Below are 144,179 nucleotides of genomic sequence, written 5' to 3'. Positions count from 1 at the left end.
CTTAAAAAAATAATTAAATAAACAAGCTTCCTTCTCCGGCTTTCAGAAAAGTAGCTGATATATTTTTTATTTTTAAATTTCCTCTCTTCTTATTTACCTTCTTTAATGTGGTTTCCATTCCTCTATGTCACTAAAATACTTTTTAATATGGACTCAAATATCCTCAGTAACATTCGAACTCCTGCTTATTTTCCAATCTTGACTGCTTAGGACATCATTAAATTGCCTCTTTCCAGAGCACTCTATTCTGTTGACTTCCATGACAATAGTATCTCCTTTTACCTCTATGGCTACTTTATTCCCTGTCTCTTGGTTATCTTCTGGTCTTTAAATATTGAAGCTAGTCATTGTTCAATCCTAGGCCCTCTCCTATTCTCACTCTATAGTCTATCGCCATGCCATCTTAATTAAGGTCATGCCTCTAAAGTTTATATCTCCAGTCCATACAACTTTTCTGAATTCCAGACTCAAATCTAACTGTATATGTTAGATTTCCATTTTAATTCTTCAATAATACCTCAAACTTAACGTGCCCATTCACAGACAGGGAAGAATAGAGAAGGACAAGGTTGGGGGCCAGGCAGATATGTGTGACTGAAGGTGTCAGTGACTTAGATATATTGAAGGAGAAAGTCTTTGGAAATAAAGTCAAGAAACTGGGAAGCCAGGAAATTGGCTCTGTTTTCCATAAGAACACTGAAGGTGTCTAGAAAAATAGCAAAAATCCTTAACAAAATACTTGCAAACTAACTTCAACAGCGTAAAGGATTATGCACCATGACCATGTAGGATTTATTCCTGGAAAGCAAGGAACGTCCAACATATGAAAATTGATCAATTTGATACATCACATTACCAGGATGAAGAGAAAAAAAATATGATTATCTCATTTGATGCAGAAAGAAGCATTTGACACAATTCAACAACTTTTCATGATATAAAGACAAAAAAGAAATAGAAGAAAACTACCCCAGCATAATAAAAGCTATGCATGAAAAATCCACAGTGAACATTATACTCAATAGTAAAATACTGAAAGCTTTTCTTCTAAGATCAGGAACAAGGCAAGGATGCTTGCTTTCACCACTTTTATTTAACATAGTACTGGATGTCCTAAACAGCAACTGAGCAAGAAAAAATAAATAAAATGCATCCAAATTAAAAATAAAGAAGTAAAATGATCTCTGTTCACAGATGATATGATCTTATATACAAGAGTCCCTAAAGACTCCAAAAATTTTGTTTGAGCTAATAAAACAAATTTATCAAAGTTGTGGAATACAAAGTCAACACACAAAAGTCAGTTGCATTTCTATACATTAACAATGAACAATCTGAAAAGGAAATTAAGAAAACAATTCTATTTACAATAGCATCAAAAAAATTAAAACTGAGTAATTAGCCAAGGAGGCGAAAGACACAATGAACACTATACAGCATTACTGAAAGAAATGAAAGACATAAATAAATGGAAAGACAACCCATGTTCATAGACTGGAAGATTTATTATTATTAAGATGTCAGTACTTATCAAAATGATCTACAGATTCAATGCAATCCCAATCAAAATTTTAACAACTTTTTTTGCAGAAATAGAAAAATCCATCTAAAATTCATATGGAATTTCAAGGGACCCCAAATTGCCCAAACAATTTTGAAAAAGAACAAAGTTGGAGGATTCATACTTTCAAATTTCAAAACTTACTACAAAGATACAAACTTCCTACAAAGATAATCAAAATAGTGTGGTGCTGGCATAAATAAGACCTATAGACCTATGGAATAGAATAGAGAGCCCAGAAATAAAGCTTTACATATATGGTTAAATTAGTTTCAACAAGGCTTCTTAAGATCATTCAAAATTGGATATCCACATGCAAAAGAATGAATGTGGACCCTTACCTAACACATATGCAAAAGCTGACTCAAAATGGATCAAATACCTAAATGTAAGATCAGAAACAATAAAACTCTTAGAAGATAACACAGGGCAAAACTTCACAACATTGGATTTGGCAATGATTTTTTTGATCTGACACAAAAGACAAGGCAATAAAAGCAAAATTAAACAAATTGAACTCCATAAAAGTTACATACGGGCTTCCCTGGTGGCGCAGTGGTTGGGAGTCTGCCTGCTGGTGCAGGGGACATGGGTTCGAGCCCTGGTCTGGGAGGATCCCATGTGCCGCGGAGCAGCTGGGCCCGTGAGCCACAACTGCTGAGCCTGCGTGTCTGGAGCCTGTGCTCCGCAACAAGAGAGGCCACGGTAGTGAGAGGCCCGCGCACCGCGATGAGGAGTGGCCCCCGCTTGCCGCAACTAGAGAAAGCCCTCGCACAGAAACGAAGACCCAACACAGCCAAAAATAAATAAATAAATAAATAAAAATTAAAAAAATAAAAAAGTTACATACATTTGTACATCAAAGAACGCTATCAACAGAGTAAAAAGGTGACCTATGAAATGGGAGAAAATATTTGCAAATCATTTACCTGATAAGAGATTAATATCCAATATATAGAGAAGTCCTAAAATTCAACAGCAACAAAAAACAAACAACCTTATTCAAAAATGGGCAAAAGAGTTGATATTTGTCCAAAGAAGACACGAATGGCTAATAAGCACACAAAAAAATGTTCAACACCACTAATCATTAGGTAAATGCAGATGAAAATCACAATAACCACATATCTAATAATCCCAAACTGAAAACAATCTTTATGTCCATTAACAATAGAATGGATATACAGCACAGTGACAATAAAGTATCTAGATATACATACTATGAATCTGAAATACATAATGCTGCCCCCACATAGTCAGACACAGCAGAATAGACATTGTATTATTCTTTGTGTATATGGTTCAATAAAAAAATAAAGCAAAATATATAATATTCAAAGTTAAGAAAGGGGTGACCTTTTGGGAGAGGAAGGGATAGCAATTTGGAGGTGGCATAGCAGAGAACATCTTGGGTGCTAGTGATAGCCTATTTTCTGATCTAAAAGTGCTAAAAATGGTTACTTAGATGTGTGCTTGGTATTGATTCATTGAAGTGTACATTTATATTTTCTTGCACTTTGCTATAGATGTGCTCTACTTCTTAATTAAAAAGACAAAAAAAATTCTAAATACGACAAAACTATAAATACCTAGTGACAAAATTAGTAACATAAGTAAGTTGCCTATATGAAATAAACTATAAAATAAAACCTGAATAAATTAGGAGATGACCTAAGTTCCAGAGTATATAAAGGCATCCTACAAATTGATACAAAACAACTAAAAAGGAAAGAGTCAGTTGGTAAAAGAGATGGACAGGCAATTCACAGGAGAGACAATTCAAAGACGGAAAAAATTAATTTCAAAGGTGTCAACCAGAGTTCAAAAGAAAATGCAAGTTTAAACAATAATAAAATACCTGTAACATTCAGGTCTAATAATGTGAGAAAAGTGAAACTTTCTTAGCCATAATGCTAGTGGGAGGGTGTTAACTCAAACTTTTCTTCAAAATAGTCTGGTAATATCTATTATAATTAAAATTTTATAAGCCCTTTGTTTGGCTCTACCAAAATGATAGTACCATATATAAAAATATATGTATTGGGTTGGCCAAAAAGTGCCTTCGGTTTTTAAGTAAAAATAAAAGACACATTTTTCATTTTCACCAAGAACTTTATTGAACAACATATTCACCCTTTTGTTTCACTACCTTCTGCCATTTTTCACGCAATTTCATAATTCCATCTTCCCAAAACTCTTTATCTTTTTGAGCAAAGAACTGTTCCAGGTGCATTTTACAGTCTTCCAGGGAATTGAAATTTTTTCCATTAAGCAAATTTTGTAAAGACCGAAATAAATGGCAATCCGAAGTTTCAAGTCTGGTGAATACGGCGGATGAATCAGAACTTCCCAGCCAAGCTGTAACAGTTTTTGCCTGGTCATCAAAAAATATGTGGTCTTGTGTTATCCTGATGGAAGATTATGCGTTTCCTGTTGACTAATTCTGGATGCTTTTCATCGAGTGCTGCTTTCAGTTGGTCTAACTGGGAGCAATACTTGTTGGAATTAATCACTTGGTTTTCCGGAAGGAGCTCATAATAGAGGACTCCCCTCCAATCCCACCATATACACAACATCACCTTCTTTGGATGAAGACCGGCCTTTGCTGTGGTTGGTAGTGGTTTATTTTGCTTGCCCCACGATCTCTTCCATTCCACATTATTGTACAGTATCTGCTTTACATTGCCCATCACAATTTGTTTTCATTAAGTAGAGAATCGCTTGCATAAATATGGTCAAGAAGGTTTTTTTTTTTTTGCTTCCATTTATGTGGAACCCAAACATCAAAGCAACTAACATAACCAAGCTGATGCAAATGATTTTCAGTGCTTGATTTGGATATTTTGAGTATGCTGGCTATCTCCTGCGTGGTATAACATTGATTGTTCTCAATTAATGTCTCAATTTGATCGCTATCAACTTCAATTGGTCTACCGGAACGTGGAGCATCTTTCAGCGAGCAATCTCCAGCACAAAACTTCGCAAACCACTTTTGACACATTCAATCAGTCACAGCGCCTTCTCCATACACTGCACAAATCTTTTTTTGTGTTTCAGTTGTGTTTTTACCTTTCTTGAAATAGTAAAGCATAATATGCTGAAAATGTTGCTTTTTTTCTTCCATCTTCAATATTAAAATGGTTACACAAAAATTCATCAATTTTGATCAATCTTTTTTTAAACACACGCTGATATGACAGCTGTCACATACAATCTAACAAAATAGTTTAGAATGAAGTTAAAGACAACTAAGTGCTACTAGAGCCATCTTATGGAAAAAACTGAACAACCTTTTGGCCAACCCAATATGATGTTCTTGTTTGTTTGTTTGCCTCACTGCTTATAATGGCAACATTGGGAACAATCTGAGTGTTCATCATGGATGGAATAAATCTTTGCCTACTCAACTAAAGGGCTGCCCATAATCAATTGTAAAATGAAAAAACTTGCAGAAAAATGTGGATATATCTTGGTTGCAGAAAAATGTGGTTATAGTTGCAGAAATTTGGTCATATCTTGGTTCTGTAAAAATGTTGCAGAAAAATGTGGTTATATCTTGGTTGCAGAAAAATGTGGTTACATCTTGGTTCTGTAAAAACATTGCCACACAAACCCTTTTTTTTTTTTTTTTTTTGCTGGGTTTTCCATTTATGTGACCATTTTAATATTTTCTGGGGTTGATTCCTAAAGGAGCAAATGGACTGATTCCTTTATGACAATTATTGCTGAATATAGATTAGATTAGAGCATACCCTATATTTAGAAGATATCATTTTGTCTTAAACATTTTAATCTGAACAAAATTCTAACTTCTCATTTGAAGACTTGCTTGTTCGTAAAAGTCATCATTAATCTATTACTCCCAGAAGTATGGAAGTAGAGGAGCTGGGGGTCAGCTGGAGATATTTTTATCTTGTTTTTATTCCTCTTTTATTGTTTCATTTGTTATAATGAGCATGTATTTGTACTTTTTAAAATCAGAATATTTATAAAGAAAAATATTTTCTTCACTGATCAAACATGGCGCTTTTCTTTCTTTTCCATGTAACCTCATACTTTCAGCTTCACCCATTGAGAGCTCCCAATACCAGTTGTTTCTTGCCCATTTTCATTTACTTCCCTTGAAATTGGTCTGGCTATGCCAGCTTTTCTTTTATTATAACAGTTATTTACATTCTACAAGTATTTATAGCTTGTTAAGATGGCTCTGTGGCCTAGTTTAAAAGGAGATTCTGGTAAATCCCTTCCACTTACAACACTTTTATCTATTAATTTGCTGTAGTTCATTGCTCTACTTTTGTTTACTTAAAGATTTCATCTAGGCTCTTGATGCTTTGCCAGCACCCAAAGGCACACTTTTCTCTTCATGCATTCCAGTTTCCATAGTACTATTTACTGGCTTGATTCTCTAAGAGACAATCCTTTTATTGAATTTCAAAGACTCTAGATTTAACCCAAGATAAATGTTGAATATTGCTTGGGGTCCTGGAAAGCATTAGACACTCTGTGAAAGAGTGGCCCTACCTCTAAGTTAAAAGCAGCCTGTTTGAAGTTCCAAATGCACATTCTGTGTCAGTGTACACTGTCACCATGAGATTTCTGTACCCTGGGCTCACCTTGACAACCCAAATCCTATTCTTACTGGATAAGTTTCTTTCCTCTGGGAATTCATGTAGAACACAGACTCTAAGATCACTCAGTTTTCCCTCTCTGAAAGCATTATTCTTACTTTAAATTCCAGGCTTTAAAAGTCACAACGGCCCCAAACATCCACATGGTCAAGCACAGACTCTTTTTATGACTCTCCAGATGCTACAGAGAAAGCTTAAGCTAGTAAAATCCCATCGAAAAAGCCCAAACCAACCAGTTGTCTAAACAAATCTGCCTCATACCACTCCCTCCTCAACATTCAATGGTCCAAGAGTCTGACAGAAAATATCCAATCTAAACCCTGCTCTCCTCCTCCTTCTCAATGACCACTAGCTTGCTTTGATTTTTTTCATGTGTCTCCTGATCAATATAGTAGCCTTCACTCTGAGCTTCTTACCTCTAGTCTTCCTCATCATATTAATCTTTCCAACATATGTCCATCAAGGTTATTTTTTCAAAAACAAGAACCCAAGCTTCTCAATTCCTTCCCTAAAGAAATTTGATGTTTCCCTAATACCTAAAAGAAAAAGACTAAAAGGCCTTAATATGTTAAGAAAGTCTCTCTGAATTCGTTTCTGCTCATCTTTCTGATCTTGACACCAATATTCTGCCAGCATTGCTCTCCCGCAAAGACGACAGGCTTTGTCATGCCTTCTTGCATTTGGATATACTGTTTCCTTTATGGGACTACCTTTCTGACCCTGTTCTGCTTGGTGGAGTCTAACTGATCCTTACAGACTCTACTCAAGTGTCACAAGCTCTGAAGCCTTCCAAACTCCTTTGGGCAAATAGCTGTTCTTCATTTTTGTCTCCATAGTACTGTTCAGAATTCTGTTTTAGCATGTATCAAATTGTACTTCAACCATATGGCTCCATATCTTACCTGACTCACTCCTTAAATCAAGAGCTCCTCAAGGGCAGGGATGCTAACCTTATACCCACAATATTGGGTTCAGTTCCTGACATGGAGAAGGAGTCCAGTGTGTGTCTATTTGAGGATTGCAGGAATGACAGAATAAATGGAGTCCTTTCACAGAAATCAGGAGTCTCAATATTCCACAAAGACTCTTGTTAAAACTTGCGTAAGTAAGATCAGGAAATGAATCAGGGAGACATCTCTGTTATTTTGTTTAAAGAATATCCTCCCATAAACTTCTGTTAAGATTCAGTGGAAAATGACATCAATTTTCCTCATTTCAACTGTGGACTAAATAATATTACCAAAACATTCTACTCTTAAAAACTGAAAATTTGGTTTCCAGGCTGCAAAATGTCTCAAACCCTTGTCTCCTTGCACTATTACTAAATCAAGTTTGCATTTTGTTTTCCACTCAAAATTTGATTTTACTCTAAGAGTTCTTAGAGAAAACTCCTGTGTTAATGAATTTGTGCTTAAAGTGCAAATTCTGCTGATCGATTGGTGATGTTTTTCTCCTCCATTATAACTATGATTTATCTATTACAATCATTGTATATAACCTGCTAAAGAATTAATTTTTATAGACACTGTGGTAGAATATATATATATATTATATATATATATAATATATATATATATGAAGAGAGAAAAAAAGATTTAAATCTTATCTCGTATGTATAGATTTCAGGTAAAGGATCTGATACTTAGAAAGCCTAAGTCACTTACTAGCATGAACAACCATCCTAGTTTGCCCGAGATAAAGAGGGTTCCTTGGATGCTGGGTTTTCAATTTTAAAACCAGAAAAGCCCCAAGCAAATCAGTAGTTCACTCTGTCACTTATCCAAGGTTATACAATAAGTTGCAGATACAAAGTTCAAGTTCAGTCCTTCATATGCTCCCAAATTTTACGTTCATTTCACATGCTGCCTCTTTGATTTGGATTTCGTCCATAATATTTATTTCCACATTGTAAATCATATGGTGTCAATAATTAAGGTTTCCAAGAGCAATAGAAAAATGAAAAAAATTCTAGTGAGGTATTTTAATAGAACTTTAAATTATGTAGCAGTAGCATACTTTGATTTCAGCTACAGATGTTCCTCTTCTAATTACATGCCAAAATTACTAGCTAATAGATTTATTTTGCATACTGCTACATTATAAAACTTATCTAATTATTTATGGACTAGTTGTTGAGACTCTCAAATTAGACTATCACTCTACTTTCATTGTGAAAATAGTAGTTCTTCATTTTTTGTGGATGTTCATAAAGCTTTTAATGTCCCTCAATGTGACTCCATTTCTTCCCTCAAACCATGCTTCTCCAATATCAATATTAGAGAGATTTACAATATATGAGGAAGAGTCAAAATGATAACATTTGCATTATTTTAAAGAGAAAGGAAATAAGCTAACGGGTTGGGTTTTGGGGGATGGGGAAGTGTGTTAAGACAAACTGGATGAGGGGACAGTAAAAGTTTAAGGAGGATGGTACATACCATAGAATAGTTCTAGTAATCTTCTCCAAAAGATATCTGAGCTTAATAAATTTTTCCTTGTGAAATTTCATCACCAACCTCTGTGCATTTCTAAGCAAATCTGCACCTTTTCTTGCATATAATTTCTAAAGCTTCAATTACTTTTGATTACTTTCTCTCAAGGTATACTTAAATAGAATGTTACAGACATGATTATATTTCCAAATGTGTCTTTAACAAGAATTTAAAACTTGCATATTAATATTAAAAAACATTGAGATAAATGGGAAAAAATAACATTTATAGCATTGTATATTTATTCAACAAACAACAGCATGGTAATGGTACAAATTTTAGACCAAGGGTTAAGGATTTTGAGTACGTGTTTTCCTTCTACTTGTGATTAGTTGCGTAACCTTGAGAAAATCAGGTAATTTTTCAGTTTTCTATTAGTAAAATGCGGAATAAAATAATTGTCTTACCTTGCCCATGGGCATGGAAAGAAGTTCATCTAGGTGACCATGGCGCATGCCGGGAAGGACAGTGTTTGGTAAATTTGAATAAGAAGAAAGAATAATAGTAACTGCAATAGCTATATGTAAATCCAAAGAGAAACTAGGCGGCTTTGAGGCAATATGATTTGGGTACAAATCACAAGATACTGAGCTCACTCAGTTAATTCCTATGCACTCTCAAATTTGTGAATATTGTAGCACACTGACATTTCTTAAACTTCAGTGTGAGTAGGTATAACATAGAGAATCTTGTTAAAATGCAGATTATAATTCAGAAGGTCTGTGGTTAAGCTTGAGCATTTGCATTTCTAACAAGCTCCCAGGCGATGTTAATAGTACTTGGAGCAGGTACCACATTTGAGCAGCAAGATAGAAGGCTATTTGGTTTCCCAACTGCTTAGAGAGATGATGAAGATAAGTGGCACTGTGATATATAAGCAGGAGTCATTCTCATGTACTAGACATTAAAATACGAGACTGATTTGGAATTTGGATAAAGGGATATGAATTTGAAGTAGTAATATGACAGGGGAGACCTCCCCAAAAGGGTAAAGGATACCCAAGAACAGATTGGAAAAAGCTTCCAGAAATCTATGGTTGAGAAAATTTGGGTATCTAGACTACAGAGGCAACTTGTTTAAAAACAAAACAAACTCAAACAAAACAACAAGGCAGACAGTGGGATGTAAAAAGTTTGTGCAGAGAAGAACAAATTTGAGTAAACTTCTTAATAATAAATCAGAATAAATGGAGACGGATGCAGCTGGGTCAGCTTCAAGGTTTCAGAATGAAAGGGGAATTTAAAAAACTGAGGGGTAACATCTGCCCAATGCAGGGGAGACCTAAAAGCCATTAAGAGAAAGGGACAGAGGATGAAGAGGCTTTTCAAGAGAAAAGAAAAATTAAGATGCTTTTCAGGTGGTGGCAAGACAGAAGGGCAACCAGAGTCATGATGGATGTTGCAAGTCATCTCCTTGGGGAATGCAACCCTTGCCGTGAAGCGTGAACAGAAGAGGGAAGTCCATCTGAACCCATTGGGAAGGAAAGAAGAAATGAGAGAAGTTATCTAGAGAAGCAGTTAGGGAGAGAGGCTATAGAGAACGGGATGATGCCTGCTGTGCTTGGAGCTAAGGTGACCAAAGAAGTCAGTGTAGAAGTTGAGAAGGAATAGATCCTGAATCAAGGGAGAAGTGCAGCAGGAAAAGAGAAAAGTCACAAGAGAAAGAAAAAAATTGCACTCAAAGTGTGTTTTTACAAATTAAAATCACAAAATGGATTATTTTTATGATTCAGTCTTAAGAAGGGAAAAGATGACATCAGTTCAAGTTTTGACAAATTCTAACTAACCAAATTAAAGACTGATGGAAATGGATTGCATCACAAGAAGAGAAATTACTTTTAAAAGCTGGAAAGAGCAACATGATTTAAGAACATGGTGAAATAAAGTGGCAGGACAAAAAGTAAAGACCAGTGACCAACTGGTTGGAAAGCATGATACAGAGAGCAGAGCAAAGGAAAAGAATCTGCAAATGTAAAATAAGAACTCTATTCATCTGGAGGAAGTTGGGAAATTTCTGCTCATCAATGACACAGACACACTGGAGTGTATTTGACCCTTGATGAGCCCCTATAGGACTTCCTCTCTCTGGTTCTTCTCCCACCTTCTCACCCTTACTCATTTATTAGCAACATATTGTCCCATCTCCTTCCCAAAGATCTTTGAGACTGTTAAAGAAAACCAGAGCCAGATAGTAGTTCAAGTGGTAAAAAAAAAGATTTTGTTCAGGAACTACTGCAATAGAGGGAAAGAGACCTCGATACAGAACTGGGCTCAATTCCAAATACAGCAAGGACCAGTGGAAATTTACAGGCAAGAAGCAGGTTGTGGGGAGGGGCGGATAGAAAATTACTAAGAGGAGACGTCAAGGGTAGGGAGAATTCTTGCTGAATAGACCTAACAGGATTCTTGCTGAAGGCAGGCCAGGATAATCAGCTACCACCTGGATGGGTGGGGGAATGAGGGTTTTGATCAGATATCAAGAATGATCAGATACTGAGGGTGAGTGTTGGGGGTTCTCACTAAATTGACTAGCAGGATTCTTGCTAAAACTGGTTTATGCAGGTCTAAGGACAAAGCCCAAGGCTGAGGACTAGTGAGAAAAGGGTTTAGAGGAGGCTGACTAAAGTCTGGTCAAAAAGAGTCTTTGTTGGGAATTCCCTAGTGGTCCAGTAGTTGAGACATGGGTTTTCACTGTCCTGGGCCAAGTTTCAATCCCTGGTCAGGGAACCACAAGCAGCATGGTGTGCCAAAAAAAAAAAAAAAAAAAAGGCTTCACCACTTTCTGAAGATCTTTATGTTTTTATCACTGCCAACAAAATACCAAGGCTTTTCTCTTTTCCCTTTTTCCTTCAGGTCCTGGTAGATAACTGATTGGGCATTTGATAAATAAATTTGAGTTATGAAAGTAATGCTTAATAGTAGTTTCTATCTCATTGCTTCCAGATATGTTGGTAAGACTAAGTAAGTGATGTCTACATAGGGATTATAGGACCAGAAAGTGGATAACTTCATTTTGAGGGTATTTTTAGCTGCATGTACTCCCTGGAAAGAAGATCAATCCTCTGTGATAGGCACAGCACTATAATTTTTAAACATCTAATTGGACTTGGTCCACACCCAATCTGCCATTAGTCAATGTTCTCAGATGTATTTTAGAATTTATCACAGGAAGGGAGGGGAAATTATCCAGAAACAAATAACCACATGAATCATTACTGATTATGATGTGTCATTAAAGAAACCTTTGAGATGTGCAGAAAAGTAGGCCAGAGGTATAATTAATGGCTATCACGTTAAGGACAAAAGGAAAAATGATCAAGCATTGAAAATAATTTTAAAACATAATAATTTTAGCATAAGACACACATAGAAATCGCTGCTGTCTTTCATAATAACCATCATAAGAGATACCACATGATGATGCTTCTATCGCTTAATACATTTTTGAAACAGTTCCTGGGAATTTTCATCAGGACCATTTTCTAAGTCATACAAGAAAATTATTCCCATAAAATTATGGTCATTGCCTACATATTCACCATAGCAGCTGGATCTTTATTTTTAAAGGCAAACAAACAAAAATACTTATTGTTGAAAGTTATCTGAGCGGCTGTAAGTGAAAGGATCAATGTGGCATGTTGGAATAAAAACCTAGGTAACGCTAAACTTAGTTTTCAATTTGAATTGCTTTGAGGACCAAATTTCCTTACTTCTGACTGGTAGTGCTTTCTACTGACATTTGTTTTCCAAGGCAAGAAAGAAAATAAATCTTGATTCATAATTTCTTTGGAATAAACGAGATGACATATTCCCTTTGTGATTTCTTTAGGCATGAAAAGGAAATAGTTCTGCAAAAGATTAACTTGGAACAATATATTGACATTAATAAACTTACCATTGTCAAAGCAGCAAGTCGTGTAGCAAACTAAATATTTGGCAATTTTAAAGAGTCATTTTCAAAGTGGAAATTACAATGTGTTTCTCTCCCAGCATGAACAAGATGGAATCCCTATAAAGGCATATCATGCCGATGTCCAGTTTAGTAGAATTTGGGGATTACATTGCATATCTATTGTTGTGTTACATATTAACATAATATTTTTGTGTTCTTTCCTCCCAGTGTGAATCAAAACCATTTGATATGAAAATATTTCCCTTATAAGAGAAGGATTGATCATAACCACATGTGTAAATGATTCTTTTTCTTTGGTATGAATTTTTTAAATTAAAAGTTCCCTGATTAGAAATTACATATAACAAGGTCAAATTAAGAAGATGTCAATAAAAAGTTTATTTCTTTAAAAAAATTCCCTTTAAACACTCACAATAAATGTCCTCCTTCCTTGCATTTTATAGTTAAGTGCCATTTGGTAATCGCTTTGGGACAAGCCAAGGAGAAATAGAATAGTCACTAGGTTTTGAATGAAACTGCTGTCTTTGCCGTCCATCTACAAACACAGAATTTATAATAATGTTAAGTCCTGGCATATTTAAAGTAGTTTATATTCTTTGAAAGAGAAAAAATGTGGGTGTGTATATAATTAGTAGGAATAATGAAATGTATACATCATCTTTCCAAGGGGGTAGAAAAGTTACATGGTTAAGGCTGTGGGCTTTGGAATACACACCTGGTATTAGATCAACCCTTTCCCATTAACCAGTACTGTAACTTTGAGTAAATTACTTAACCTCTCTGAGTCTTGTTTCTCAAATATCAAATGCAGATAATATCACCTTCTTAAGACTCTCATTTTAAAAAATTATTAATATGTGAAAAGTGCCCACCAAAGTATTGTGCCTAACACATTGTAAGTAATTCAGAAAATATTGGCTGCTTATTATATAGTACATTAGTCAAGTCCACCTAAGAACTGATTTCAAGGCCTCCTGAGGGAGCAGAGAATATAATGTTAATTTTTGCCTCCATATCTACTTTAATAAAAAATGAACATACTAATAGCCACCTGCAAGAGCTATTGTAAAGCCCAAACATTTCTATTGATACTATAGGATTCATTCATTCAACAGAGACCAGCTTAGATAAGGTTTTTGTCCTATGCAAAGGACAAGTTGGATTGCATTTTGTTTGGAAACCAATAAAGGCTTTTAAGCAAAGTGGCATGATATGTTTAAAATAATTATTTCGCTGCCATATGTAGAAAGCCTTGAAGGAGAGCAAGACTGGAACTAGCAAGATTAGTTAGGAAGTTATCACAATGACTTAGGCAACACATCATGGTAGTGAGTGGGGAGGGACTTGGATCTCCATCCATGGAGCAGACAGAATGTATTGATAATTAGATATCAGGAAAAGGAAAGCATGAACACTCTAGGATAATTCCTCAATTTTTAGCTTGATCAGTTGGAATAAATAACAGTGCTATTTTATAAAATGGAGATGACAGAGAGAGAGAAACAGGTTGAAGAAGAAATGAATCAAGCATTCTCAGTTAGCCATGTTAAGTCTGAGATGCTTACTAGGTACCCAAAGGGAGATGTCCAGGAGACAGTTGAACATACAGGTATGACATTAAGGAGAAGGGAAGTAAAAAACGTAAGAATCTGCAGATCATTGGCATAAGCCACTTAATTAGATGAGTTTAGCATGGAAGAATAGAAGCAAGAAAGGAACTCAAAACATTCCCACATTTAAAGGTTGAATAGACAAAAACAAGCAAAAAAAGGAAAATGAGAGAAAAATCATAGCAGCACATGGTGTCAGAGAAAACTAGAAAGGAAACTGTTCCTCAAAACAGAGAATGGATGACAGTGTCAAGTGCTTCTGAAAGGGCAATAAATGAGATAGCGCATAAGAAAGCATCTAGTACACTTCCTGGCACATAGTAGGTACTTAATAGATGCTTTTCCCTTCGCTTCCTATTTCCTTTCTAAGAGGTAGTAGTGCTTAGTAGTTAAGAGCGTAGGCTTAGGAACTAGTCTGACTCAGTTCAAATCCTTCCTCTGCCATCCCATAGCTGTGTGACCTTACACAAGTCATTTCACCTTTCTATAGTTTGGTTCTTATATTTTAAAATGGGGGGAATGGCAATGCCTACTTCATAGAGGTGCAGTTAATACATTGCTATCAATCAGTAAGATTAATTACTATTTTCTTTCCTATTTACTTTTTTCCATGTTATGTATTTTCAAAAATTATCCAATAAAAAATATGAATTACATTTTGATTTCCATAATGAATACTTGGCTGAGTGACAATAATTAATTCTATTTCCATAGCCAGTGAGACAATGAACAAATCCCACCCTTCCTTCCCACACAGTGTACATATCTGCCTTTAAAGAATAGAGTTATTTTTATTGATTGGAGTCCTGACTATGTGTGGGCACAGTAAAGGGAGCAAACAAGGGTTGGCAGGGCACCCAGAGACTAGCGACAGTGGAAAATCATTTCCACCCATAGGACCAAAGGGACAAGAGGAAGAAATGGTGCTACCCGAATTCACAGAGAACTGGAATTGCAAAAGAGTGGTTTCCTGGTGGGAAAGAGGAATCTGGTTATTACCAGGGACAGGGTGCTGACGAAGGGAGGGAATGGGGACGAAATGCATCTTTCCCTTTTTTCACCTTCGTATCTCAGTCCACTGGGACCAATGGATGATTCTAAGCAGAATCCAGCCAGCAAGGGAGCCCAGGTGAGGCAGTCTTCATCAATTTCCTCCTAAGGCCCAGAATGGGGAGAAAAGCATGGGGCACAGACTAAGAAGGCAAAGAGAGAACAACCAAGCACCCTTTGCTATTCTCTAGTGTAATGTTCCTAGCCAAGTCCCAGTAAATGATGCCCAAATAAGGGTGATTCCTCCCCATCTCAATACCTTCCTCCCACTCTGGTAGCCAAAACACCATCAGCTTCTCAACTGCACTTGATGTCAACCAGGTTTTCACAGCTATCAAACAATATGGGATCTCCTTAGTACTTTGTTTCTAATTTTAAGAACTACAAACACACACACACACACACACACACACACACATCAGTTGAAAGAATGTAAATTATAAAAATGAAAAGCTTATCTAAACTTTTCTGAAACATAAGCCAAATACTTTGTTTGTTTAGAAGATTTGGACAGAATTCCTTGACTTGACGAAATCCCACAAGAATGCCTTCATTCCTGGTTTTTACTGGAAACTTCTAAACTGTTGACGCCATGGATTTTAAAAAACAAACAGATGGGCAGGTCTCTATGACTTCATTTTATGTTGAGAATATAAATATTCAGAGAGATAAAAGACAAGGTCCCTATTTTTCAATGTCTGTAAATAGAAGAATTTGCCAGTGTCATTTTATCCATCCATCCATTGCCTGCTTGTTGATGTTTGTCTATGGCTATGGTGGGAAATTCTTCAATCATCACTCATTCTAGGTAATTTAGAGTGTTTTTTAAAAAATATAAAGGAAAGAAAAATTTTTTTAAAAGGCTCAGAGGTCAAGATACCTAAAATGTGAGATTAGTGAAAATTGTTATAATCATGACAAGATGAATGAAAAGTCCTTTTCAATGAAAATAACTTTTCTTTATAAAGAACTCCCTTTTTTCATTTTACAGGCAAAAAAAGAAGGTATTTAGCATAGAGTAGTACTGGTCTTCAGCCAGAAGAGAGTTTGTTTAGAACTTTGTCCCTCCTTTAATCTGGGCAAGTTCAAGCTACAGCAAAATTATAGTTTCCAGTATCCCTTGAATTTCCAATGAGTTCTGTTGAGACAGAACCTCAGAAGATAGTGACTCAACACTGTTAAATTCAAGACAGGGCAGCATAAAAATCTTTGCTGTTTAAATAATATCAGAAAAGCAGTTTGCTACCTCTCTTGGTATCACATTTGAGAGTAACAGACCTTAACCCATAGATGCAAAAAGTCACCATCTTCCCAGTTAAAGACACTTTGTAAAATAATGGAAACTATTTACTTTCACATAATAAGCTGGTATACACTACCCTGTCACTTTCAAACAAGATCAATTCTTACATAGTTCTTTTGTTTGAGTGGATACTCTACTATCACATAATGGATGGTAACTATAAGTTGCATTTTGCCAAAGAGAATCAGAGAGAAGCAAAGGTCTTTCACGACAAATCAATAAGTAGTTATTACAGACCAGCTAAGTACAAAGGCATGTAGTCAAAATTAATAAAAGCAAATAGTTTACGTTAATATGTTCCTCTCCTCTATTTGTTTCTCAGTGTTTTTCTTTTTGTTCAAGAGTAGTTTGTCCAAATTTATGATCTCTGGTTAGACCTTTGCTCATGTCAAAGGTATATAATAAATAGATCATGCACTTCAGGATCTAACATTTTCTCTGTCAAGAGTAGAGCCATATTAAAGAGAAAAGTAATGAGGGAAAAGAACAGTATGATAACAGCCAACAGGTGCTTTAAGTATTCATAGAGTAACGGGAGCCCAAATATTCAGCAAGTTGCAAGATTTGAGCTGGTATCACAGCAAGATAGAGTATAGCCCACATAAGTAACTTTTATTTGGAAGTAAAGCCTACAAAGTGGTGGTCTGCCTATTTCGGTTTCTAAAATATTTTACAAGAAACAACTCAGAATTTCTCTGTTGTACATAAAATTTTTCTTTTCGTATGAAGAGCCACATATCTCCATGTGATCAAGGTAAATACTTTTTTAAAAATGCCAAGTTGGCTAGTTGAAATGTACCGTGGCTATGAGAGAGGCACGCGTATTGGAGGCTTGACTAGTAGAAAGTTGGCTCTGTGCTCCTTACTTGATGGAGAGATTCCCAAGCCACAGAACAAATACAAATTATTCCAGCTGAAACAGGCACAAATGCCATTTTAAGTATGCATCCAATTTCCAGGTGTGGATTATTAAAGAATACTGTGGCATTTTTTAATGCTATGTAATATAAACTGGAATATATTTTAATGGTACAAATTCACTCTTCAGCTAAACATATACTGATTTTTCCCTATTTTTGTAGCTAGTATTAGAGTATATTTATTTTGCAAAATATCCAGCTCTAGCCTTCTAGCAGAGAGTCATACAAATCCTCAAAAAAATAAATTTTATCTTTGACCGAAAGTTTTTGTTTTCCAGAATTACTTTCACTAGTGATAATATATTCTAGAAAAGAATTTTTGAGTTATACTGTCACACAATCTATAGGAAAAAAACACATTTACTAGCTACTACATTTTTTAATACTAGACTTTTAAAAGAAAACAGAAAAATAGAATGCGAACAATAAAATTTCTTTTTATTTTTTTTTAACATCTTTATTGGAGAATAATTGTTTTACATTGTTGTGTTAGTTGCTGCTGTATAACAAACTGAATCAGCTATACATATACATATGTCCCCATATCCCCTCCCTCTTGCGTCTCCCCCCCACCCTCCCTATCCCACCCCTCTAGGTGGTCACAAAGCACCGAGCTGATCTCCCTGTACTATGCGGCTGTTTCCCACTAGCTAGCTATTTTACATTTGGTAGTGTATGTATGTCAATGCCACCCTCTCACTTCGTCTCAGCTTACCCTTCCACCTCCCCATGTCCTCAAGTGTTCTTTTCAATTCATCTTTTTAGATGAGAGCATTGGAATCCAAAATGATAAAGTCATTTGCCAAATGCCACGTAGGTAGAGAGTGCCTGCTCTGAAAAAGTTATTGTGTTTCATTACACTGGGCAGCATATATATTATTCAATGCATGAATACACTTCTGTTATGCAAGAAGAGTGTATTGAAAATGCATGAACAGTACTGTTGGTTATGAGAACCTTTAAATTCTAAGATAGTAGAGGAAAACCCCGAAAGAGAGGAAGAAATGAATTGTAGACAGGAAGAGGAAGATTCTTTGAATTTATGGGTTGGGAAGAAAGGAGTATGAGCCACTAAAACATAGAAGAGTCATTCTGAAGAGGATTTTTGCTGGTTTGTTTGCTTTGTTTTCTTTGTTTTGGTAGGAGAGTATGACAAAGTGAAAAAGATGATGGAATCAGGGAAGTACTCTATGAAGGACTGGGAAAAAGTTTCAGTCAATTAAATCCTGTATAGCAAATTTGATGAATAAGATAAGAAAACATGGTAGGTTTATTGGAGGTTTCTATTTGATGAAGATAAGGACAATCTCTAGCTAGGTTTCTTTTATAAATAAATGCAGTACCATCTCACTATCATACAATTTGTGATTAAAATAATTGCAAGCAACACAGTGTATCCTAAGACCCATCAAAAAATAAAAATTAACATTTGACTGATAACGAATGTGTGGGGGAAAGTCATACTAATCTTCATGCTGAGTGGCATGTGATATAGGTGGAGCACTTCCAAATACTGTGCTGCAGAGATGCTTAGCAATGGGTTGTTACAGCCCATTACCAAGCCACTTCAATGATGGGATGGTGGTGGCACATTTCCAAGCAAGGACTGCTGGAAAGAGAAAATCTATATAAGACCTAGATTTTGGATAACATCTGGATTTAGGTGTGCCTAACTGAATCACTCTTTTATGCAGAAAGGCACGGGAAGTACAAAATCTCAAACGTTGTATGCTATTGATGCTGCCCTGATCGCCTGCAAATGGTGTAATTTTATTCATCTGCCAACTAATAAGAATTATATCTATTCTTTTTTTCTTAATAGAAAGAACATTTTTGTAAATTTACATTTAAGCTCTGTCAACCCCTATGAGTTCTAAGTATTAATAGAACGCCAAGCACAGGTCAATTCAACACAAGAACTTTCTATAAGCACTTAGCTGAGAGTTCCAAAGGGAACCCCTGTAAAAAACACAAATATAATTGTCTTTATTCAAAGAAATTCGAAAACTGGACTTAAAAAAAGAAAATGTAGATGTATGGAAGGCACAACTTATTTGATGTTTCATTGGCAGATGTCAAAAAATTAGGAAGTTGGTGTAAACCAATCTCTACTCTGAGTTGGTAATAGATTAGAAAAAGCACTAGACTTGGTATAAAAAGACATGAATTCCAGTCTGAGGATACCTTTTATACCACCTGTATTATTTTGGACAAGTCACTAAACCTCTCATAATAAGCTTCCATCTCTTAATCCACATAATTATTCTAATAATACTTCTTTTGCTAATTGAAATGGTTAGAAGAGCTCATTCTATATCCTGAATCGCTTCTGGAAACGGCCTGATTCATTATCACAGAGCATCTAATTCTTCCTTTTTGGTTACCTAACGCAATGTTTGTCACACAGTAGATGTTCAATAAGCATTGTGAAATGTAATGGAATAATGCACAGAAGAGGGAATAAATAAGGTACTCACAAAGATTTATTTATTTATTTATTTATATTTGGCTGTGTTGGGTCTTCGTTGCTGCCTGCGGGCTTTCTCTAGTTGCGGCAAGCGGGGGCTACTCTTCATTGCGGTGCGCGGGCTTCTCACTGCGGTAGCTTCTCTTGTTGCAGAGCACAGGCTCTAGGCACACAGGCTTCAGTAGTTGTGGCACGTGGGCCCAGTAGTTGTGCCTCACGGGCTTAGTGGCTCCGAGGCATGTGGGATCTTCCCGGACCAGGGCTCGAACCCATGTCCCCTGCATTGGCAGGTGGACTCTTTTTTTTTTTTTAAATGATGGAGCTAGGTATTTTTTTTTTAATTAATTAATTTTATTTTATTTATTTTTGGCAGTGTTGGGTCTTCGTTTCTGTGCGAGGGCTTTCTCCAGTTGCGGCGAGCGGGGGCCACTCTTCATCGCGGTGCGCGGGCCTCTCACTATCGCGGCCTCTCTAGTTGCGGAGCACAGGCTCCAGACGCGCAGGCTCAGTAGTTGTGGCTCACGGGCCTTGTTGCTCCGCGGCATGTGGGATCCTCCCAGACCAGGGCTCGAACCCGTGTCCCCTGCATTGGCAGGCAGATTCTCAACCACTGCGCCACCAGGGAAGCCCGGCAGGTGGACTCTTAACCACTGCACCACCATGGAAGTCCCCACAAAGATTTACTGAACACTCAAAAGTGAAGAATATTAGAGAAGGCAAAAGTATAATGAAAAAGGGAGGGGCAGAAGGCCTAAAAAGACATAAACCTGCTAATTTTCCAGAGTTGGTTGTAAATTTGCTTATAAACCCACATAACAAATGCCTTTAGCCATTACACACTGGATTACCCCACGACACTGTGTACCTGACTTTGTGTTGTACTCTTCCCATACTCTCTACAGTTGATGATCTATGCCAGTGCTGTCCAAGAGAACTTTCCGCAAGGATGGAAATTCTATGTGTACCCTGCCCAGTATAGCAGCCACTCGCCACATGTAGCTGTTGAGCACTTGAAATGTGGCTAGTGTAACTAAGGAGTTAAATTTTAATTTTTATTTAATTTTCATTAATTTAAAATTCAATTAAATAGTCACATGTGGCTATTGGGTACTGTATTAGACAACACAGATCTAATAACTTACATGGTTAATGAATGACCATATTCCTATTTGGAGCAGAAGAGGGTTTCTAAGACAGCATAGTGGCTCAAAATAATCTGTACCTGAAGAATCATGGTTAAACAGATTCCAATTTTCAAAACTATCTGAGATTTTGTTTTCTATAACTTGTGACTTAACACCTCTCTTTGACAGATCATTGCATTCTTCCACCAGATGTAGAAACAGAATTCAGTTGCATTCCATTGAACACACTCTTTAGCTTTCTGGGACTCAATTTCCTCATCTGTAAAATGAAGTGGTTGGACTTCACTAGATATTTAAAATTCTTTTCAGCTGTAGGGATTGGGAGGAAATTTACCTGAATTGCTGGAAAGAAACTGCTAGTTTGAATTAAGTCTCATCTGTTCCTTCCTGTCTCATCATCAGAATCTCTCCAACATGTTTTCTTTTCCCTCTATGCCTCTCACTCTTTCTTGTCTGTTCACAGTTCAAAAGATTTCTCCTATCTGAATGATTTATCCTTCTAGATTTATGCTGTCAGAAAGCTTTGTTTATATAGAGTCTAGACATACTCATGTGTTGCTTATGCATTCTAATTAAGAAGGACAACTTCAAATGGATCAAGGTTATCTAAAAAAAGAATTAGAACTTTAGTCAAAGATCAGAAGGGAAGAAGAACATTATAAAATAAACTTGGGATAAAGAACTCCAAAGTTTAAACCAAACTAAGACGGAAGGCATGTTTTTCTTTCTCAGAATCAGACTAATTCTTATTTGAAGGGTTCTTAAGAGCATAGAGTAGCTGCAGTTGCAGAAATGCAGATTTCTGACATGGCTATTTGGAATATGTTAAAGAAAAACAATTCTGAAAATTCACTCCGGTCCCTCTGGCTCCCCTGGTTCTCTGCACCCTGAGAAAGAAAAAGATTACACAAGTGCCACCTTTTGGAGAACATAGCAATAGCAGCAGAGACCAGATTTAAACATTAACTCTATTTAACTCTCAAAGGGAAAAACGAAGTGGTAAATATCATTTTAATCTTATTATAATATTATATCCCAGAGAAGTTTATAAATCATTTGACCTAAAAATATAAGTAAAAGCTGAATTAAAATCTGGCCTTGGTTTTCTTCATCTTTTAAATTAAAGTAATAAAGTATAACTGATTTTGTTTTAAAACAATGTTTGAAATAACCACAAAAGAACAAAATGCTACCTCAAATCCTAATGTCATGATTTTCTTTTAGCCTTGATCATGGATAGAGACCTACTGGGAATATTAATTGTTACTCTGCCCTAGGTTGGATAATCTGTAACTTCACTCACATAGTGTCTTGTTTTTAACATTTAGAATGGAAAACCAGAGAGGCAGATCCCTTTGTTTTGCTAGAGAAGAGAATTTTTCTTTATTTAATCCAAAACAAGGAAAAAATGGTGCCAGGAATCTGCTAAGTTTCTTGGACTTGGATGGTCAAGGCTTTCGAAATCCTACAAAGCTTGGTAGAGGATGTAAGCAAAATTATTGTTTAATATGTGCAAACACCTTTCACATGTCCTGGGCATTCTGGGTGTGCCCTCCACTGGTACTATGACTGCTGAGCTCAAGATTCTGCAACTAAACAGATGAGGATGATCTTTAAAATACTTCAGAGATGGAAATTAGGGGATGTCTGAATTTTGTTTTAAGCCATGTTGAGATACCCAAAACTTTGACTTAGAAATAGTTCTCATTGGACTGACACATTGAAATCATAAGTATAAAACACCCCTCTTCCTTATATGTCCTCTTCTTTCTCTGAGGAACCTTTCAAACATAAGCAATTAAAGGCATAGAAGCAAATGTGATATGCGGCTGATTGCTTCCATGTTTCTCTGAGTTCATTCTCCCAAACTATTTTCTTGGTACAACCACCTACACGTACACATTCAAAGTGTTTTTTAATGTTTACCTTAAATTGTACTACAAATCAGATTCTACATTATTCCCAAAACCAAATGTGACAAAAGCTGCTTTGATTTTAAAGTAAGAAATGAAAGCTGCCCATATAAACAGCCATAACATTTTTTTTTTCAAACATCTTTATTGAAGTATAATTGCCTTACAATAGTGTGTTAGCATCTGCTTTATAACAAAGTGAATCTGTTATACATATACAATATGTTCCCATTTCTCTTCCCTCTTGCATCTCCCTCCCTCCCACCCTCCCCATCCCACCCCTCTAGGTGGTCACAAAGCACGAGCTGATCTCCCTGTGCTATGCGGCTGCTTCCCACTAGCTATCTATTTTACATTTGGTAGTGTATATATGTCCATGACACTCTCTTACCCTGTCACATCTCACCCCACCCCCTCCCCATATCCTCAAGTCCATTCTCTAGTAGGTCTGTGTCTTTATTCCCGTCTTGCCACTAGGTTCTTCATGGCCTTTTTTTTTTTTTTTCCCCCTTAGATTCCATATATATGTGTTAGCATACTGTATTTGTTTTTCTCTTTCTGACTTACTTCACTCTGTATGACAGACTCTAACTCCATCCACCTCATTACAAATACCTCCATTTCATTTCTTTTTATGGCTGAGTAATATTCCATTGTATATATGTGCCACATCTTCTTTATCCATTCATCTGTCGATGGACATTTAGGTTGCTTCCATGTCCTGGCTATTGTAAATAGAGCTGCAATGAACATTTTGGTACATGACTCTTTTTGACCTATGGTTTTCTCAGGGTATATGCCCAGTAGTGGGATTGCTGGGTCGTATGGTAGTTCTATTTGTAGTTTTTTAAGGAACCTCCATACTGTTCTCCATAGTGGCTGTATCAATTTACATTCCCACTAACAGTGCAAGAGTGTTCCCTTTCCTCCACACCCTCTCCAGCATTTATTGTTTCTAGATTTTTTGATGATGGCCATTCTGACCGGTGTGAGATGATATCTCATTGTAGTTTTGATTTGCATTTCTCTAATGATTAATGATGTTGAGCATTCTTTCATGTGTCTGTAGGCCATCTGTATATCTTCTTTGGAGAAATGTCTATTTAGATCTTCTGCCCATTTTTGGATTGGGTTGTTCGTTTTTTTGTTATTGAGCTGCATGAGCTGCTTGTAAATCTTGGAGATTAATCCTTTGTCAGTTGCTTCATTTGCAAATATTTTCTCCCATTCTGAGGGTTGTCTTTTGGTCTTGTTTATGGTTTCCTTTGCTGTGCAAAAGCTTTTCAGTTTCATTAGGTCCCATTTGTTTATTTGTGTTCTTATTTCCATTTCTCTGGGAGCTGGGTCAAAAAGAATCTTGCTGTGATGTATGTCATAGAGTGTTCTGCCTATGTTTTCCTCTAAGAGTTTGATAGTGTCTGCCCTTACACTTAGGTCTTTAATCCATTTTGAGTTTAATTTTGTGCATGGTGTCAGGGAGTGTTCTAATTTCATACTTTTACATGTTCCTGTCCAATTTTCCCAGCACCACTTATTGAAGAGGCTGTCTTTTCTCCACTGTATATGCTTGCCTCCTTTATCAAAGATAAGTTGACCATATGTGTGTGGGTTTATCTCTGGGCTTTCTATCCTGTTCCATTGATCTATATTTCTGTTTTTGTGCCAATACCAAACTGTCTTGATTACTGAAGCTTTGTAATATAGTCTGAAGTCAGGGAGCCTGATTCCCCCAGCTCCATTTTTCGTTCTCAAGATTGCTTTGGCTATTCGGGGTCTTTTGTGTTTCCATACAAATTGTGAAATTTTTTGTTCTAGTTCTGTGAAAAATGCCAGTGGTAGTTTGATAGGGATTGCATTGAATCTGTAGATTGCTTTGGGTAGTAGAGACATTTTCACAATGTTGATTCTTCCAATCCAGGAACATGGTATATCTCTCCATCTATTTGTATCATCTTTAATTTCTTTCATCAGTGTCTTATAATTTTCTGCATACAGGTCTTTTGTCTCCTTAGGTAGGTTTATTCCTAGATATTTTATTCTTTTTGTTGCAATGGTAAATGGGAGTGTTTTCTTAATTTCACTTTCAGATTTTTTGTCATTAGTGTATAGAAATGCAAGAGATTTCTGTGCATTAATTTTGTATCCTGCTACTTTACCAAATTCATTGATTAGCTCTAGGAGTTTTCTGGTAGCATCTTTAGGATTCTCTATGTATAGTATCATGTCATCTGCAAATAGTGACAGCTTTACTTCTTCTTTTCCGATTTGGATTCCTTTTATTTCTTTGTCTTCTCTGATTGCTGTGGCTAGGACTTCCAGAACTATGTTGAATAATAGTGGTGAGAGTGGGCAACCTTGTCTTGTTCCTGATCTTAGTGGAAATGGTTTCAGTTTTTCACCATTGAGGACAATGTTGGCTGTGGGTTTGTCATATATGGCCTTTATTATGTTGAGGAAAGTTCCCTCTATGCCTACTTTCTGCAGGGCTTTTATCATAAATGGGTGTTGAATTTTGTCAAAAGCTTTCTCTGCATCTATTGAGATGATCGTATGGTTTTTCTCCTTCAATTTGTTAATATGGTGTATCACATTGATTGATTTGCGTATATTGAAGAATCCTTGCATTCCTGGGATAAACCCCACTTGATCATGGTGTATGATCCTTTTAATGTGCTGTTGGATTCTGTTTGCTAGTATTTTGTTGAGGATTTTTGCATCTATGTTCATCAGTGATATTGGCCTGTAGTTTTCTGTCTTTGTGACATCTTTGTCTGGTTTTGGTATCAGGGTGATGGTGGCCTCGTAGAATGAGTTGGGGAGTGTTCCTCCCTCTGCAATATTTTGGAAGAGTTTGAGAAGGATAGGTGTTAGCTCTTCTCTAAATGTTTGATAGAATTCGCCTGTGAAGCCATCTGGTCCTGGGCTTTTGTTTGTTGGAAGGTTTTTAATCACAGTTTCAATTTCAGTGCTTGTGATTGGTCTGTTCGTATTTTCTATTTCTTCCTGGTTCAGTCTCGGCAGTTTGTGCATTTCTAAGAATCTGTCCATTTCTTCCAGGTTGTCCATTTTATTGGCATATAGTTGCTTGTAGTAATCTCTCATGATCTTTTGTATTTCTGCAGTGTCAGTGGTTACTTCTCCTTTTTCATTTCTAATTCTATTGATCTGAGTCTTCTCCCTTTTTCTCTTGATGAGTCTGGCTAATGGTTTATCAATTTTGTTTATCTTCTCAAAGAACCAGCTTTTAGTTTCATTGATTTTTGCTATTGTTTCCTTCATTTCTTTTTCATTTATTTCTGACCTGATCTTTATAATTTCTTTCCTTCTGCTGGCTTTGGGGTTTTTTTGTTCTTTCTCTAATTGCTTTAGGTGCAAGGTTAGGTTGTTTATTCGAGATGTTGCCTGTTTCTTGAGGTAGGCTTGTATTGCTATAAACTTCCCTCTTAGCACTGCTTTTGCTGTGTCCCATAGGTTTTGGGTCGTCGTGTCTCCATTGTCATTTGTTTCTAGGTATTTTTTGATTTCCCCTTTGATTTCTTCAGTAATCACTTCGTTATTAAGTAATGTATTGTGTAGCCTCCATGTGTTTGTATTTTTTACAGATCTTTTCCTGTAATTGATATCTAGTCTCATAGCGTTGTGGTCGGAAAAGATACTTGATACAATTTCAATTTTCTTAAATTTACCAAGGCTTGATTTGTGACCCAAGATATGATCTATCCTGGAGAATGTTCCATGAGCACTTGAGAAAAATGTGTATTCTGTTGTTTTTGGGTGGAATGTCCTATAAATATCAATTAAGTCCATATTGTTTAATGTATCATTTAAAGCTTGTGTTTCCTTATTTATTTTCATTTTGGATGATCTGTCCATTGGTGAAAGTGGGGTGTTAAAGTCCCCTACTATGATTGCGTTGCTGTCAATTTCCCCTTTCATGGCTGTTAGTATTTGCCTTATGTATTGAGGTGCTCCTATGTTGGGTGCATAAATATTTACAATTGTTATACCTTCCTCTTGGATCGATCCCTTGATCATTATATAGTGTCCTTCTTTGTCTCTTGTAATAGTCTTTATTTTAAAGTCTATTTTGTCTGATATGAGAATTGCTACTCCAGCTTTCTTTTGATTTCCATTTGCATGGAATATCTTTTTCCATCCCCTCACTTTCAGTCTGTATGTGTCCCTAGGTCTGAAGTGGGTCTCTTGTAGACAGCATATGTATGGGTCTTGTTTTTGTATCCATTCAGCCAGCCTGTGTCTTTTGGTGGGAGCATTTAATCCATTTACATTCAAGGTAATTATCGATATGTATGTTCCTATTCCCATTTTCTTAAATGTATTGGGTTTGTTATTGTAGGTGTTTTCCTTCTCTTGTGTTTCTTGCCTAGAGAATTTCCTTTAGCATTTGTTGTAAAGCTGGTTTGGTGGTGCTGAACTCTCTCAGCTTTTGCTTGTCTGTAAAGGTTTTAATTTCTCCATCGAATCTGAATGAGATCCTTGCTGGGTAGAGTAATCTTGGTTGTAGGTTTTTCTCCTTCATGACTTTAAGTATATCCTGCCACTCCCTTCTGGCTTGCAGAGTTTCTGCTGAGAGATCAGATGTTAACCTTATGGGGATTCCCTTGTGTGTTATTTGTTTTTTTTCCCTTGCTGCCTTTAATATGTTTTCCTTATATTTAATTTTTGACAGTTTGATTAATATGTGTCTTGGCGTGTTCCTCCTTGGGTGTATCCTGTATGGGACTCTCTGTGCTTCCAGGACTTGATTAACTATTTCCTTTCCCATATTAGGCAAGTTTTCAACTATAATCTCTTCAAAAATTTTCTCAGTCCCTTTCTTTTTCTCTTCTTCTTCTGGTACCCCTATAATTCGAATGTTGGCACGTTTAATGTTGTCCCAGAGGTCCCTGAGACTGTCCTCAGTTCTTTTCATTCTTTTTTCTTTATCCTGCTCTGTAGTAGTTATTTCCACCATTTTATCTTCCAGGTCACTTATCCTTTCTTCTGCCTCAGTTATTCTACTATTGATCCCATCTAGAGTATTTTTAATTTCATTTATTGTGTTTTTCATCATTGCTTGGTTCCTCTTTAGTTCTTCTACATCCTTGTTAAATGTTTCTTGCATTTTGTCTATTCTATTTCCAAGATTTTGGATCATCTTTACTATCATTATTCTGAATTCTTTTTCAGGTAGACTACCTATTTCCTCTTCATTTGTTAAGTCCAGTGTGTTTTGAGCCTGCTCCTTCATCTGCTGTGTGTTTTTCTGTCATCTCATTTTGCCTATCTTACTGTGTTTGGGGTCTCCTTTTCACAGGCTGCAGGTTCGTAGTTCCCGTTTTTTTTGGTATCTGTCCCCAGCGGCTAAGGTTGGTTCAGTGGGTTGTGTAGGCTTCCTGGTGGAGGGAACTAGTGCCTGAGTTCTGGTGGATGAGGCTAGATCTTGTCTTTCTGGTGGGCACGTCCACGTCTGGTGGTGTATTTTGTGGTGTCTGTGGCCTTATTATGATTTTAGGCAGCCTCTCTGCCAATGGATGGGGTTGTGTTCCTGTCTAGCTAGTTGTTTGGCATAGGATGTCCAGCACTGTAGCTTGCTGGTCGTTGAGTGAAGCTGGGTCTTGATGTTGAGATGGAGATCTCTGGGAGATTTTTGCCGTTTGGTATTACGTGGAGCTGGGAGGTCTCTTGTGGACCAGTGTTCTGAAGTTGGCTCTCCCACCTCAGAGGCACGGCCCTGATGCCTGGCTGGAGCACCAAGAGCCTTTCGTCCACACGGCTCAGAGTAAAAGGGAGAAAAAATAGAAAGAAAGAAAGAAAGAGGCTATAATATAGTGAAGTAAAATAAAGCTATTGTAAAGCAAAGCTATACAGACAAAATCTCACCCAGAAGCATATACATATACACTCACAAAAAAAAGGAAAAGGGGAAAAATTAATATCTCCTGCTCCCAGAGTCCACCTCCTGAATTTGGGATGATTCGTTGTCTATTCAGGTATTCAACAGATGCAGGCACATCAAGTTGTTTGTGGAGATTTAATCCGCTGCTTCTGAGGCTGCTGGGAGAGATTTCCCCTTCTCTTCCCTGTTCGCACAGCTCCTGGGGTTCAGCTTTGGATTTGGACCCGCCTCTGCGTGTAGGTCGCCTGTGGGCGTCTGTTTCCCGCCCAGACAGGACGGGGTTAAAGGAGCAGCTGCTTCGGGGGCTCTGGCTCACCCAGGCCGCGGGGAGGGAGGGGTACAGAGGAGGCGGGGCGAGCCTGTGGCGTCAGAGGCCGGCGTGACGTTGCACCAGCCTGAGGCGCGCAGTGCGTTCTCCCGGGGATGTTGTCCCCGGATCCCGGGACCCTGGCAGTGGCGGGCTGCACAGGCTCCCGGGAGGGGAGGTGTGGAGAGTGACCTGTGCTCACACACAGGCTTTCTGGAGGCGGCAGCAGCAGCCCCAGCGTCTCACGCCCGTCTCTGGGGTCCGCGCTGATCGCCGTGGCTTGCGCCCTTCTCTGGAGTTCGTTTAGGCGGCGCTCTGAATCCCCTCTCCTTGCGCGCAGCGAAACAAAGAGTCAAGAAAAAGTCTCTTGCCTCTTCGGCAGCTGCAGACCTTTTCCCGGTCTCCCTCCCGGCTAGCTGTGGTGCGCCAACCCCTTCAGGCTGTGTTCACGCCGCCAGCCCCAGTCCTCTCCCTGCGATCCGACCGCAGCCCGAGCCTCAGCTCCCAGCCCTGCCCGCCCCGGCGGGGGAGCAGACAAGCCTCTCGGGCTGGTGAGTGCCGCTCGGCGCCGAGCCTCTGTGCGGGAGTCTCTCCGATTTTCCCTCTGCGCCCCTGTTGCTGTGGGATCCGCGCTGATAGCCGCGGCTCGCGCCCTTCTCTGGAGTTCGTTTAGGCGGCGCTCTGAATCCCCTCTCCTTGCCCGCCGCGAAACAAAGAGGCAAGAAAAAGTCTCTTGCCTCTTCGGCAGCTGCAGACTTTTTCCCCGGACTCCCTCCCGGCTAGCTGTGGTGCGCTAACCCCTTCAGGCTGTGTTCACGCTGCCAGCCCCAGTCCTCTCCCTGCGATCCGACCGAAGCCCGAGCCTCAGCTCCCAGCCCCGCCCGCCCCGGCGGCTAAGCAGACAAGCCTGTCGGGCTGGTGAGTGCTGCTCGGCGCCGAGCCTCTGTGCGGGAACCTCTCCGCTTTGCCCTCCGCACCTCTGTGGCTGCGCTCTCCTCCGTGGCTCTGAAGCTTCCCCCCTCCGCCCCCCGCAGTCTCCGCCCGCGAAGGGGCTCCTAGTGCGTGGAAACCTTTCCTCCTTCACGGCTCCCTCCCACTGGTGTAGGTGCCGTCCCTATTCTTTTGTCTCTGTTATTTCTTTTTTCTTTTGCCCTACCCAAGTACGGGGGGAGTTTCTTGCCTTTTTGGAGGTCGGACGTTTTCTGCCAGCGTTCAGTGGGTGTTCTGTAGGAGCAGTTCCACGTGTAGGTGTATTTCTACTGTATCTGTGGGAAGGAATGTGATCTCCGCGTCTTACTCTTCCGCCATCTTCTCTATCATCCCCAGCCATAACATTTTGAAGAACAATCTTTACTGAATACATGTACTATACTGACTTTTTTATATCACTTTCTTCCCCACTCTACCCTGTAAATTTTAACAAAATTATTCACCCTGAAAATAAATAGTAAATAAATTACTAAAACAGCATTTTGTGTTTTATGCCCTGCCAACATGGGACCGTTAGGAGCTGGAGTTAAAATTCTTCAGCACGCCCTGCTGTGGTTGTCACTCATATCTCTCCCTTTCCAAAAACCTCAAAATAGCTTATAATGCCACGTACCATGTGGAGTAATAATTAGGCTTACCAGGGTGCTTTCTGTTGGACAATCTCTTTGGCATAGACAAAGCCATAAAATCCAGCTTTTTATACAATGTTATCCAGCTTTTTTTGAAATGCTTTAAAGACCATAACTGCAATATCACTTGACAACTTTGGCATGCTCAGAGCTAACTAATGGGCACTTTTGGATCTGGGTTATTTTTATGCATTTTTTTTTTTTCTACTGGGACAACTACCAGAATTTGGGAGTCGAGTCAATAGGACACATCCACAATCCTTGAACTCTGAAAATTAAAGTGAAGGCAGACATTTAATAGTATCACTCAGAACAGACTTTTGCAAAAATTACTTGGAATTTCACATGAAAAGTCAATGTGAAGACCTTCCAAGGAAATGTAACATTTTGAATGAGCTTCTGGGAGCAATATATATTTATTATTTTCCTAATTAGAATCCCTATATCTGGTCTCTCCCTATGGGTTCATAAACCTCTGTAATTTGGCCACACATACTCTATTTGGGGTTTGCTCTCTTACATTTAATTTGCATCCCAAACAGTCACAAAGCACATGCATCTAAAACACGTGTCCTCTGATTTTGTCACATCATCAGTAAAGTCAAAGAATTATCAAAAATGACTGGAAAAAATAAAAGAAGATTTAAATACTTAGAGAGTAAGATCAGGATGGCTGAAACTTGATTTTTTGAGGTCAAGAAAAGGGGATGGGTCTTAAAAGTCTGTGCTCTACCTCTTCAGACATACAAACACACACACACACACACACACACACACACACACAAGCACACACATCAAGGCATATTTGCTTATATAAGCAAGTCTAAGATAGGGTTCTTTAGGACTGCAAGACTATGATAATGCCCTGAATAAAATAAGAAAAAGCTACTTGTAACTATTTGATAAATGCATTTTCTCTAAACTATAGCTTCCATCAAATTCTTGTTTCTTCTGATATATGCTTTACTAAAATTCATAGAGGATATGGCAATAAAACAGAAACAAGGATTGCACATTCCACCAATATATTCAGAATGTTCCTGACTGTTTTCACCTTAGCTTACAAACTGGTCAATTTTGTCATTAATTTTCAAGTAATTTAGCCTACATATATTTCAGTACTCAAGTAAGCAAGCATTCAAACATGATGTTTAAGATTTCTTTTTAAAATTCTGTAATTAAAAAAGTAAAAAGGTATAAATATACACGCACATATATAGAGATTCATATATATATATATGTACATATATATGTATGTATGCATGTGCATGTCTACTGTGTATATGGAGTGTCTGTATGTATATGAGCTCCTCATATTTTACCACGTTGCATGTAGGAAGTGTGGGATTTAGACACAGTTTAGGGACCATTACCAGGAAATATATAGCCTTTTATGACCCCAGTAGAAAATGTTATAAAATTAATGCATATAATTAAAAATTATTCATTTTCTCAACAGGGAAATGATTAAAATAGAGAGGCTCTTTGTCTACTCATACTTTTATAAAATGCAAAAAAATAATATTTTGTTACTTAAAATTATATAGTAGGTGAACATGGGTATTAAATCAGAAAGTTTGGGGTTTGAAACTTATTTGCAATATCTTGTGTAATATCCAAGATCTTGTGATCTTGGGCAGTTATTAAGCTCCTGAAGCCCCAGTTTTCCAGTTAAAAAAAACCTGACTTTGTGGGTTATGGTGAGAATTTAGTGCAATTTCCTGTGCCTTTTCCACAGGACTCTTAGTAATTATTAATTTTGCTTATTTTAAAAGCCTAAATACTTTTCAGTGAAACCACCCTGATGTACAAGGTGAATGAGCACCATTGGTATGCTAATGTTGGAATGGAAATGAAAAACAAAATGCCCTTTAGAAGGCTTTCTTGTTGCTTTTATCCTTCCTTCAAAAGCTTTGCAAAAAGGCTCTTCCTCCAGGAGATCCTTACAGATAAACTCCACCCAACCAATTAATCACATTCATCCCAGCCTAAAGTTAATCAGTTTAAAATCTTCAAAAGAACAAGTCACTTCTGAGGTTCTGACCAATCATATTTGATGATAGCAACAGGTGGGCCCTGAATCTTTCTTTTCATTTTTTCCCTCACACATTCACTCATTTTTTCATCATTCAATCAGTCATATAATCAACAAATACTAAGGTCTGAGTGTGTTGGACTGTTGAATTTCTCTAGAAAAGTTGAAGAAGAGCAGAGGACACAAGTGTGCATAGTTGTCCTACTGAGTATCTCACAATCTTGAGCAGTTTTCTCTGTTCACTTCACACCCTCACATATGAAGTAGGTAATCAGAGGTGAAGAGGATGATAGCCTCTGTAACCGTAGGGTTTTTCACTGTTTATGAAGGGCTGTTGGCTTATCTGATCTTTACAACCCCATGAGACCATTATTCTCAACTCAGAAAGGCCCAGAAACATGTCCAGGATGACAAGAAATGAAGCTGGCCTCAATGTTTAAGCCGCAGAAGCTGATTTACTCTGAAGACACTGTATCCGATTTTCTACTTCTAATTGTTTTATTTTATTCCATAAAGATAACTCCCAACATGTGTGGGTTTCAAGCCACATAAAGCTGATTTGCCTCGCTAGACCTGTGCTGCTTCTTTTTGTTTTGCTTTCACTAATATTATGAAGCTATTGCTTTTAGCAACTGTCTTTTAAATATCCAAACCAGTGGTTCTCAACTATACTGTGCATAATAGTTATCTGGAGAAATTTGTTTAAATGTGATTCCAAAATTCCTACTCTACAGAGCTTCTACTTCAGTAGTCTAGTTTGCAACTTTAAGAATACAGATCTTCCTCAACTTATGATGGGATCCCAATTGGAAATATCCTAAGTTGAAAATGCACTTAATACACGAACCTACCAAACATCAAAGCTTAGCCTAGCCTACCTTAAACGTGCTCAGAAAGCTTACTTTAGCCTACAGTTGTGCAAAATCATCTAACACAAAGTCTATTTTAGAATAAAGTATTGAATATCTCATGAAATTTATTGTATACTGTACTGAAAATGAAAGACAATGGTTGTCTGGGTACAGAATGGTTATAAGCATATTGGTTGCTCACCCTTGTGATCGTATGGCTGACTGGGAGCTGTGGCTCACTGCCTCTACCCAGCTTCACAAGAGAGTATCTTACCACATATCACAGACCAGGAAAGGATCAAAATTCAAAATTTGAAGTACTGTTTCTACTAAATGTATATCACCTTTGCACAATCATAAAGTTGAAAAATCATTAAGTTGAACCATCATAAGTTGAAGACCATCTATATTTATATCGCATATTATATATATGATATATATGCAATATATGTATCTATTGCATATATATATTACATAAATGATGTATATGCAACATATTTGTGTGTATAATATATGATTATATATTATATATCATACTATGTACAATATATTTGTGTATATATATATAAAACCTATATATCTACACCCCAACTAAGTCTGCTAGTCTTTGGATCACATGTTGAGAATCAAATATTAGACAAGAATTTCAAAATTGAAAGGAGCCTTAGAATTTGGCTGCTAGTGACATTTTTCATTTTAAAATAAGCTGAAATTTTTGCTTCTCTGTTGGGTGGCTTCCTATTTAGGAATGATGACAACCGTAAGGTGCTAGGGAGGGGACAGAAGTTTCCATTTTTAAGTACTCTCTTTCAAAGTAGCCCTTTGAGCACACATTTGGAGGCATTGATTCTACTCATATCAACTCTGTCAGAGATACAGCTGATCATTTAGAACACTTTGGTAATGACTTCACCACTAAACTCCAGTACCAATTTCACAGTGGCCACAATAAAATTGTTGAAGTCGTATAGATTGACCCCAAAATAAAATGTAAATTGTCCCCATATCTCCACTTTGTAGCCTCTGCTATACAGCACTTTTAGTCCTAACTCACCTTATTTCTCTTTAACTACTGTCTCTATTTTAACCCCTGTTCCTTCCACAGGACCCCTAATTCCTGCCAACCATCTGGTCCCACCTTATTCCAACAGTCCCCAGCCACTGCCTCTCCACGCCTCCATTCCATCTGCCATGAAGCAGGCACTGCAAAATACTCATTAAAATCTTTAGAGATGCCATCTGCTACCTAATATTGCCTATGAATCATCCAAGGTTATAAATATTACCTTTGCATTGTAATGACCTGGGACCTCTGAGATACTGGCTCAAATAATTTAACATCATAGTGATCATCATGGTCTAGTGAACTACAACATGTAAATATTATTTCACCAGTAAAAGCAATAGCTTTTTAAAAAGTACAATACTCTCCTTTTTCCTTATCTGTTTCCCACCATCCAACCAACTCCAGTGCTGGATCGAAGACTGGAAAAATACCAACACCTTTAAGCTTCACTAAAGGCCAATAAAGAACTGAAATGTAGCCAAGACTCAAAATAAATTATTTAAAGATATTAAATATAGTGGAATGGGAATATAGATTGATGAGTAATAAAAAATATATAATAAATTATAGGGTTGGTTGAAAGTGATTAAAAGTAATCATTATACTCAACTAGGAATTAATTAAAGGAGACAAAGCTTTATTTTTCCACCCACTCTTTTACTAAATGAAAAGAATTTATTTAGTCTTTACCATTTAGCACCATTATTTTTATAATAATTACACATTTAAAGTATATTTGATATAGTTAATCCCCAATATTAAATCATATTTATTACCAAAAAAAGTTAAAATCATTTAAATAACTGTATGACATACTAAACCATTTAAATGATTTAAATAATATGTTTTATATATATATATATACACATTTCCTTTCTTCTAAAGGATTTATGTATATGCAAATTTTTCTAGTAATATAACACCTCATCATGTACATTATTTTATAAAGTAAATCTTAACAGGATGATGTTCTGAAACCAAAATATATATTACGTGTTACTTTCATCAACACTGCAATATCTATAATTAAGTACTTAAACGTAATAGAATAACCCAGTACCACCACCTGCTGTTTGAAACAGAAAATTCAATTTAGTGAGGTCAACTTACAGTCACAGAAATGGGAGCTCAAAGCTTGGTCTAGTTATATTTCATCATGAGGATAAAGTGCCATTATTATCATTATCTCTCAGATTTTAAGATTTTTAAATAACGTATTTTTTGAGCATGTGTGCAGATCTTTAAATATACTGATATTATGGAGAAGGAAAGAGATAAGTGGAACAAAACAAGTAAAGCCAAGTCAAATAAATAAATATTTTCGACTTGAGTAATCTGCTACAGTCTAAAAATAAGAGAATTTAATTTTTCTGCCACACAACCTCACCAGCTTTTATTCTTACTGATTTCATAGACAATACATGTTTATTCCTCTGTATATTTATTACTGGTAACAGGTATATAATCAGTGTAATGCAGGGAGAAAACATGGCCTTTTCAGTAAGGACAGACTTGGATTTGTATTCCAGCCCTTCTACTTGTTAGCTTTGAACTCGGTCTAATTATGTAGCTTCTTCAAAACCCCTGTTGCAGATTTTTTAAATTGTGATATCAACATGGACTTTGTAGGGTTTTTTTAGACTTTCAAATGGTATATGAAAGGCACTGGGGATGCATATTAGGCACTGCATATATGACATCTCTGGCTGTATTTTCCCCACAATTTTTGTATTTAAAAAAATACAAAAAACTATGCATCTTCTATAGTTTCAAATAAAAGTTTATTAGCACTTCTATTTCTGAAATGTGTTGCCATGTGCTTAGGTTAAATTGACTTAATTGATTTCATTAGCAGTTGTTTGAATTCCCAATCTGTACCTTGACAACCTGGTGGAGCACTGTCACTAAAATCCCAAATTTGGGAAGTTCAGTGGACAGATGTCAGGGATGTCATGAGACGATATAAGATGTCTTAATCTTTTCAGTAAGTGTAAAGCATGGGACTAGAGTCAGACACTTAACCTGAGAGAAACAGCAAATTTACAGTAGTCAACCCTTATGGTTTCAGCCTAAAATCCAAGCAGGGATTATCTTTTGAAAAGGAGACTAGGAGAGGAGTACAGACAGTCTAAATGCATGTTCATGAATATATTTGGATTCATCTGATGATGTGAGGTCACTTTGGAAAGTACTAATCTCTCCCTTATAGACAAGCCTCCAACAGATTTTTAAGAATGGGCTTTTATCCCGTTTTCTGATGTAATCCCATGAAAAAATATTAATTTAAAAAAAACTTCATGAATACTTAGTTACCCTTAGGGACATAATATTTTGAGTAGGACCATCATAGTGAGTTTTCTGTGAAAATTCAGTTAGATGAGAAAAATGAAATAGATCTATACCATGGAGCTCTTTGGTACTACATAGGATGATGCAATGGGTGGATAAAAAGTAAATAGAGAGATGGATGGATAGATATATGGATGAAAAGATGGGGAGAACTCAGAAAAGAAGTTTACCAGGGGAGAAAGGACAGCTCTTCCTTACAGTAGAATTACAACGAATAAAGGTGGAAAGAATGATAGAAATAGAAAAATCACTATTTGGAAACCACTACAGTACCCCAGTAATAATCATATCTGGTAAGAATCATCAATGGATTTCTAGATAAAAGTATAGTGAGAATCAGGATGATTATATAATCTCAAAGTAGCTCTCAACAAGATAGTTATTAATTACAAAAGGAAAAGTGGTAACTTTACATTGGAGAAAATTGGCAGGTACCACATTTACCATATGGACAAAGTTAAATTACCATCCCAGTAATGGTACATCACGATGCATTGAGAAAGACACATCATCCCTGTGGTATTCCTTCCAAAAATGCATAACTTAAATCTAACAATAAGGAAACATCAGACAAACCCAAACGGAGGAACATTTTACAAAATACTTGTCCTGTATTCCTCAAAAATATCTAAGTTATGAAAGACAACACACACACACACACACATACACTGAGGATCCGTTCCAGATTACAGGAAGAAAAAGAGACATGACAACAATACACTACATGTGATCCTGGACTGGTTAAGAACATTAGTGGTACAAATAGCTGAATTTGAATATAGATTATAGATTAGATACTAGTAGTATTGTTAGTTTCTTTAAAAAATTTTTTGCAGTTTTATTGAGAAATAATTGACATACATCACTGTATACATTTAAGGTATATAGCACGATGGTTTGATTTACACATATTGGGAAATAATTACCACCATAGGTTTAGTTAACATCTATCATCTCATATAGATACAATAAAAAAAGAAAAAATATTTCTCCTTGCGATGAGAACTTTTGGTATCTACTCTCTTAAAAATTTTCCTATATATCACACAGCAATGTTAATAATAGTCATCATGCTATATGTTACATCCCTAGTACTTATTTATCTTAAAACTGGAAGTTGGTACTTTTTAACTCCCTTTCTCCATGCCTTCTCCCCCTCTCCTCTAATAACCACAAATCTGATCTCTTTTTCTCTGTTTTAATTAGATTCCACATATAAGTGAGATCATACAGTATTTGTCTTTCTCTGTCTGACTTATTTCACTTAGCATAATGCCTCAAGGTCCATCCATGTTGTTGCAAATGGCAAGATTTCTTCATTTTTTATGGCTAAATAATATTCATATATATGTGTATATATATATATATATATATATATATATATATATATGATGGAATTGTTAGTTTCTTGATTATATTCATTGAGATGTGGTTAAGTAGCAAAAAATGTATTGTATACTAATATATTTAGATGTACAGGGTATCATGTCTGCAACTTACTCTGAAATATTTCAGAACAAATATTTAGATATAGCTGTATTTTTATCTACATTTATATCTATATCCATAGCCATAGCCATGGGGGGAGAGAGAAAGGGAGAGAAAGAGAGAGAGAGGGTGCAAGCAATGGTGGTAAAAAGTTGAGAAATCTGGGTTGGGGTATATGGGAATCCTTTGTACTAATTTTGAAAATTTTGGGGGCATCTGAAATTATTTCAAAATTAAAAATTGAAAATGGTAAAAGAAGGGGGAATGAAAACAAAGAGAAAAAGAAGGAAGAAGAGAAGAAAAGGGGGGAAGGGAGATGACGAGAGGGGCTTACCTTCTTAGAAGATCTTATACCAAAATTCTCTTACTCCTAGCTGTTCCATAACCTCAGTAATATAAGTATGAATTTAAATGATTTTAATTAAATAATTTTAATTAAATATAAGTGTGAATTAAAATAATTTGAATGGAAATGAGTAATAAAGAACCAGGAGCTGGAGTCTGGAATAAATTACACATCTACTTGAATGCATTTCCTGTACTATAAGCTACTTAAGAGCAAAAAACAGATAAGTTTTTGCTCACTATTGTTCATCCAGCTCCAATATGATGCCTGACACATAGGAAATGCTTGATGAATATGTATTAAAGGAATAATGCACAATACCTACTTTGTGATTTGTTTAACTCTTATTCTCCTCTTTTGCAATTATCCTAATGCCTTCTTAAAATCTGTCCACTAAACATCTAAGGTTAGTAAGTATATAATTATTCACCTGAGTAGCCTTTTTAAGAAAGGAAAACCAAAATGTGTGAGACAGAGAAAGATGAAATCTGAGTATTGATTAGCAATAAAACACGGGCATCTCTTTGCTGACCAATACCAAGAAGAAGGTTTTTGGTTAACTTATACCCTTTTACCCCTAGTGAGTAATTGTAAACTTTCTTGAACATTAATTCATATCAATAGCCTTAAACAGCTGTCAAAATGTTGTGGTAAAGTAAGATGGCTAGTAGAGTGCAGCATTACATTTCAAACCAAAGTTCAAAGTCTCAGCAACATCTACTTTTTTGGAATGTGGATTGTGAAATTTGAAATTACCAGAATAAATAGAAGTGCTAGAGAAGTTTAACGAGGTCACTACAAAGCTGGACCTGCAAACCAGCCTGAGGGACAAGGAGCAGTAAGAAATGTTGCAAACCTACCTCACTAATTTCATATTTATTCTCGGTGATATTTGCCTGCTCCTTTATATTAGATGGTGTGCTAAACAGACCAAGTCTCAGAATGCCTGCAGCCCTTCAACCTAAGGCAATTTCTTAAACAGAAGTTTTCAGGATGACAACAGATGGACACCATATCTCCACTCTCTACCCATAGCTGGTAAATCCAACAGTGAGCCCTTGACCCAATGCCAACCAATCCACACAACAAATGACACCTATGCAGCGGCCTGGAGCAAAAGATTGAGGTACATGGATGATGGTCTTTATATTGTTTTGTTTTTTAAAAGAATCATTGAGACATAATTGACATAAAATATTTGTACATATTTATTGTGTAAAATGTGATGCTTTAACATATATCTATATATCTGTATCTGTATCTATATATCTATATCTGTATCTATCTCCAGGAAGCCATCGCCACAATTGAGATATTGAATGAAACTGTCACTTCTAAAAGTTTCCTCCTGTTCCTTTGTAATCCCTCACTCTTGCCCCTCCTCACCTTTCTCCCATAGAAGGCAGCCACTTACCATCTTTCTACACTATATGTTAATTTTCATTTGCTAGAATAGATAGAACCCTACATTATGTCCTATCTTATATAGCTTCTTTTACTTAACATAATTATTTTGCTGACATTTACATCCATGTTTTAGGATAAATTCCTTTTTTTTTTTTTTTTTTTTTTTTTTTTTAAAGGAGATTTTTTTTTTTTTTTTTTTTTAATTTTATAGCTACTTTATTTATTTATTTATTTATTTATTTATTTTTTTTTTGGCTCTGTTGGGTCTTCGGTTCGTGCGAGGGCTTTCTCTGGTTACGGCAAGTGGGGGCCACTCTTCATCGCGGTGCGGGGACCGCTCTTCATCGCGGTGCGCGGGCCTTTCACTATCGCGGCCCCTCCCGTTGCGGGGCACAGGCTCCAGACGCGCAGGCTCAGTAGTTGTGGCTCACGGGCCCAGCTGCTCCGTGGCATGTGGGATCTTCCCAGACCAGGGCTCGAACCCGTGTCCCCTGCGTTAGCAGGCAGATTCTCAACCACTGCGCCACCAGGGAAGCCCTAAATTCCTTTTTATGAGTGACTAACTAGTACTCTATTTTATAAGTATACAGCAGATTGTTTATCCATTCATTTGCTGATGAACATTTGGGTTGTTTCCAATTTTTAACTATTACAAATAGGGCTAATATTAACGTTCATGTAAAAGTTTTTGTAAGAACATAGGGCTTTTATTTCTCTTGAGTAAGTAACTAGGAGTAAAATAGCTGAGTTTATATTTAACTGGTTAAGAAACAGCCAAACTATTTTCCAAAGTGTTTGTACCATTTCACATTCTTCCCAAGAATACATGACAGTTCTACTTCCCCAGCAACCTTGCCAACACTGAGTACAGTAGGTCTGTTTTATTTTAGCCATTCTAATAGGTATATAGTGTTAGCTCATTGTGGTATTTCATCAATTTGTATTTCCAAAATAACGAGTGGTGTTGAGTATCTTTTAACATGTTCACTTGTCATCAGCATATGTTCTTTAGTGAATTATTTATTCAAATATATTGCCAATTTTTAGTTGCATTGTTCATTTTCATTATTATTCTGTTGTAAGAGTCCTTTATATATTCTGAAGACGTAACCTTTATCAAATATCCTAAATCATATATATCACATGCATATATATGCTTTGCAAATGTTTTCTCCCAGACTGTGACTTGCGTTTTCATTCTCTCAACAGTGTCTTGTGAAGAGTAGATGTTTTTAATTTTATTGAAATCCAATTTATCAGTTTATTCTTCTATAGACCATGCTTTTGTTTTGTTATGTGATGGTGATGGGATAGATGTGGATTAGGAGGGCATATGAAAGGTGCTGAAAAGTGAGGAAAGGTTTAGTTCATCTAAAATTAATGAAAACTTTCTACCATAAATTGCACTTAGGACCCAAAACACATTCCCTTGATATGAATACACAGCGAGAGGTCAATAAAGCTTCTAAGATTTACACCCTAGATTGGTCACTATTAGTCTTCATTATGCTATGTGGGTGACTCCAGGGAGACCATAAGTACTGGGGGGCATGAATGGCAGCTGGTACCACCTACAACTAAATGTATCAGGAAGATCAGAATACTAATATGAGATTGATCTATCAAAACCTGCATCAGGCAGAAGGGCTCCTAGACAGCATAGTTGCTTTGAGATGCTCATTGATTATAAAGCACAGTAGATCCCCAAACAGTATGCTCGGAAATAAAGTGGAAATTGTAGTAAGAATATCAGGACACATCACAAGCACCTAATGAAATACACTATTAAGATAGAAAAGTTCATCAGAATTCTCTAAATCGGAATTTTTTATGGATTACACAATAGAATGAACTATATAACAAGCAGAAAGATACCATTGTCTTTTTGAAGAGAGAAATCTTCAAAAAAAATTTGGGGGTGCTTTTTAAGACCTGGATCAAATATCCTTCAAAACCACTCTATTCCATTTAATCTAATGACCTACTCAGCAGGTATTGTAATATTTGAGGTACACTGAAAATATTTCACTGGATGATAGATATAATTGTTTAAATTATTTCTCTATTCAATATATATAAATTGAGGCCCTGTAGAGTTCCAGGCACTGTTGTAGGCATTGGGGATACAGCAGAGAACAAATTATATATTAGGTGGTGATAAATGCTATTCAGAAAAGATAAGCAAAGAAGGAAGTTAGACGTTGATAGGCACATGCTGTTTAAATAAGAGGATAGAAAATTTATCTCTAATAAGGTAACATTTGAAGAAACATCTAAACAAACTGATGGAGTGGACCATGTGACTATCTGGGAGAAGAATTTTCCAGATATGGAGAATGGCAAATGCCAAAAATCCAAAGCAGTAGCATGTTTGGGTATATTCAAGAAATAGCAAGGTGGCCAGTGTGAGCTGGAGTAGAGCATGCCAAAAATTCAACTTAGATTGTAGGGATCCCTCAACCTCCTACCTCCCATCAAATTTACCTTATCTCTCATTAAATTCAATAACCTCCTTGCAGAATAAGTTATTTCAAAAATTCTGATTTTTTTCAAGTTCCTGTCATCAGTTGCTTTTCACATATACTTTATGAATTTCAACATGTCTTTAATCTTTGGATATATTTAATACCACAGGAAAAATTCCTTTGTATTTAGCACAGGCTTTCTTTTTTTTAAAATAAATTTATTTATTTATTTATTTATTTATTCTTGGCTGTGTTGGGTCTTTGTTGCTGCGCGCGGGCTTTCTCTAGTTGCAGTGAGTGGGGCTATTCTTCATTGCGGTCCATGGGCTTCTCATTGCAGTGTCTTCTCTTGTTGCAGAGCACGGGCTCTAGGCATGCAGGCTTCAGTAGTTGTGGCATGAGGGCTCAGTAGTTGTGGCTCGTGGGCGCTTGTGCGCAGGCTCAGTAGTTGTGGCACATGGGCTTAGTTGCTCCAGGGTATATGGGATTTCCCCAGACCAGGGCTGGAACCCATGTCCCCTGCATTGGCAGGCAGATTCTTAACCACTGTGCCACCAAGGAAGTCCCTTTTCTTTTTTCTTTTTAAAATAAATTTATTTATTTATTTATTTTTGGCTGGCCACAGGGTTTTTTCTTTCTGTTTTTTGATGTCTATATGGACATGTCCATTTAGGAAAGGTAGTGGTAGGTGTAGCTAATAGAAATGAGCTCTGATCTGTTCAGATTCAATCCATAAAATTTCAAGAGGGCTTATAGTTCAACTTCCCATCATCCACCAAAAAATATAAGAAGGATAAAAGGAAAGAGCTGGATTTCAACATAAGAAAGATGGAGACAAGCTGTATATTTGGAAACTTTTCCTGGGAGCCAGTTTAGAATTGCTGGCGATACTTGTCTCTGAAAGAATAAACAGAAAAATAAAATTTGTACGTAATAACTTCTGTTAATTACTGTAAAAACTAAATGGTAAAAAACGTAGTCAAGAATTTCCTTCTTATAAACTTGTCGTCTACAATACACTTTTAGCTTTTTTCTGTTTGTAAGAGCTCTTGCAATATTTTGTTCTTGGTGTTTTTCAAGGAAAAGAGGAAACAAAACAAACACATCATACAAATGATTTATATTGGCTAAGCAAGGTAGATGTTTGTGTATGCAAAACAACCAGGATCTACAAAGATGATATGACAATTTATAAACATTATTTTGGTAACATTAGGTTTTGACCAAATTGAAAAACTAAATTTCCTCTGTTCCTGTGACACATCAAACAATTCATTGGTTGTGTGGGGGCCTTAACCTATGGTGATTTTATATCTCCAATTGGAAAAGAATGCTTGCAATTTAGTTCAGATCAATTCCACGATAAGTAATATGGACCTATCTCCTTAAGAGATTTCATCCTCCTTGGTCATGAGTTTTCAGAGAAAAAGAGAAGATCAAGAAGAGCTTAGGGGCAAATGCTGGAGAAGGTGTGGAGAAAAGGTAACCCTCTTACATTGCTGGTGGGAATGTAAATTGGTGCAGCCACTATGGAAAACAGTAGGAAGGTTCCTCAAAAAACTAAAAATAGAGTTGCCATATAATCTAGCAATCCCACTCCTGGGCATATTCTCAAACAAAACTATAATTCAAAAAGATACATTCACCCCTATGTTCATAGCAGCACTATTTACAATAGCCAGGACATGGAAACAACCTAAATATCCATTGACAGATGAATGGATAGAGAAGATGTGGCATATATATATATATATATATGCAGCAACATAGATGGACCTAGAGATTATCATACTAAGCAAAGTAAGTCAGAAAGAGAAAGACAAATACCATATGGTATCACTTATATGTGGAATCTAAAGTACTACACAAATGAACATATCTGCAAAACAAAAACAGTCTCACAGATATAGAGAACAGATTTGTGGTTGCCAAGGGGTGGTAGGGGTGGGAAGGATTGGGAGTTTGGGATTAGCAGAAGCAACTATTATATATAGTATGGATAAACAATGTCCTATTGTATAGTGCAGGGAGCTATATTCAATAACTAGTGACAGGGCTTCCCTGGTGGCGCAGTGGTTGAGAATGTGCCTGCCAATGCAGGGGACACGGGTTCGAGCCCTGGTCTGGGAAGATCCCACATGCCGCGGAGCGACTAGGCCCGTGAGCCACAATTGCTGAGCCTGCGCGTCTGGAGCCTGTGCTCCGCAACAAGCGAGGCCGCGATAGTGAGAGGCTCGCGCATCGCGATGAAGAGTGGCCCCCACTTGCCGCAACTAGAGAAAGCCCTCGCACAGAAACGAAGACCCCACACAGCCATAAATAAATAAATAAATAAAATTTTTAAAAAAAGTAAAAAACTAGTGACAAGCCATAATGGAAAAGAACATGAAAAAGAATATATATACATATACATATATATATATATATAACTGAGCCACTTTGCTGTACAGCAGAAATTAACACAACACTGTAAATCAACTATACTTCAATAACATTAAAAAAACAAAAACAAAAGGAAACTCTTTAAATACAAAAATATATATATATATATAGAAGAGGTTAAGGGAAGTAAGGCAAATCTCCACTCAGAGATAAAGCCAGCAGAATAAAGGGGTGGACAGGATTAATTACGTGGATGGGTTTTTCTTCATGAAGAAACCTTGCTCTAGGGCACTTTCCATTTAAGGCACTCCTAATAAAAACCAGTGATTCAAAGTACATTTGGGAGATAAACTCATTAAAAAACACTAGGGATTCCTGACCCAGACAATAAAAGACTACTAATACATGGCCTTCAGGTTGACATGGTGCTTACCATTCTACATTAAAAGGGGCAAATGTTTATATTAGCTTCACTTAGAAGGTATAGCTTAGTATATTGAATCATGTGGCCTAACTCACAAAATTAAAGTCATTTCAACATGATCTTTAAATAAATATAATTCATTTAGAGTTCAGTTTTCTCAAGGTAACAAAGAAAAAGCATACCTAGAATTGTATTCTCATCTACCAAGTTGCAAGGATATATATTTCCTTATGAAAAACAGTTATTTTGGATTCTCCATGCCCAAGCATTTTCTCTGCTTTCTTATTGCAGATAATTCAGGTCTTTGGGGAAATTCATGGATCAAGAAAAATACTACATTCTTTCCGTATTGTAGAATATTTCTATCATTATGTATAACAATGCCAGTTTCTGCAGCATCCATCTATATTACAAAAGGCCTAATAAACACTGGAGTTGGGAACATTTTTAAATTTTTGAGAGATTTCTGAGGCTTAGCTGGCAAAAGTCACAAAGTGTTGAAATTGTGTCAAAGATACTGATATTTCACAGAAATGGAATGAACTTTAACCATGCCTTTCTGGCATGAGTAAATAAAAAAACAGTTTTCTTCTTTTCTTCTTTCTGTTTTAACAGTGACTTAAACGTAGATTATTTCTTTATGTTGCAATCCAAGTTTTATCTTAATATTGGGGCATATAATACTGCAATGAGTTTTCTATGATGCTTTTATTGTTGTTATGGTTGTTTTCCCTTGTCCACAGTTTTGCCAAATATTTTCTTTTTCTTATTGCTCCACTAGCATTATTTTAAATCTATATGTTACCTGTTCCTTTCACATGTGCCTTTGTTATCCCATTTCTGGGCATTTCCAGTGCACCAACCTCCCATGTCTTATTAGGCTTTCATCACATAACTGAACTATATAGACAGTCTTGAGGGCTGTATTGTATTCAGTGCCTGAGCTATGCTTTACTATTAACTGATAAATATTTTGTAGAAGTCCCTCAATTTAGTAATAAATTATTTAATCAGCAAAGGCCTAGAAGAGATTGAGGAGCAGTAATAAAGGAAGTAAGACATCACAGATCCTTACTGGTTTTTGGAGGGCTATTTGCTGCTCCCATCCCCCCAGGTCCTATGGGATCCTTAATACTATGCATTTCCCAGAAGTGGAAACATTCCCCCATGAGGTATAAGTTGCAAGGTAATCTTGGTATATGATATAATGACTCTGACTTTCAGGGTTCCAGAAAAGAATCTAAGTGTGCATTAAAGGTGCTTCTCTTTTTCACTGTCTTAAAGAACACACACACATTTTCCAGGCACAGGAACAATTTCAGTTGTCTACAAAGACAGTGTTTGCAATTATAAATCATGCTCAGTGCTGACTAAAACCCAGCTGAAAAACCAATGTGAGACTATGAAACAGAAATGATAAAAAAAAAGTATATGACTCTAAATATTTTTCATCACCATGAATGTATCCCTACCTACCTTCTTTTTTACACTCAGAAAAAAAGAAAAGACTCATATTTAAGAAAGATTTAATATAAATTAAAAGATCTAACATAAATTGAAACTCCTAGACATAAAACTAAAAAAAAAAAGCAAAAAGTGTATCCTACTTTCTACTCAGAGGTAAATGGTGAATATACTTGAGATATATTTTATAAGAAATAAATATCATTTCAACTGTCTTTAAAACTCAAAGTCTGGAAGATATGGCATATAGATACTTTACGCTTCATCTTGATTCCTTAGGATTTGGTCCATAATTTGCCAAGAATTGAAGTTGTCTAGGCAAGGAGCAGCCAAAAACCCAGGCAACCCTTAAGTGAGTTTAATTTCTTAGATCAAAAGTATTCCTCTTAGTCTTGTTTCTGAAATTGTCAGCATTGCAGATTGGGGCAAATGGAAAGATGCAAATTTGTTGACAACTTACCATGTACATTTCACCTAAAATTTACATGTAGTGCTCACACCAGCTTCTGAGCTGGGATACACCATGCCTGTTCAAGAGTAAGGAGGCAACAGTTTATAGAGAGATTAGATCATTTGCCCCAAATCCACCAGCAAGCAAGTGACAGAACTAAGATTCATCCTCAGGTCTATGTGATTCTGAAGTCAGCGGTTTTCTCTTAAATTCTATTGCTTTGCATTTGATAGCCAGGTACTCGGTACCTTGAAAGACTGATCTTGAAGATCAGGATGACTGTGAGAGAGGAAAGACTAAATAACATTCCAAAGGGAAAGACTAAATAACATTCCAAAGGGAGGAAGGAAGAGAATAGGCAGGTTCCTGCAGAGCAGACTCTGGACAGTGGGTATTGATATGGTCCCTGAAGCAGCAGTGCTGCTTTGGATAGAGTAGAAAATTGGGGTAAGGAGAGTCTGCTCAGAATGGAGAATGACTGAAGAGGTGGGGGAATCTAAGGGTAATAAATAAATAAATAAATAAACAAATAAACAAACAAACAACTCTACTAGAGTCTCATTTATTCAAGTCAGGCCTGGTTTTGTATTTGTTTGTCTCTGCCATGCCTTATATTTACTGGGTGGCTGTCTGAAGTAACCTCTCTTAGGCTGAAGTCAAAGCCAGAGTCTTCCTTTTTCTCTGAAGTCCCTCGGGGGGCACAGTGGTCAGATAAAGCCGGCTAGATGACTGAAACATCAAGGACAAAGAAAGAAATGGTTTGTTGGTGCGTGCGTTAGTGGCACAACAAGAATTTCCTTTTATGGAAATAAGGCCTCCCACGCATGCTGATGTATACAACCTCCCCTCCCCATCCCTCCAGGAAAAACGACATATGAAAGACAGGAATCCTGTAGTCCTGGGGTGCTCTGTTTTGGTAGATTCCCCACTCATTGAGGGTTGCTGGATCTGATTTTGTAGCACAGGGCACACCTCTGTGAAGGCAAATGGAGGGACCCTGGAGTCAGGGCCACTCGGTAGCATCATTGATCGTGTGTTTATTCTATGCATTGTATGTCTGCTGATTCACCAGTAACCCAAATCTATTCCAAGTCATCATTCTCTCTAATGCTCAAATTCAGACCACCTTTAGTGGTCTAGCCTAGTTAAGGCAGGATGTGGTAATTGCTGCTATTTGTTATAAAGCACTTTATAATTATCAAGCTCTAATACATATCTAATTTTATTGTTCAATACTGTCATTTAGAACTGAGGTGTTATTATTTCCCAGTTTTCAAGATGTGAAAACTGAGGGTCAGAGCTGTTACATCTCTTTTCATAACACCTCACTGATGAAGTTGTGGCCAGAATCTTTGTATCTTCACTACTAGCCTGTCTTATCCACATGACTTTATCAATATGACCTATGAGAGTATTACATAGGTCCCCCTTTTTAAGTGGCAATTCCCCCAATACTGGGAACTTTTGGATTCCCATAATGTTTCAGCACCTTCCAAAGCAAATGTAGAAGGAGATAAAATCTGACTGGTGGAAATAATAACAAACTTGAATTGATTTCTTTTCATGTTTAAAAATGCAAGTAACCCAGAGCACAGTCTTGGAAGATATTCTAAATGGGGAGTTTGAAGACAAAGTTGATCTAATTAGGAAAGTGTGAAGAAAATATCCAAAAAACAAACCATATGTCATGTAATAGTCTGGAGGTAAATAAAGAAAAGCTTCCTTGGTGTTTAGAAATGAGAAAATCATAATTACATAATAATCGGCACCAAAATATTCACCACTTTAACTCATAAAACAGATTTAGCCTATTCTGGTTGGGGAAAGAGGTAGGTCAAGGAATATGGACATGGACCTGGCACATAGTCAAAGCTTAATCAATGTTTATTGGATGTATGAATGAATGTATGGATGGAATTATTGCCATAGACATGGTGAAAAAAGAATAAGAGGTGCTTCCCCCAAATACAGATCTCATTCTGTGCCATCCAACAATTTATTCTTCAAATGTTTTTTTTTTTTAATTTCTATTTTTCTCCAGCTCATGGATCTATAGTTCTCACCTAGGTCTACAAAGACTGGAGAAATGTCAGTTGCAGAAAATTTAGGCATATGATGATGGTAGTAGAACAGAGCTGAGAGAAAGTATTTGCAGAGAGAGGTACAATATTAGACCTGCAGTGATATTAGCTGCCACTATTTCCCTGTGTGCTAGCAGCTTTATCTCTGCTAACTCAAGTAATTCTCCCAATTCTTGGAGGTAGATATTCCTACCCCTAACTTATTTATCAAAAACTAAAGACAGAAGTACCATGTAGAAAAGGAAGCAAAGCTGAAATTCTAGCATATGTCTATCTGAATTAAATGCTCCCTGCTCTCTTCACTAAACCACTCTCAGACCATAGGACTAACCCAACTTCTACATTTTGCCCATGAGTAATGAGAGATAGTTCGACTGATGCCTGAGGATAGCAAAATAGTTATGGATCCAGGTATCTTAAATCCTTTTTTTGGTCATTTGTACGTTATACCAAAGCTAGCCATTGGTTTATTAGTTGAAGACAAATCTAAAAAGCATATCAGATACACGGATTCAGCATTCTTAATAAAACTGCTAGTTGTGTAAGTAAAAGACAAATGAGTTGCTCCTACAGAGCCCTTGCCTCCAATGTCACATCATCAGGGTTAACTGCTGCTGCTCTTCTAAAAATCTCTGTAGCAACCAGTCCTGGTGAACTTGGCTAGAGGCTCCCAGCTCCCGGTGTCCCTTATCTTGGTAGCTGGGTACCTTAGGATTGGGCCACCAGTTTAAGAAGTTTGCAATTCATGTACATATCTTGCATTTCCTTTTTATTTTAGGTGGCATAAAATGTAGATAATGATTTGTAATTCTTGACCTAATCAAAATCACAAAATTAAACTGCATCAAATTTAATTTCCTTCTCCCCTGTTTCTAAAGCTATAGTATTACAGTAAAAGCCATCTAGAATTGTATTTAAAATACTCTATCCAGCATTTAAATCCATCCAAAATGTAAAATTCAATAGTTTTTAAAAATATTTCTTCAAACTACATAATTCTAGTATTTGTAAGTTTTCACATATTTCCTAGTATAAATTTGATCTCAAGAGGGTAGATATTTTGATTTATTTAGTGGAAAAAAAATTTTCTGAGTAGTTATTTAAATAATTTTGACAAAGCTGCTGTCAAAATAACCATAAAAAAACAAAAAATGATTTTGGAATACTGATTTGGGGTCTTCCAATTTAAAATAAAAAGGAAAAATAGAAACTGGCATATGCCTAGAAACACTAATTGTAGGCTTGGGTTGCTGAATATTCCCCTAAAAGCAATAGAACATTCTTTCCTTTGAAATAACCAAATAATGGCATTAACAGTCCGTAGTTACAATGAAAAACTGGAATAAGAAGAATGTGGGAAGAAATTCCAAGATGAATGCCAAAATGCCAAGGTGAAATGCAAAGCATGATGATGGTTCCCTACTTTTCAAAGATGAGCTTCCCAGCTCTTCTGGGAATAAGTATGGAAGTGCATTACACTGGTAGAATGCCATACTTAGCCATATGTAAAGCTTGCTGAGAAGAACAATTACAAAATCCTAAGTAGCAGTTATTCTTGAACGTTTGCTCTCAAATCTCATTACTTACCAACTCAGAGTGAGGACACTGCTGTTAGCTGCTAAAATGAAAGTGTTTTCTGGTCCTGGAAAATGTCTGAAATCTCAGATCCTTGGAACTCAAATAGATAGCATTCATGGGAAATCAAACACAGATCTATCCTTGTCAGTAGGAAGAGGTGGATGTCCCTGGATGGCTTTGTGAAGATGGTGGAATTGTTGACTTTACACCTGCCTTCTTGTATGCTGGGAAATTTTACCTTAAGACTCACTCTGTCTTAAAAGTGTACAGATTCACCAAAAGTGTAGGAAGTTTCCCTTTTCTCTACACTTTCTCCAGCATTTATTGTTTGAAGATTAAAAAAAAAATTTTATTGGACTGTAGTTGATTTACAATGTTGTGTTAGTTTCAGGTGTACAGCAAAGTGAATCAGTTATACATATACATATATCCCCTCTTTTTTTTTTAGATTCCTTTTACCACATAGGCCATTACAAGTATTGAGCAGAGTTCCCTGTGCTATATAGCAGGTTCTTATTAGTTATCTATTTTATATATATTAGTGTATATATATCAGTCCCAATCTTGATGATGGCCATTTTGACTGGTGTGAGATGATACCTCATTGTAGTCTTGATTTGCATTTCTCTGGAAATTAGTGATGTTGAGCATCTTTTCATGTGCCTCTTGGTCGTCTGTATACCTTCTTTGGAGAAATGTTTATTTAGATCTTCCACCCATATTTTGATTGGGTTGTTTGTGTTTTTGATACTGTGCTGCATGAGCTGTTTGTATATTTTGGAGATTAATCCCTTGTTGGTTGCTTCATTTGCAAGTATTTTTTCCCATTCTGTGGGTTGCCTTTTCGTTTTGTTTATGGTTTCCTTAGATGCTTTTAAGTTTAATTAAGTCCCATTTGTTTATTTTTGTTTTCATTTCCATTACTCTAGGAGGTGGATTAAAAAAGATCTTGCTGTGATTTATGTCAGAGAGTGTTCTGCCTATGTTTTCCTCTAAGAGTTTTATAGTATCCAGCCTTACATTTAGGTATTTAATCCATTGTGAGTTTCTTTTTGTGTATGGTGTTAGACAACATTCTAATTTCATTCTTTTACATATAACTGTCCAGTTTTCCCAGCACCACTTATTTAAGAGACAATCTTTTCTCCATTTTATATTCTTGCCTGCTTTGTCATAGATTAGGTGACCATAGGTGCATGGGTTTCTCTCTGGACTTTCTATCCTGTTCCATTGATCTATATTTCTGTTTTTGTGCCAGTAAATTGGTACAGCTGCTATGGATAACAGTATGGAGGTTCCTTAAAAAACTAAAAATAGAGCTACCATATGATCCAGCAATCCCACTCCTGGGCATATATCTGGAGAAAACCATAATTCACAAAGATACATGTACCCCAATGTTCACTGCAGCACTGTTTACAATAGCCAGGACATGGAAGGAACCTAAATGTCCATCGATGGAGGAATGGATTAAGAAGCTGTGGTACATATACACAATGGAATATTACTCAGCCATAAGAAAGAACATTTGCAGCAACATGGATAGACCTAGAGATCGTCATACTGAGTGAAGTAAGTCAGACAGAGAAAGACAAATATCATATGATATCGCTTATATGTGGAATCTAAAAAAATGGTACAAATGAACCTATTTACAGAACATACATAGCATCATAGATGTATAGAAAACAAACTTATGATTACCAAGGGGGAAAGGGTGGGGGGATAAATTGGGAGATTGGGATTGACATATACACACTAATATATATAAAATAGGTAACTAATAACGACCTACTGTATAGTACAGGGAACTCTACTCAATACTCTATAATGGCCTATATGGGAATAGAATCTAAAAAGAATGGATATATGTATATGTATAACTGATTCACTTTGCTATACAGCAGACACTAACACATCAGTGTAAATCAACTATACTCCAATAAAAATTAATTTAAAAAAAATGTACCTATTCAATGCAAATTCTCCTGGACCCACCACAAGCCAAATAGGTTTAATCTCCTATCCTATACTGACTCTGTAGTAAGTAGAGCTGCCTAGAGGATGGGTTGAGGATGATTTTGAGAATAAATGGAGGCTTATGTGAAATAGTGCTATGATGAAAAAGTCATGTCTGTTGACTGATGGCAAAGATAAGGGGGAGATGGATTGGAGAAGCCTTGATGGAGGTTAGGGAAGCAAAGGCACTTACAATGCTCATTTTCCAGCTCTGTTTCAAATCATTACTAGTTGACAACTAACAGGATGTCATGAATGAGAAGTTGTTAAATCTAATTTTATCTATTAACATCCCCAGAGAACGTATCTTTATATTTATGATGCTAATGAAATGAGAAAACATTCATCTAACAGACAGTGATGTAATATTTGCATATCTTATGGGAATTCAATTTAGTTTAACTGAAGTGAAGCTGAACACCCATTAGAAGAGCATAGATTAGAGATAACTTCTTGTCGTGGGGATCAGGGCACCTCCTTCTGTATTTAACTAAATGAACAATAAACCCGAGATTTAAGTTCTGGTCCAACCATATGAATCTGGAGAAGTCACTTCTCTTTTTCTTCAGCTGTTCCCTTGGAACATGGAATGTTCCCTTGGAACTAGAGAAATACTAGTAGTATACCAGAGAAATAAATGGGGATAGGTGAGAGGTGGAAATTCTAGATGTGGAATGTGACAACACTGAAAAAAAAACAACTTAAAATAATATCATCCTATAGTTATGAAAATATTCCAGTTCTGGTACATATGTCTTCATAACTCATGGCTGGCATTCCAAACAAATGACAAATTAATTCAGTTTGGAGCCAATATTTCATAACATAACAAAGTTTGATATTTTGTTTGTAGTTATGAAAACTAAGATTATTTTTAATTGTGGAATAGTATATACTCTAAAGAGCCAAGAGAAAATGATGAGAATTGAATGATTTCATGAAAGCTCATCTAGACTAATCATTCCACTGATTTCTATGTTCTATGCCCAAAGCTACATGCTTTGGAGGCAAAAGTTCTGCCTCAAGTATCACAGGCAATACTTTTACCATACGTTTTGCCACAGTATTGGTCTCTGGGTTGGAATAGCTATTTGTTTATCATTCACTGCTGGACTGCTAATCAACAGCCACGTGTTTTTTGTTATAATAATGACTAACATCCAGACACTAATTTCTGTAGTAGCTAGTTGTTTTAACAAAGTATTTTTCAACGCAGTAGATGTTATAAGACAATAGTCTATAAGTCACTCTCATAATCAGAGATGAGTTGAGGAGGGCTGGGGGCAGCTGCTATCAACACTTGCCTTCTAGTCCTTGTATCCAAGGAAAGAGGGTGACTTGGAAGCTGGTCATGTTACTTGTACTCATGTTCCATTGGGGGTTGAGGAATTCAGTCACAAGGCTTCACTTAAAATTAAGGGCTTTTATTACTAAGAGGAATTAATTAAGGAAGAAGAAATACTGAAAGATCATTGGCAATCTCTCCCACAGTGGGCTTCAAGTCAACAAGCAAAGCTAAAATTGCATATTTACAATCTTTGAGAATATTTGTCTCCTAGACACTGACCCTGTGCTCTGCCCAACCTCTGTCCCTCACTTAATGTTTTCTACTTTGAGGTCATTTGAAAGAATTAGCCTAGGAGATAGGGGCACAACTATAATGAGCAATCTCTGCTACCCATGTGTACATAAAAAGTGCCATTCTTTGTTGGGTGAAGGCTGTTTCATTGGATTTATTCCTCCTATCATTGTAGCTTGTGATTAAAAAAACTTGCATTTTCATTTCTTTAATGTTTCATGTTATGGGACTCTGTCAATATTAGATTACAAGCCAGGGGCAAAAAGACCTCTCCTTGTTTTCTTCCTTCTTTGTTTCCAGAAATGTTTCCTTTGGTCTAAGAATATAGGAAATATATATATATATTTCCATATATGTGATGATATATATCAACAAAAGAAAGCATTCAAATTGAGGCCAAATTTATAAGTAATCTATGCAACTTGGTAAAAGGAATATAAACTTTTAAAAATTACTGTTTTAATACTGATACAAATCAAGCCTGTGATGAGAGAATCTTATTGTATCACCTTGAGAACTTGTCTCTTTGGCCTTTCTCTAGCCTCTGCATAGGTTGGATAAGTCTTGCCAATGAAATAATATTTCCCAGGGTACAGGCACAGTATCAAGCTTTGCAACTGAGGCAATAAAATTTTCTGGATTTAGGATCACCAAATGAGCCAGCCTAAGACCATACAGGTATGAGGAAATTGGTGGACAACGGCTATTGTGAGACAAATCAGAAATCCTACTTTTTCCCTGTTCTGAACCAAAGGAAGTGAATTTCAAGAACCAAGGCAAAGAATAAGGATTGTGATCTGAAAGTGCACGTCTAGCTACTCTCTGGAGTAATACCTGTTAGATTTGTTGGCATGTGCCTCTCATTCATTGGTATGCTCGTAGTCTTCCTATTATTGTAAAAACTGGAGTCGGACCTTAGCAAATTTCCTTAATCTCTCTGAGCTTCCCTTTCATTCTCTGTAAAAGGGGAATAAAACCCCTTAATATGCAGTGTTGTCGTAAGGATTTAAGGAGTTAAGTATTAGAGGCCTGAGCAGAGTCCCTGGCAATCAATAAACAATAGTAGCCGTTATTACCACTATTTCCCTGAGACCTGGCACATAGAACATGTTCAGTAAGTGCTTATTAAATATATGATTCTGATTGTGAATCCTTACCGAAGAGTGACTACTTCTTCCCCAGCCTCTCGCACATGGATTTACTCCGAGTTGATGCTTAGTACATTTATTCTCTCTGTACCTATTTACTGGGAATTCAACAATGAACAAACCCAGTGTCTGCAGTAATGAAGTTTAGAGCCTGATGAGGACCCACAGTCTTTAATTTTGCATTTTACAGTTGGTAATGTTGTCCTGGCATGGCTATCATACTTTGCTTTTAGTGACTTACATGAGCCCCTTTCTTGATCTGTGTCCCAGCACTGGCCTCAAATTGACTGTTCCTCTTCCTTAAGCTTATGGATGGCTGGCAACCTAAAACACTTTCTCCACAAGGGAAATCCAGGAAGTCACATTTGGAAAAGGATGTGGTGAATTCTTAACTATAATACTATACCTATCTTTCAAAAACTTCTGACTGTGGGAAATTGCCTTGGGCGCAGCTTTCCTCAGATGCTAGGATTGCAGCACAGAGTTGAGCTGCATCGCCATCTAGTGCTCAGATAATGTGGTGCCCAGATGCAGAGTTTTTAATAAGTAGTTTTCGTTAAGTAAGGTAGAGTTAAAGGGAACTCTTGTCTACTTCCCTTATTTCTACATAAGAAAAATGAATAATAAAAAAAGAAATGACCCAAACTTTATGTTACAAAGAGTTGTCTGCAGAACTGCCATCCCATTTAGTTGCTATTTCCCTCAACAGTGTGGAATATGGGGTGTGGGGCTGTGACCGAATGTTTGCATTTTCTTTCACGCAGCTACATAACCTCCTGTGAACATGAGTGTTCTTACTTTTAAAATGGGGATGATGTGGTTGTTCTAAGTATCAGCTGAATGATAGGGTATATATAAGGGCTTTATAAATAATGTATTATTTAAAAGAAATCTAAGTTAATATATTTTTATTTTTTCAGTTTTTTGTATGGAAACAGATGCATCCCATTCAAAGCTGCACTTGCAGTTGAAAGCCACTCACTCATGTATTCATCGCTTACTTCCATGAGTATGTATTGGGTGGTTACTACGTCATCATCATAGGATGAGAGGACATAAAGACCAAGAAAACACAGACTTTACCCTAGAGGAAATCACAGTCTAATAGTGAAGACAGACATCAATACATGCCATGTGTTGTGATAATGTATTGGAGTAGAGACTGGTACCAACTTCAGTGCTTGCTCATAAAAGGAGAGCTTTCAGTTCCACCAAGTTGGAGTGGAAAGGGGTTGCAGAGACAGAAAACACTTTAATATAGGAAAAAATAAACTTGAATTAAATTTCAGAGAAATACTAGTGGTATACCAGAGAAATAAATGGGGATAGGTGAGAGGGGGAAATTCTAGATATGGAATGTGACAACACTGAAAGATAAACAATTTAAAATAATATCATCCTATAGTTATGAAAATATTCCAGTTCTGGTACATATGTCTTCATAACTCATGGCTGGCATTCCAAACAAATGACAAATTAATCCAGTTTGGAGCCAATATTTCATAACATAGCAAAATTTGATATTTTGTTTGTAGTTATGAAAACTTAAGATTATTTTTAATTGTGGAATAGTATATATTCTAAAGAGCCAAGAGAAAATGATGAGAATTGAATGATTTCATGAAAGCTCATCTAGACTAATCATTCCACTGATTTCTATATTACATATCTGCCTTTCAGTTCTATGTGTTCACAGCAGTTGGAGTTTTTTTCTCCCTGCCTCTCATCATACTGAGTATTTGAAAAAAACCTTAATGGCCTAGGAGTCATACGTTCTCATTTCAAATCCCTTCTAGTCTTCCTCACCATCCTCTGACATTCAGAGGATTGCTTTTTAGACAGATTGATTGACGGTCATCTATCCACACATCATTTATTCCAAATGGCTCCCTTCTGGGACATCTCGGGGTAAGAAGTGTTCATTAGTCCTTCAAAACATATCAGTAAGGACAACTCTGTCAAAAAGACATTTCCACATACAGTGAAAGTCTACAATTACGTTCTCCCAAGGTGTGTTTTCCTATGCTTCTGCATGTCAAGGAGAACAGAAAAAAACATGATTTTTATCAAGCAAACAACAAGGTGACAAAACAATCAAAACAGAAAGAAAGCAATTTCCTTTGATTAAGGGAATAAGACATTTCCAAATTGCACAAAAAAACTGACTGTGTTTTAAAAACTTGTTTTGAGCCTCTCTCTTTCACTTGTCCAACATATATAGTATCATTTTCAAAAAGGTCTTGTGACCTTCGAGATGGTGGAGGAGTAAGACGTGGAGATCACCTTCCTCCCAACAAATACATCAGAAATACATCTACATGTGGAACAACTCCTACAGAACACCTACTGAACACTGGCAGAAGAACACAGACTTCCCAAAAGGCAAGAAACTTCCCATGTACCTGGGTAGGGCAAAAGAAAAAAGAAAAAACAGAGACAAAAGAATAGGGACGGGACGTGCACCTCAGGGAGGGAGGTGTGAAGGAGGAAAAGTTTCCACACACTAGGAAGCCCCTTCACTGACAGAGACGGGGTGTGGCGGGGTGGGGGGAAGCTTCGGAGCCACGGAGGAGAGTGCAGCAATAGGGGTGCAGAGGGCAAATCGGAGAGATTCCCACACAGAGAATCGCTGCCGACCAGCACTCACCAGCCTGAGAGGCTTGTCTGCTCACCCGCCGGGGTGGGTGGGGGCTGGGAGCTGAGGCTCGGGCTTTGGAGGTCAGATCCCAGGGAGAGGACTGGGGTTGGCTGCGTGAACACAGCCTGAAGGGGGCTAGTGCGCCACAGCTAGCATGGAGAGAGTCCGGGAAAAAGTCTGGATCTGCCTAAGAGGCAAGAGACCATTGTTTTGGGGTGCGCAAGGAGAGGGGATACAGAGCACTGCCTAAATGAGCTCCAGAGACGGGCATGAGCCATGGCTATCAGTGTGGACACCATAGACGGGCATGAAACACTAATGCTGTTGCTGCAGCCACCAAGAAGCTTGTGTGCAAGCACAGGTCATTATCCACACCTCCCCTCCAGGGAGCCTGTGCAGCCTGCCATTGCCAGGGTCCCATGATTCAGGGCCAACCTCTCCGGGAGAACACACGGCATGCCTCAGGCTGGTGCGATGTCACACCATCCTCTGCCACCACAGGCTCAACCCGCATCCCATACCTCTCCCTCCCCCTGGCCTGAGTGAGCCAGAGCCCCCTATCAGCCGCTCCTTTAACACCTGTCCTGTCTGGGCGAAGAACAGACGCCCTCAGGCAACCTACACGCAGAGGCAGGGCCAAACCCAAAGCTGAACCCCTGGAGCTGTGTGAACAAAGAAGAGAAAAGGAAATTTTTCCCAGCAGCCTCAGGAGTAGTGGATTAAACCTCCACAATCAACTTGATGTACCCAGCATCTGTGGAATACATGAATAGACAATGAATCATCCCAAAATTGAGGCGGTGGACTTTGGGATCAACTGTAGACTTGGGGTTTGCTTTCTGCATCTAATTCGTTTCTGGTTTTATGTTTATCTTAGTTTAGAATTTAGAGCTTATTACCACTGGTAGATTTGTTTATTGATTTGGTTGCTCTCTTCCTATTTTTTTAATATATATTTTTCTTCCTTTTTCTCTTTTTGTGAGTGTGTATGTGTATGCTTCTTTGTTTGATTTTGTCTGTATAGCTTTCCTTTTACCATTTGGCCTAGGGTTCTGTCTGTCCTTTTTTTTTTTTTTTTTACTATAGTGTTTAGTGCTTGTTATCATTGGTGGATTTGTTTTTTACTTTTGTTGCTCTCTTCTTTCTTTCTTTTTTTATTACTTAAAAATTACTTAAAAAATTTTATTTTTAATAATATTTTTTTAATTTTTAATTTTAGTAACTTTATGTATTTTATTTTATTTTTTCTTTCTTTCTTTCTTTCTTTCTTTTTCTACCTTTTCTTCTGAGCCGTGTGGCTGACAGGGTCTTGGTGCTCTAGCCGGGTGTCAGGCCTGAGCCTCTGAGGTGGGAGAGTCCAGTTCAGGACATTGGACCACCAGAGACCTCCTGGCCCCACATAATGTCAATCGGTGAGAGCTCTCCCAGAGATCTCCATCTCAATGCTAAGAACCAGCTCCACTCAACAGCCAGCAAGCTAAAGTACTGGACACCCTATGCCAAAAAACTAGCAAGACAGTAACACAACCCCACCCATTAGCAGAGAGGCTGCCTAAAATCATAACAAGTTCACAGACATCCCAAAACACACCAACAGACGTGATCCTGCCCACCAGAAAGACAAGACCCAGCCTCATCCACTAGAACACAGGCACTGTTCCCTCCACCAGGAAGTCTTCACAGCTCACTGAAACAATCTTACCCACTGGGGCAGACACCAAAAACAACGGAAATACGAACCTGCAGCCTGAGAAAAGAAGACCCCAAACACAAAAAGTTAAGCAAAGTGAGAAGATAGAGAAATACACAGAAGATGAAGGAGCAAGGTGAAAACCCACCAGACCAAACAAATGAAGAGGAAATAGGCAGTCTACCAGAAAAAGAATCCAGAGTAATGATAGTAAAGATGATCCAAAATCTTGGAAATAGAATGGAGAAAATACAAGAAATATTTAATACATTTAAAGCTAGAAGAACTAAAGAGAAAACAAACAACGATGAACAACACAATAAATGAAATTTAAAATTCTCTAGAAGGAATCAATAACAGAATAACTGAGGCAGAAAGAACGGACAAGTGACTTGGAAGATAAAATAGTGGAAATAACTACCACAGAGCAGAATAAAGAAACAAGAATGAAAAGAATTGAGGACAGTCTCAGAGACCTCTGGGACATTAAATGCACCAACATTCGAACTATAGGGGTCCCAAAAGAAGAAGAGAAAACGAAAGGGACTGAGAAAATATTTAAAGAGATTATAGTTGAAAACTTCCATAATATGGGAAAGGAAACAGTCAATCAAGTCCAGGAAGCACAGAAAGTCCCACACAGGATAAATCCAAGGAGAAACACGCCAAGACACATATTAATAAAACTATCAAAAATTAAATACAAAGAAAAAATATAAAAGCAGCAAGGGAAAAACAACAAATAACATACAAGGGAATCCCGATAAGGTTAACAGCTGATCTTTCAGCAGAAACTCTGCAAGCCAGAAGGGAGTGGCAGGACATATTTAAAGTGATGAAAGGGAAAAACCTACAACCAAGATTACTCGACCCAGCAAGGATCTCATTTAGATTCGATGGAGAAATTAAAACCTTTACAAAAAAAAAAAAAAAAAAACCTTTACAGACAAGCAAAAGCTAAGAGAATTCAGCACCACCAAACCAGCTTTACAGCAAATGCTAAAGGAACTTCTCTAGGCAAGAAACACAAGAGAAGGAAAAGATCTACAATAAGAAACCCAAAACAATTAAGAAAATGGTAATAGGAACATACATATCAATAACTAACTTAAATGTAAATGGATTAAATGCTCCAACCAAAAGACATAGACTGGGTGAATGGATACAAAAACAAGACCCATATATATGCTGTCTACAAGAGACCCACTTCAAACCTAGGAACACATACAGACTGAAAGTGAAGGGATGGAAAAAGATATTCCATGTAAATGGAAATCAAAAGAAAGCTGGAGTAGCACTTCTCATATCAGACAAAATAGACTTTAAAATAAAGACTATTACAAGAGACATAGAAGGACACTAGATAATGATCAAGGAACCAATCCGAGAAGACATAACAATTGTAAATATTTATGCACCCAACATAGGACCAGCTCAATACATAAGACAAATGCTAACAGCCATAAAAGGGGAAATCAACAGTAACATAATCATAGTAGGGGACGTTAACACCCCACTTTCACCAATGGACAGATCAAGCAAAATGAAAATAAATAAGGAAACACAAGCTTTAAAAGATGCATTAGGGCTTCCCTGGTGGCGCAGTGGTTGAGAATCTGCCTGCTAATGCAGGGGACACGGGTTCGAGCCCTGGTCTGGGAAGATCCCACATGCCACGGAGCAGCTGGGCCCGTGAGCCACAATTGCTGAGCCTGCGCGTCTGGAGCCTGTGCCCCGTGACGGGAGGGGCCGCGATAGAGAAAGGCCCGCGCACCGCGATGAAGAGCGGTCCCCGCACCGCGATGAAGAGTGGCCCCCGCTTGCCGCAACTGGAGAAAGCCCTCGCACGAACCGAAGACCCAACACAGCCAAAAAATAAATAAATAAATAAATAAATAAATAAGAAAATCCTTTAAAAAAAAAAAAAATTAATTTAAAAAAAAAAAAAAAAAAAGATGCATTAAACAAGATGGACTTAGTTGATATTTATAGGACATTCCACCCAAAAACAGAATACACTTTCTTCTCAAGTGCTCATGGAACATTCTCCAGGATAGATCATATCATGGGTCACAAATCAAGCCTTGGTAAATTCAAGAAAAGTGAAATCGAATCAGGTACGTTTTCTGACCACAATGCTATGAGACTAGATATCAATTACAGGAAAAAATCTGTAAAAAATATAAACACATGGAGGCTAAACAATACACTACTTAATAACCAAGAGATCACTGAAGAAATCAAAGAGGAAATAAAAAAATACCTAGAAACAAATGACAATGAAAACACGATGACCCAAAACCTATCATATGCAGAAAAAGCAGTTCAAAGAGGGAAGTTTGTAGCAATACAATCGTACCTCAAGAAACAAGAAACATCTCAAATAATCAACCTAACCTTACACCTAAAGCAATTAGAGAAAGAAGAACAAAAAAACCCAAAGTTAGCAGAAGGAAAGAAATCATAAAATCAGACCAGAAATAAATGAAAAAGAAATGAAGGAAACGATAGCAAAGATCAATAAAACCAAAAGCTGGTCTTTGAGAAGATAAAGAAAATTGATAAACCATTATCCAGACTCATCAAGAAAAAAAGAGAGAAGACTCAAGTCAATAGAATTGGAAATGAAAAAGAAGAAGTAACAACTGACACTGCAGAAATACAAAAGATCATGAGAGATCACTGCAAGCAACTATATGCCACTAAAATGGACAACTTGGAGAAGTGGAAAAATTCTTAGAAAAGCACAACCTTCCGAGACTGAACAAGGAAGAAATAGAAAATATAAACAGACCAGTCACAAGCACTGACATTGAAACTGTGATTAAAAATCTTCCAACAAACAAAAGTCCAGGACCAGATGGCTTCACAGGTGAATTCCGTCAAACATTTAGAGAAGAGCTAACACCTATCCTTCTCAAACTCTTCCAAAATATAGCAAAGGGAAGAACAATCCCAAACTCATTCTACGAGGCCACCATCACCCTGATACCAAAACCAGACAAAGATGTCACAAAGAAACAACACTACAGGCTAATATCACTGATGAACATAGATGCAAAAATCCTCAACAAAATACTAGCAAACACAATCCCACAGCACATTAAAAGGATCATATATCATGATCAAGTGTGGTTTATTCAGGAATGCAAGGATTCTTCAATATATGCAAATCAATCAATGTGATACACCATATTAACAAATAGAAGGAGAAAAATCATATCATCATCTCAATAGATGCAAAAAAAAAGCTTTTGACAAAATTCAACACCCATTTATGATAAAACCCCTCCAGAAAGTAGGCATAGAGGGAACTTTCCTCAACACAATAAAGGCCATATATGACAAACCCACAGCCAACATTGTTCTCAGTGGTGAAAAACTGAAACCATTTCCACTACCATCAGGAACAAGACAAGGTTGCCCACTCTCACCACTATGATTCAACATAGTTTTGGAAGTCCTAGCCACAGCAATCAGAGAAGAAAAAGAAATAAAAGGAAACCAAACTGGAAAAGAAGAAGCAAAGCTGTCACTGTTTGCAGATGACATGACATTATACATAGAGAATCCTAAAGATGCTACGAGAAAACTACTAGAGCAAATCAATGAATTTGGTAAAGTAGCAGGATACAAATTTAATGCACAGAAATCTCTTGCATTCTTATACACTAATGATGAAAAATCTGAAAGAGAAATTAAGGAAATACTCCCATTTACCATTGCAACAAAAAGAATAAAATACCTAGGAATAAACCTACCTAAGGAGACAAAAGACCTGTATGCAGAAAACTATAAGACACTGATGAAAGAAATTAAAGATGATACAAACAGATGGAGAGATATACCAAGTTCTTGGATTTGAAGAATCAATATTGTGGAAATGACTCTACTACCCAAAGCAATCTACAGATTCAATGCAATCCCTATCAAACTACCACTGGCATTTTTCACAGAACTAGAACAAAAAATTTCACAATTTGTATGGAAACACAAAAGACCCCGAATAGCCAGAGCAATCTTAAGAAAGAAAAAAAAGGAGCTGGAGGAATCAGGCTCCCTGACTTCAGACTATACTACAAACCTACAGTAGTCAAGACAGTACAGTACTGGCACAAAAACAGAAATATAGATCAATGGAACAGGATAGAAAGCCCAGAGATAAACCCACACACATATGGTCACCTTATCTTTGACATAGGAGGCAAGAATATACAATGGAGAAAAGACAGCCTCTTCAATAAGTAGTGCTGGGAAAACTGGACAGCTACATGTAAAAGAATGAAATTAGAACACTCCCTAACACTATACAAAAAAATAAACCAAAATGGATTAAAGACCTAAATGCAAGGCCAGACACTATAAAACTCTTAGAGGAATACATAGGCAGAACACTGTATGACATAAATCATAGCAAGATCCTTTTTCACCCGCCTCCTAAAGAAATGGTAATAAATACAAAAATAAACAAATGGGATCTAATGAAACTTAAAAGCTCTTGCACAGCAAAGGAAACCATAAACAAGACAAAAAGACAACCCTCAGAATGGGAGAAAATATTTGCAAATGAAGCAACTGACAAAGGATTAATCTCCAAAATGTACAAGCAGCTCATGCAGCTAAATATCAAAAAAACAAACAACCCAATCCAAAAATGGGCAGAAGATCTAAATAGACATTTCTCCAAAGAAGATATACAGATTGCCAACAAACACATGAAAGGATGCTCAACATCACTAATCATTAGAGAAATGCAAATCAAAACTACAATGAGGTATCACCTCACACCAGTCAGAACGGCAATCATCAAAAAATCTACAAACAATAAATGCTGGAGAGGGAGTGGAGAAAAGGGAACCCTCTTGCACTGTTGGTGGGAATGTAAATTGATACAGCCACTATGGAGAACAGTACGTAGGTTCCTTAAAAAACTAAAAATAGAACTACCATATGCCCCAGCAATCCCACTACTGGGCATATACCCTGAGAATGAATGAATGGATAAAGAAGATGTGGCACATATATACAATGGAATATTACTCAGCCATGAAAAGAAATGAAATTGAGTTATTTGTAGTGAGATGTATGGACCTAGAGACTGTCATACAGAGTGACGTAAGTCAGAAAGTGAAAAACAAATGCTGTATGCTAACATATACATATGGAATCTAAAAAAGAATGGTTCTGAAGAACCTAGGGGTAGGACAGGTATAAAGATGCAGACATAGAGAATGGAGTTGAGGACACGGGGAGGGGGAAGGGTAAGCTGGGACGAAGTGAGAGAGTGGCATGGACATATATACACTACCAAATGTAAAATAGATAGCTAGTGGGAAGCAGCCGCATAGCACAGGGAGATCAGCTCGGTGCTTTGTGACCACCTAGAGGGGTGGGATAGGGAGGGTGGGAGGGAGACGCAAGAGGGAGGAGATACGGGGATAAATGTATATATATAGCTGATTCACTATTTTATACAGCAGAAACTAACACACCATTGTAACACAATTATACTCCAATAAAGATGTTAAAAAAAAAGTTGCTGTGTCCTGATTTCATGCTTGCTTAGGCTCCTCCTTCTGCCTTGAAGTGCCATACTCTCCCCTGATTTTATCTTCACTTTTTCAATGACAAGTCTCATTCCAGATGAATCCTGGAAATTGCATCCTCTGGGAAATGTCTCCTGACTTCTTTTCCTTAAATAGATGCACTTTCTCTCCACTCTCTTGGCAACGGGTGCCGTCTCACTGTTGTAGATCGATTGCAGGCACGGCCCCAGTTGTTCATGCCTCCCTCTTTCATATTATTTGCAGTGTAACTTTGGACCTCTTCCCAACAAGTCTATTTCCCTATCCGTTGAATCTGAATTAGCTTTGTGACTTGCTTTGTCCAATAGAATGCAGAAGAAGAACGGTTTGTCAGTTCCAAGCTAGATCTCAGAAAGACTGCATTGCTTGGAATCAAGGACCTGTGAGATCCTAATCAGAGGACAGTAATTCAGTGCCTGGTTTCTCCATTCAGGCCTCTACCATCATGGTGGTTTATAAGAAAGATGACAAAATACAGATATACTGAGACCTTCCTACACTGAAGAATTTCACTGACATTGACCAGTAACTGTACCCTGAGGCTAAGTGGTCTTGGACAGCGTCTTTGAGAACAACTGTTATTCAGGCTGATCCTGAGAACTGGGTATTATCAAATATGCATGACTGATGAGGGCAAAACAAAAGCAAACAAATTGTTTACATATATACCCTATAGGATTCTCTCAATCTTAAAAGGATGCTCATAATGATTTCTTTGACCACTGTCATGTTCATTAACAGAAAAGATTACTGGGGAATATGAATTACTTTGTAGTGTTTGTCTATTTAGCGACATAATTAGTCTTGGCAGAACTCTGAAAGGACACAAACAACAACATCTCAAGGTGCCAGCTGCCTTGAAATTGAAGGCTTTTTGCTTGGTGACTGACAATTCTGGCAAAGCTCTGTGAAAAACTGGACATATAATGTCCCAAGAAGGAGAAATCACCATATCTGAAAAAAACATCAGTGACCAACAATGTGCTTGGATCCATGAATCAAAGGGAACAAAATGCTTTTGGGGGGTGGCAGTTGTGGCTCCAATAGGAGGTTTCAGATTTCTCAGTTATCAGAGTCGAGCTGGGGTATTTGGTTCACGGAAGGAAAAAAGGTGAAGTGCAGATGGAGCTCATTCCTCCTTCTCTATCACCTTCCCTGAAGCCCCTGTATTAATCCTACTATTCTCTTCAGAGGCTTTCACTCCAGAGGCAAAGCATGGGCATGCCAATAGCGTTCATCATCTGGGATTTTTCTTAACATCAGACATACTATCCTCTTCTCAGGTTAATATTTCTGGCCTAAAAACTTTCCAGCACAGAAAAGGACGTGGGGGTAGCTTCTGAATTATGGCACGATTCATATGCATGCATACATACCAATGGTTAATTTTCCAAATGGCAGTGATAGACAGTCATAGTAGCAGCCTGTAATTCTAGTATTTAATATAGAAATTCAGGTGCACCTTCCTGCAAACACCACATTCAGGATAGTGAAATTATTCCCAGGGAGGAGGTCAGGAAAATCTAGGATTCCAAAGGGACAGTATATATTTCTGAGAGTGGAAAGTGGCTCTATCTAGTTTTGTAAGCAAAAGCTTGAGGTGCCTCCCCTCATACCCTGCATTAGATCATGTTCCACTCTCTCACTGCGTAAGTTAAGAATTGTGGTGGTAGCTTGAAACAGAGACTACAAACAGTAGCTCTCTATGAATAAAGAAATTTAATTCTTCTTTATGTAAAAAATCCAGAGCAAAATTATCTCCATGGAGTCTTCTGCTATCTTTCCATTTACCATCTTCTGCATGAGGCTTCTGTCCTCAAGGTCACCTGCTAGTTCAAAAAGGCTACTGAATGCCCAGGCACCACAACTACATTCCAAAATGGAAAGAAAGAAAGTGGAAGAGAAAATCAGATTTTTCTTAGTTGCATGCCATTTTTTAAAAAGAAGCTTCCCTGAAAATCCTTACCAAAAATTTCTACTTAATACTATCGGCCAGAATGTAGCCACTTGTCTATCTGGCTGACAGGTATGCTGGGAAATGTAGTCTTTCAGCTGGACACATTAGTGACTCGAATTAGTTTGGGGTTCTATTACTAAGAAATGAGTACAGAATGGATATTCAGAGGACAACTAGCCAAATCTGTTCTCCTAAGTTAGGGATATAAGAAAGGAAGATGTCAAAATAAGCTGTGAACTAATGGAGATGATAAAGGGAAAGGGAAGAAGGGCCAGTTTAGTCACCAAGATCCTAAAATTTTGGCTGAAGACTGGAACAGTCCAGAAGTCACTAGTGAAATCCCATTTTAAGAAGCTCAGGGTTTAGGACAAGAAAAGTAGAAAGCTATGCTGTTCTGTAAATACCACTTCCTGGTTTGGGTACCCTGTCCAGGAAGAGAGCTTTAGGATAAATTTAGGTCAAGATTTTTGGCCCCAAATGGCAGAAGCTCTCAATCAACAGCAAATGCAAGATTTACGCCTCCACATCCAGCTGAAGATCTTGTTCTCAGAGTCTTTACCTTGTCTGAAATCTATTCATTGCAACGAACCCCTGGAGTTACACATCTCTAATCCTTGGAACCAAAGAGTTAGAAACTTTCAGTGATGGAATAAATTAATTGTTAAAAGCAAATTCTACTAGACATGTAGACACTTCCCCCTTGGCACCTGGCTCTCCTACCATATGTTCACAAGGACCCCAGGAATGATACCACTAGATTTCCTTCTTATATTTTACCACTCAGGAAGATCCTGGTTTGCTTTTGATCTCTGCTTCAAGGTGGGTGACAGAAGAGTGATGTGTGAGCATCTTTTTCAGTGTTCAGTTTGCTTTAAAAATGTGTTATGGAAACTGAACTTTCTAAGCTCTAACATAGCTTAGTGCAATGCAGACCACAATAGGCAACGCTATGATGTCAAGGTAAAGTGTCGGGTTCTGCAAGGAGAGGACAGAGTATTGCTCTACACTGAGGACTTCTGGATTAGAGAAAAAGAGCTGCGGTGGGAATCCCACCCCCTTTTAAAATTCTAATGGAGAGTCAAAGTGCAGGAGAAAAATAGATCTGATCAAGTAAAGGAACTTCATTACAGTGGGGGTGGATTTTCCTGTATAGGAAGATTTAGAAGGAGAACTATTCTCATTGAGAGAGTTGAACTAGGATATTAACAGCTTTCCAGGAAGAATACAGGAATCTTTGACTCTCATGCACCAAGGAATTAGTAAACCAAGTAAAGTGGGAGATGGGGGTATGACCTGTAAAGAGGTGTCATGTGCCAGATCTCAAATTCCACTGTAGTGCCGTTGGTCTGCAAGACAAGGCAGAGATAACGAAAACCAAAAGAATGAGGAAAACCAACTTTGGGAGAGGGTTCTCTACCCCAGGAATACGTCTGAGGAAATAAGCACTTATCCTCAAAGGGGGCAATTTACATTCACTCACTTGACTCTTGGAGAACTTGGGGGAAATATGGCTCACGCTGACTTAAGTTGCTTTGAGAGAGGAAATCATTGTCTTGGAGAAACCGATTCAAGACACTTTCTTACCTTCTGTGAAAACTGAACATCTAGAGAATTCTGTATTATTTTGCAGGGGTGCAGTTTTTCCAGGAGATATGGAGGGATGATATTTTGAGATACCTCATAATATTTGTTTGTTTCTTTCTAATTCTTTTTCAGGCTCTTCTCTCCTCCATGCGGCGTTGAGCCTAGTGCATCTGGAGAGAAGTGTGATCAGGCAGAAACTAGAGGAAAAAAGAGGTGTCTTTTTAACATAAGAAAGACACCTAGCATTTCTTTCTAGCATTGGGGGAGCACTTGGTTAGAAAAAATTCTCCCAGATAGTAGAAGAAAAGGAAAAGACAAAGAGGGTAGAGATAAGAGGAGTGATGATGTCGGGGTTCTGTTTATGGGACTGGATGTGAAGGGGCCACATGGACGAGAATGAAAAGTGCCACGGAATAGGGCCACCTATGAAAGACATTGCTTGTATTCCCAGAGGTTGCAGGGGAATTGAGTCAGCCTATGGACAACTACCCAGCCTCAGCCCCAGTAAGGACCATACACAGAGGTTGCCCTGGATCTATACTAACTTTTCTTTCCCCCAGCATTGGAGGAGGACTTCCCTTTGCAATAGCCAGATGCAGATGGAGAGTTCCTGTGTCGTGATGTTGGTGAAAATACATTGCATCATAAACAAATCTTCAGAGTAGTCATCTTTCTTATCTACCTACTTCTCTACTTCCCCAGTCATATTTGATACCACACTATTTCTTTTCTCTCTTCCCTGACCAGAGGGCATTTGCACATGCTGTCCCTGCTATCTGGAACACTCCTCTCACCTGCCCACTTGCCCCTGCCACTCCCTCCTTAAAACACACACATGTTCAAGATACTTATTCTTCAGATCTCAGCTGAAACAGTGTATCCTTGGGGAAACCCTTTTTGAAATTTTAAGAGCAGTTAGATTCTTATGTATATACACACATACTTGAATTGTCATTCCTAATAAAGTGTAGTCTAGATTATAATTGTGCATACAGGGACTTCCCTAGTGGCACAGTGGTTAAGAATCTGCCTGCCAGTGCAGGGGATGCGGGTTCGAGCCCTGGTCTGGGAAGATCCCACATGCCACGGAGCAACTAAGCCCATGTGCCAAAACTACTGAGCCTCAGCTCTAGAGCCCGCAAGCCACAACTACTGAGCCCATGTGCCACAACTACTGAAGCCCACGCACCTAGAGCCCATGCTCTGCGACAAGAGAAACCACCACAATGAGAAGCCCATGCACTGCAACAAAGAGTAGCCTCCGCTCACTGCAACTAGAGCAAGCCTGCACGCAGCAACAAAGACCCAATGCAGCCAAAAATAAATTAATTAATTTTAAAAAATTGTGCATACATTATTATTAGTGTGATTATGTGATTAATGTCCCTCTGCTCTATTTGGCCCTAAACACACTGAGGACAGGGATCACATCTTTTTTGCCAACCACTGTATTGTCAGCACAACATAATGCATGGCAAATAGTAGTTGCTCAATAAATATTTTGCGAATGACTAGATGCACCTTTATCTAATACTGCCCCTGGCATGCATATAATAGGTAATACACACACATACACATTTATATACAAATATATATACATATACATCTTAAATAAATATATAAAACAGGATAATATATGTTAAATAAATAAATTTATGAATGACTTGTTTAAGATGCTGTATGGTAAAGTAGAATAAACTTGAACCTTTCAGCCAAGCAGGTTAGGATTGAACTTCAGTTCTTCAACTAACTGACTAAGTTTGGGCAAAATATCTTAGCTTTTTGAGCCCCAGTTTCCTCACTTGAGGAAAAGCATAAAAATTCTGAACTTGGTTATCAATTTCAAATGTAATAATGTACAAGAACTGCCTAGCCCCATGCTTAGTATATAGTAAGCACTCAATAAATCATGGCTATTTACATGATTGAATTCATGTAAATCAGGATATAGAGCTCAGTTTAGTTGAGTTCCCCACAAAACAGTGCTGGATAGACAAAATGAGTTCAATAAATAGTTGTAGGATAAACAAGTGAATAAATGTATGTTTAGAATGACTTGAAATCTCTATTGTGTGAACAACTTACTTTTCGAGTATGCTAGAACAATGCAGAATCCTGCCGCTAGGTGTCGATAAATATACACTGGAAAAACAAGGCCTAGGATTCCTAGATCCTGATACTGATGTAAAATTTTCTTGTAAAATTCAGGCACTACAACTATTTACATAAACAAAGTGATGTGCTCAGTCAGTTATTCAAAAGTTCCCAACTATCTAGCAGTATCTATCAAGTAAATCACATATTCACTCTCTTCCTTTTCCTTCCTCCCTTCCTCCCTCCCTTCCTTCCTTCTTCTCTCCCTCCTCCCTTCTCTCTCTCTCTCTCTCCTTCGTCTTTCATACCAGGAGACAAAGAAAAAAGCCTTTACTTTAATTCTTACCATAACTTTATAAGGCATGCCCATGCATAAACGAGGAAGGTAAGGCTCTATAGCTGGCCAAGGATTGGGCTGGGAACATGAACTTTCCACTCTAGCTCAACTACCTTCAGTGTGCACCAACTCCCATAACTGTTTAAAGGTCACTCTCCCTCTTTCTCACTGTGGTTGAACTTCCTTGACCTTCCTAGTTCATCCACGATTCAGGTTTCTTCTATTTTCTTCTATTTACGTCTGGGTAAAGACTTATTTCTTCTTTGGGTCTCTATTTAGAAGGCACCCTCAAAAATGTCTGATTTTAGCCATCTCTTACTAGATGTGGATTCTGTGTTACATACTGTATTAGTTTGCTACAGCAGCCATAACGAAGTATCACAGACTGGTCGGCTTAAACAACAGAGATTTATTTTCTCATAGCTCTGCAAATTACAAATTCAAGAGCAAGATATCAACAGGGTTGGTTTCTTCTGGACCTCTCTCCTTGACTGATAGATGGTCTTCTTCTTCCTGTATCTTCACATCATCTTTTCTCTGTACATGTCTGTATCCAAATTTCCTCTTCTTATAAGAACACCAGTCATATTGGATTAGGGTCCACCCTAATGACCTCATTTTAACCTGTTTTCTTCTTTAAATACTTTTTCTTCAAATACAGTCACATTCTGAGGTACAGAGGGTTAGGACCTCAACATATGAATTTTGAAGGGACACAATTCATCTCATAACATAAACCCTCATAGCACTCCAAAATTTCTCAGTAGCACTTACCATAACTATAATTACATACATGCAGAAGTCATTTTAAATGTCTATTACATACTTGTAGGCTGAAAAGTTTCCATAAAGGCAGGAATCAGGCATGTTTGGTACCCTTGGTATCTGCAAATGTACCCAGGGCCTAGTACACAGTAGGTTATCTTCTTTACATTGCTATTAGTATCACCCTCTTTATTATTATTTCCTACATAACTCCAGTTTCCAGCACAAAGTGGCTGAGTAAATATTTAATTAAAGACATTTAACAACTAGCAGCTGAACAGAAGGCTCTGGACACTTTTTTTTTTTAAAACTAACTGCTTACTCTCTTTAGAATGCCAACCCACTGATGTGGCCATCCCGCCCTGGCCATATATTTGCATTAGCAGGGGAAGGACATTTCATACAGTCAGGTGTGCTTCATAATAGCAAATTAGTCACAGCTCAGGTTTAACACATTGTGCTTTTGATGGCTCGCTAATTACACAAGCTGTGCCAGTTTGTGGTCACAGGTGTCCTACGGTGCCAAATTCAATACTGCCCTTGGGTCCACGCACCGGAGCCTCCCGCCTGGCTTGCACTGCTGCCCTGCTAGCTGTACTTCTCTCCGTAAGGGAGGAGTTTATGCAGCAAAGGTACATGAGACATCTGTTACCCACATTCCCCATCTTTCTAGACTTTCTTCCCATTATTTAGGCCCCTGAATTTTCCTGCTAGGATTCCCTGAGATTGCTTCTGGGATTTGCATAGACCCCTTTCCCAGATCCATCCTATTGAGAGTACCCCAGGCCCAAGAAATGGCCAGAGATTCCTCAGAGTGTAGAATAGAGCCAGTTGTGGAATGAAAGGGGGACAGGGCATGAGTCAGAGGTCCCCATTTGATCTTAGTTCCAACTCTCAAAATATAGGGACAGGCCTGGATGTCTTTGCATATTTTATACTCTGATGTCTCACCTAACAATTTATACTAAAATCCACAGAAAAATTTCCTAAGACTCAGCCCCAGGAAATCATATGCCTCTCTGGAGTCACAGGTATTGAGCGTGTGCGTTGCCTGGAGCCAGTCAGGCCTAACTTGAATACCAAATCTACCACCACCATCTGTGTGACTTTAAACAAACTGCTTAAACTTTCTGAGCTTCAGTGGGGATTTGGGGGAAGTTAAATTTGATAATGTATTTATGGCAAAATTTTGTGATGTTTTCTATTGCCTTGGAGTTGATTGCTAGGAACCAAAGCTGAGGAAAAAGAGGTATTATGTATGGCGCATTTGAAGAACACATCAGTTAATTATGCACCAACTACTGGGGTCAGATACCTCCCACAGGACATATAAAGAGACAGCCAAACCCTCTCTGCTCCCTACATCATCACCCCAACCCTCTTCCTCAGCATAATCCTGGCAAGAATAATTAAAGAGGTATGAGGAATGTGCAAAGAAGTAAAATATAGCAATTGAAAAATGCATACAAAGTAGAAAAGCAGTAAGAGAAACACTGGTAATGAAATATGGAAAATAACAGACCTGGTACTCTTTATGAGTCATAAAGTAAATGGCAGCAAGAGGCAATGTTTGCATTTCAAACAGAATTCTTTTTGGGCTACTGCACTCATGTCTTTCTTTTTAATCATGCTGGGCACATGCACTAAGAGAAATGAGGTTCCATTTTTAGCCCCTGACATTGAGAACCCAGAGAGAAGGTGAGAGATCATCAACCAACTGGGGAATAAAAGGACTTAAAAAAAAAAACCAATTCAATGAAGAAGGAGACGAGGTATAGAAACAACTTCCTTCTCTTCTTCAAGTACCTGAAAGTATGAATTTTTAGGGTTCTGTTGCCCAGTCTTTAAAAAAGACAACATTGGAGGGACTGACTTTCTAGAGAGTACTAGGATTCAGGCCAATGATACACAATTATTAGCCAGAAGTATGCTCTGAACATCTGAAAGAACTTTTACCATTATACTCCTCTGACACCTTCTGTAAGAACATAAGCTAAGGTACATGACAAACTATCTTGTCACCAAGATGAATTTGCCCAGAAAATATTCTCATTATAAATCAGGAAGGTAGTGTACTGATTGGAATACTGAAAAAAAGCAAGATGCCTGATTCTAGTGGGAATATTTCAGCTTTGTGTTCAAATCTTGGCTCTTCCTACTGGCTGATAGATTTCAGGTGAGTCACTCAAAATTTCTGGGCCTCAATTTCCCTTTTAGAACAGGGGATCGCAATCTCTACTTAGCAGATATGTTGAGAGTGTTAAAAGTGATTTCAAATGCAAAAAACCAAGTGTATGTCTTGCACAGTGCAAATGCTCCATTTATGCCAGGCATTCCTGCCCCAGTAATTTTGATTTTCTGTCCCATGAATAAAATGGAGACTATCTCAGTACCATTTACAGAACTGGTAAATTTTGAAATGTTAATATCTCTTCATGTTTAAGGAGATCAAAGTGCTGATTCTATTTATTTATTTTTTTGGAGGTCTCCAAACTTCCAGTTATAAAATAAATGTCATGGGCATATAATGTACAGTATGAGTACAGTCAATAATATTGTATATTAACTTTGTAAGGTGACAGATGGTAATTAGACTTACTGTGGTGACCATTTTGCAATGTATACAAATGTCGAATCACCATGTTGTACACCTGAAATATATTGCAAATTCTTATACTTTTGAAAATTGACGTAATTTTACTTATATATTGGAAGAATGAAGTATAGGGAAGTCAAGTTACTGATTTTTTTGGCACTGTAGAAAGAACTAGGAATCAAATCTAGCTCCAACCTGTCAGGCAAAGGTGAGCTCTTCTTTTAATTTGGTTAATAAATAATTAATAATAAATAATTAAAGAGAAAAAATAGCTTGGTCATAAATACTCAAACTGATAAAATAGTTACTTTTTATTTTACTTTTTATTTATAAAATAGTTACTTTTTATTTATTTACTTTTTATTTAAATAGTTAGTTTAATACTCTATTAAACTGATAAAATAGTTACTTTTTATTTAGCCAAGAACAAGTAAGAGTTCTATTTATCTGAGTAGATGGTGGTGGTGTTGCCACAGCCTGATCCACTTTGCCAGTGGTGGCACCAGCCCCCCAGTTCCTGAGATGATAGCTGTTCACAGCTATCCCCCCCCTTCTCTGGAGAATTTCTCTCTTTAATCCAGTACCGCCTAGCCTGAGAGGTTATGCTCACCCCACTCTACCCTTCTATAACCCATAGCTGATGACAGACTAATCGGGGATAAACATGGTAGAGCACGTGCCTCATTGAGGGACCCAATGTGCGGTACAGTTTATGCTTCAAAGCCCCCCGTCAGCCCCCCGGAGGATCAGGCTGGAGTATCTCCAGCTGAGTCTTCATCCTAGCTTAGCTCCTCCTCCTGCCTGTCCTGCTTCCCTCACTCCCTTCTCTTAAAGGCTCTTTGTTCATTAAATAGCTCCATTTGAATTCCTGTCTCCAATTCTGCTCCTAGGAAACCCAATCTAAGATACTGGAAAAAGGAGATTGTTAATGATTAATTTTATTTTTGAAAGAAAAAAAAATTCAAAGGATGAAAATTGAGATTCAGTTGCAATGCCAGAGGGAAAGCATTTAAACGTTGGAGTCCGGAGGGAAAGCATTTAAAACTTGTCATTTGAAAATAGACAAATTGTAAAAGACTAAGAATGTGATTTTAAAATGTTTAAAGGATTCCCATTGCATTTATCCCAGATCAATGATGGCACAGAATGGGAATCTGCAATATAAAATAGCCCATCAAATTTCTCAGTGTTTCTATGGTTTAGGAAAAATACTTCCTATATCTCCTCCCCCTTAATCCCCAAACTTGAAACCTCAAGTTTCCCAAGTTTGGAGAAAGCATCAGTGCCTCCAAGTGGCCAAAAAGGCCAATTTTGGTCAAAACTCCCAAATAAAAGTGACAGAGATATCTGCCATCCTAGTGTATACAGGTTTTCCATTTTTGAAGCATCTGTGGTTTGCACACTGTGTCAACCTCTGCTGATATACTGTATAAGATTTCAGAGCTCAAATATCCCCTTTTTATTATGAGACTAAAATTAAGAATTGCTTAGAATGCCATTCAGAGTCTTTAAGAATGTCTGAGATCGATTCCAAAGAGGTGTGGGATTTCAAAACCCAAAAATGAGAGAATTAAATAAGAGAAATTAAGGTTTTAGTTTACTAAATTACGTGATCTCCAGCTTCTATGCTGTTTTGTCATTAGGTAAAGATATGTTTTTTAAAAAATACTACCCTATAACCAAACATTCAGAATAGCTCTTTGTTAAATACTGACCTAAAGTACTATGTTTGTCTATGTTCTTTTAACCAAAGCATTTTGCAACTGCAACTAGTGTTCTTATAAGATGCATCATCACAGTTCTTCCACAAATTTAGACAGACATCTATATAAACAAGTTTTGAAGTTACTAGTGAATCTGAATATCACATCTAAGAAGAAACTTCAAATAAGAACTCAGAAGAGAGTGTGGGAGTGAATAACAACTTTAGCCTCAACTGGTCACATTGAGGTTAATCAATACTGATGAAGGACACCTCAGGTCTTAAGACACTTGCCAAAGGTAGAGTGACCATACCTCCTTACTTGCCCTGGAAAATCCCTGGAATGTCTCTGCAACATTCTCAACAGTGCTCAGATAGCCTAAACTGATGAAGAGAAAAGCAGCAGAGGATAAGATAAATTGGCTAGCCCCAAATCAGATTTTGCTGTGGGAGAATCTTCTTTCTTCTCTGGTTTTAGATAGTTGAGGAAGCCAACAAATATCTGCTGTAAGATATCAGGGTCAAAGAAGTTCATCCAGACTGAAACAAATGGGTTACTTCTCTTTTCAGAGTCTATTCTTACTTCATCAGTGAAGAGAGACTGTATTATTGTTGAAAAGAGTTGTGGGAGAAGAAATTCTTTTATACACTAAAGGATTTTGTATGATTTTCTGGTAGAAAATATCTGATCAGTTGATTGTCTTCAGACTCCGGATTTCCACTGGCCAAATATTGTTTATCTTCTTGGAAGACTTTGGCAGGTTTTCTCTTCTTAGGAAATGAGTCAGAAAACAACAGTGAGACTTCAAAGCAAGGCTCAGGGTTATCTTCTGATTAATGAAATGACTAATTCCATCACTTATCAGAACACTGAGTCCTTCCTGTGGAACTGCAATCCTAGTATGTAAATAGAATGGGGGAACTGCAGGTTATCATTGTCATCATAAGAAACAACTCTACTGAAAGGTCCGTACCAAAATGATAGGAGTCCTAAAATGATAGGAGTCCTACGTGAGGTACAGCTGAACGTCTGGTGAACATAAAATTTTGGAGATTGGTAAACAACCTTGTTTCCCTTAATTTATGCTCAGTGTTACACTTTTCCAAATTAGGGCATTAACTTTCTCTCTAAAGTTTCTGCTGATTTCCCCCATTTCTCAATTCCCTTGCTCTCAATAACTGAGAGTCAAGAGTAGTAGATCTCATTCTGATTGTGCCTCTATCTTGTTATCTGAGCTTGAGAAAGTTATAGAACCTCAATAGCCCTTAATTTTACCACCCCTTAAATGGAAATCATAGGCCAGGAAAGCTCATAGTAATAAAAATAAATAAAAATAAATAAAATAGAAGTCCGGATGCTGCCCCCAGAGATTCTGATGTAGGAGATCTTGGTGAGCTTGGAAAAAAATAGAAATAAATATATATAGAGAGAAGTAAATAAATATAGAGAGAGCTGTCTAGATGACTTTGATCATGAGCCAGTTTCAGGCACCACTGGACAATATTAGATTACCTCTGAGGACTTTTACAGACTTATGAATATGAAATCTATTCTATGATAATAGAAAATTTTGATGTGAAATAATTTCCTCACTTCAAGGTGGCCAATTCTTTAAATGGTAACTTCGGAATCATTCTGCATATCCTTGGTAATATTAAATAACCACTCATCTCGGTGAGAATGGAGAGACGAGAGAACATAGAGAAAAATCAAATCAATAAAACCTGGCTTTGGGGGATTGCACCAGCAACCCTGGGCAGAATGAACTTTTTACTTTTCCTCAGTTATTTTGTTATGTAAATGTATCAATCAGGATATCATCAGAATATAGTTGTAGTGCTTAAGTGGGATAAGTGAGGGAAGTTTTACAAAGGGACCCACTTCTCAAATGTGGACAGTGGGAAGGGAACCCTCAAATCGATGGCTCTGTAAAGAATGGGGAGGGAACCATTACCAGCATCTAGAGATTTGAGGTTGCCCAGCAAGAAGTGTGGCCTTTAGTAGAGGGATAAAACCAACCTGCAGTAATGTGGCAGGGAGAAGGTCAGGGGACTGAAACCCTGGCCTCAATTTCCTCCCTTCTTCCACTGTGCTACTGGTGTCTACTGCCACCCACTGACTGATCCCAAATAGGAGAGGAAGGCAAGGATGATGCAATGCCTACTTCATGCCAGTCTCCTGGGGATACAAAGCAAGCTATAGAGGGATGCTGAGGGACAAAATGTGATTAACCTGCACAAAGACATAACTCTTCCCCAGTGGTTTCAAACTTACATAATGTGCTCTGAGTCTTCTTCTTTAAATGTTTCTTACTTAATTCATACAAATGCTTCCTATTTAGCTCCATAACCCAGCTCACATCTCTTCTCTTCTGTAAAGTTGTCCTTGCCTCTTGTCCACAAGTAGTAGCAAGCCTCTCTAAGAACCAACTTTTACAATTGCTCTTTTCACATCATGTTTTAGGCCCATACTTAAATTATTTTTGAATCCTCATATTTTGAATAATCTATGTCAAAATGTCCTTGTGATTTTTGGTTGAATCAAATTGAGGGGTCTGATAGATTAAACTGTCATTTGGTCTTCATTGACATATAACAACATTCATGGCTGGTTTGTTCTTTCTCCCTTTGTCGAAATGCCCACCTGAGAAATCACATACCGTGGGAATATTGCTTTGTGTATACAGAAAGCTAGATAGACGTTGTATAACAGCCTTCGTGGCTGGTGCTCCCAGCTCTGATATCCTGATATACTCACCTCCACTATATAGGTGGGTTAGCCAGAGAAAGTCGATTAAACATATCAAATGATTACAACCTCTTCTTCACCTCTGGCTCACTATCTTTTTTCTAATCTCCATTGAAACTTAATCTCCATGTCACTGAATTATTTGAAATAAGACAATTCTATGTAAAGGAAATATTGCTTACTTTCCGTATACTACATCTCTAGTCATGGTTCCTGTGGAATTCTGATCATTTGTGTTGAACTTGGAAAGCACCTTACTAACTAATACTGGTAAATTATTTCTTAGAAAGGGTTATTTTGGATACATATTTTTTTTGTTAATTCTCTTGAACATTTATTTTAGATACTTTCGAATGATTTTATTTACAGATTATAGTTAAATGAGATCATATATATAAAGGCATTAGAGTAAATATATGATTTATAGAAAACTCTCAATAGAAAGGTAACCATTATTATGTTTGGAGTTGCTAACAGTTGCTGCCCACATTTAAATTCAGCTTTTCTGATTTCCAAATCTGGTGATATTTTACTATACAATTTCCCTCTGTGGCAACCAGTTTGTCTCTCTGCACACTTACTATGTCATATTATCACATTTTCATTTCCCACACCTGTGAGTTCATGATGCTTCAAATATGGAATCAATCTCTTTCCTCAGCCTAGGGAACTTTGAGGAGCCCCATGTAGGGACTTGATGTGTTGTTGTGACAAACCAGGTTATTTTCTTACATGGACCCATTGCTCTAGGTACAAGACTCCTGAGTTCTCTTGGCAAACACCACCTTCCTGGGTCCATGACTTAATTAACTACCAAGGATTCCATTTCTTCTGGGCTTTGAGTCTTGCTTGTTATTGCCCTCTGTTATGGGCTGAACTGTGTCCTTCCAGAATGCACATGTTGAAGCCCTAACCCCTAGTACATCAGAGAGTGACTGTATGTAGATATTGGTCTTTAAAGAGGTAATTACATTAAAATCAGGCCATTAGGGTAAGCCCTAATCCAATATGACTGGTGTCCTTATAAAAAGAGGAAATTAGGGACACTAGGATGTAAGTACACAGAGGAAAGATCCTGTGAGGACACAGCAAGAAGGTGGCCATCTGCAAGCCAAGGAGAGAGGCCTCAAAGAAACCAACTCTGCCAACACTATGATCTTGGACTTCTAGCCTCCAAAACTGTGGGAAAACAAATTTCTGTTGGGTAAGCCACCCTGTTTGTGGTATTTTGTTATGGCAACCATAGCAAACTAAGATGCCATCCTCCTGAGGAGGAGTCCTAATTTGAGCTCACACATATTTTCTGGATCATCCTTCCTACTGACTTTCCGCCTGTCTGCTTAGAGAGATCCCAGAGGCTCCCTAACTCCACACTCCCAACTGTGACTCTTTCCCCATTGGCTTTATTCTGACTTACTTTCCTGATGTGAAAAATCTACCTGTCACCTCTGACAGCAGCTGTGGTTTTTCACCATACTGTTGTCTGTAGATGCAATGGTAGGCTTTGCCTGCCCTTGGATAAGAGATGTAAACAGTCCCCACCCATCACTATCGGAGGTGCCAGCCTCTCTGAATTCCTCCAGAATTAACTCTGATATTTTTCACCTCTAGCCTGCTTCAGGATATCATCTCCTTGGACTTGATTTCTGCCCACTCCCATCTTCCCTTTGCCTGTCCAATTCCTACCAATCCTTCAATTCTCCATTTAGAAATAACTTCTATGAGAAGCTTTCCTTGACCCCAGGCAAGTGAGTCAGCCCCTTTGCACATGTTCTCCCATGCCATCCAACACTCACGTCTTAATATATTATAGTTTGGCGGTTCTCAAACGAGTGAGCCTCAGAGTCAAGAATGGGCTTGTTAAAGCAAAGACTGCTGGGCCCCAACCCAGAGTTTCTGGTTCAACAAATTTGGGACGGGCTCAATAATTTGCATTTTTAACAAGTTCCCTGGTGATACAGATGCTGCTGGGCCTGAGACCACCCTTTGAGAATGACTGCTACAGAGAAATAGCCTGTATTTATGGTTCCTTCCATTAACCTCCCCCATTCTACCTACAATAAATTATACATTCTGTAAGAGTAAGGATTTTGTCTTTCAAATAGCTGTGAGCCCAGGATTTTGCACAGTGCTAAGGGCATGATAGATACTCAACAAATAACTGTTTAATATATGAAAGAATGGAAATGGGAATTCTTTACATGGAGAGAATACTTTTTAGAGTAACAGCATGCTCAAAAAATTTTGTTGTACCAAGGATCATTTAAAATACACAAATAAGAGAATCAGTACTCATTTAGAAAGGGCTAAGGGTCTAAAAGCATAATGTTATTTATACTGGTCTGGTATATACACAAAACTCTTTTATAAGAACTCTGACTAGGGTTATTTTGCCTCAGGGAAATGTAAAATGTATAGCTCAAAAAAGAAACGTAAAATACGATGTGAAAATGAGTCATTAGGAAAACTAGTCATTATCTAAGGAACACGGAAAGGAGCCGGAAAGCAAATACAAAACAGAGGAGCCTCGAAGACCCAGGATTCCTCCACTGGTAAAACTTCAAATGGCAAATCGGAGTCTAGAAGACAGAAGAAATAAAGCCAAAAGTTTGACTCTGAAAACATCGTATGCAGAAGCAAAAACAGCTGCATTCCCTCCAGGCCCAGTCGCTTTTACAAGAGTGATTTTCTTGAAGTTTTAATGTGCCCTGCAGCCCAACCCCCCAACCCCCAGCCTCCCTCTCAGCCTCCTTTCATGGTCCCATCAACCCATTAAGGCCGAGAGAGGCTGGGGGTTGGGGGGGTTGGGCTGCACTGTATACCTTATTTTGTAAATGTCTCCAAAATAATCTATATCCTAGTCATAGGTAATTCTCAAAGATAGCAGTTATGCCTTTTCATCTTTACATGATATCTCAATGTTGAATGAATGAATGAATATACAGAGGGTACCTAAAGTAACCAAAGGGAAGTCAGAAATAGCTTGGAAGGAATATTTACTTCTGAGTGTTCTCCAAGTCCCCTCATTTTAGTCCAAGTGCCTAAACCAACCTGGAGCAACACATGCACCCCAGGGCTCTGTTTAGAAGGATCTTCATATGTCCATCTCTTGCAGGAAATGGGATATCTTTCTTAATCAGGGAAAGCTCTGTGATCACTTCCGTGCATGGTCTCTGTGATTCACCATCTTTCTTACTGCCCAAGTTAGCTAACTTAACCTTATCAGGAGCTATGCCAGTAGTCTGGTGGACCTGGCCTTTTCTTCCTCTTAGAAAAAAAGCCAAAAGAAAAATCCCTTCTAAGTGTTAGGGATGACTCTCTGAGCAGGCTTCCTCTCTTGTTCTACAAGTTGGATGGACTGCATTAGCCTTGGGCTATGCCTATACTGTGTAGTGAGAGTATAATTCACGAAATTCAAACTGCAAAAATACTATATTACTCCTGATAGTCCTGAGAAATGATATTAAATGAAGAAAGATAAAGTGGCAAGAGGGGAGCTCTAAAATGGATTGGATTAGAGGTTTTTTATTTCTCTTTCAGCTTTCTTAGTTCTAAGAGTGTTCAACAAATTCTAGCATAGGGTGAAAGGTTGGAGATTAACACGAATATCTTGCATTTCTCAGCCTTTAGCATGTGGAGTGCCCACACCTTATATATTTTCTGCCAGGAAATGCTTCAGTGTCCAGTTTCCCATGTTGTCTCATTGCCTTTTGATACCAGTGGCTACAGTTAAAGCAAAATCTGCACAAGGTCTGGGATGATTTTAATGAAGAAGATTTAGTCCCAAAGGTTAATGGGGTTGCCCATTGTGTAAAGAGTAATGCCTTTCAATGGTGACAAAGTAATACTCATCAGCTTTCAAGCCACCTCATCCATCATCAGTTTGAATTGTGTTTTGCTCCTGATGTAAAGTTTAATATAGAGTCCATCACAAAGTATCATGACTCCTTTTCCCAAGCTGACCCCAGGGGCATATGTCAGCCAACATCTGGGCATGACAACTGTGAGGTTTTCAAGAAGCCTGTGCATATGCCTCTTTTCAGGAGTAATTTGCTGAATAGCTCATGTGCTCATTTGAAGCATGCACTCTGGCACCACAGGCACCAGTCCTAGTGTGATGGGTCCTATAAAATATTCAATCATGCATTCTATTATTTTAATCAAAGGAAGCATAGCATTGACATTTCAGTAAGTAAGCGAAGGAACAAAGCAAGACCTTGTCATGGACGTTAGTACTCACACCCAAATGGGAAACAGATAGATTAACAAAGGGTCTTTTCAAAACAAACCTAAGTCATTACGTGTCAAGAAAAACTACAGTTGTCCTTCTACTTTTAGTGACTCCATGGATGGACAGCGGTGTTCCAGTCAAAACAAAACCCCCAAAACGAAAAAATAAATAAAAGTAAAAAGAAAAAAAAAAGGTTAAGTGATTTTCACAGCATTTTCCCAGTAGTCTGTGTTTGACATGGGCTTTTAAAAGCATTCTTTTGTTAGTTCTGTCAGTAGTAACCAACAAATCTCCTCCCTTAGAAATTACAAAGGCTTTCAAAATGCAAGAAAGAGGAAAGAACCACCATTGGAAGGGTCAGCAGTAAATAAGACCCTTAGGCATACAGCTATGATGAACGCTATTAATGGTGCCACTTTACACTGCTGCTTTCTGCTCATTTATTCTGGACGAATTCTAAAGCAGCAGGGGGACCTCACCGAGGAGCTCTAAAATCTTTGAGGTTCATAAAATTCATAGTTATGGGTGACTATCTAATTATGTGATGAATCTTCACATGATTAATGATTTGGATGTCAATGAAAAAGAATGTTTAACTACTATTTACAGATTCTTTCAAATTGTTAAAATAATTTGCTTTACTTATACATTGTTTCAAAATTGTTTACATGTTTTTGCTCCCACCTAAGTTTTTCCTCACCTTCTTTACCTATGTTCTTCCAATATTTTTCCTTAGTGTAAAAGCCATAATGATAAGCTCTGTTTTATTAAAAACACAAGGAATATTGGGATTTTGTTCCATTACTCTGAAGTCTATTTTTATACTCTCCAATAACTACTTTTGAAACATAATATACAATATAATGTAAATAAAATTATTTTCTCATTTGGGAAATATATTTTAGAGTAAATACTAGCAATATACAATATATCTTTTGATAAAATCCAGAAGATTAAGGCAGGACAAATTCCTATTACATGTCCTATTTTTATTTTAAACTTCATATTTCGTTTGTTTCCATGATTAGTGATTTTTTTTTCTTTTTCTTCTTTTCAGAGTTGTAAAAATTTTAATGACATCTACTTGCTCTTAAATCACTTGTCACAATAAAATCATTTTCCCCACAGCATTTACCTCATTCTAGTTAAAAGGTTGATTCAGACAGTTTGTTTTAAAATTGTTGTTTCAATTTGTAGGCTTTGTTGCATGGTAAATTTCTAAAATTTACAAATGTCAGTCATCCTTGCATGGAGTTGCACTTCAACTTAAATCTTTTCCCCTGAACTTCCCCTGATCCCAACTTGGGATACCCTCATGTCACTAAAGATCCTGATTTCCTACAACACCCTCGGAATTCTGTAGAAAGTTACCTCACAACGAATCTACTAAATTACACATGGTTCTAATTTTCTTCTCATGTTTTATTGTTTTCATATTAATATTGCACAAATTATCTGCCCAACCATTCACAAGATTATTTTTAAAGGCTGAGAGACAAGTGACAGGCAACTACTAAGCCTATTAAGGTGAAACTGTTAAGCCTGGAATAATATTTATACAGACTGACTTCCTGCACAATGGGCTCAACAAAGCTAACGTAATTCACACAGATTTTCTATGAGACCACAAATTAATCAGAATGAAAGGATGACAACCCAGGAGCACAATGAATGTGTTCTGTGGCGCGCGCACACACACACACACACACACACACACACTTGTGTTCCACAAACTTGTATTCAGTGACACACACACACAACTGATAATGAATAATTTTAGAAGCAGCTACTATGTTTTCAATTGAATCTAAACAGAGAGGGAAAAAAGGCTTTTCTATTCCCTCCTACCTGCAAATTTGGAAGATGGGGGATGAGCGTTTGGGGGCACGAGGTATTGTTGGCCTTTGGTAAGGCTACACAGAAGGGAGAATTAAAACAAGACTTGAAAGCACTGAATTCACGAGGTGAGAAGAAAGCAGGAGATTCCAGAAGTACCCATGAGGAACTTGGCTTACTTCACAGTTTTGCCAAAACACAGGAAACTCTGTTACTCTAAGAAAATATCTACTTCATTGTAAGGAGAACTAGAATTTGACCTGTTGTAGTTGTGTCTGGCTTATTGGCTCTATACATTTGTAGATATGAGTGGTAAAATCCAGTTATTTCAACATTTCACAATTAATGTTAGAACAATTATCTATCAATTAGTAATCATGCACTTTTTACAACGACTATCACAGGTAACAGAATCATGTGTAGGTACAGAAAAATGAAATTAGCAGTGTTAAATTTTGGTGTCTCCAGTCAGTCCATAACTCCTCTATCCTTTAGGTATCTAGCAAGACCCTGTCCCTTTTCTGCTCACCACTCCCATGGAGAAGAAGTTAAGTGCAAATTTGCATGTTTCTCCTCCCACAAGTGCCTCAATTCCCACAGAAAACAAAATGGATACCACCCAAGTTTAAGACTAACTAAATGCTAGGTAGAGAGGTTAAGATACAAAAGGAGTAGCAAATTCTTTTATTTTATTTTATTTATTTTTGCCTTCAAGGAGTTTAAATACAAATACATAGAGAAAACTAGAAATAAACATGATTCTAAAATTATTATTATTATTTTTTTTTATTATGAATTTATTTTTTAAGCAGACAAGTATAAAACTAAGCAATTTCTCAGATGGCCAAGTCTGGAGCCAAAACACCTGGCACAGGAAAGTGAGAAAATAAAACGTAAGTCTTGAATAGAAAATGGCAATGGGTTAATTTCTGCTAGGGTTCAACATGTTATGCCATGGCAAACAAATAAGAATCTTGCTGGGTCTCAATTTATCAGATTCCTTTAATTTACTAAGACTGCATATGAAACTAAATTGTTAGCTGCTGGTTGGCTACAAAAACCTAGCTAAACTCCTGGGAGCTATTGTACATCCGCCTTCTTAAAACCTGTCCCAATGTGCACCAAATTGATGTTGAAAAAAAAAGATAACTCTTCCCAAAGTGCCTTATTTCAGCTATTCAAATTCATCTTCAGAAACCCAGGGGACGTTTCCCCTCAACACTGTATTCTGTACCACTTAAAGTGAGGAAAGTTTCCTCCCAAAATTTCTTTGTGCTCCATTCACTCTGGTAGAATTCTTCATGAATTTCTTGGCCTATACCTGCCATATATTTGGCCATCCTTGCTCATAGAAGACCACTGTAAACCACGTCTGCAATCCCAGGCTTGGATCTTGAATCTTTTCTCTTTCTTGAAGTCTTCCAGTTTAACCGATATACTCATGTTACAGATTCCCTGTTATTATATGTCTAAATTGCATTCTGATCTCTTGCAACCAGAAGTAAAAAGGGATTTTTCTTAAAACAAGCAAGCAAGTAAGCAAGCAACAGCAAATGAGGTCACAGTCCAAGCCTGAGTAATAAATGTTGGGAAATCTAAAACCTAAACATATTTTAAAGAATTAGACACAGATTTGCTCTTTTTTTTTCCACCTCAAGAAGAAGTTTCCCTTCCTGCTAATAAAATTGCTTTATGTTATGAAATTTTGGTTCAGTTTGGCTCTGCCTCCTTCTTGCCCAGCTAAATAGATGGCTGATGGAAAACAAAAGTTTAGGGCCTGACTTTTCCCATTTGGCAACTTTCATTTCCTGATAATATTAGATAAGTAACAAATTGTGTGTTCTAATGCTTTGTCACTTCAAGTGCATTTGGGGAAAATACTTCTTGTGCCTACTGAGTAACGGCTCAAATGAAAGAACACGATCAAAAGAATGCTTTATCACCACGCATAAAACACACTGAATATTTATGATTTTAATTGTTACACACCATGTGCATAGTCGTTTGGACAATTATATACACCTTTAAAGGTCAAGGGAAAAGGATGATTTGATGACTATGACTTTATAATTCATGATGAGCAAGTCCTTTAAAATTTCTATTAACTCAAAATGAAAATTTATAAAAATTCTTTGGAAAAAAAACACCTCAGTATTCTCTATATGATAACTGATATTTCTGTGTATTTATCAAATAACTAGATGCTTTTGGATAAAAAAAAAGAAAAAAGGAATACTGACTACTTCTTAGACTTCCTGCCTCTTTACTAAAAGGGTAATTTGGAACTGGGAAATGCAGTTCCATTCCTAAACTTATTGTTTACAAAAACACATGCTAATGTAACAGCGTATGAGTATTTAAAGGAAAAATGCCAAACACGCCGTGACAGGCAAAATGTATTTAGCTGTTTGCTTCAACTATGCTACTCTCATTCTGCAGCCTACCCTCTCCAAGACCAAGTATTTTTGAGAGTGAGGCTAAAAATAGCCAGCCAAGCCTAACAACTAGCTTCTGATTGGCTCGGTGCAAAGACCATTCAGCCAATGAGAGCTTCTGGGAACAAAAGCAATTCTTTTGTGTGTGAGATGCTCAACCCACGTCAAAACAGCTTCAGGCTGTAGAAATGATTTTGGTTGAGATTTAACGAGGTAATAATGCATTTCAGCCCTCTGAAAGGTTTGAAGCAGAACAAAGGGGGTAGTGAAATCTACAAAACAAATGGAGCGCTCAGGCTTTCAGGGGATGAATCATCCGGGCTCTTGAGCTACGTAACATTTGCAAACCCAGAAAAGTAAGAGCGCTAGGATTCTTTTTTTCTTTCTACCTAATACTTTAAATTATTTTCCAAGCGTTTTCTCTGACCAAGGAAAAAGCAAATCAAAGGCGTAGTGTTCTGACTATGCACAAATGTGTTATTACGCTGATTTGCTGATGAACAGAAAGCAACTCACCCACGATTCCCTTAAATCGCACAAAGAGAAGACAAAAATTTATGTGCCGTGGAGAGTAGGTAGTAAAGCTCCCGAAACTTTGGACTTGGGTTTCTGGGCATCAAAAAAATCTCTCGTTCTCAAAATAAAGGCAGTTCTGGATTAACGCTGTGATAGCTCGCCCGATAAACACAGTACAGCAGGACGTGATATGAGACAGAAGCATTGAGCTTTGGGAGGTTTTGGTCATCGTCAAGGCATTTCGCCTCTAGGGGTCGCTGTTGCACAGCTGACGAACCTCTTCAGTCTGCTTCCCCCTTTAATCTTACATGAAAGGAGAAAATGGGCTTGGTAGGTGCCTTCCAGGTAGGACAAAAGGGAGTGGGGAGTCAGTGTTTGAAACCCTTAAGCATGGTTTGCGGTGATCACCATGGGACAAAGCATCCCATAACAATACAGATTACTTCACATGGAACTGAAATGTTGTACAGGACAAAATGTTGCTATAGTAACCATTAGAAATGTTACATAACACATAGGCGCTCATAAGCCATTTCATGGTTTTAAACTGGCTTTATTGAGCAGGTGGTAATTGAAAGACAGTGTGACGCTTCGTAGGCTCCAAGCTGTAGGAAATACACGAGGATGCACACTTTAACCTCTTGTATAGAAAACCTGTACAGGTTACTGTTGACAAGGAAATACAGATTGCAAATGCATTATTTACATGTTCTCTTCCCAGAAAACTACAGGTTCAATGCATTTTGTCTTCAATATAGCTTTTCTGATAAATGATTATTGAATGAAGCCTTAATTAACTTTTATTCTTGGTGTGACATAAAAGACCTAAGTAAATCAAACATCTCAGTAAAATGGAATTATAATTTTATTATGTGACTAGGTATAATCAAAGAGCAATATTTATTTAAAAGTTATCTGTTTAAGGAAATGCATACTCAAAAAATACCACATTTGCTAATTATTGGTCCCAACTGCATTTATGAGCCTTAATAGACCTTTTGCCATAAAACATGGATGGGAGAAAGGGGGTTTGCTGAGAGGAGTATCCTATTCTCCTAACAAGTAATACAAAAACTAGAGAGGTGATATACCTTTTTTTTGCATTCACTTTAAAATAGTTTCCTATGGGGAAAAATCAACCTAGGAATTATATTCCTAAACAACTAAATCCTCAGAGGATTGTATATGTGTAGTTTTTAACATTCCATGTCTAGAAAGAATGTGGGTACTGTTCTCTTGAAGTACTTTTGTGAGTTTTATAGTTTTGGTTTTATCATGTTGGCCCAGAGCCAGTTAAAGGAATTCTTACCAACTGTGTAGTTACACTACCCATGAGGGAGTGTCCAGCGCTTAGTTTAGGATGGGTGGTTTCCGTGGAAGAGGCTGCGAGAGCTATCCGTGCCTTATCTCCTGGTGCCTTCAGCTGCTGAGTTGCTCAAGGCCCAGCCCTGACAGCTGTCCCTGTGCCATCCTCAGGGTGCTCTGTAAGAGGAGAATAGAGAAGAAGGAACTCAAAAATCTTCTCCTATCTGCCAGTGCAACTCTGAAGCTGGAGTCAAAAGCACCGAGTAAGCTCCTTTCCTCCTCTTCTTAGAGGCCAAAAGTATTCCTCACAGGAAATAAAGGTGCTTTCTTTCCTCAACTGGTCATCAGTATGAAGCCTTATATGAACGTCTGCATAAAATGTATGTTTTAAAAATATTATTTTCCCCATTTCCCCCTTGTTTCCTTTCTGTTTTGCACCCATGCTTTCCATTCTAAGGGGTAATAGATTCTGTGGCTCAGGTTCATCCCTTCAGAGACAAATGTGGTAAAGCAAAAAGCAGAAGAATGAAAGCCTTCCTGGCTTTGGTTTCCAGGCCTACACCAATAATTAAGGAGACAGTCTTATTGACAGTGGGCCCCAGAGCAGTGGAACCAGAGCCCTGGTCCCCAGATGAATGCTGGAGAGGCAGGATGACTCCAGAGTTGAACACTAGATCTTGGAAGCCCAAAAGAGTGAGGTGGATACAGGGAAGGGTGACTACACCCAGGCTCCCACCTCTCCGAAGAGTCCCACCTGAGAATGTCAGACAAGCATGTGAGAGCTACCAGACCTCAAGGGGATCTCTTGGATAGTGAAAAAATCAGAAGTGACCATGTTAGCTGGGACATGATGGTCTCTTCCCTGTGTTCAGGAAGATTTAAATCTCCCTGTCTCTGATACCATTTTGGGAAGGCTACAGGAATTCCTGTCACTATGGTGGAATTGGGTCTTGGAGTTAAAAGTAGGTTAAGAAAAATAATACAAAAGCCATTTCTTGCATACCTGAGATTTAAATCATACAAAAACCATACTTTATACTTTCTAACAACTATGTTATTCATTACTTCCTCTAATCTTCAGTACGATCCTATAAAGGAGTTAGGTGTTTATCATTTAGCATCAATAAAGCAAGCCATATTCATTTAAACGTTATTCTTCAAAACACTCACTAGGATTTGTCATTATTATAATCTCCATCTAATAAACATTTGAGGGATTTGGCAAAGACCATTCAGGCTGTGTCTTCTGTGCCAAAACAAAATTGATAATTGGGGTACTCTCCTGCGTAATTTTTATTTTCAAGTTCTCTTTTTTTTCAAAATTACCTGTATCACTCACGTTTTATTGTTCATTTTGGAAACAGAACCACAGTCTCTGAAAAGAGCACTGACTTGGAAGTTAGATTTTGAGATTAACTGCTACATAAGTACTTAGGATTTAGTCAGTTATAGGTGCCAGGGAGAAACTGGTCATAGCTGGGAAGCTAGGAGTTGAAGGCGAAAGGATACAAAAGACAAGAAACCATAGCTATGCACTGCATGGAGAGGTCTGGTCAAAGACCAAAAGCCTAGTAATTCTACAATTAGCAGAGTTACTTCTCTACAATTAGTAGAATTGCTGCTACAAAACTGTAGAAGTAACTCTACAAAAAAGTCCACAATGATGACATTATGGATAGACAAAGAATCTAGATCCTGAGAAACACAGCTAGAACTAGAAGCAGTAGGCAACAAATCTGAAGTCCAGAGAATCACAGGTAGGGCTACAGGGTTAGCAGGACATCTTGGTTAACAGTGGATCAGACCATCCTTTTCTGTGAAGCCCAGCAGCAGCCCGAGAAGCCGTCTCAGTAGCGCCTTAAGAAACCATAGATAATCCATTGGAAATTACAATTTTAGGCCTATATAAAGCAAATACATCAATATATATATTGGAGAATGAGAATAATGGTTCTACAGGGTAGGGTAACTATACATCCCAGATTTCCCAGAATGGTCCTGGTTTACATCTCTTGTTGCAGCGTAATTATTAATATCACCCCATTCATTCTCAAAAGTGTTCCAGTATGAACTACAAATTATATGGTCCCTCTACTGGGCAAATATCGAAGCAGCTAAGCCCTATTTCTGACTGGTCATGTAATCTTCAAGTTGTGTAAAATCTGTTAGTCAAGTCAGTGAAGAAAGCAGACTCCCTGAGTATTGGATACTATGGAGAGAGCATTTGTCTTATGAATACCTATCATGTCTGTATGGACTCTGAGCCTCAGATTCCCTTCTAAGGGAAATTAATACCTATATCCAAAACCAAAATGGAGTAAGTAGTGACATAAGATGTACTCAATGTGTTTTGTATCCTTTACATCAGAGGCTCTGAGAGTTGGTAAAGCATATTTTATCTAAAATTGCTGGATAAATTCCAGGTGCTGTGACTGTTTGTTTTACTTATGTATTCATTCTCTGAACAGTTACAGAATGCCTAGGTAAAGAAGCAAATGTGAGGCACATGTACTGCCACTTCCAGCTTCCAGCTCCCCTGGCAGACATCACCAATTGATTATGGAATTCTTTTCCTCTTAGAACAGGCTCAACATCAGAATCCTCCTTCATAAGTGCTCCTGGCACCCACACCAGTAAAATAGAATTGATACTAGAGCTGAAACTAACTTTCTGTCTATCCCTGGCCTCCTGTATGTTGGACACTGTATTAGGAAGCATAAGAATTTGTCATTGCTTTGAGGTTCCTCATCTACTGGTGGAAGGAAACAAATAAACCATTCGTTGCAGTGATAGAAGGACTCAGCGATGCTTGTACAACAGATACCAATCACATCACTGTCTACTGTTAATGGACCTATATACAAAATCTAGAAGTATTATAGATGAAAACCTGGGACAGTCCAAGGAAAGCTTTGCAGTTAGAAGTTACTTAAATTGAAACTTGAAGGTTACCTAGGAATTATCAGACTAAGAAGAGGGAAGGGAGTTCAAAGCAAAGGAAACAGCGTGTGCAAAGTCATTGTAAATAGGATGAGTGGGAATAGAATGAGGTGGGACATGGAGGTGGTGAGAGAGAGGTTGGCATGCTGATACAGAAGTGTTTGGTTTTAAGGAGTTAGTGCAAAATAGAAGTTAGAGCTATGTCCACATTGAAAACAACTCGTGAGGAATTTTAAAAATTCACCAATTAATTGATAGTTCTGAAACTATTTTGATAGAATTTTTTTTAAACATCTTTATTGGAGTATAATTGCTTTACAATGGTGTGTTAGTTTCTGCTTTATAACAAAGTGAATCAGTTATACATATACATATGTTCCCATATCTCTTCCCTCTTGCGTCTCCCTCCCTCTCACCCTCCCTATCCCACCCCTCTAGGTGGTCACAAACCACCGAGCTGATCTCCCTGTGCTATGCGGCTGCTTCCCACTAGCTATCTGTTTTACATTTGGTAGTGTATATATGTCCATGCCACTCTCTCACTTTGTCACAGCTTACCCTTCCCCCTCCCCATACCCTCAAGTCCATTCTCTGGTAGGTCTGTGTCTTTATTCCTGTCTTGCCCCTAGGTTCTTCATGACCTTTTTATTTTTTTTCTTAGATTCCATATATATGTGTTATCATACGGTATTTGTTTTTCTCTTTCTGACTTACTTCACTCTGTATGACAGACTCTAGGTCCATCCACCTCACTACAAATAACTCAATTTCGTTTCTTTTTATGGCTGTGTAATATTCCATTGTATATATGTGCCACATCTTCTTTACCTATAGAATCTTTTTTAAATGAATTAAACAATACAGAATTGATTAAATCAACTGCTCCCTCCCACCATCACCACCACTTTGGCTTAATGTAGCCACAGATGCAGATTCCATCATTTCTCATTTGGTCTTTTGCTTCTTTCTCCTCAAACTCCCATCTTAAATAAAGAACAGACAGCACTGTCTTCCCTAATACATTAGTCAGAGTCATAATGTTTGTTTGTTGTTTACGGTTTTCAACCTAAGTTCAGGCCAACTTTAGCTATGATATCTGCATTTAAATCTAAAACATGTATTTGCTGAAGACAAAGTAAAAAATCACGGTGGTATTTTATTTTAGTATGTGGAAGGTTCAGTTAATGGACCTTCAAATATTATTAGAGATGTAACTTGTAAATTTTCTTACCCATAAGCCCACAGGCCCTCCAGACCAATCTTCAGAGTATTTAATCAAGCTCCATTCTTTGGACTCTCTCTCTAGTTGTGCCTGCCTTACTCAGTAAAATTTATTTAGCTTTGTGCACTGGACCTCCACTAATTTTAAGCCATATTTGTCATTATGTGTATCTATCTTACACAATTAGCTTTGGGTTCTAAGCTACCCATTGCTCTAGTCTACCATTAGAATTATTCAGAATTATCTTCTAGAGCACCTGGAAAACCTCTCTTTATTTCCAATATCCCCAGTTCCATCTCAAGTACCCTGGAGTTTCCTCTGTTACTTAAAAATTGTGTCCTCTTCAGAAATTTTTAAAAGTTTGTAGATTATAAATGTCCTGAAATAATTGAATGAATCCCTTTAAGGGGACTGTTCATTATTCTGCCCAAGTTTCACTGAAGCAAAATAATTTTTGAATCTATCCATACACGTGATATAGTTTGTAAATTTAGAGGTAGTTTTTCTCTCGAGATAAATATTAAAAGTAAATTATAGTTGGGTTTTTTGGTAGAAGGTTTTTTTCTTTTTTATAGTTCTCTGATGGTTATGACTGATATGAAAACCTCAAAATATTTTGGGTTTGGTTCAGATAAGCATCTGTGACTTTGAATGTTATTCCAAACTCTTGAGTCCATAAATTAAAAATGCATGAGCAAATGGCTTATGCCAGATTTTTACTCTCAGATAAAATCAGCTTCAGCAACAAAGCATGAGAATGACAAGTGCAATATAAGTTGTACCTGATCTACAGGCAATTTCATGCTTATGAGCAGGTTCTTTCCCAACAGTTTATGTGTAAGTTGCTTAGAACCCAGAATCAGTTCCTCACTGAAACACTGCTACACGGTGGTGAGGTACGTAAGCCCGCCCATCAGAGCCTGGTATGGAGTGCTAAAGCTTCTGACTAACTTTAGTCTTGATTTCTGAGTTGGAGAAGAGTAATATCAATAATATAGTGAATTACTCAGCTGTACATGTATTAACTTCTTCAGCAACAACTCAGAGATAGGCATTACTTTCATCCAGAGTTCATGAGGACAAAGAGATCAAGTCACCTGCACACAGCACTCATCTGACAGAGGCATAATTTGGACCCAGGCATTCTGGCTTCAAGGCTAATGTTCTCAACCACCTCTTCCAGAAAGGGCTGGAAGAGGGGTGGGGTTGGATGGGGAGGGGTGGGCAGAAGAAGCTCTTAGATCAAATGTATAAGTGAGGGGAGAAGATAATGGGAATGTGGAGTTGAGAACAGCTAGCTGTTCAGGAAAGGGTTCTCATCTTTAACAGGGTGGAATTTTTCCTTCATTCCTTCCTCCTATTACTAATTCCTTTTTAATCTTCTCTATTATTTTCATTCTCATATCCTCGCTTATTTTTTCCTTCCTTTCCTTCTTACACCACCACAGATTTACTATTAAAGGTCAATTGGGTAAGAGGAAAAACAGGATTGGAGTTGGACTGGATAAGGGTGACCCACTGTTTTGATGTGCCCACGCCACAGAGGTTTCTGAAGATACCGGATTTTTGGATTTTTCGTTCTAAAACTAGGAAAGTCCCTGGCAAACTAGGACTAGTTTGGTGACTTACTGTGTGTACGACAGGAAGAAGACTCTATATAGAGACAAGGAGAAGGAAAATAAGGACCAAAAAGAATTCCTCAGGAGCACTGACCATGGGAAATCTCTATGAGCTGAATTTCAAATAGCTGGGGTGGACTTTAAGCTTTAAATTCAAAGTACATTGGGAACATTAAGCAAAAGTTTTTGCTTGATAGTTTCTCCCCAGTTCTTAAATAGTATTTAGACATGTTAAATTTGGCCTCAGCTTAGGTCAAAGGATTTTGAAAGAGTATAGGGCAGAGTGGGAAGCAGCTTTAATCTGATGAAAGCAACTGGAAAAACAACTCTGTTAAAAGTTTCCTTGTCCCTAGAGGAAAGAAATATTCAGATTACTCAATGGTATTTTATGTTGTTTTTCTTATTTAGTGATTGAAGGAATAAGTAACATTGCTATTCACTTAAATTTCATACATAATGAATAGTTTCTGTGACGATGATTAAATTATATCTTATTAAGAAGTAGGTTGAAATACTCTATAAAACTCTATGCTATCTACTATATTTTGGTTTGCTCTAAAGTACAGATTTATTAGCTATCACTTGAATGACTGTCCTTATCTTCTTAAAATTATAATTGGTTGAGTTTATTTTTTTAGTATTTTAAAATATTAAATGAATAAAAAATTGTTTACCATTATTGACTTTAAATGAGTGTTTTCTTTCATGAAAATGAATTTTGAAGAGGATTACAATGAAAAACAAATTCCCAAGTCTGCAAAAATCACCTCTGAAATGCTTTATTGATTGTTCAAAGGCCCTTATTATATATTCTAAATTTGTTTTTAGAGATAGCATGTTTTAAATAGATAAACTTCCTAGAATACTCTTTATGGAATACTTTTCAAGTTAGCAATGGAATGGTAATGCAGTCTTTCTAGGTAAAACTATAAAAAGCAGCTAAATAGACATTTTAAATGCTCATTATTCATGATTTTTATAATGAAAATTCTATATCATTATGAATATCAAAGGTGAACCTTCCATTAGTTTCTTCCTTCTGGCACTAAAAAGAAAAAACAGAAAAAGATTTTAAAAAATCCATACAACACCCTCAACTCAAACCTTGGTTAATATATCAGTCAATTCTGGGTGAAATAACAAACAACTCTAAAATATCAGTGGCTTATGACATAAACATTTAGATTTTGTTTATATTACATGAGGACTAGGGCTCAGCTGGATCTTGCTTCCCATGTCTTCTCATTCTAGATCTAGACTAAAGCAGCAGCCGCTCTCCTCCGGGACTTGCTATTTTCATGGCAGAGAGGAGGAACTCAAGTGTGAACTGAGTTTGATGCAAACACCTGGTATCACATATTATATCACCTGAACCCATGTAGAGAAAACCTGCACAAGTCCCGTGTCTCTCCTTCATTCTCACATTATTACCAAACTCATAACACTTTTGACACCAGATGGGTGGGGGTTTTTTACCCACCAAGCAATTCTGGGACACCAGTTGGGTGTTCTACAATTTAATTCAGTTCTGACAGTATCTACCTGTAGATAGTGTCAGATCCCACAGGTTAAGGGCTCAGTCTCACAAGACTGCCCCCGCCCCTTCAGATGTCAATTGCAAGTCCAGGTTGTCACCTGTGCTTCTGACTGATAGGCACTAAATCAGAGGCTCACACCACCCCCTTCTCAGATTCAATTAATTTACTAAAGCTGCTCACAGAACTCAGGAAAACAGTCTACTTACTGTTTGCCAGTTTATTATATAAGGACCTGGCAAAGCATGCAGATGAAAACCCAGATGGAAGGGATGCATAAGGCAAGGTATGGGGGGAGGGACAGTGAGTTCTCACAGCACCTTCCTGAAACTCTCCAAACCCTGTACAGTACTTTTGGGATTTTTATGGAGGCTTCATCACATAGGCATGACTGATCACTAACTCCATTTCTAACCCCTCTCCCCTCTGTGGAAAATGAGGAATGGGCTGAAAATGTCAAGCTTCTAATCATGGTTTGGACTTTCTGGTGACCAGCCCCCATTCAGGAGCCCCCAGTAGTCCTCTCATTAGAACAAAGGATACTCCTATCACTCAGGAAATTCCAAGGGATTTAGGAGCTCTATATTAGGAACGAGGGTCAAAGGCCAAATATTAAAACAAAAGATGCTCCTGTGTACGTTCTCATTACTTAGGAAATTAAAAGAATTTTAAGAGTTCTGTGCCAGGAACTGGGGTCAGAGACCAATATATATATATGTTTTCTACTATCTCAAAGCCCACCTTTGACTCTGGCAGTTTTGAGGACGCTGACAGCATCACAACTCAAGCACTAGACATGCTACCCTCAGACTTTCTGCCTCTGGGCTTTCCCTGTGGCCTCGGGAGTCAGTTCAGCCTGCACACAGTCTTTGCACAGCACTGCCTCCAAGCTGGTGCTTCAGCTTCAGCCTTCAGTGGGTCACTCCAGTGCTCTGTCTTTCAGGCTGGCAGCATCTAGATGGTGTGGTATGCAATACAACCAGGGACCCCATTTTCATGGCTCACCTCTGTAGCCTTTTCACTGTGAAGTGGACTTTCACTGCAGAGTTTTGTGCATAATTCCAACTCAGTAGATCAGATACTCCTTAAGCCTCCTGATAGTAGTGCTAGCCAATGATCTGCAGCCAGGAGAGGCAAATCCACCTAGAATGGGTATCTCTTCCTAGAGTAACAAACCACTGTCTCTTCTAGGAAGGAAGGGTCCCAACCTAGTCAACTTTCAGCCAAGTGGCCAGTTGATCTTCTCAAGGAATAATGCTACGCAAGGGCTCATTGTTGGTCTCTATTGCTGATATGTTGGCTATTTAGAGGTGGCAGTAGTTAGAATGGCTTTATTAAATAGGAATTCATACTGTGGAGCCCAGGCTTCGCATCCATGTTGGCCAATGTGGCAACTCTGTTGATGTGCCCATTGTGCCTGTTTTGGAGTGACCAGTGATGGAGACTGGCTAATATCAACTAACATAACCATTTTTTTTTAACTTGGTTGTTCACTGCCTCTTCTGTATTGAATGCTTTCTAATAGAAATTAATATGGGATAAAATAAAGCTTACACTTTTGCCTGCTGCCATATATCCATCAACATCTTTCTACCTCACTTTTCCACATCTGTTATCATTTAACCTAATCTTTTGATCCTTTTCTATCTAGATCCCTCACCAGTTGGCCAGGCTACTGGCCCCTCTCCATGAATCCATATATCTTCTTACCTCAGGCTACTTCTCATCCCACACAAAGTATATGACCAAATGCACCATTTTAAGTTGACCTTAGCTGCATGGTGAGGGAAGGACACTGGTTCAACCAGACGGGATCACTTGGGAGCCTGGATTTCCTGTACATGAAGCTTATTCACACTTTCTAGCTGGCTAGATTCAAGATGTGTCATTTCCATTTTACGATGGACTGCTACTGGGTTCACTTGAATTGGGAAGCTAAGGGTTCATGGTCACTTGTTTGACTTGACGGTCAAATATTGCATCTCTACAAGTACCCCAGAGCACTCCAGGAGACGTTTCTTAAAAGGTTTATAACTCTCCATTATACATAGTATGACCTTGATCCAGAAATCCCATAAGTCAATGTTCTGATTCTCTCACTGGCTCTTGGTATATACTTCAAACTGCACCTTTCTTCATAACTGACACCTCCAATAGCACAGGGTCTTCCAGATAGTATGCTCCAAGCAGTAGGGCTGCTTGCACTGCAGCCTAGACCTGCTACAGACCCTTTTCCTACTCCAAACCCCACTCAAACCTGGCAGCCTTTTGTGTTACACAGTATACAGGCCAGACACTATTCTTAGGTGTAGAATGGGTTGTCCACAGAGCTCAAAGAGGACTATCAACTTTTGTGCCTCCTTCTTTGTGGTGGGGATACAAAACAAAAATACATCAATTTGTCTTTTACTTTGACAGGGATAACCCAGTACATTATAGACACAGGACACCTAAAATCTGACTACAAGTGGCAAGTCCTGACACTTTGTAGATTTTATCCCATTTTGGAGTCTGTATGCCTTACCAAGGCTTTGAGCTCATTAGCCACTGCTTTCTTAGTCTGTCTTGATCAACTTGAGTATAATGGAACAATGTAATGTTCTGTGAAATTTCCTGATGTTTCTGATATCTTTGGACTATATTATGACAGAGGGCAGGAGAGTTAACATAGTCAAAATTTAGAAAAAAATGTTCCTTATATTGCTGAGGGTTCCTTGTGAATGCAGACTGTTTCTAATCTTCTTTTCTGATGGCATATAAACTCTCTGCAGATGAAGGCTTTTTGGTTGCCCCTCCGACCTTGCTAGTTGTTATGGTCATTGCAGCCTCCTGATTACAGCAGTTAAGCACGGCCATCTGGACTCAGAGTCTTCAGGCCTCCCATCATCTCCATCGCTATTAACACACTAACCTACGTAACAGTTTCCCCACTGTCAGCCCTGATCCTCAGAAAAGAGCCATGATGGAGCAAATGAATGATTCTCGTGTCTCACCAGCACATTCCCCATGGCTTTGGTGAATTATGTGCCCTATGGTTTCTTCTATGGAAAAAATTACTCTGACAGGTCTCTTGGCATGACATGATATTCCCATTCCAACATACCCCCTTCCCAGAGTCTTTTACCCATTTTACGCCTCCACCGTCTTGCGTGGCAATTCAGGAATTTCAATATTATTAAGACTTTCTCCAGATTTCTAAGACCCATTCTTCCGGCAAATTTTCTCCATGCCCTGGGATCCTTACCAGAACATTAAATCCCATATTTCAAGAAAATGCCCCCCACATCAATAAATTCTTACTTTTCTAGTCATAACTTCCAGGCCTGTTGACCACATACTCTGAAAATCCAATCCTACAGATACTTTCCTGACTCCTGATAATCCATGCTGGTTAATTCTTGAGGATTCATGGGGTGATTATCTCTTTTCTTGTTTATCAATCCCAGTATATTTTCATTCCATATCTGGGTTATGTTGGAATTTAACCATACTTTTCAGCCTAGAAGCCAGGGGAGAAGATAGAGGCAACTCCTGAGGGCTGTCTCTTTTACATTGTGTGCGAGTAGACTCTGAACTATCTTCCTGCAAGGGATAATGTCTATCTCTTCAGAGAGGTGTTTGGGCCAACTGTGCAGGTGCTCAGGTTGTAGCTCTGTGGGGGAATTCACCCAGATGTACTCATCCTATGTTTCTATGCCCCAACTTTTCCTAAGCAGAGCTCTGACCTTATCATAAGAACACTCCTCAACTGAACATTTAATCATCTTTGCAGTTCAGTGGCCCTAAATGTCAGATTCTGAATTTTCTCTCCAACTATGTACACTCTCCTTTTGCAAAAGATAAGAAACTGTTTAAAAGCTACCCAAGAAGCCTTCCTGCTTTCATATTTACATTTAAGCTACTTCTTAACCATGTTCAGTTTCTCATTAACTCTCTTTAGGTCTACAGTATAACTTACTAATAATCAGCTAATTCCACTGTTTTTCTGTTGGTTCTTTGCTCCATATTTTTCAAATACCTGAATATTGTCCTAGCTAGGGAATTCACATTCAACAAGACATTCTCCAAAGTCACCACTGATGAAATGTTTATCAGCTGGACTGCTGTTTTGTGCCAGAAACTATCCATGATCCATACACCACTTGGGAAGGGATCCTCATTTCTGGTAGGTGGCAAATGATCCAGTTGCCAAACTCCATCTTATTCGCTGATATCATAAACCACTTCCAGTGTCAATCATGTCAATTGGTTCTTTTGGGAAGCAGAAGCCATTGAGTTAAAAGTGCAAAAAAACCCAAACCAAACCAAAACAAGACAAAACCCCAAAAAATGTATTGGAAAAAAAAATAGCTGTGAAACATAAAAAGGTAAAGGGGGCAAGAACATCCAAAGAAAGCCTTCCAACTGTGATAAAGTTCTGGCTCCTGTGAAAGAGAGAAGGAAGGCCAGAGGATTGGGTAGGGTAAGACTCACACAGCAGTGCAGCTCAGAAAATCTCAGTTGACCTCATGGGAAGCTTCATTGGAAAGACTGCTTTTTGAGGAGTCCTGTTCTGCCTCAAAACTGAGGCTCTTTTGCCACTGCCATACTCTCTGGCTGAGCACCATGCAAGAAACATGAGGCCTTGGCTCATGTTCACGTTTGGCATAGTTTGAAGGCACCTGGACCTGGAGGCTGTGATTTAACTGTACTTCTTTTGACAGGTTTTCTTTTGAAAGCAAGTCTGTGCATCATACCTCCATGGCCGCCCTAAACACTTCTGACTAACACAAAGTCCTTTCGACAATTTATTCAAATAGCTAAAACTTTGATCACAACACAAAATAACTCCAAACATTACAATATTAAAGAAAACCACCAATACCTGTTTTACAATAAACTCCTTTGCACAGTTTGCTACCTTTTTCACTCTTCCTCTACTCATTATCTCTTAATATCCTCATTATCCTTGTTATGACAAAAATGTGCCTTCCATCTTTATATTTCCTTGAAATAAAACTTGTCATTATATTTCCTTTTTTCTCAAAGCTGTGATACTGTTTTTATGTAAAATTTATGCTTTTTGTTCATCTTTCTAGGGAGCAAAACCTAATGGCCAATATGAAAGAAGGTTTAATACACACACACACACACAGACACACACACACACACACACCACACACATATACCTCTACCTTCTGCAAGGCATTGAATTATAGGAAATAAAAGAAACTTATTATTTGTTGTCTTACTTCAAGAAGCTCACAGTTAGCTAATCAAAGGGCAGAATTAGGTTGTCTTTTCTCACCCTTGCTCCCTTCCATCTCTCATATCACAAAAATAACACTGCCCTTTGTGGAAGATAAAGACAGTATCCTCTTTCCAGTTCCTGCTAAGAGAGATTAATTTGCCAGGATGTGAAGATGTTGATCTTCATGAAAGCTAGTCTCTTGCCTAATTAGGAAAAGTTTTCTTATCCGTATTACTCGCTGGGTTCCTGCTTCTCTTTAATGATAAATAATTTTTTTTCTGGGTGAAATAAATTGCTCATTCAATTGTTACTAGGGTAAGCATTCCAGTCAGAAAATATAGAACATAATAAAGAATTTATCTTTTCTAAAGCCTTAACTGTATAGCCCATCTCAAAGTACAAAACTCAAATGACCACATCATAACATTTTAAAACACATTTAATCAGAATTTATTAAACATTTTCAAGAAAGTGATTCCAAGTGTGTGTGTTTTTAAAATTTTTAAATGAACACTCAAAAAATTCTTCTAGGGGCTTCCCTGGTGGCACAGTGGTTGAGAATCTGCCTGCCAATGCAGGGGACACGGGTTCGGGCCCTGGTCTGGGAAGATCCCACATGCCGCGGGATCTGGAGCCTGTGCTCCGCAATAGGAGAGGCCGCGATAGTGAGAGGCCCGCACACCGCGATGAAGAGTGGCCCCCACTTGCCACAACTAGAGAAAGCCCTCGCACAGAAACGAAGACCCAACACAGCCATAAATAAATAAAATTAAAAAAAAGAAAAAAGAAAATGCTCCCTATTTCACTTACAAAATTAATTAAAAAAAAAAAATTCTTCTAGGTGTATGATGCTATTATAGGGGCCCCAACTTGCTTCCTAACAAAATGATGTTCTTATTCAAACATGAAATGGCTCCAAATCATGAAATACATTTATTTTTGTAATTATATATTTGTTTAGTTATTTATGCCAAACATGGGGCTAAATACTCTGAAATTTATACATCAAAAATATAAACTGGATCTATGTCCCCATACTATGCACTAGATGCCACTCATTCATCCTTTCTAAGAGGAAAACAACACAACTAAACTAAAAACTGCTGATATTTTAGAATAAAAGTGAACAATTAATTTTGTACTATGTAGGTGGCTATTATATATGGCTGGTCATGAAAAATGCAAAAACCAAAGGACATGTTCCTCAGATGAAAACACATTCATTCACCTTGTTTCCACTTTGCCCCTTTGCTTTATGTATATCACATGGAACAAATTAGTGGTTCAACCACTCCACTTGTTTTTCTCGCCTACCCCAAACCTGGCTCTTCTTCTAAAATAGAACATGACTAATGTGCTTTAGTTGGGAACATGTGCAACTACATTGGTCCTCCTAGTTTGATTGCTGTCTAGAATGCTGCTTAATAAAAGACTATTCACAGTGAACTTGTCTTCCCTTTGAAATATGAAATAAACTTCTTCCATTAAAGTCCTGAAATGATCAATAAAGTCAGTAGAAATTTCATCAGAATCTCTTCCCTTTATGGGTGTTATTCTTTGGCCGATTTTGCATGTAACCCAAGCAAGAGATGACCCAGTGTGATGAATTGGGCGATTGGGATTGACATGTATACACTGATGTGTATAAAATTGATGACTAATAAGGACCTGCTGTATAAAAAAATAAATAAAATAAAATTTAAAAAAAGAGATGACCCAAAATTTAGGTCAAACCATGAGTGGAAATTGCAAGAAAAAGTAATAACATTAACATCTGTTTGGAATGTTAGCTTCTTGAGAACAAAGGAATTTTAAATGTGGTGAGGTGATATAGAACAGAAGTTAAGATGAAGGACCTTTGGGGTCATATTGACAGTGGGGCTTTGTATAGTTTACTTAACTCTCCTGAACTTCAACTTCCCAATCTGTTTAAAGTGTCAATAAAACCTTCAGTATGGAGTTGTTTTAAAGATCAAATTAAATTATGTCAGCACTTGACACACTGCTTTGCACACAGTAAGTGCTCAGTAAATTGTTATTAATTATTAATAGTATAACATACAGCTCCAGAATATTACATTTATTAACACAAAAATATTTGGCAAAAAGGGAACCCTTGCTTTTAATATCCTACCAAAATATATCAAATTCTATAAACGTTATTAAAAATAGATCACTACTACAAATATGCTCAAATATATATATGTTAGAATCCTAGGGCCTATTTGGTAACTTAAATAAAATGATAATTAAATAACATTAAGATCAGCCAAATGGAATAAAGGCATTTCTACATTATTGTATGGAGTGAAAGGAAATGAGAAGAAAACTCCCCAAAGTCCTGGAAACATGTGAATATCTTTTAATCTATTTTTCTATGTGAAGATGTACATGAGAAGCTTTACAAGTTTGAAATTCATGGCACACATACTTTGTTTAAAATGTTTTGGAGTAGAGGCCAGTTAAAAGACACATATAGGGTTTGTGGGTGGGCTAGTCTGCTCACCCTAAACAGTCAATTCTTACTTGATAACATGGTTATTTACTTGGTACCAAGGGATCTTGTCTTTGGCCTAGAGAAGAACTTTGGGACAGAATTAGGCCTTATTATCTAGATACAAAGTTTCTGTCCCTGGAGATCAGGATGATCCCTCAATGTACCTGGGTCACTTGTGGGATCAGTTTCAATTTTTATGACATGGCCTAAAGTTAATACTGGCTTATATGCACTTAATATCCAGCAATCTGACCTGATTTGGAGTAAAAAAAAAATGTCTAAGTATAGAAGCCTTATCCTTACACCCCCAAATGCTGACGACAGATTGTAAACTCAGAGTTCACAGACCATGTCTGTTCTGTAAAGGACTGTACGTACTCCCCTGTCTGCTGATGCCAAGGACAGAGTAGGTATTAAGACCAACTCAGTTGGATGCCAGTTGGCCCCTTTGCTTCTATTGATGGGGTTTTCAGAACATTGTAGAAACAAATTCACAGGTTTCTCTCTGGATCTAATCCTTGGCCCTTTCCCTTTAAGCCCTGGGCTGCATGATACTTCCAAGATAAATGGTTCCAATGTATAATTAGACCATTTCCTTTTGAGGTTAACAGCTCAACATAATTTCTTGACTCTTCTTCTAATTTGTTATTCAAGAAGCACTCCTCTCCATCCCATCCCCTCTATCTGTACCATGGGAATGGCCTTTGTAGTTTTACAACTAAGAAACATTATAAACAAACTGCAAAAGCAGCAGAGAAAATTTATATCTTCCCAGAGCAAATACTGAATCAATCTTTATGCTTAGCTAAACCAAATAATTCCTGACTTTGCATGTTGCTACCACCAACATAAGACCATGAATAAAGACAACCAAAGATGGTAGCAGAAAGGGCTCACCTATAATTTAACATATGCCCACAGTTTAACTAATTCTGGTTCCAACTTGGAAGAGCCAATTCAAATTGCTAAATTAAATAATCCTTACTCAGTAACAATTTCCTTACAGGCTTTACTTTCTAAATTTATTATTATTTCATCACTATCATAATTATTATTTTCCTCTTCTGCTTATTTGTCTACCATGTAACTTCTTTGGAGAAGAGTCTGTTCAAACCTTCTGCTGTTAAAAAAAAATCATATTGTTTGTTTCCTAATCATTGAATTTTGAAAGTTCTTTATATATTATGGATATAACTACTTTCTCATGTATGTGATTCACAAGTACTTTCTTCCAGTCTATGGCTTGTCTTTTCATTCTCTTAAGAGACTGGACCTCAATACCTTTGGTATCCTCTCCACAGAGGAAAGTCACCTCTGTGATTTTCATAGAGCAAAAGTTGTTTACTTATATTTTTTTAATTTTGGTAAAGTTCAATTTATGGTTTGTTTAAATTGATCATGCTTTTTGCATTGTATCTAAGAAATATTTACCTAAAAGAACTTTTATGGTTTTAGATTTTATTCTTAGGTCTATGATTCATTTGGTGTTAATTTTTGTGTAAGTGGCAAGGTATGGACAATGCTTTCTTTTGCATATGGATATCCATTGTTCCAGCACCATTTGTTGAAAAGATTATCCTTTCTCCACTGAACTGCTTTTGAACTTTGGTTCAAAATCAATTGAGAATATATGTGTGGATCCATTTCTAGACTCCATTCTATTATATTGATCTATGTGTCTACCTTTATGTAAATCCCACACTGTCTTGTTGACTACAGATTTATAAGTCTTGAAGTCATGTACTATACATTTTTCTAGCTTTTTACTATTTTATGAAGTTTTTTTAAACTATTTTTTTCATTTCTCTATGGATTTTAGAATTATTTCATCATGGGTATGTGTCATTAAGTATTCCTTCCTCTTCAATTGTCTGGAAGATTTTATGTTGAATTAGTATTTTTCATTTCTTCCCTAAATGTTTGGTAGAAATCATAAGTGAAACCATCTGGGCTTAGAGTTAACCTTGCATTTTGAGGGTGTTTGACCAAGGAGGGCAAGAATTCATTGACTTGGAGACACTCTCTAAGGACAAAGGGCATAAAACCTTGCCAATGACCCCTGAGGTAGGAAGCATGGAAAATGATGGCCAATCCACAGAGCAAAGTGGATTTCTTGATGCCTTGGCAGAGAGTAGAGGAAGGAATAAAGAGACTGAGGAAAGTGGGCCTGTTGGAAAGGACATGTGTGGTCAGATGGCTCACCAGAAGATTATATTTTATGGGACGCGCCAGAGGACACCATGCGCCATGACTATAAGAAATGTACTGGTGATTATAGCACCATCACGACTTATGAGGTCAATATAGGTCCTTCTCTGCAAACTAGCTCTGAGCATGTATGTCACTGGGGACAATGGGACTGCAAAGAAATAGAGGCCAGGTGGTAGCTCTTAACCACCAGAAGCTTGGGGACCACAATGATCATTAATACCAGCAAGGTCAGAAGGGCAGTGAAGGGGGTATGACCTCCAGGGAGTTATGGAGATAGTTGAGCATGGTATCCCTAAGAGCAGAATACACAGGCAACCAAAAAGATGGCTGATTAATATCTACAACAAGAAATAGGCAAGAATGGAGGAATAGGAAGTTGAGGGCAGTCTTCCAGATAAAAAGTCACAATTCCCTGTTTAGTCGCTGAACTGATTTTCAGATCTGGAACCCACTAACTGAAAATATAACAAGGTCTCTTGTATGAAGGACTCTGCAACACTGAAGCAAGTAAATAATGTAATGGTTGCCTCATTCCTCTCCTAAAGGGACTTATGGCCACCTACACACTGGGAAAGATAATTCAAGAAGTACTGGACACAGGGTCTGAGCTGACGCTGATAGCCAGAGATTCGAAGCATTCTCATGGCCCTTCTGTTAGAGTGGAGGCTTGTGGAAGCCAGGTAATAAATGAAGTCCTGACTAAAGCCCAGCTCACAGTGCACCACTGGGTCTGTGGACCAACACAGTCATCATTTCCTCAGATTCTGAGTATACAGTTGGAACTGATACAGTGGGTATCGGAGTAACCCCCATACTGGTTTCTTGGCTGGTATGGTAAGAGCTATTATTGTGGGAGAAGCTAATTGGAAACCTCTGAATCTGACTCCATTGGCCCAGACGGCAAATTAAAAACCGTATCACATTGTGCAGTAGGGATAAGGTAGCAAAGATTAGTGCCATAAATAAAAAACTAGAATGATGATCATTATCATATTTCCTTTTCATTCACAGTCTGGCCCCAGCAGAAACAAGATGGATCCTAGAGATACCGCAAGCTCAACCAATTACTAGTACTATCACAGCTGGTGCGTGGAATGTGGAAACATTGCTAGAGCAAATTAATAAAGCCTCAGGTCTATGGCACAGAGCCACTGATTTGGCAAATGCATTCTTTTCTATTCCCATTGGAAAAGAAGATGACGAACAGTTTGTTTTCACATGCAACAGTATTCATTTACAGTTTTGCAGCAGGGTTATATTAATCACACTCCCTCCCATGACATAATATAATGTGAAGAGCTCTGGACCATTGGGACATCCCACAGAACATCACATGGATCCACTGTACTGACAGCATCATGCTGATTGGACAGGAAGAGTGAGATGTGGCTAGCATACTGGAAGTCTTGGCAAGACAACGTGTGCTTCAGAGAGTAGGAGATAAACCCTACAAAGAATCTCAGACCTGTCACTTCAGTATAGTTTTAGGGGTTTAGTGGTCATGGCTGTACTGGGATATTACCTCAAATTTGAAAGACAGATTGCTGCATTTTGTGTCTCCTACAACAAAGAAAACAGCACAGTGTCTGATAGGCCTGTTAGGGTTATAGTGCCAACACTATATTTAGAGAGAGAGAGAGAGAGATTTGTGCAGTGACCAATTACCTAGCCATCTGGTTAAGGGTCTGGAAGGAAAGGGTTTAGAAGGTTGAAGTCAAGGAAGGCTGGCCCAGAAGCAGGTGGTTGGACATACTGGAGTGGAAATAAAATGTGAAGAGTTTTGTATCATACAGTAATAGCTATGAGAAAACATCCAACATGGAAAAGGCACTGAATTAACCATGTAAACAAAGTGACTCAGCCAGTTGACATTAGATGGCCTTCATCACTGGCTTCCCTGGAACTGGCACAATGGGCAAATGAATGGAACAGACATGGTGGGAGAGATGAAGACTATATATGGTCCCAAGGGCATGGACTTCAACTTACCAAGGCCATTCTACCTACTGTTACCTTTGTGTAGCCAGCAGAGACCAACACTGAGCACATGATCTGGCACTGTTCCTTGAAGAAACCAACCAGGGACTTAGCTGTAAGTTGACTACATCATACCTTTTCTATGGTTCATCCTGATAGGGATAGATACCTATTACAAGTATTGGTTTACATTTTGAGCTTCAGTCAGCTCAACTGTCCAGGGTTTATGGAATGCCTGATCCACAAACATTAAATCCCAAACAATAAAAAAATCTAACCAATGGGCCCACTTCACAGCAGAGAAGGTGCAGCATCATATATCACAAGATCCAAAAGTAACTGGACTCAGAGAGCTGGAACATGCTTCTAAAGACCCAGCTGAAGCACCAGCTCAGCATAAACAGTCTGAAAGAATGGCATGCCATCCTTCATAATGTGATATTGACATTAAATCAGAGGTCTCTATACTGCTTTGTGTCCCAAATAGGAAGAATATATGGGATCTGAAATCCAAGGGATGGAAACAAGGGTGGCCCCACTTACCATCACTATTGGGTAGGGAAATACTGGCATCTACTGTGTAGAAGCCAGTAATGATGCTAAATATCCTACAAGGTGCAGGACAACCCTCCTGCCAAATGTCAATAGTGTTAAAGTTGAGAAACCCTGCCTTAAAGGATGCACATTTACCAGGGGAACAGCAAGGGTAGTATTGAACTACACACTGCTGCTGTTACCAGGGCACTCAGGATTCCTTGTGGCAAGAGAAAGAGCTGCCGTCATACCAGAGGAATTGACCCTCAACAGTAGAAGGAGTATGTGTGGAATCTGGTCACCTCCTCATACTCCCTTGTCCCACTCTAATTATGAATTGACAGGAGCAACAACTCCTGCTAAGAATGGTTGCCAAGGGCTCAGATCCATCAGCAATGAAGGTTTAGGTCCAACCATCAGGTAAGATAACTAGAACTGCTAGAATCTGGAATGGATAGTGGAGGAGAGACTGGATGAGCATCTGCTGCTGCCCCAAGACCAACTGTGGCGATGGCGATTGCAGTTTACCCCATTAACCTCCTTCTAGCTTTTCTCTCAGGAAGAGAGGCCCATGGAGACCACTGAGGAGCTGCTTCCCAGCATACAGGGAGACGTGGCACAAGGTGAGGCTGTGATAGCTGTGAAAGTGCTCCTGTGAGACTTGCCCTCAAGAAAGAACTTGCCACAAGGGTGCAGTTAACTGACTGCCACTGGCTGCCATGTTAGAAGGATCTGCCTCAGCTGCTGGTTGCTGGCTTTGCTTTCTCTCTACTTAATATAAAGTGCTATGAATACATGTAAAGTTGGGAAAAACAGGCTGATTTATTATTAACATGAATTATAATACATAATTGGTAGCGGCTTGTCAGATGTCTATGGTTCCTGTTAGCATACAGCTTCCTTGTTAACGTTTATTTTCCCCTCCACGAAAGGGTAATTCATTTGCATTTCATTTTATAGTTCTTTTTGTACACTCCATAATGGATAGGAAATGCATATTTAATTGTAACTTTCACCTGTAGAACTTCATTGGTTAACCAAGGGAGATGAAATTAATAAAAATAATAATTTCGGGAGATAAATTTCTGCATTTTGCTTACAGTCCTCAGAGGCCTGACATACTCTGTCCCTTTGCACACTGGTTTTATTAGACTTCTATTTAATGTTGATCATTGACCATTTCGTAGTTGTTTCTTATTTTTAAATTACTGTGGCATCTTAGCAAACTTGATTTGTGATACACAGTTTATGCACTTGGATATCTATCTTTAAAATCTGGAATATCTCCTTTCCAAATGATTTATTGCTTTTATTTAAAAACTTTTTGTTATTTTTGTTGATCATGTTTCAACACATCTGTTTAAAGAATGATTTTCTTTTTTAATAGTTTTAAAATTTGTACTTATTTCCCTCCTTCCCTCCCTTCCTTCCTCCTTCCCTAACGATATTTATTTAGCTTCTGCCTAGAATGCTTACATTCTTTTTTACTTGATATGTAGCTAGGTGGATCCTTACGGCTATTCATCTTAGGGCTTTATCTGCTTGCTCAGGTACAATTGTAAAATTGTTTTTCTTTTCTTTTCTTTATTTAGTAAGTAAAAGTGAAATCCTAAGAAGTAGATCAGCAGCTGCATGAAAAAACCGGAATTACCCCCCAACTAATTTACCATGAAAAGGTAGAAAATTGAAAAAATAATTAATAAATAAAAGGCATAGATATATCCAAACTGAAAAAGACTAGGGGACATTTAGCTTTGGCAAGTGATTTAGCCCAGTTGACACAACATTACAAGATAGTAAAATTCTAGTGCATAGGTGAATAAACAAACACTTGCACTTTATTAGAGGTGTTAACAAAGTTGCCACAAATTAAAAATCTTATACAAAGACTGCAGATACAGTTAATCAATGATAAGTTAATTTGGTGGACTGAGTAACATTGTTTAACCTAATAAATTTTTGAATTTTTCAATCTGCATACAACTCACCTGATTAGAGGATTAACATACGAAAGGGGGTCTTTAGAAAAGAAATAGTCTTGGGAATGAGAATAAGCACAAGTATAATCCATCACTGTCTGATTTCAGAATTGAACCCACCTACATCCCTGTAGCTTAATTATTAGGAATGAGAACTAAGCCCACCTGTGTCAACATGACTTAAGTGTTCCAGAAAAGTTCTCACCCAGGAAGATAAGAATATAACCAATAAATAATTTCACTCTTGGCTTTAGGAAATTTGTGCAAACCAATTTGGGCAAATAGTTTGCTCAACTAGGCAAACAGCTCTCCTATCAGGACAATAGATTGCTCACCTGGCCAACAGTTCACTTATCAAACAATATTTTACTTAACTAGAGCTGCTTCAAAACTCTTGCCTCACTGCATCCACCAGTTTTATGCCACCAACTGTGTCTAATCTCAATCAGTTTTCCATCTTGAAAAAGCCACTTTAAACCAGTTGTGACCAGATCTCAACCCTGATAGATATCCCTCTCTGACTTTCCCTTCAGAGACCTAACTAAAACTGTCCAGGTAACGTTCCCTCTTACTGCAATAGGTCTGATGAACAGCTTTGCCTAATTGACATATATTTTGTGTTTTGAGGGGGAGTTGATGAGGATATCCATAGTACCCCCTCCCTCTCCCCTGCTGCTACCAACACCATTCACATATCACCATCAGCTCCATCAAACTTAACTGATTCCAGGTGAACTAATACAAACAAAACTGAAAGCCCACACACTAAAATTAAGAAAAATTCTCCTATAAGAGAATGAGGCTTATTTGAGCAAGGAGATGCTTAAAGTACAGACCTTGTTAATTCTACACTTACATGAATGTATTTGGATATGAACAAAATGTGGGCAATAATGATAACTGGACTGTGTGCCCGTGGGAAAATTATCTAACCTAAGTCTCATCTATAAAATAATGATAATTTTAAAAAATAATGAAAATTGGTAATACATATTTAGCCCTTACTACATCTGATGTGAAACTGAAATCAACACACTTTCCTGTTGTTGTGCTAAACAGTTCTGGGACTGGGCAAGAAATTAACAGCTACGTGGACCAGGAAATTGTTCCTAGAAGACACACTAACTAAAACAACGCATTTAGCAAGACTAACTGCTTCTGCATCAATACTCGAACCAAACCCCTTGCCTCACTGTGCCCACCAATCCATAACTCTCGCATCAAAAACGGCCTAATCAGTCACCTGCTCTGCAAGACTCCTCCCAAGATCATCAGTCCAAATTCTAATACCATACACAACACACATATAAACATATATATATACACACATAAAAATACATATATATGGTATTACATATTTTTATATATTTTATATATATATATATATATATATATTTTTTTTTTTTTTCCTCTTGACTTCCCTCTTCTGAGACTCTCCTAAGACTATGGATTGGTACTCCCCTTTACCACAGTAGGTTTAATCAGTTGAGTTCTGCTGGCTCAACTGGCTTTTGGGGGCTCCTTATGGGGGTTGACAGATAACTTAGGCCTTCTCCTAAATATCATAAATGTGTTAAATTCTTTAATCTTCCAAATAGCTTTGTGAGGTAGGTAATATTATTATCCATATTTTACAAAAGAAGAAGAAGAGTTTAAACAACTTAGGAAAGTGCTTTTGTGAGGATTAAATATAATAATGCAGGAAAAAAGCATAGCATAGGTGTTAGCACAAAGTAAGGTTTATGAAATATGACTATTATTTTTCTGTTATATTTATTATAGAAGGAAAAAAATTAATCACCTCACCAAATAGATCTCTACCATGAATACTTTAGTGCTGGGAGAATTGTATACATTTTTCAAATCCCCAAAATGTTTGGTCATAGAGAAGCTAGAAGTTGGGAAATTTTCAGCAAATATTCATTTCTGACTGTCATATGAAAAATAACTTATATTCATAACATATATTTGTTTTCTAATAATACCTTCTTTTTAAAAAAAATATCCTCCTAATCCTTGATCTAGAGAGAATATGACACTCAGAGAATTTCTGTATTATGGCCAGAGCTGAGAGGCTAAGGGTTATTAGCCATATATCATCTAGATCAGGAGTCAGCAATATTTTTCTGTAAAAATCCAGGTAGTAAATATTTTAGACTTTACCCTTCATATGGTCTCTGTCACAACTACTCAACTTTGCCATCACAGCACAAAAGCAACCATAGGTCATATATGGAGGAATGGGTGTGTTCTAATAAAATTTTATTTACAAAAGTGGCAGGCTCTTTTTCGTCTATGGGCTATAGCTTGTTTACAGCTCTTCTAGGTGCAACTTTGAAAGCATGTATGGAGTCCTGTGCTTTTTGATTTCCTTGATTTCCTACTCAGGTCTGACAATCCTGAAAGGCACTTATTCACAGATGCAGCATTGCTTATCCATTCACATACGCTATCACTAACTTTTCTGGGTTGTCATGACATTTAATATCGTACTTTGGTGGCTTCTGTGACAAAATAAAGATACCATAAGTAAACCCTGGCTGGGAAACAACTCAGTTGGCTGCTGTTCTGTGTGAGATCTGAAAGTCTGAATAGTACAGTGCTGGCGTCACCTGGGCTGTGCTTTAGAGAAGGCAGTTTCTGTATGAGCTTAGACAACAACTTCACTAGGGATAAACGAACTATTTTGTTAAATTCAGCAACCAATCTGGTTTCATTATTTTAGAATATAAAAGTGCTTGGTGATTAGCTTTGTTTACACTTGGCAAAGTATTGCTTCCTTTTCTGAGGGAGGGAAAAAAGGCAAAAAAGCTCATAAAAATTTCAAAATGCTTTTCACTTCAAATAGTTCTTGCAAAACTGCATTTGGATGAGTTAAGTGTAAAGGAATCGAAACCATATGGATTGTACTTCTTTTAAAATAAACACTGATTTAAAAATTGCGGGAAAAATTCTTGGAAATGTAGGCTTTAGTCTTCATAGACCCCAAATAGTCAAAAACAACGTTGAGAAATTTGATAACCCCAAAGCACAGCTGGGTTTACCCACTCTAATTACAGTGTTTTCACTGTATATCATGTAAAAATAAACAGCCTCATTCAGTTATTTTAGAAGAGTATGGGGATTTTCATATATCTCTAGAGTAACCTTTGCCTAAATCCTGGATTTTAGGTAAATCACATTATAGCATTTGAAATGTTAAAATGTTAAGCACTTGTGACTCATCATATTTTATTTTCAAATGTCTTTGCTCTAAATCAGAATTAACAAAATTTTGAGAAAGACCTATACACAATTCTCATAAGGTGACTTACTCTGATTAAATCTATACACCTAGATATGTAGTCATCAAAAAATGAGAACCTGGTGCTCTTAACTAAATGACATTTCTGGATGGGAATTAATGCTCATCACAAATAATCAAAACCAAGTTTTCTCAACCACAGTCTTAATTCAAATGAAATCAATTTCAACTAACCATTAATTCATTCCCTACCATGTTGCAGGACCTTTGCTATGCACTGAAGGCTCAAAAACAAGAAGACATGGTATCTTAGAGGAACAAAAGGTGAAATGCAGTTAGGCAAATTATTACAATACAATGTAATGTTCTTTGTAACACATGTAAATATAAATCATTATGACTCCAGAGGAGAGCTGACCAGTTTACCGGAGGAAAAAGTAAAGACGTCTTAGGTGAAGGGACATTTAAATGAGCCCATAACAGGTCAATAGGAGTTTGCCTGATGAAAAAAGGAAGTAAAGCATTCTGTGTAAAGGAAACAGCACATACAAAAAATAGGATACTTTGGGAGAACCTGGAGCATCTCTGCATGGCTGGAGTACAGGCATACCTCAGAGATATTGTGGATTTGGTTCCAAACCACCACAATAGAGTGTGTATCACAATAAAGTCAGTCGCACAAATTGTTTTGGTTTCCCAGTGCATATAAGAGTTATGTTAACACTATATTGTAGTCTATCAAGTGTGTGATAACATTATGTCTAAAAAAAATGTATATACCTGAATTAAAAATACTTACTGCTAGAAATGCTAACCATCATCTGAGCCTTCAGCAAATTGTAATCGTTTTGTAACAGTTACATCAAAGATCACTAATCACAGGTCACCATAATAAATATAATAATGATGAAAAAGTTGGAAAGATTGTAAGAATTACCAAAATGTGACACAGAGACACAAAGTGAGCAAATACTGTTGGGAAAATGGTGGAAATAGACTTGCTTAATTCAGGGTTGGAACAAACCTCCAATTTGTAAGAAACACAGTATCTGTGAAGCACAATTAAGCAAACTGCTATAAAACAAGGTATACCTATATAAGGTGGGTGGGGAATAAAGAGAGATAAAGCTGGAATGTCAGGCTAAGCCACATAGAAAAACTCTGTGTGTCATGCTATGAAGTTTGGAGTTAATGAAGAGCTATGGATGGTTTTTAAGGTCAGATACAGTGAGAAAGACAATTCTGATAGCTGGAGGATAATTTTTGGGGTGTATGTATGTGTAAGTGTAGGGAGGGATGGGAGACTCTATTCAATAATAGGGAAGCTTGTTAGGGAGTCTCTAAACATGCATACTGGTTACTGCAACATAGCTAGTTTTGGCAAGTGCAACTGCTACCCTGTCACTTAATTAAAAGTAGGTTCTGTAAAGGCAGGGACCACATCTGGCCTACTTACTGCAAAATTCCTAGCTGCTAGCACAGTACCTGCCACATAGGAAATGAGCAGTAAGAACTTGTCCAATGAATAAGTGACAAATGGAAAGGCAGGGTGGTCACTTTCAGCACCCTGCTCACTTAGCAAGGAGAGGAAAAAGACCTGAGAAACTTTTGTGAAGTTCACAGTTCAGAAGCATAGACTCACTAAAAGACCAGGACTTAATCATAGGACTATAGAATTTTCCCCCATCCCCACACATCACCACATTACTAAAGACCTGTTTACATCATGTTCACCAACAAGAAAAAAATTACAAGTCATACCAAAAGTAAAATCAACAACAACAAAAAACAAACAACACCCCCCCAAAAAAAGTTTGAAGAAACAGAGCAAGCATAGAATCAGGCATAGCAGGGATGTTGGAATTATCACACTAGGAATTTAAGACAATTATGGTTAATATGCTAAGGGCTCTAATGGATAAACAACATGCAAGAATTGATGGGGAATGTAAGCAGAGATGGAAATCCTAAGAAGGAGGCAAAAAAGAAATGCTAGAGATAAAAGGAACACTGTAAGAGAAGCAAAGGATTCCTTTGATGGACTTATTAGTAGGTTGAACACACCTGGGGAAAGAATCTCTGAGGACACATCAATAGAATCCTCAAAAGCTGAAAAACAAAGAGAACACACAGAATGAAAAAAAACCAGAACAGAATATTCAAGAACTGGGACAACTACAAAAGGTGTAACATGTATAATGCTAGTACCAGAAGGAGAAGAAAGATAGAAAGGAACAGAAGAAATATTTGAAAAAAGATATTACTGAGAATTTCCTCAAATTTCTTCAAACAACAGATCCAGAGAGCTCAGAAAACACCATGCAGATAAATATTTTTAAAAAGAAGAAAAAGAACTGTACCTAGGCATTCATTTTCAAATTACAAAAATCAAAGATAAAGAAAAAATTCTGAAAGAAGCCAGGGGTGAGGTGAGGAAGGAGACACCTTATCTATAGAGAAACAAAGATAAGAATTACATCTGACTTATCCTCAGAAATCATCCAAGCAAGAAGAGAGTGAAGTGAAATATTTAATGTGTTCAGTGGAAAAAAAACACCAACCTAGAATTCTGTACCCTGAAAAATTATCCTTCAAAGTGAGGAAGAGATAAAGACTTTTTCAAGCTAATAAAAACTGAGAGAACTTTTTGTCAGTAGGCCTGCACTGCAAGAAATGTTGAAAGAAATTTTTTGGCAAGATGGAAAATAATATAGGTCAGAACTCAGATCTACAAAGTAAGAAAGAGTAACAAAGAAAGAATAAGTGAAAGTAAAGTGAAACTTTTCTTTTTCTTAATTGATCCAACAGACACCAGTTTGTTAAAAATAAAAATACCAACAATGTATTTGATTATGAATGTTTATGTATATATCTTATATATAAATACATGCTTATATATGCTTATATATAAGTGAAATGAATAACAGCAATGATAAAAGGAACAGGAGGAAGAAATTAGAATAATTTTGTAATTATAAGGTACTCACACTACCCATAAAGTGGTATGGTGTTATTTTAAAGTGAACTTAGATTAGCTGTAAATGTCTAGTGCAAACTCTAGAGCAACCTCTAAAAACAATAAAATAACAGTAATAATGAGAAGAAGTATAAGTGTAATTAATACACTAAGAAAGGACAAAATGGAATCATATAAAATGCTCAATTAAAACCACAAAAGTGGTTAGCATGCTTGGGGAACAGAGAGGGCTTTCTTTTACTATCCACCACATCTTTTTATGGTTTTGTGCTGAAAAGGCAAGCACTCACACCCAAACCTATTTAAAGACAGAGAGAGAGAAATGCCACCCTGCAAGCAAGCATCTAAAAGCAATCACTGAGACAGTTATAACTGGCAACAATTCCCTGGCCCCCTTATGCATCCACTCATCCTTGCCTTAAAAAAAATGAAAAGATAAAAAAAATAAAACCACAAAAGCAGAGAAAGTAGAAATAAGAACAAAAAATGAGGGCAACAAATAGAAAACAGCAACAAATATGGTGGATAGTAATCTATGTCAACAATCACTTTGAATGTCAGTTGTCTAAATGTACCAATTAAATGACAGAAATTGTTAGAGTGGATTAAAAAAACAACACAAAACTATATGTTGTCTATAAGAAACCCACTTCAAATAGAAATACAAGTATAGATTAAAAGTAAATGGATAGAAGAAAATATACCAGGTTAACACTAATCAAAAGAAAGCAGAAGTTACTATATTAATTTCAGACAGAGCATCTGTAAATAGGTGTTCACTATAAAATAATTTTGACTTTGCTGTATGAAAATTTTTATAATAAAATGTTGGAGAGAAGATTCAATAAATAATATATTTAATAATATGAGATTATCAAAGAAATGAGAATGCAGACTGGATATCTGATGACATTAAGGAACTGTTATATTTATTTTGGTGGGTGATAATGGTATTGTGGTTATAGTCTTTAAAGAGATCTTATCTTTTAGAGATACATTCCAAAATATGAAAACCAGATTTTTGAGACCCTTGCCAAGTTTTTCTTTGTTTGTTCCCCAAAATCATATTTTTAATTCATGTAATTGACCTTAAGGGCTTCCAAGTTCTCTTCTTTTTTCCTCTGGTTGTGACATATTGACCCTGAAAACAACATCTTTATTAAATCGTGGGGCAAAAATAGAGCAAAGGAGTGATTGTTAGTGTAGGAATTTAAAAGTTAAAGCATATGAGTTCAAAGGATGTCCTCTCTTAACACTCCTTTTCAACACTGTATGGAAATTCAAGTTTATGCAATAAGACAAGAAAAGGAAATATAAGGTATACACATTGGGAAAAAAGAAATAAAACTGTCTTTGTTTGCAGATGACATAATCATCTATGTAAAAGATATAAAATAATCAATTCTCAAAACTCAACAATAAGAGAACAAACTATCTGATTTTAAAAACGGGTCAAAGATGTTAACAGACATCTCACCAAAGAAGATATACAGATGTCAAATAAACATATGAAAACATGTTCCACATCATGCATCATCAGGGAACTGCAAGTTAAAGCAACAATGACATAGCACTACAGGCCTGTTAGAATGGCCAAAATCCAGAACACTGACACGACAACACCAAATGCTGACAAAGATGTGGAGCAACAGGAACTCTCATTCATTACTGATAGGATTGCGAAATGGTACAGCTACTTTGGAAGACAGTTTGTCAATTTCTTATAAAACGATATGATCCAGCAATTTCACTTCTTGGTATTTACCCAAAGGAATGAAAAGTTATGTCCACACAAAATCCAGTACACAGATGTTTACTGAAGCTTTATTCATAATTGCCCAAACTTGGAAGCAACCAGGATGTCATTCAGTAGCTGAATGGATAAACAGTAGTATATCCAAACAACCAAATATTATTCAGCATGAAAAAGAAATGAGCTATCGGGTTATGAAAATACATGGAGGAAACTTAAATTCATATTAGTAAGTGAAAGAAGCCAATCTGAAAAGGCTACACACTGTATACTTTTAACTATACAACATTCTGGGAAAGGCAAAACAAAGGAGATAGTTAAATTGTCAGTGGCTGCTATGGGTATGGAAGGGAGATGAAAATGTTAAGGCCTGTGAAAATTCTCTCTATGATACCATAATGATAGAGACAAGTCATTATGTATTTATCCAAACGCATAGAATGTACAACACCAAGAGTGAACATTAATGTAAACGATGGACTTGGGGGGGATTATCAATGTGTCAGTGTAGGTTCATCAATTGTAACAAGTGTACCACTCTGGTGGGGAATGTTGATTATGGGGGAGGCTATGCGTGTGTGGGGTCAGGGGCTATACGGGGAATCTCTGTACCCTCCTCCTCGTCTCAATTTTGCTGTGAACCTAAAACCGCTCTAAAAAATAAAGTTTTAAAAAAGAAAAAAGCAGCATGGAACAGAGAAATGGATACAACCTTTATTGACTTTGTAGTTGTATGAGGTTCACTAAGCCTCAGTTTCTACAGTGGGAAAATGGATATAAAATTAATGGCTAATATAAAAATATTTATTTTCATATATATGAAATGTGTTAGTTCTCTTCTATACATTTTTTCTTTCCCATCCCATAGCCTGCTATTTGCCAGCTCATGTCTTCCTTTTAAAATAGAAGCGATGTATCTTCAGTTACAGGCATTTAAGTGGAAACCTAACCTCAGTGGTTCACATTTAGAGGACTTTGTGTCTAATTGTGAAATAAATTTCTTTTATTTTTGTTGAAAAATAATTGTACCAAACATCACCCATCTCTCCCTAAAGTAAATAATACTTTTCAGGGAGACTATAGTCTAAAGCCCTAATTAGGACAAAAAGAAATCTTTAATTCTGTAGGGCACAGGCTAGCTGAAGTATGTAACTAAAGACTGTGACTCACAGACTCCAGCTATAGGCAGCACCACTGACCAAGGGTTCAGAATCTGTGCCACACCTCCCACAGGCCACACCCAGTCAATTACTGAGCATAATGGGGAGAACAAAGTCAGGCCATTCCTGGAGACAAGGAACTCCTGAGATAGTTTACTTCACTCAAAAACTCCTGATGGCCTTGCTGAACATTCCTGATATTGCCGGACAGTTAGGGATGCTTCTGCTGAATCTCCCCTCTCTCTCTCCTTCACTAGGGATCCAGTCAGCATCATCTTCAGACAGCTCTTCTAGTCTCTTCTAGCTCCCTCTCCATTTTATTTCACATAGTTGTGTTCCCTAATAAAATCCTTGCAAATTTAATTATATCTTGTTACTTGTTTCTTAGGGGACAGGAATAACACCCTAAAAGGGCCCAGTGAGAGATTCCTTCTACTCCATAGTTATTAATGTCTCCACCACCAAAAATCAAACTTGCTAACAATCTTTAAATCACAGTTTACATTTTCAAAACGAAACAAACACACAAAGCATGACGTAGCATGGTTGTTACAACTACATATAGGATTAAGTCCAGCCTTCATGTCCATTTCACACGTGGTCTCCTATCTATTCCTGACACCACATACCTCCTACTCCAAAGTGACTTGAATTGTCACCACTCTTCATTCAACCTGCAACTGCTTGTGTCTTTGCCAATTTTGCCTCTTGGGTTTAAACTGATCTTCTTCACAGTTCCAACCCCACCACTCAAGGCCCATCTGAATGGCTTCCTTAGCTCTGAGGCCTCTTCCCAATCTCAAGCAGAAGCACCACCACAACAGTTGCTTCATCTGCAGGTATGCACGTGGCTAAGTAACAGAGCGAATTGTATATCTGATCACAGTGTGTAATTCCTTCTTGTGTTCTCCACAGTGCTTAATTGACAGCCTGATATACTGTAGATGCTAAGTTTAATAAAAAGCCAAATCAGTCAATGTTACATAAAGGAAATAATATAGATTTGGAAATAGAACAATTTGGGTTTATATCTCAGATCCCTCACTTACTAGTTGTGTGACTTGAGGTAAATCACTTAATTTCTCTGAGGTTTGTAAAATGGGCATAATAGACCTCACATTACAGAGACTTTATGAGGATTAAATGAGATAATTCATTTATTTTCATTCATCCAACAAAATGAGCACCTACTATGAGCCAGGCACTGTGTTGAGTCTAAAGGACACATTATTGGAAGAAATAGGGTGCCTTACCTCAGGAAATTTTATTTTAGTGTAGAAAGGCAGTTAAAAAAAATTAAACAATTAAAAAAATTGCAGATCATTATAACTTTTATGAGGAAAACAGGCATGATGCTGTGCTAAATAATGATGGGAAAGGGAGGGTACGAAACTTAGGATGACCAGGATATGCCTCTTTGGGGAACAGCTGGACAGTGCATAGTATGTGCTCTGTATCAATCAGGGTTCCACCAGAGGAACAGAACTGGTGGGACATACATACACACACGCACGCGCACACACACACACACACACATACAAGTATATTGTGCAATTAGTCCTCAACAAAAAAGAAATACATATAATTTACAATTAGACACAAAATCCTCTAACCGAAAACACACTTACATAGTGTGTGAGTGTGTGTATGTATGCTTATATGAAAATATATATCTATATTCATATATAATCTATATGATTTATTGCAAGGATCTGGCTTATGGGATAGGCTAGCTTGGCAAGTCCAAAACCCATGTGGCAGGCTGGAAACTCTAGAGCAGAAGCTGAAGCTGCAGTCACGGGTGGAATTTCTTCTTTTTCAGTGAAATCTCAGGGGTTTTTGGGGGGGTACATTTTCAACTGATTGGATCAGGCCCACCCAAATTATCAAAGATAATCTCCTTTACTTAAAGGCAACTGATTGTAGAGTTAATCACATTTACCAAAAACCTTCACACCAACACCAAGATTAATATTTAATTGAATAGTTGGGTACCTTAGGCTATCTAAGTTGACATAACATTGACTATCACATGATCTAAGCTGTTAATTTTGCCACAAATTGCTTAACTTAAAGTACACTTCGGAGAACCTGGATGTGCAATCACCTTTCCAATGAAAATCACTCTCCCAAGGCTTTTAGAACATCTCTCATATCAAAACCACAGTAAATAAGGATTTTAAGAAAAAAAGATGTTTCATTTTCTGAAATGAAACAACGCATTAGTCAATCTTCCCTGTTGTAAGATTCTATATCATGATAGCTGAACAGGCTGAATTCTAATCTGTTCATTATTCTTAAATATGAAAAAAATAGTAGAAAAGATTTCATTGCTCCAAAAGACCCAGCAGGCAGCACAACTATCAAATATCTTTAAGTGATTAATGGCAAAAACTATACTTCCTTCCTTGTGGTACTTCATATTTTTGATTCTAGATAAAAATGTTTTTAATATTCATTTAATATTGATCGAATACCCATGACTTCATATTAAAACAAAATTGAAAGCACATTTACTTTGCAAGTTAATATTATATAACATGAGTCGGAAAATCCAAGTTAAAAATCAGTAGAGAAAGTCTGTTAAAATAAATCACATGTAAAATGAACTCAAAAATATATACCCTTATCCCTCTTCATTTATCAAGCATGAATGCTCTTGTGCTTTTTTTCTTTACATGAAAAAAATAATTTTAAATTAATGGATGCTTGTTTACCTTTTTTTCCCCTCCTTGGCTCTTAAATTCCAAAGAATATAGTCTAAGCTCTTGGTTTCATAAACGTGGACAGACCTTGGTACTTCTTGCCAACTTTTCCCCTGGAAGTCAGGGAACACCACTTTTTGCAGAGCTCCAGAAAGATGGCAGATACCATATTGACCAAAGAAGGTAAAATAGCCCCTAAACTCACTGCAGTTTATTACTGATTAGGCCATTCTGTCACATTGACTGGAAACTTATGCTTTTACTAGAGTTTGAAATCATTCTTCTTTCGGGGGTGAGGGAGCTTGGTTTAGTCCAACTGTTGAAACTTTTTTAAGTGCGTATCTTCCTCCTAGTCTGACCACAGTGTTCTGTATTCTGATGCAGAGTACTTCTAGTCATCTTGAACATACTAGCTATAACCCATAATTGGTACTTTGAGATCCAGTTTTTCCCTCTGACCACAGAATGGAAGATTGGAATATTTCTATAATTCAGAGCTATGCTCTCCTCCAAGATGATTTTGTTTTTTCAACACCATTTCCACCCCTGTTCTCTCCCTCAAAATTATTTTTAAAATACATGTTAAACTAAAAGTAATTCTACTCGCTGCTAGGAGCAAGCTACCTCTCAAGTTAAGGAATATTGTGCTGAAATTTTAGGATCATTATAACTGTCATGATGATGAAAAGTTAAAGAAAAAATCATGAATTGATATTTTGAGTAATAAAATCTATGCTAAATTTCAAAGATGAGACTGGAAAATTGTACATGAATAAAACAGATGAGGAAACTAAGGAATGGGAAGATACCTGAATTACTCAGGTTCCCCTGCTAGGCATGGCAAGTTTTAATGCCCTATTACTTGCTCAGAGCTTATATCACGAGGCTTGCAGGTCTGGTTAATGCCATATGTTGTAACATCTTCCATGTGATACATGATGCGTATTAGCATATTAAAGGCTTCAAACTGAAGAACTCTAAACTTGTGTTGCCTAAACTTACGGATATCCCTTGGTATCTGTGGGGGACTGGTTCCACCCTGCTGATGCCAAAATCTGTAGATGCTCAAGTCTCTTGTATAAAATGACGTAGTATTTGCATATAATCTATGCATACTCTCCCATATACTTTAAATAACTTCTAGATTACTTATAATACCTAAAACAAGGTAAATGCTATGTAAATAGTTGCCTGCAAGTGGCAAGTTCAAGTTTTGCTTTTTGGAACTTTCTGGAATTTTTAAAAAAATATTTTCTACCTGTGGTTGTCTGAATCCACAGATGTGGAACCTGTGTATATGGAGGGCTGACTATATTTAATTATATTTCTTTTTGTTTCCTTTTTTTTGCTGATCAATATCCTGAGGAGCTGGTGCTTTCTGGAATATGTTTTAGAAAATATTACACTAGATCTAATAGCTGGTGAAAAGTATAGTCAAAGATTTGGGGATCAGAACCAGAAATATATAGTCCCTAGGATTCAATGAGGAAAGGGAGGTTACAGAGAGGAAAGGCAGTGGTGAAATACGCCAAAAGATCAGGAAGAAAAGGACTAAGAAAAGGAATATTAGTGTTTGATCAGGATGGGAACACTAGTGACTTAGTGGTGTGAAGTTGTAGGCCAAACTAGATCTCAGAAATGTTAGTGATGAAAATGTATTAACAGCAATTTGACTCCATTGATCTAGTTGTGAAAGAAAATAGAGAACTAGTGAGAAAAGATAACTGTGTTAAGTGAATTGAGTATTGTTTATTTTAGCAACAGTTGAAACTTTCTATGTTAGAAGTTAGAAGGGGAAGACTGATTGTGTAAAAAAAAATGAAAGATCATAAACAAAGCTTCCAGTAAAGAGATTAGATAAAAGCACATGAGTTTATCTTTTCTCTTACAAAATCCAGTATTATTAAGATTGGGATTGTAAGATTCATTATTGTTAAGATGTCAGTTCTTCTCATATTGATCTATAGATTCAATGCAATCCCCATCAAAATCTGAGCAGACATTTTTGTAAAAACTGGCAAGCTGATTTTAAAATTCATATGGAAATGCAGAGGACCTAGAATAGTCAAGAAAATTTTGAAAAAGGACAAAGTTGGAGGAATAACGCTACTGGATTTCTGGAGTTATTATACAAGTACAGTAATCAAGACAGTACCATGTTAGTATCATAAAAGGCAAATAAGTCAATAAGTCAATATTCCAGAGATGGCAAAGAATTTGAATCTTTATATTGAGAAATATCCCTGAATATCCAGCATAATCCACATTTATGTAAAAATTGCAAAATTTTAGAATATTTCAACCCAAATTCCTAATAGCTGAGTACAACATCCAGATGCTAATTCCTATTTGACAATAATATCTGGGGGTTCTAAAATTTCCTATATTTTTTCTATAAATCCTTTCAGGAAGTAGGATTATTTAAAATAAGAACACAAGTGCAAAAATAATAAAAACTCTTTTTCTTTCAGGGTTGCAGAAAAAAATATAGGATTAATGATGTGCAGAGAAATGGGGATAAGCTAAGTGCTCCCTCTTTCCCCGCAAAAAAGGGGAAGATTTAATAGAGGATTTCATGCTGGGTGATATCAATTTCAGTAGAAGAGTATAAGGTCCCTAGGTTCAAGTAAGAATGTTACAATGGAAATTCAGAGAAAAGATGTCTCCTGGTACAGCCATCATGGGAAGAGAGTCAATTCAATTACTCCAAATACAAATAATCTTGGATTAGCCATAATGCGTTTCATTTGTGACACCCTATTTTGCTCAGCTGTTGTAGTATCTAAGTTAGGTGAACACTGCATACCACCCTGTGAGGAAATGCAACCAAATAAATGGTTTGTTTTCAGGTCCTGGTTCCCTTGGGCTTTGCTTGGTGATATTGGCAGAGAGCAGTGAAACTGGGCAAGGAAGGGTGGCAGTTCAGGGAAGTCCTGCATTTTGCTCTCTTGACAGCAAAAAATAGCCTAGAGAAAGGTCCTTGGCTCCAGGAAGAATGTGCCATAAAGAAATCAGGCTCAGCCCTGCATGAAAACAGGGCCTGGGTGGCTTCTTTGTCACTGGTTTTTAAGACATCATATGTTCTAAAAATGGTGTGCAATATTGAAGAAAGTCAATTTAGCACACGTGTTTGGTATTCTCATAATCCTTAATCGTTGACATTTACTACAACTTGGATCACTCTTCATCACCACTCTTTACCACATATCAGAGGATTTTTAGGAACTTGATTGTTGAGAAGGATCTGCAAACCTCATGAACACAGACGATGTTATTTTCACAGACATTGCATGATGTTTTGCCTCATCATAGCATAAGTTGGGTTCAAAATGAAACATATTTATTTCTTCAGTTAAAAAAATCCATGGATTTCTGTATTATTGGAGTGGAGTTTTCTTATTAGGTATGTCATGAACTGACCCCTCCTCAAAAGAAATTTGTTAACGAAACCATGAAACATTCATCCATTTTTATTTAATCAAGGTACATTTACAGGGTACCAAAAATATGCTTGGCAATATGAGATGTTCTGGAAAGACACAGAAAGATTAAGAAGAGATAGAAATACCACAGAATACTTAAAATGACATTGACAAAGTGCTATAACAGAAGGATGTAGAAAGTGTTATAAGAGCACTAAGGGAGATCGTTAGGAAGTTTCCCTCAGATGACATTTAAACTGCTTCCTGGGGGATAAATATGAGTTTGCTTTAGAAGGAGTGGAGTGTATCACAAACAAAAAGACAAGAATGTACAATGGTATAATACAAGATCAAGGTTTTGGTGTTTTTAGAACAGCATGGAGTTTGCTGAAGTTGAAGCACAGGTATACTTGGGGCAGGTGAGGAAGGAAGACACATGAAGTCAGAGAAGTAAATTCAGAATAATAGTAAAAAACATACAAAATAACTTTTCTTACACTAAAGGTAAAAGGGAACCAAAGGCGGTTTCTAAGAAAAAGACCAACATGATTAAACAGATGAATGGCTTAGACACATTACTATGATAGGGTGAGAGATGGCCTGGAAGGAGTGGTAAACAGTAGGGGGCAAACTAAAAATGTAAATCTCTGAATTAACATTTTCTCTCCTAAATATTTATAATTTCTAAAATATAAGAGCTTTGATGTTTGGAGGAAATTCATGAAGCATTCTCTAGATCCAGAGCTGATGATAAATGCATTTCTGGAATATTATTTTCTAAAAGAATATGCCTGGCAGCTATGGGGTTTGGAGAGAGCTGGTAGCCCAGAACCAAGGAGAGTGGCACCTCTGCAGAGTCAGTCAAAAAACAGGGCAAGATAATGTTTTCACAGGTAAATGGCGAATATTCTAGATGCCTAATCTGTTTTGTGTTAAACCAAGAAAGACTTACTCTTTGAGATTCATTCCAAGGATTACTTTTTCTTGGTGGAATTGCATTATATATTATGATAACTTTTGGTATATTTCAGATCTGATACTGTTTGGACAAATACCCTCAAATGCTAATTAGAAAGGATTGCTGTGGTTTAATGACGATACGAGATAGGAAAAATGCCATAGTATTCTTTAGGAAAAATAATTAGATTTCAGCTGATGAGGTTTACATTTATTGTGAAACTTTGCAAACCTCTGTGCTAGAAGAATCCTGTATCCTGAACTGTCAATAAGCTCCTAGCATGCTCACTGTAAAGGTATGAGAAACACTTCTAACACATTTTATATTTGGCCGTTTAAACTCCTAAACTGGACTAACTCTGTGTTTGATCTGTAACTGACTGCATAGAGCTTGGTCATTTAAATACTTGGGGGTCCTAATGCCTTGGGAAATGCAGATCTTGTTTAGTTTAGCCTTACTCAAACCAAAACCAAATTACAGCATCTGAGAAAACCCCATATTTTTGTTATTCAGTTTATTTCCAAGTGACTGCTCACTGAACATTCCCCAGAGGGTGTTATTTTGGTTCTTCTTCTTGATGGTGATATTTTGCTTAAATAATTCAATTAAAAAACTAATACTCACTATGAGTTAGACACCATGCTGGATACTAATTCAAGGATGATAAAGACCTGCCAAGAAATCATCTATAAATGCTGGTGGGAGTGTGAACTGGTGTGTCATCTTGGACAGCTATTAGGCAATAGAGGTGCAGAATCGCTTAACTACATCTGAAATGCAGAAAACACCAAAAACAGGTTTTTTGGCAAGACTTGCCCTGAAATGATGGAAATGAGATTATTTATGTTCTTTATTCTATTTAATGGGAATATTCATACATTTTGCTGTGTAGATACTAACATGCTTAATTACTGGGCATTACCCCAGACAGACACTCCTAGTGATGTTACATGATATATGTCATATATCTTGTTATTACCTCATTAAATTATGAAAAATTCTCAATTCTGAAACACATCTGACTTTGAAAATTTTATATAAGGGATTATGGATCTATATTTCTCTCTTCCAATGTTATTAAACAGTTTGACATGTGAAATCAACTGTGTAAATAAAGCTATTAGCATTTACCCCAAATCTTTTGTTTTATAGACTACATTTAAACAGTAAAGACTCCTCAGACCTCCTACACAGTTTACTTCATAATGCTAAAAAAAAAAAAAAAAGACAGAAAAAAGAAAAGCCTCATTATGATGTTTTAAAATGTTTCTTTATTTTTTAATGTTACTTTTTCTATAGCCGGAGTCCTGTTTTTCACTGGTCTTTTTCCCTTTGTTACTTGTATTTGGTACTGTTATGCAGATGGCTGTGGAGGACTTTCATGGAACTCCAGGGAGCCAGAAGACCCACGTTGAAAACCACCATTTGAAAGGACTATTTTAGATGGTATATTAAATAGTACAAAAGCAACACAGAATGCTGCCCCTCACTTTTGTATATGGCACAGAACCAAGACCTTCCTTCATCCTTAACTGGGACCCAAGTTAAATTAGTTCCTTATGTGCCTGGTGTTTTTCAGTTCATCTTGTGCCATCATAGAAATGAATAATAAAAGCTGCACTAAGTCTAACAAGAAAAAAAAACACAACAGGATTCAAAAGAAGATAATTAAATCCCTCAACTGCTGTAAGGCAAACATTAAAAAATATGAAGAAATTGGTCTTCCTTTTATATTTTAGCATGCCTCTTCTACCATCTGCACAAATGTAGCTTCTTAGCCAGAACAGGTACTTAATCAAATGGCAAAACGACTTAGAGGCTCGGTTCAAGGGCTTGGTCATAGTTTTGAATTTAAGCCACATGAGGAATAAAACAAACAAACAAACAAACTTACAGGAAAATCTGCTTGCCACTGAATCTAAGTTTATGATTTTCAAGACTGGACCTCCCTTAAAATAACTAATTTGTATATGGATGAGTGTTGAAGATAATATCCCTAATTGAGCATTCTCTTCCACTAAGAAAACATATTCATGGAAAAATTAAAGGATTGACATCCTTGAGTACCATAACCAAGGATTAAAATAAACACCAATCTTAACCTCAGCATAGGTTTTATGTGTTGTTTTACTTTTAACTTTAACCATATTCTTTGTTTTATACAAATTGTCTGTTCCAAATGATATTCTTATCTTTGGTGTGGCCCATTATGAGCCATTGGCTTAGGACTTTCCGTTATTTCTCTACAACCCCAAGATCTAAATATATTTGATATGTGTCAAACAGATATCTTTAGGGTAGGTATTGGCTACAGATTGTTTAGAGAAGTGTGTGTGTGTGTGTGTGTGTGTGTGCGTGCGCTCGTGCGTGTACATGAGTGAGTGTGAGAGTGTGTTTTTGTGTATTTATCTTCCCTGATGCTTGCCAACTATCTGATGTGAAAATCTACAGCTTAGGCAGAGTTTAGAAAGGATTACAGTGCTCAAATAAAGGGGGTTAGTTGTGAACGTGCTGTTTTGAGAGGTGATTTTCACACTGTTTTCTATGGAACCTTAGTTCTTAAAGGTGTCTTGAAAGGTTTATTGATATTTGATTCCAATTTTATATTTTAACTGTAATAAATTGTTAGGACACACATTCAAATGTGTTATATACTACATTTTAACACACTGTAGTCCACCAGCATACTGACTTCTGCGGCCAGGTGAATTCATTTTTGTGCAGGCCCTAACTTAAAATCTTTCTTACCATCTCTGGGACTATATCTGAACTTTCAGACATGTGTCCTTGATTAAGATGGTTATAGCTGTACTGGGTTTTTTTGTAACTCATATCTGTGCATGCTTGTGTGCGCACACACACACACACACACACACACACACACATATATACACACACAAATACAAGGTCATACCCTCTTGCTGGTCTGTAAGAGTCAAGATGTTCTATTTCCTAAACAACCCAGTAAATTAGAAAAATAAATTGAATGCCAAGGCTGATGGGACTTCAGCAGTCACCTAAATTACTATCTGAAAGTTTTGTGTTTGTCAAACAGAATTTTCACTTCTTTTCATGCTGTGCATTTTCAAGCTGTTTGAATGTTTACAATGTATACACATTATTATTGTCAAAAAGAAAAATAAATATTACATGACAGAATGCAATCTCTTTTGCATTAGATTTTTAAAAAAAAAGAATATTTCACTGCTAAAGTATTTGAAAACACTACTTTAGATGAACTGATTTTAAAACTGTATTTACAGTCATGCTAATTTGTAACTGATAAGTACTCAGGCAATTGATTTATATTGTTGTTCTATCTCTTTTATTAGCTTTGTGTGCCTGGGTAAGAAAAAAGATTATTTCTAAGCTACTTCCTCAATAGTAAAATGTAGTTAATAATAGTTACCTCCGTGGTTGTTGTAGGGTTAAATTAGAACATGTAACACTGTTCCTAGCTCATAGTAAGTCTTCAATGTGTGGTGTCTTTATTATAAAATATTTTAAAAGAATTAAATGTGTCAAAATTATTTTTAAACACTATGCAATTGAAAATGCATAAAGTTTGGTCACTTGATACTGTAATGTGAAAAAAACACAAGCAAGCAGACAAAAAACTGTATTATTTGGGTTTTCCACAGCATTTATTCAAACAGATATAAAATGGTTAAGTGCTGGGTTCTACTGAAATATGTTAAGATCAATTATATTTCACATTTTCTCAACTTCTCTAAATTGAATTTCCCAGTTTGCAGATGGCATTAAGCTTTCTCTGAGTAGTGAAATGCCAGAGCGGGGGTGGGGAGGGGGGATGCCCAAAGTTACTGTGAGTGGGTGGAAAAGGGCTTGGATGAGTTCCAGGGGAAAAGGTAACCAGTTGAAAGGGCAAGAAAAATGTACCATAGGAGGTCCATGAAATGATTCTTCTAAGCAACCCTTCACAAAACAGGAGTGGAGAGGTTGCCGTTATGGGAATGTCCCCTGTGAAATTAGCTCTCAGTGCTGCTGACAATTAAATGATAGGCATCAACAAGTTTCCTGGAAACCAAAGAATTTACTTTTACCTGTATTCAAAACCATGGTGTATCTACATCTAGGGCAGCATTTGCAAAACTGACCACTTCAATAAGGAAAAAACAAGCAAACAAATAAATCCAAGGAAGTGACGACTAAAATGATCACGTGCTTAAGGAGATATTTATTTGACTGTAAAATTGAAATTCTCTCCCATTTAAAATGGTGCATATATACTCACAATCATCACAAGAGCTATCTAGAGGCAAAATCATGATATAAACAGAATTCGTTTCAGGTTGACTTTCAGAGAAAACCTAGCAATGACCTACCATGAATCAAAACAAGTGACATATGCCTAGCACGTGACTATTCACTATGCAATTATCTGTTACCTCATTTACTTGTCAAAAGAGTTGCTAGGAGCTCCTGATGGGGTGGAAGACTGGCTGACAGGCAGGGTTCTGTGTGTTCTCAGCCATTTATAGTATGGAGCATCGTCAATAATGACAGCATTCTGAGGAGAAACAGAGGCCTCTAAGACAAGAAAATATTTTTTATAGCTAGATCTTTGAGTTCTTTGAGTCATTTTACAGGATTTTTTAAAAAAATATTTTTCTCCTAAGTCCATGTCATTGGGGGCTTCCTGCAGATATTTTAATTACTTTTAGTTCGTTAAATACAAACATAAATTAATTTCTTATTGTATATGATTGCTTATTCTTTCAGCTATTTTTTGGGAGGGGATTGAAATTTGTATTTGGGAAACGAACATTGTTATCTCCCTCTCCAGTTTTAAGCTGAACAAATAAAATGCCATATATCTAAGGTCTTCCATTTCTTTATATTGTCAAAGATCATTCAGAATGGCCAGTAATAAGATTTTCCATTATATCCATTCATTTTGATATTTTGTTTTCGGTGATTCTGAGCGATGAGATCCAAACTGAGATTAAAACCCATTAACCTTGAGTGCACTGTAATGCAAAACAGAACTTTCCAAGACTGGGCAGGTGGCCTGAACTTCTTGTTTACTTGGTTTTAAATGATCTCCGAACATTCTTTTTTATATCAGATTGGTATAGTACAGGTGGAACTAAATGGTCTGATTAAAAACATTTGATTTTTATTCAAAACTGTCATACTATGAGGACAAAAAATGGATATTCCTTGGCATAAAATAACTCCAGGAATGTTTTTATCAGGAGACAGGAATGCCTGGAGTATTAAACTATGTAAAGACGGGACTTAAATATACCCCTCTCTCTGGGGACTGCCTTTCAAAGTCCTCCTCTCAATTGTCAGAATTTTACCGGAATTGGCCCAGAAAGGCTCTTTGTTTTCCATTGGCTGATGCAGCAATTGCAACAAAACAATGCTTAGTGGTGGTTAAAAAGTGCCAGTAAGCACACAAACACACAAACATACCAAGAACGGTGACAACAAAATCCAGTTTAAGAATGTCAGATGCAACGTTTTTAAATCAAAGAAATTTACTTCCTTCTTTTGTTTTGCCTCTATTTTCCCTCAACTCATTTTTATGTGTGATTTATCATGCCTATTTTCAAAAATTGTGAGCCAATTTTTCTGATTAGAAGCTCAACATATTTTATTCACTGTTCAAAGCATTTCAGATCACCAGCAAGCCATGAGAAATAGATTTCAAACAGAAGAATAAAAAAATTTATTATAAAGGTCAGAAAAAAAGGAGACTCTGAGAACAGGCAACTGAAATGATATATTCTATACTGGGGATTTTGGAAGCATTGAATTTGATATTTTGATGATGAAGTGGCCTGTGGAATTAGGTAGCTCCCTAATGTTTTCAGCTCATGTTAAGCATATAAGGATGGAACCTAGTAAAGGAAAACCAAAACTAGTTCTGTGGTACTGAGAATATTTAATTCTTTTCATTCTTGAAATCAGGCCCAGCAATAAATAATGCACACACACTTTTGAACAAAGCACAATTTAATTAGGAAAAACGTGAATTTTGTGCCATTCTCTAAATGAGGAATATTCTATGTAATGTACATAGTATACATTATTAATTGCTCATTTTGGGATAAAATTAATTCCATTTGGAAAGTTTCCTTTTCCCCTCAAGTCAGCAGAAAGTATAATTATGCACATTTTAAATAAAGGTATATATTTTTTATTCATGCCCAGAGTATGTTAGGAATTATGAAATATTCACATAAAAGTAAGATGGATAACAGCATGAAAGTATGGATAAAAGTATTGAAAATGCCCTGCTTGAATAAGCAACCATTTATGAAAAGTGTGAATATAGAGATAGGAAATACCACCGAGGAGGAGGCTGGAGCTGAACCTGATCACAGGTGTAAAAACCTGGCTGAAATAGGCAAAAGGACTGTTTTAGGTTTGGAGATGGAAACAGAGATGAAATATGGAGGGAGTTGTGAATAAGAACTTTTATATAACTAACCTGCCTATTTCCCATTTTCTGAGCACTCCTCGTGTATCCCGCCTCTGCACCTTTGCTGGATACAAGCCAGTGAGCCTTGGATGCTTACCTATTATCTTCTAGAGATTTCCCATGTGGAAATTCTATGTAGATGTTAAAATCAAGCTTAAATGCCACATTCCCCACAAAGATTTTCTAATCCCTCAAGCTATGATCTCTACCATCTCTAAACTCTTCTAACACTTTATAAAACACCCTGCATTAGTTCATCATTACCCTACACTAGGCAAGACCTTTACACATGTACATTACCTCACTGAATTTTTGCCCAAAGCCTTATACATCTATTATTCTCTTTTTAAAGATAGGGGAATATGCCTAGAAAATTTAATAACTTGTTGCAAGTTCCATAGTTAGGAAGTGGAGGATTTAGATTCAAATTAAGGTCAATTTTTTAAAAAATTTATTGAATCCTCTTTTATGTAACAATTTGTTGTGAATCCTGTAATTTTTTTTTTTTACCAAGTAAAACATTTTGAGTTGCAAGTAACGGAAATCCTTTCCAAATTAAATCAAACTTAAGGTTGTTATGACAGTACCATATAGGGGGTTATATCACAGAATTTAAGGGCAGGGAGGGCAATGGAACTTCATGAGGGAGTGGCATGAAAGCTGACCAATCATGAGATGGATTGGGACCTGTAGATCTGGGGTTGGCTCCTTGTATTTCTTCTGGCCCTGCCACAGTATGGTTTGGGTGGGATCAACATCAATCTCTGATTCAGCGTGCAGCGTGTTAGTCTAAGTCACCCAGAGTTCATTGCAACTGTAGGTCTCAGACAATCAATGTTTGGCCTTTCCTGGCCACAGTGATGATTTCTGGCTTGAGCATGTGACTCAGGTGGGCCCAATGAAAATGAAACCCAAATCTTTTTTATAATGGTTGGAAAAAGAGAGTTCTCTTCTTTTGATGGATGATTTCTGGATATGAGACTGAGAATGATTATCAGTTTACTACCATGAAGAACAATGATCTGAGGTCAAACCAGTAAATGAAGGAGGGTAGTCACTCAGGGAAATGGAGCTGAGCCCTGACCAAACTGCATCTGATATGCATTCTCAGTGGCAGGTTACATAATTATTTCAGAATATTCATTGCCTATCCCTCTAAGAATTATATTTATCCACCCCATTGACATCAGCCTTTGCCATGCAACCTGCTTTGTGAGTTGGAAAAAGCATGTGATTTTTGAGAAGAAGCTTTAGAAGCCAATATATAATTCCACCATTTCTTTGTATTATTCCATGAGATATCCTAGGTAGGGGCTGCCCTTCAGCCCTGCTTACAAGGATAAAAGTAGACCTTTGTAGATCAGTAGCCTGCTTCAAAGAAACATTTAATTTAAGCTACTGCAATTTTGGAATTCTTTCTATAGCATAACCTTGTGAAAAGTGATTACTACTATCTATCATCTCTGATCTTTGCCATTGAAAAAGCCAATGCATGTCCTCCATTGCTGAAGCTGGTATGAGTTTTTTGTTATTTTGCATTGAAAATATCTTAACTGACAAACCCATTTTAGTCAATTGAATAATGTTGTTAACCCTCAGTGGTAGTAGGAAAGCCTTTGAACCTGCAAACTTCCCAAAGGTACGCTGCTATATAGTCTTGCATCTGTAACGCCCAATACTTAGTTTGGGGTGGTTGTGGCTACCAGGAGGGAGGATACCATCTCTGTGGACACCCACATGAAACAGAAGGGGACTTTCCAGTTTCTTTAATGATCTTAATGAAATCATGTAGCTCGAACTTAATATAATGCATAGAATTTTACCATTTGTATTACCAAGATTTTTTTTTCTCCCATGCAAAATATGTTCTCCCTCACTAACAAATAAAATCAAAGCTGAAGCACATAAGTGAATCTCTTTGATGCTTATTTCAAAGCATTTCAGAAGAATTAATTACAGCAATACACTGAGAGATATTTAAGTGTTATTATTTCTCTTCCATACATGAAGAGGTGGAACCCCTGAAAGTTTAAATATCTTTCCTGGAGACCACACAGGAAGTCACTGGCAGAACTCAGTGTTCCTAACCTCATTGACCTCTACAATCTCAGTGTGGTCTGCAACCATTTTACATCAGAACATTCACAGGAAGAGGAGACATTTTACCAAAACACTCTACCAACAGTAACCACAGAACTTGTTTTAGTGCTTATTGCCATTTATAGCCTTTTTTGAGTCCACCCTTAGGATCAGCAAGATATTTGAATTAAGTTACTGCAAATTCTGCAAACCAGCCAATGCCTGTTCTAAATGCCTTTTGGGCATCAACATAAACAGGAAAATGCATTGTTCAAGTGTCCTTTGGATACATTCTCTCCCCTTCCTCTAATTCAATTGAATCGTCAGGGTAGAGTTTGGAGAATGAGAGAGAAAAAAAAAGATCCACTGAGAAAAAAAAAATTTTTTTTTCCCAAAAGAATGTATTACCTCTACCAAAATAATAATAATGTTAATAATAAATTATTGCCATACCTGGTCAACATTACCGGAATTTTAGGAATTTTAATGACTATATCAGATATATTACTTAATTGTTCAAATAGACTATGGAAATAGTAGAGATTTAGTTATCAAAAAAAAATGGATTCAATAGAACATGATGATTCACCAGCCATTTACAGAGATGCATCCTAAGCCTCAGGGTTGTAACTAAAACTTGCAAACTTTCACAGTGAGCTTTGAGCTCATCTTGCAAACTATATCATTTCTTTTAGACCATACAGCAAAACACAATGTAAATCTAAAAATACATACTATTTTGCTTTGGCAACTTTTCCCAAGACTATGGATACTCTATATAAGCATAATATATTTAATGCTTAGTTGTCATAATTGTACATGTATTTAAGCCAAAAGACTATTAGCTATAGTATTTTAAAATTTGAGATTTTAATCTTAACAGAGAAAATATGTTTATTGTTGTTTTAGTTTAATTTTTTAACTACCTAAAACATTCCAAAATTGTACTACTGAGTCTACTTTTAGCATGCTTCCCTTCTCTCACCCCCCAAAAAAAGGTACAGTTTTACTTAATTAATCAAGGAAAATGGAACAGTTCTTAGATCCTTAGATCTACTGAGGGAAGCTAGCACTCTGCCTCAACTCTCAGTAATTCCATGGAATATTTCATGCAACTTATTTGTGTCTTACTTTATTTTTCCCACTGTGCTAATTTTACAATAGCCTAAGTAAATTTTGTCAACATCATTATAGGAGCCACAGAGGTCTGCTAGAGATGCAAAATCAGAGAACCTACATATATGTATATAAAAGTGGAAGCCCAAACTTTCAAAAAACAGTATAAATATCAATCTAAAGATAAACAGCTTAAATATCATTAATCTTTTTTGGTGCCAACATCTGGTAAGCAAAACAGGAATAGTGGACACAAATAATTACATTCTGCTGTTATTAAATGTCAGTTTTTATGATCTATATTTTAAAAATCAATCCATTCACATGTACAAACATTTTATACCATGAAAAATTCTGTCTGAATATAAGCTCTTGCCTTTAAAACTCTCTTTAAAAAGCTCTCTCTTTAAAGGCTCTTGCCTCTCACACTTTTGTGAGAGCTAGATATTACATAATACCTTGTTCACTTCAACTAACTCATCCATTATTTATCTTCTTTTAAATAAAATTCCAAGCAAAGAGCTCTAGCCTTGTGGAAGTGAGAACTAAGTAACAATGGTGAATTTTAGAAGAGATAGGAGGCCTGCTTTCTGTCCCACAGCGTTGTCAATAGATGCTTATCTTTGATTTTTGAGAATTTACAGTGTTATGAACTTAGACTTTTGTTTACACATTCTGTGAACTGTATGAAATTGAGTAAATTATGAAATGGGTTTATGGTAAGAAGACAATGCCCTGACAGCAGAAGCCAGGAGAAAACACTGGCCTTTAAGTTGGAAAAAAAAATAATCTTGTGATATTTGTAAAAGACACTGCCAAAATTCCATGTGTATTTTGTCAAAATATAATAGTGGCTATGGCAATTGTGGATGCAGCTGGGGATAGCGTTCTTCCAGTTCATTTGAAATATTTACCACTGCAAAGAATGAAGATTTCTAACATTTACCTTTCACCACAGCTCTGACATGCTACTATTTATATTTGAAAACAAAGATCATAACATATTCTCTTGGAAAAAAATTCATGATGTGAAATGCAATTTCAAAATAACATCCTGTGAACACTGAGGAATTTAAAGAGAGCGGGGAGGGAGAGGGAGCAAGATTTTATATGCACACACACACACACACACACATACACACACACACACACACACTCATGATTTTATTGAAGTTACTGATTCTTCCAAAGCCTAAACTGGAAATTATTTAACATTTTAAAGACCTTTTCCATAATGCTCTAGGAAAGATGAAGGTAGATAGGGATGATAATGATATATATTGTGCATTCATGCATTCATCAAACCTTAATTTAGCTCATGTTATGTGCTACGTTCTGAGGATACAAAATCAAGCTCACATGGCCCTTGCCTTTTCGGAATTCATAATCCATTTGAGAGAGAGACAGATAACTCACTGTAAAGATTACAGCATGAGAAGTGCTAACTCAGGGCTTTCTAAAGATTACTGAAAGAGACTAGAACAGGGACACTTTAATCAAATCTGAGTATTTGGGAAATATTCAAAGAAAGGTAATTTTTATGCTGTTTTCTCAAGGAGTTACCCATATGCATTAAAGAGGCCCAGGAGGATTAGCAGGAGGGCATTTCGGCCAGAGGGAATGGCATGTGGGAAGTGTGGAATAGCATGATATGGTTGGGGAGGTACAGTGTAACATTACCTGGAGTGGCTAGAGATTAGACTGAAAGACAGGTTGAAACCAGATGAAGGAAGCCACTGCATGCAAAGCTAAGGGGACTGAAGTCTATGGAGAGCACTGACAGACTGTCAGCCCTGTATTTCAGGTAAGATTTGCATTTTAGAAAGGTTATCCTGGGAGAAGAATAGGAGATATACCATGAGAGGATCAGTCAGCAGGCACTTCTGTTATTCTGATTCTTCTCCTGTCACATTAGGCAGCACACTCAGTTAATGACCTAATCTGCAAAGGAGATTTTCTTTTTATTTACTCAAATTCTGCCTTCTGTGGTATAAAAAACTACCTGTGTGCACAAAATAGCCAAGTCCCTCCTTTCTGAAATCCCCTTCATTAATGCCAATGGAGAAGGTTAATTTTAAGAACCTGAGTTAAGCTATCATGATATCTAGAAGAGCTATAAATGAATTATGAGCACATTTCTGGCCTTGCCAGATCTCAGAGATCTGAATGTGTAAGGAACAGAATTTGTAGTTCAGTTTTTAGTCCATTGGAGTTGCAAAGTGCTGAAGAGGGAGAGGTAGAAGAGAACAGTAGGGAAAGAAGAGAGTTAGGTATCATGAAGTCTCCCAAGTGATGGAGAAAGATAGAGGGCAGGGTAGAGAAACTCCAATGTGTGGGCCCTAAATGAAGAGTTGAGGCAGGCTCCAAAGGAATACTCAAGTGGTATGGTGGGAAAAGCTGGGAAACTTGAATTTTCATTCCAGTTTGAGAGTTAATTTTCTTTTCTATGGGTAAAGCACTTAATTCTCCTGACCTATTTGTTTCGAAAGAAAAATAACATAAGAGGAGAGAATCTCTGAAATCTCTTCAAGTTCTAATATTCTAATGTTCAACTACAGACAGTCCCTGACTTACGATGGTTCGACTTAGATTTTTTGATTTTATGGTGGTTTGAAAGCAATACGCATTCAGTAGAAATTGTATGTTTTGAATTTTGATCTTTTCCCAGGCTAGCCATATGTGGTACAATATTCTTTCATGTTGCTGGGCAGTGGCAGCGAGCTGCAGCTCCCAGTCAGCCATGCAATCACGAAGGTAAGCAACCTACACACTTACAACCATTTTGTTTTTCACTTTCAGTAAAGTATTCCATAAATTACATGAGATATTGAATGTTTTAATTATAAAACACACTTTGTGTTAGATGACTTTGCCAACTGTAGGCTAATGTAAGTGTTCTGAGCACATTTAAGGCAGGCTAGGCTAAGCGCTGATGTTCAGTGGTGAGGTGTATTAAATGCATTTCCTACTTAACAATATTTTCAATTCACAATAGTTTTATCAGGACATAACCCCATCATAAGTGGAGGAAGATCTGTATTTCACAATTTCACCGAAGCCTACTCCTAACACATATATTCTATTCTTGGTTCTTTTTCCCCCCCAAACTTCTTTTACGCTCTTCCTGAAAAGTACAGTAATAGATAAAAAGCACCAAACTCACTTAGTGAATATTTCAGTGATGTATAAATTGAGTTTAGTTTAAAGGGAGGACTGTTGTATACTAAAGAACTTGTCTGGTCTTTGTCCCAGATTCCTGGGAGAAAGCTTCTAAGTCCTTGGAATTTCCTGAGTGATGGGAGTATCTTTGTTTCTCACGGTGGGCCCCTGGGGCCACACCTGAGTTTTTGTACATAAGATGACTCATGGTAGGTACCCAGGTAGTTTCAGAATGGGAGCTTGCCACATCAGAAAGATCAATCATGTGATTAAAAGGTTTGAGGTTTCAGCCGAATGATACTAGCCTGATTTCTTATCTCCAGGGAGTGGGTAGGAGCTTAAGACTGAGTTCAATGATTCAACAATCAATCATGCCTATGTAATAAAACCCCAATAAAAACTCTGGACTCTGGTGCTCAGGTGAGCATCCCTGGTTGATAATCATCCATCCAAGGGCCAGGAGAGTGATGTGTCCTGAGGACAAGGAAGCTTCACATTTGGGACCCTCCCAGGCTTCACCCTATGTGTCTCTCTCTTTGGTTGGTTCAGATTTGTATCCATTTGCTATAATAAAAGTATAATCATATACAAAAATATTTCACATTTTCCTAAGTTCTGTGAGTTACTTCAGTGAATTATTGAATATGAGGGGATAGTGGAAACCCCCAAGTTGGTAGCCAGTTGATCAGAAGTATAAGTGGCCTGGGCACCCCTAAACTTGGAGCTGATGTCTGACATAAGGGGAGTTCTACTGGGGACTGTATCTTTAACCTGAGAATTCTGTGCTAGATTTGGGTAGTTAGCATCAAAATTGCATTGTAAGGGCTTATTGAATATTTTAGCAGATTTTTAAAATTAAATTTTTAAGAAAAATTTACTGACATTATTACAATTAAACTTTCTGGAGTGCCACTGGTTCATTACAATATCCATGAAAGAATTAAATGTGGATGCAACAGAAGTAGCCTCTTGAAAAGAAAGAAGTAACATTATTGAACTGCGACTAGATGTAAATATTACATGAAGAGAGGATCTTCTGCAACTATCAAATAAGAAAAAAGGACAGAGAATAATGTTTTTAAGCAAGGGATCAAACTTCTTACAATTTCTTTTAAAAAAGAGACTCAGTGGTGTACAGTAAGAAAATAAATAAGAAAAGTCGATACCAGGATTCATCAGCATATTACATAAGGTCAAGTATGAGAGAATATGCATATTTGATATGCATGTTTGAAAAAAAAAACTGGTCACAGCATGAATAAAAAAAAAAGATCCACCTTGTTCCCACTAGATTTTGCAATTTAACATCATTTCATAATATCAATTGTACACACATGTGCTACAGCGCTTTTTTTTTTTTTTTTTTTTAAAGAATGGCACACCGAATCAGGACCACTGATCCAGCAGTCGTTTTGCATAAAACTAGATTCCAGCTTGACAGGCGCTATGCATCATCACACATCCTTAAGAAAAATTCTCTGCTGTGTTTACATGTGTCTTCCCAGCAGCTGATTTCTGAATTTGGGCTCTGATGCATGGCGTGTATTAGAGATTGGAATATACCTCCTATTGTGCAATCCAAATGAAGCCAGCTGCATTTCCTACAAGATTATCCTGCCTTGTTTTCTTTTCTCATTTTACCATCTCTCCACTTTCTCTTCCCTATTTTCTTCTTTCCTTCTTTTCCCCCTCATCATTCCTTCCCTTAATATTTTCTTCCTTTGACCATATTTTCCCCTTTTCTACTAGTCTAGAAACTCCTTGAAAACAGCATTATGTATGTTTATACCTTCAGGGTCTGGCCATGAAAGGATGTCAATAAATATTTATGAAATAAACTGTTGATGCTATATTTCTAAGAGTTAAAAACATATTTATCTAAGATGATGGCATAATGCTGATGCATGGAAATTTTACCTTTGTCATTGCTGTCACCATCACCACTTGTCATCATCTTTGACATCATCATCATCATTACCATATTGAGTGCCTACTCTCCACACAGAGCACTATAAGCACTATTTCATTTTATTCTATTGTGGTATCATTAGCATCTCATCTGTGAAATGGAGGTAATAATAGCACCTTCTCCATAGACTTCTTGTGAAGACTAAATGGAATGATATGCATAAAGTTCCTAATATATTACTTGAATAAGAAGTATTCTATAAATGTTAGCTATAGATATAATGATTATTTTAATCCCCATCTTACAGCTGAAAAAATAGGAACAGAGAGGTTAGATGGTTCACCAAAGGTCACTCAGCTGCTAAGTGACAGAAACTGGAAACAAACTCCCGTTATGGCTCCAGAGACAAGGCCATACCAATACTGCCTTTCAGTCTCCATAGTTCTTGACAAGAGTGGCAATAAAAAGTCAAAAGAATGACTGTGACAAGTTAGACAAAGAAATACTTTTCTTTAAGAAAATGGTGAAGCTAAATGAAAATAAATAATGTCAAAAGGTTTTACGCTGACCATGAAAGTCTTTATCACAGTTTGGGAGCACAGTGCAATTATACTTATGTCAGAAATTTATCTATGAAGTTACTCTTTCTGCTAAAGCCATAATAATCCATTTGTATAATTTTTATATCTTGATATCAAACAAAGTTTTGAATAGTTGATAAATATCATTTCTATGGCAATGTCTAAGTAATGAAATCTGCCCTAAATGATTAAATTTTATTTTGTTACATAGGCAAAATACCTAGGTGATTATAGGTAAAACAACACATTTAAAGATTTAAGTGAATATTTACATGGGGAATGAGGGAATTAACACATTTTTTTAAATTGTAGTAAAATATTTGTTTAGAAGAAAATGAATTCACAAAAGGTAAATAGAAATGAGTTTAAAAACTAATTGTTAAAAATTATTATACATAAATGAACATTTATCAATGATCATATTTTAGTGAATCTCATACCATTGCTTATACGTTGCATCTTATTTTCTGTACAGCAAAGAAAGAAAAAAATTCAGCCAATCAAGTGACATAATGTCTTCTTATCACTTAGACTTTTTAACTTCAAATACTAAAAGAGCTATTTTAGACATTTAAACATTAATTTTCATCATATTCGTCTTATATCTACATATAATAAATCAGGAAATGATATTCATTAAGGTATTCCTAAAATGTCTTTCCATTCAGAATCTGTGTCTTCTGAAACATTTTTTGAGTCAGAGCCATTATTGTCCATGTTTTCCCACACGATATCATCTTCTATACAAAAGAATATTGGTGACGCAGCATTTCTTAACAGAGTCTATGTAGAAAATTAAAGCTATTCGTGCTCGGTTTCTAAGCCATATTGCAATTATGAAGGATTGCTCTGCTTCTGATTTCAATTTCAGAATGTTACTACACACTTCTGTTTTATCCCTCCCACTGCTCCCACCACATTATGTACTAAGTGTT

Source organism: Balaenoptera acutorostrata, chromosome 11 (genome assembly GCF_949987535.1).
Source record: "Balaenoptera acutorostrata chromosome 11, mBalAcu1.1, whole genome shotgun sequence".
NCBI classification, from domain to species: Eukaryota; Metazoa; Chordata; class Mammalia; order Artiodactyla; family Balaenopteridae; genus Balaenoptera; species Balaenoptera acutorostrata.
This window is presented reverse-complemented; position numbering follows the sequence as displayed.